Source organism: Prunus mume, linkage group LG2 (genome assembly GCF_029339155.1).
Source record: "Prunus mume cultivar Tortuosa linkage group LG2, ASM2933915v1, whole genome shotgun sequence".
NCBI classification, from domain to species: domain Eukaryota; kingdom Viridiplantae; phylum Streptophyta; class Magnoliopsida; order Rosales; family Rosaceae; genus Prunus; species Prunus mume.
The window spans coordinates 44,663,553-44,807,731 of record NC_142699.1 but is presented as its reverse complement, the minus strand read 5'-3'; the positions used below and the strand labels follow the sequence as shown (position 1 = coordinate 44,807,731).

The 144,179-nt window shown below is 36.9% G+C and overlaps 6 protein-coding genes, 1 long non-coding RNA gene, 1 other non-coding gene and 6 pseudogenes across 10 annotated transcripts; 11 read left to right on the top strand and 3 right to left on the bottom strand.

Moving 5' to 3' along the window:
• Nucleotides 1-15,098: 15,098 nt before the first annotated feature.
• On the top strand, nucleotides 15,099-17,021 carry LOC103322293 (protein SHORT-ROOT pseudogene; annotated as a pseudogene). The gene has a single exon (XR_016124660.1). The product of XR_016124660.1 is annotated as a protein SHORT-ROOT pseudogene (transcript).
• Nucleotides 17,022-28,666: 11,645 nt separating this feature from the next.
• Nucleotides 28,667-29,209, top strand: LOC148920503 (uncharacterized). The gene has a single exon (XM_089044647.1). The coding sequence runs from the start codon at nucleotides 28,667-28,669 to the stop codon at nucleotides 29,207-29,209; it is 543 nt and encodes a 180-aa protein (XP_088900773.1).
• A 3,840-nt stretch (nucleotides 29,210-33,049) lies between these two features.
• Nucleotides 33,050-36,341, bottom strand: LOC103322307 (uncharacterized). Its single transcript, XM_089044646.1, is given in 6 exon segments — nucleotides 33,050-33,484; nucleotides 33,486-33,643; nucleotides 33,646-34,151; nucleotides 34,741-35,359; nucleotides 35,446-35,910; nucleotides 36,215-36,341. Coding segments are annotated over 6 exon segments (2,310 nt in total).
• A 601-nt stretch (nucleotides 36,342-36,942) lies between these two features.
• On the top strand, nucleotides 36,943-37,049 carry LOC148920502 (small nucleolar RNA R71). The gene has a single exon (XR_016124815.1). It is a non-coding gene; the product is annotated as a small nucleolar RNA R71 (small nucleolar RNA).
• Nucleotides 37,050-58,187: 21,138 nt separating this feature from the next.
• On the top strand, nucleotides 58,188-65,706 carry LOC103322294 (putative BPI/LBP family protein At1g04970; annotated as a pseudogene). The gene is made up of 8 exons (XR_016124205.1): nucleotides 58,188-59,042; nucleotides 59,715-59,854; nucleotides 60,069-60,420; nucleotides 60,684-60,928; nucleotides 61,032-61,154; nucleotides 61,972-62,151; nucleotides 63,955-64,007; nucleotides 64,760-65,706. The product of XR_016124205.1 is annotated as a putative BPI/LBP family protein At1g04970 (transcript).
• Nucleotides 65,707-66,807: 1,101 nt separating this feature from the next.
• Nucleotides 66,808-68,852, top strand: LOC103322295 (large ribosomal subunit protein eL38z/eL38y). The gene is made up of 3 exons (XM_008224199.2): nucleotides 66,808-66,927; nucleotides 67,991-68,174; nucleotides 68,616-68,852. The coding sequence occupies exons 1-3, from the start codon at nucleotides 66,925-66,927 to the stop codon at nucleotides 68,636-68,638; spliced, it is 210 nt and encodes a 69-aa protein (XP_008222421.1). The 5' UTR covers nucleotides 66,808-66,924; the 3' UTR covers nucleotides 68,639-68,852.
• Nucleotides 68,853-72,832: 3,980 nt separating this feature from the next.
• On the top strand, nucleotides 72,833-73,872 carry LOC103322296 (metalloendoproteinase 2-MMP pseudogene; annotated as a pseudogene).
• A 938-nt stretch (nucleotides 73,873-74,810) lies between these two features.
• LOC103331011 (uncharacterized protein At2g29880 pseudogene) lies at nucleotides 74,811-75,586 on the top strand (annotated as a pseudogene).
• A 3,529-nt stretch (nucleotides 75,587-79,115) lies between these two features.
• LOC148920501 (uncharacterized) lies at nucleotides 79,116-85,455 on the bottom strand (annotated as a pseudogene).
• Nucleotides 85,456-107,036: 21,581 nt separating this feature from the next.
• ABCI15 (trigalactosyldiacylglycerol2) lies at nucleotides 107,037-111,333 on the top strand. Its single transcript, XM_008224201.3, has 6 exons — nucleotides 107,037-107,842; nucleotides 107,931-108,260; nucleotides 109,493-109,608; nucleotides 110,121-110,211; nucleotides 110,326-110,428; nucleotides 110,659-111,333. Exons 2-5 carry the CDS (start codon nucleotides 107,997-107,999, stop codon nucleotides 110,416-110,418), a joined length of 564 nt encoding a protein of 187 aa, XP_008222423.2. The 5' UTR covers nucleotides 107,037-107,842; nucleotides 107,931-107,996; the 3' UTR covers nucleotides 110,419-110,428; nucleotides 110,659-111,333.
• A 577-nt stretch (nucleotides 111,334-111,910) lies between these two features.
• Nucleotides 111,911-113,448, top strand: LOC148920500 (uncharacterized). Its single transcript, XR_016124439.1, has 2 exons — nucleotides 111,911-112,467; nucleotides 112,738-113,448. It is a non-coding gene; the product is annotated as an uncharacterized LOC148920500 (long non-coding RNA).
• A 201-nt stretch (nucleotides 113,449-113,649) lies between these two features.
• LOC148920499 (uncharacterized) lies at nucleotides 113,650-115,414 on the bottom strand (annotated as a pseudogene).
• Nucleotides 115,415-119,384: 3,970 nt separating this feature from the next.
• Nucleotides 119,385-126,162, top strand: LOC103322298 (GPI-anchored adhesin-like protein, putative (DUF936)). The gene is made up of 4 exons (XM_008224202.3): nucleotides 119,385-121,600; nucleotides 121,975-122,277; nucleotides 122,723-122,814; nucleotides 124,891-126,162. The coding sequence occupies exons 1-4, from the start codon at nucleotides 120,656-120,658 to the stop codon at nucleotides 125,759-125,761; spliced, it is 2,211 nt and encodes a 736-aa protein (XP_008222424.2). The 5' UTR covers nucleotides 119,385-120,655; the 3' UTR covers nucleotides 125,762-126,162.
• Nucleotides 126,163-127,019: 857 nt separating this feature from the next.
• Nucleotides 127,020-134,199, top strand: LOC103322299 (calreticulin-3). The gene is made up of 14 exons (XM_008224203.2): nucleotides 127,020-127,224; nucleotides 127,778-127,885; nucleotides 129,284-129,476; nucleotides 130,384-130,642; nucleotides 130,933-130,989; nucleotides 131,084-131,131; nucleotides 131,425-131,511; nucleotides 131,593-131,650; nucleotides 132,143-132,210; nucleotides 132,354-132,446; nucleotides 132,531-132,587; nucleotides 132,698-132,781; nucleotides 133,487-133,519; nucleotides 133,927-134,199. Exons 1-14 carry the CDS (start codon nucleotides 127,113-127,115, stop codon nucleotides 133,936-133,938), a joined length of 1,269 nt encoding a protein of 422 aa, XP_008222425.2. The 5' UTR covers nucleotides 127,020-127,112; the 3' UTR covers nucleotides 133,939-134,199.
• Nucleotides 134,200-144,179: the final 9,980 nt, after the last annotated feature.

The window sequence follows — 144,179 nt, the reverse complement described above, 5'->3', positions numbered from 1 at the left end:
TTAATGTAATAAGCGTCATGTTTAATGTGAAATTTTAACAACGGTTGTTTTTTCGGTCGATGTTTTAAAGAGTGCGCTTTCTAAAAATATTCGCGGGACCTAAAATTTTCACTTTTGGCTCTTAGTTTTATACTTCTAACCCTGAACCCTAAAATTTTCAGATTTCGCGCAACATAACATTTCGCTCTCTCACTTCATCTCTAATTCAAAGTTGGGCTCTCCAGGCTCTGTCGAATCCAAGTAGGCCATAATCTTTGAGCTCTGCCAACCTGTAAGTACAAACCCTCTCTTCCCCTTGTAAATTCATTGAATGATATTACGTTGTTTTGTTATAAGGTTTTAGATATATGTTTTGTGATATGTTAATAATGTTGTTGGAGGTATGGATTCATGGATTTTCTGTTTAATGTTTTCTTGATCACTCTCTGTTATGTTGAATAGGGAATGGATTTAATTTTGTCGGATCTTTTAATCACTCTCTGTTATGTTGAATTGGGAATGAATTTATTGTTTTCATGCTTAGTATATGTTGGTTTCATGCTTGGTTTCATGTATATGTTGTGTTCTTAATAGGGTTTTGGGATCTTGAAAATAAACTGGGATATTGACGTGTTTTTAGGCATACGACGACGGTTTTTCATAAACCGTCGTTTGTATTACTTATACACGACGGTGTTATTTAACTACCGTCGTGGTTATAATTAGACGACGTTTGTTGAAAATTCGTCGTCTATATATGTCAAATACGTCTGTTTTTGTTTAAAAACGCGTCTGTGTTGTATATTACTTGCTTTTAGAATTTTATATAATCTGCTATAGTGATGGTCAATGCTTGTCTTTTCACTTTATTATATATAATAGGGTATAGTGTCGGAGATGGATAAGTCATGGATGCACTCGGATAGAAGATCGAAGGCATATGAGTTAGGGGTGGAAGCATTTTTGAACTTTTCTGTAGAAAATCTTCTAACTGCAACACATATCCGTTGTCCATGTGTTAAATGTGTTAATTTGAAATTGTTTGGGGTTGGAATTATAAGGGATCACTTATACTTTAATGGAGTTGACCAAAGCTATAAGAATTGGACATTTCACGGAGAACCTTAGGAAGCAACTACTAATGCTAGTAGAAATGTTGAAGAAGATGATGACCATAGTGGGTATAGTTTTGTGTCCGAAGAAATAGAGATGGATGATAATGATTTTGGTGATTTTGGATCTGATCCTTATGAGTTTGTTAATGTGATTGGAGATGGAGATCAACCATTGTACCCTGGTTGTAGAAAGTACACGAAGTTATCGGCATTAGTGAAGTTGTATAATTTGAAGGCAAAACATGGGATGAGTGATGTCTGTTTTACAGAATTATTGATACTTCAAGGCAATTTGCTTCCAGAAGGAAATACAATACCGGCCTCTATGTATGAGGCAAAAAAGACTTTGTGTGCATTGGGGCTAAGTTATGAGAAAATGCACGCATGCCCCAATGATTGCATCTTGTATAGGAAGGAGTATGAGGATTCAACTAATTGTTCTACTTGTGGTATCTCAAGGTGGAAGGAAGGCAAAGATTCAATCTTGAAAAGGATGTGCCAGCGAAGGTGGTATGGTATTTTCCTCCAATTCCAAGGTTTAAAAGGATGTTTCGATCACATGAGACAGCTAAGAGTTTGACTTGTCATGCTGCTAGAAAATCAATTGACGGTCAGATATCTCATCCGGCGGATTCCCCTTCTTGGAAACTTCTTGATGATAAATGGCCCGAGTTTGGTAATGAGCCGAGAAACTTGAGATTGGCTCTTTCATCTGATGGATTCAATCCCCACAGTTCTCTAAGTAGCAGATATAGTTGCTGGCCAGTTATCTTAGTTACATATAATCTCCCTCCATGGCTGTGCATGAAACGAAAGTTCATGATGTTGACTTTATTGATTTCCAGTCCTAAACAGCCCGGAAATGATATAGATGTCTACTTGGAGCCTTGATTGATGATTTAAAATCTTTGTGGGATGGGATTGGAGGAGTGTATGATGCACATAATGGAGAATATTTTACACTCAGAGCTACATTAATGTGGACAATTAATGATTTCCCCGCCTATGTAAACTTATCTGGTTGTGTTGTTAAAGGATATAAAGCTTGTCCAATATGCGGCGATGATACACCTAGTCACAGGTTGAAAAATGGCCACAAAATTTGTTACATTGGGCATAGAAAATGGTTACCAATCAATCATTCAAATAGGAGGCAACGTGCAGCTTTTAATGGAAACCTGAATATGGCACGCCTCCCGTGCCATTAACCGGAGAAGAAGTGTTGCATATGGTTGAAGATGGTGACAGAGTTTGTTGGAAGAAGAAATTAATATTCTTTGATCTCGAGTATTGGAAATACCTTCCTGTGAGGGATGTCCTAGATGTTATGCACATTGAGAAGAATGTTTGCGATAGTATCATTGGTACATTGCTGGAGATCCCTGAAAAAAATAAAGATGGGATTGCTGCTCGATTAGATTTATTGAACATGGGGGTCAAAACTGATTTGCAACCCGAGTATGGAGAAAGACGTACTCGTTTGCCTCCCGGGCCTTGGAATTTGTCAAGAGCAGAGAAGAGAGAGGTTTGCAATTCTTTCTATGGTATGAAGGTCCCTGAAGGTTATTCTTCAAATATAAAAAATCTTGTATCTTTACAAGATTCAAGACTTCTTGGCCTTAAATCACATGATTGCCATACCTTAATGCAACAATTGCTCCCTGTGGCAATTCGTTCTGTTTTGGAGAAGCCTTCAAGGTATGAAATAACTCGTTTGTGCTTCTTCTTCAATGCTATATGTGCAAAGACTGTTGATGTTTCCAAGCTAGATAAGTTGGAAGAACATGTAGTAGTTACTTTGTGTTTGCTTGAGAAGTACTTTCCCCCTTCATTCTTTGATATCATGGTTCATCTAGTAGTACATCTTGTCAGAGAAGTTCGTCTATGTGGGCCAATATATTTTAGATGGATGTATCAGTTTGAAAGATATATGAAAGTGGTAAAGGGGTATGTTCAGAATCGTATCGTCCAAGGTTGCATTGCTGAGCGGTATATAGTGAAGAAGTGTAGAGTTTTGTACCGAGTATTTATCTGATGTTAGTATAGTTGGAGTGCCTTCGAGCCAAAAGATGGGAGTTTCAAAGCCATTATCAGGTTGCACAGTGAGCGTAGTTGATCGGGACCTGTTAAACCAAGCACATCTATATGTCTTGGAGAATATGGAGGAAGTCCTACCTTATATCGAGTACGTATGAGTTTTATTCTTTAAGTTTCCATTTTTAACTATTTCTTATGTTTATCTCATATGTTTGGGACCGTAATGCTTGAATTTTTTGTGTCATGTAGGCAACATATGATCTACATCAAGACCGCTTATCCAAAATTTAGAAAGAGAACAAAGTGGCTGCAGGATAAGCACAATTGCACTTTCATTCAATGGCTACGCTTCAAGGTATATGTTATTGAATAACATATTGGATTTTAATTTTCTTCTTTCTATGTTAGATTAAATTAAGTTATGATTAATTTGCAGGTTCAAAGTGAACTTAACGAGGAAGACAATCATGGCGTATCAGAAAATTTAAGGTGGTTAGCAATGGTCCAAACATGGCAAAGTGCCATTATATAGGAGCTATCTTATTAAAGGTATTAAATTCAACATCAAGGCACAAGATGATGTGCGGACAACTCAAAATAGTGGAGTTTATTTACTTGCACATACTATGCAAGTTGCTAGTGCCAAGGATAAAAACACCAATTCTCTCAAATATGGGTTTCTATGGTGTCATTCAAGAAATTTGGGACCTTGACTACCAAAAGTTTACAATCCCAGTCTTTAGGTGTGATTGGATAGATAGTACTTCTGGTCTTGTAGTGGACGAACTTAGATTTACCCTTGTAGATTTGAGTAAAATTAGACATAGGAATGACCAATTTGTTTTGGCTTCTCAAGTCAAACAAGTATTTTTTGTTGACGATCCGATGCATCGTAGTTGGTCGGTAGTGTTATCAATGCCTAATAGAGAATATAATGATGTTATTGGTGATGATGTCTTAGGTAATGTGAGAATTGAGTGTGAGCCATTTACTAGAGGGATGCCAAATGTTGACACATTTGATGAAATGGTGGTTGAGTTAGGGAGTCAAAATATTCGAGATGAGTGTGAAGATATATGGGTTGAATGATGCTTTATGTAATTGGCAGTGTATGACATTAATTTTGTAATATATTGTAATGTGATTTCTTCACTTTCATTATACAGGTTTTGGCCACAAAACAATCAGTACAAAAATTACTGGTTCCAGATTACAAACACGACGGTTTTGATAAAAATGTGAAAAACAAACGTCTGTTCTAATAAATAACGACGTTTTGGAGCATTCAACGACCGCAATATATTTACCGACGTCTTAAAGCAACGTAACAATGAAGAACCACGACGCTATTGTGAAACAGTTATCCAGGATAACACGTCGGACAAGCATAAAGAACCGCCATGTAATTCAAAATAACACGACTCCAATCCCATAATACCGACGTCTAAAAGACGAGATCTTTAACCTGAACGTTACAAAAGACGACGTCGTCATGAATTTACCACGTCGCATGTTCTTTCATAAACGAAGTGGAAAAGGATGAATTCACGACGGTATTTGAAGTCCATTAAATTTGTCGACGTTAAGATATATGAATTAGACGACGTTAATTTTTTTAATGAAGATGTATAAATTATGAAACACGGCGGTCTTTTTCATGGTAATGACGTTGTATATAGACGACAACGTCGTCTTTATAAATTAATGTGTCGTAATTAAACGTCGTTTATTTTCAGATCCTGTAGTTAAAATTATTTTACACGGCGGTGGAATTAGAAACGATGTCGTTTCAGAGTCATTACACAACGATTCTATTTCAAAATATGACGTATAAATTCTGTAATATGGCTCTCATTTATTTGGAACCGACGTTGTTTATTTATTTCAACGTCGTCTTTGTACATACATGCATCGTAAGTAATGACCCTGACATATATTTCCACGTCATAATTCATAGAAAAATCGAAGTGGAAAATTTATTTTACGACGGTTGTTGGAAATGTTGTGACATAGTAGGTGCCAATAACGTCGTCTATTATGTATGTAAAGACGTCATATTTCTATTTGTCGTTAAAGATTTATTTAACGGCGTTAGGTTTTAGTTCTCGTCGTTGTATGTTTATCTTACGGCCATGTTCTGTTAATATATGTCATATGTTTCCTTTTTAATGACATTTTTTTGTTAGAGTCGGTCGTCTATTCTCATCCTCGACTGTTTTTTTTATGTCTTTTTGCAGTACAAAGATGTCGGTTTTTATTTTTTGATGACGTTTTTTGTTTTAACAACGACGGTTATTTACCGTCGTGGTTTTGTTATGGAAAAGATATCAGTGGATTCCACGACCATTTGAAAACAGAATACACAACGGTGAATTCCCGTCATGTTTTTCCTTTTTTGTAGTAGCGCCTAAAGAAATTTCCAAAGAAAGATCTCCGTAGAAGGAATGTTCATCTGATGCCAAGCCCACGAACGTTCCCAAGTAAAGATCAAGGAGACCTTGGAGACCCCTCGAGGCTGGTCTCCTCCACCGTATCGGAAGCATCATCACCATAGAGTTTTCTTTTGCCCCCACCCAGATCCACAATCCCCATCACAGTCATAAAGATGGGTACATAGTTGGTACCTAATAGCCCTAGCCACCGAAAATCATAACAGATCACGCCACAAAACAAAAACCTACACGGCTAGGTTAAAGTAGAAACATTGATGCCCCCTTAGAGGAAGCCCCTACGAATGCGGACCTCATCCCCACCAAACATCAACTCCCCATGAGAACCAACAACCGAAACCACTTGGAGAGATCAAGAACCCTAGGCCCTAGGAGCAAAGGCCTTCAATCAGACGTTTAGCACACCGATGAGAAAAAAGCAGGCACAAGAAAAGGTGCACATGAGAGGTGGCGTGGATTGACGGTGCAGCCAGAGGAAGAAAAACCTAACCCTTAAATTTACTTTCCTCGCTCACTGTGAGAGGGCAACCCCAAGCAAAATCAACAAAATATATTTTATTCCAGTATTTTAAACATGCATGTTTGTTTGTTTCACTTGGAAAAAATAAGGCATATTGGGATACCGAGCCTCTACATTTAGCATTCACACATTTATATGCTTTTAATAGAATCTTAACTATTTTATTAATCTAATGGAAATTAAGCATTACACCTCAGCGTAGTTATATGTATTAAAAACTCACTCGTTACACCGAATCACTTACTCTTCTCTCCTACCATCTTTATTTCCCATTCACTACTCTTATAATTATATCATTTTTATTACTACCAAACTGTAAATTGATCCCTTCATCCATATATATTATGAACCACGTATTTTTTGGTCGAACCACAATTAGACTAATTGTATATCGACCAACAAACCATACAACCATGAAAATATTTTTCAGATTCTCAAGAAGGGGGAAAGAAACGTGCTTCTCTCCTGCGCATCATTCTCTCCTTGACTTGCAGGACCATGAAAAGAAATACAAGGAAAAGCTCAAAGCTTGCTATTAAAATATTGAAAATTATTGAACCGCAATAAATTTGTAGGCTTGCCTTTTTGGGATTCTGCTTTCTCTTAAAAAAAAAAAACCTTTTTCTAGCTCATGCATTATCAATATCATTATTACTATTTACCAAAACAAATATTGATTATTTATAGCCGTTTTAGTGCCACTTTGTTCTTTGATACAGTGCAAATTTTGAGTTTAAGTATAATACAACTATTCTAAGGTGGAATAATTAATATCCATTAGATTAATTGAGTGGTTAAGATTCTTTTAAATGTGTATAAATATGTGGATGCTAAATGTAGAGGCTCAAAATTCAGGTAGTTGAATCATGCGACATGTCCTTAGGATAATAAAATGGCTGCCCTCCTACTTATTATGCTTAAGAACATGTACTATTAGATTAAAAGCTAGTTATGAAAAAATTATTAATAATTATGTTTTTCAAAAAGTGCTAAACATACTTTTTTTTTTCCCTTTTTTTTTTTAATTATTTAAGACAAGGGATTCAACTTTACTACTTCCACTAGTAAAAAATAACCCTTGCGCGACCAAATTTTGCGCAACGAAAAACTATTTGTCACTTAAAGTCACTTTGCAACGAAACTCAAAACTTCGCTCAAAACCTTGCACCCAACTTTTGCGCGACGAAAAACAATTCGTTGCGCAAAGTGACTTTGCGCGACAAACTTTGCGCGACGACAATACATCGTTGCTCAAAGTCTTGCTTGAACAACTTTTGCGTGACGAAAAATAATTCGTCGCGCAAAGTCACTTTGCGCGACAAACTTTTGCACGACGACAATACATCGTCGCTCAAAGTGAATTTGCACGACAAAACAATAAACTTCGTCGCGCAAAGTCATTATAAAATTAAAAAAATTATTTTTTTAAAACTTTGCATGGTGTAATCGAAACATTTCGTCGACTAAACCAATTTATTTTTATTTTTTATTTTGTATGCATAACACTTAAGAAATTAAACGGTTTATATATTTTTATTAAGTAGCTTTAAATTTATTATTTTAGATCGGATTAGATTAATTGGGTGTTTGTTAGAAAATATTTTTTTTAAATTGACGATCGAATTAGTTCATTGTATTCATATAGGGTCAAGGAGTGTAGCTGTAAAAAATTATCAAAATCGGAGTTAAAATAACCATTAAATTATAATTTTTCATTTATAACCGTCGAAAAGTTTTGTCCCATTACTTGATCTTTGAATGTTTATTTTTTTCGATTTTTGGTGTATATGATCTTGAAGTATAAACAAAAAAGTTTGACGGTTGGATCGTTGAAACTAGTTTTGTTGAATGCGTATGCCATCATAACAATATATTCACTAACAATTAAGAGTTTATTTATACTTTCGTTAAATATAACATAAGATTTTGTGGTATCCGCTAGTGTAAATATTTTAAATTGAAGATCAAATTCGGTCATTGTATTCATATAGGGTCAAGGAGTGTAGCTATAAAAAATCATCAAAATCGGAGTTAAAATAACCATTAAATCATGATTTTTCGTTTATAACCGTCGAAAAGTTTTGTCTTGTCACTTGATCTTTGAATGTTTATTATTTTTTCAATTTTTGGCGTATACGATCTCGAAGGATAAACAAACAAGTTTGACGGTTGGATCGTTGAAACTAGTTTTCGTAGAATGCGTATGCCATCAAAACAATATATTCACTAACAATTAAGAGTTTATTTATACTTTCGTTAAATATAACATAAGATTTTGTGGTATCCACTGGTGTAAATATTTTAAATTGAAAATCAAATTCAGTCATTGTATTCATATAGGGTCAGGGAGTGTAGCGATAAAAAATCATCAAAATTGGAGTTAAAATAACCGTTAAATCATGATTTTTCATTTATAACCGTTGAATTTTTTTGTCCCGTTACTTGATCTCTGAATGTTTGTTTTTTTTGATTTTTGGCTTATATGATCTCGAAGTATAAACAAACAAGTTTGACGGTTGGATTGTTGAAACTAGTTTCGTAGAATGCATATGCCATCAAAAAAATATATTCACTAACAATTAAGAGTTTATTTATACTTTCGTTAAATATAACAGAAGATTTTGTGGTATCTATTAGTGTAAATATTTTAAATTGAAGATCAAATTCAGTCATTGTATTCTTATAGGGTCAAGGAGTGTAGCTGTAAAAAAATCATCAAAATCGGAGTTAAAATAACCGTTAAATTGTGATTTTTCATTTATAACCATCGAAAAATTTTGTCCCGTTACTAGATCTCTGAACGTTTGTTTTTTGCGATTTTTGGGGTATACGATCTTGAAGTATATACAAACAAGTCTGACGGTTGGATCGTTGAATGGTGTGTGTGTATATATATATATATATATATATATATATATATTTATTAAGTAGCTTTAAATTTATTTATTTTGTACGTATAACTCTTAAGAAATTGAATAGTATATACATTTATTAAGTAGCTTTAACCTTATTTATATTTTAAATCATAAAATAAAATAATTTTATTTTTTATTATTCATAACAATTATTTTTATAAATATTGTGTTACCAACCAATTTTTCGTCTCTCAAAAGTTTGTGCGACCAACAGTTTGTCACGCAAAACTCTAAAAATTTGGGCAGCAACAAAATGAGACGGGATTTTTTTTTTTAAAAAAAAATTTTGTAGACTTGCAAGACCAATATTTTGTGTCGTTCAAAACCTTGTGCGACCAATATATATTTTTCGTCGCAAAAACTTTGGGCGGTACCAAAAATGGGACGAGGAATTTTAGACTTTGCGCGACCAATATGTATTTTTCGCATAAAAATTTTAAAATTTGGGTGGGTACCAAAAATGGGACACGGATTTTTTTTTTTTTTTTTTTTTGACTTTGTGTGACCAATCTTCCAATATTCGTCGCACAAAACTTTGCTTGATCAGTATGTTTCGTCGCCCAAAACTTTGCGCGACCAATATTCCAATATTTTTCGTCGCGCAAAATTATACGGTTTTTAAAACCAAAATAACTCCTCCTCCATTTTCTCAGTGTCTTTCTCTACTCTTACCTCTCCTATCTTTTTCCCTCTCCCCAAATCCCCCCATTTATCTCACACTCACTCCTCTCACTTAATCTCTCATCACTATCTCTCACTCTCACTCACCCTCTCATCTCTCTATCACTATCTTCTCTAATTCTCTCACGCTCACTTCTCTCTCTCATTCTCACTCACTCTCAATCTTGCCAAAAGGTATATTCTCTCCAAATTTTAATTTTTTTTCATTAATATGTGTTTTTGGAGTTAGTTTTGAGTTTGTGTGGGGTTTGGGGTTGAGTAAAGGGGAGGGATTGGAGTTTGGGTTGGATTTGTGGTATAACAATTTTAGGGGAGATTATGCCTTATTTATATATATATTTTTGTTATTTGACTTTTTTTTTTGTTTTTTTTTTGTAGGGAATCATTGAGACTTTGACGGCTAAAGTTGTGGATTAGGAAGCTCTCAAAACATATCTTCCGCCACTACCACCACAATACGCTTGTATTAGGATTTTATTATTGTACTTTGTTAATTTATGTGTAAATTTTGTATATTTTATATATATATATTTATTGGATAATTTGATCACTATTTTGAATATGTAATTTTATTTTGAATATGTCAATTTAAATTAAAGTAATTAAAAAATCATACAATTAAATTAAATTTAAAAAGTAAAAATTTGAAAAAATTAATATAATTAAATTAATATTAAAGAAATAATAAAACAAAAAGTCAAAAACCTTGCGCGACAAAATATTTCGTTGCGCAAATATTTGTGCGACATTAGTATTGTCATGGAAAACTCTAAAAATTTGGGCGGGTACCAAAATGGGACGTGAGATTTTTTATTTTTTTATTTTTGTAAGACTTTGCGCGACCAATGTTTTTCGTCTTGCAAAACTTTGCGCTTTTTTTATTTTTGTAAGACTTTGCGCGACCAATGTTTTTCGCCTTGCAAAACTTTGCGCAACCAATTGTTTTCGCTGCAAAACTGTGTGCAACCAATATTTTCGCTATGCAAAGTGACTTTGTGCGACCAATGAAAAAACTTCGTCGCGCAAAGTTTTTCTTCACGATCTTTGCACGACGGATTCTGCGCGACGAAGTTTCTGTCGAGTTAAAATTTGTGCGACTATAATGTACTTTATGCGATGAAATTCTCTTCATCGCGCAAAGTGTAACATGTAATAGTGTTCCTTTGAAACAAAAATAAATAAATAAATAAAGAAAGAACTTTACTACTTAATAAAAATGAAAAATCAAGCAAAAGATTTGTTTCTTTGATTTTTTTAATTATCAAAAGCAAGGCAAATACTTATTTAAAAAACCTAACTAAGGTCTTGTATTGGACGTGGTATGTTCGATCCCCCTCCAAAATATTTTCAGTATGAATAAAAAAAATAGAATTAACTACATTTTATTCCATTCAGGTTAGCGTCATTATTAGAATGGGCCTTGAAGTTTCAATTTCATCAATATAAAATTCAACATTTTTAAATATTACCAAATTACGCACTCCATCAACTTCACCGTTTGATTTTCTGTTAAATTGTTGTCAAATTACATACGCCATTTTCATTTTCTTTATTGTTTTGTTTTACACATATATCAACATAAAAGCGACTATCCTACCAGCCAACGTCACCAATTTAACAGAAAATCAAACGGTGAAGTTGACGGATTATGTAAATTTAAAAACATTGGGTTTCATATTGATGAAATTGAAACCTCAAGACCCATTTCGATAATGACCCTAAACCTAAAGGGAGTAAAATGTAGTTAATCCAATGGAAAAAAAGAAAAAAAAGTGAAATTCAAACAATCTGCCTTAGATCAGTCTACATTTGTTTTTCACTTTCTCCTTGTAACATGCCATGTTGGGTTTTGTTGTTTTCTACTTCAGCATCCTTATTACTGAACTAATCATATATGCTTCCACATTCTTCACGGAATTATCATTCGGCTAAACATCTTTCCTACCGGAGAAGGAAATTGTTTTGCTTAATTTGCTTCGTATATTTCTGAAACTTAAACTTTTTAAGGACAAAAACAACAATCATTAATCCTTAGAGTTAATAGGGATGATTTTGTACCTAACTAAGATTCATGTTCTATCGGATCACTCCATAGACACCAAGACACACAGAAAATCTGCAGATGACTTGTGACATGCTGGATAAAGAGAGACACCAAACTTTTCTTCATCACTTTACAAAGCACTCTCTTTTTCAAATACCCAGCACTCATTATCTTATCATTTTCCTTATTCAATTATATATATATACACAATTATATATTCGCATCATTACCTTATCGTTTCCCCATATGAGAGATTTTTCTTTTTATTAATAGTTTCTTTATTATCTTGATAAAGATATAATTTAGATGTCATCTTTAAATGTCTCGATGTTACTCCTTTGTTTCTTCAATAAATTTCTCTTGTGCCGTTGAGATTTTTTTTTTATTACTTTTTTTTTTTAAAGCTAACTGATATTATTCTTTACATACTATTTATATTTTCATTGATATATAGTGACATTCTCAATTAATTTTCATTATTTGCAGGCCGGAAACAATCATATGATTTTAAAAAATTTGGACATCAAGGATCGTGGGCCGTACATGACAATGACTTTCATGGTTTCTCCATCTAATTAAACTCATTCGAAAATCAAACCATATATAAATATGATGCATGAAAGACACATGCAGACAAGGAAAGCTGCAAAACCAGGGGGCCCTTTGAAGGGAATCTCCCTTAGAATTAACACCATGCACCTTTATTTATTTATTTATTTATTTATTTGATTTTCTTAGTTAAGAGACCATACACACCTTTAGCCAAGAAAATTAAATACATAAATAATTAGGGATATATAAGGAGGCTGAGAGCTTCTGAGTGTCATCGTCTTCTAGTGCAATCATTGGAGGAGAATAAACTTGCATTAGATACCTCTTAATGCTGGTTTATGATCACCTTCCAAAACTTTCTCCCGTTATAATAGAATTTTACTTTCAGACTTGGGTTTAGCCAAGTTGGTTAGAGCAGATGTACTCATCACTGTGCACTAGTTCGAATCTTCTTCCCTGTAGTTTAGATGAATTAAAATATAATATCGTTTGTATATAAATAAATAAAAAAGAATTTTATTTAATGGAAATTGTAATAAAAAATGTTGGCTTATTTACGTAACCAAATTAGAAAAGAGACGATGGTTTATACTGTTTTGAAAGATATCGATCCATTTAGAAATTTAGATGGACACTTCTGTGGCATATTTACTTTATGTGTGTTTCAATCGTGTGACCGACGTCTGAAGGGCAAAATGGTCATTTAAGGTTGTATTTATCTGTAATCATACAGTCCACCCCGTAGAGCATCTCCTTCATCTTCATTATATTCATTATCATTTATAAAGTTGGGTCGGCGGAGTCGTTGTTGAGTAGGGGAGCAAATGCGACAAGTAAAGCCATTGTTGTCTCTCAAAGTTGGTCAAGTGCACAGAACCGGGGCCATTATGGCTGAGTTCTTTGCTTTCTGCAGATTTAGAAGCTAATGGCTGTTTTTTGTGTTCGATGGCAAGTGGAAGGCGCTCTTTTTCCTTTGGCAGTTTTTTTTTATGCTAAAAGTTTCTTTTTACATAGGCCCAAGCTTGTACATCTTTTTGTCTTCTTTACAATGCTATATTGTTTCGTTAATGAATGAAATCCCTTAATAAAAATGTTATACACATAAGAAAATTTCGTAATGGTTTAGGGTTTAGGGTACAAGATTGGATTAGGGACAATGCTAAGAATAAAGAAATTATTAGCTGAGAGAAGGATTGAATTAACATCAAAGTGCCATGAGCAAAGAACATTAGAATAAAGAAAGAAGTTGAGGGATAAAGAAATTCCTCTGATTAATAACATTGCAATTCAATTATTGAAATTGTTCGTCTTTTGAGTCATTTCTTAGGGGTGATCATCCTTGCCAAAAATCAAGCAAATTAACTATTTGATTATCTAACTGTGCTTAAGTAAACAACGAACACAATTTACTCAATAAATTTGAAATGAATAATGATGAGGATAATCAATTGACTAAACAGTTTCTAATTTGCTTGATTTTCAGTTTGCAGGGATGCCGGAAGGACGTGAGAAATGTGTTATTGGAAAATGGAAAGATTGTGAAAAATGTGGGCAGTTCAAAAAAAGAAGCAAGGAAATGTAAAAAGCTAGAAATCATGTAAGCGTGTGGGAGTTCAATCATGTTCAGCTGGAAGCCTGGAATGGTATGAAGATGTTTTAGTTTTCAATTTTGGACTCAACTTAAACTTTCGGTATGATCTTGAGTGTCGCAGGCACATGCCTGAGTTTTCTAACGAGTTCTTGTTGTGATCAATTTTAGACTTTCATTGCAATGCATCATAATGTGAATATGCATAGATTATAAAATTAATCGTCATAGAAGCTACACCAAACTAAAAAGGGATGGTACGTATATATTCTCAAAAAAAAAAAGAAAAAGAAAAAGAAAATCTGATATCAAAGTTTGGCAAAATCTGATAAAACTTAGCCGCATTTATAATACTGTTGATTTCATGTGACATAGCCTTTATCATCATCTCTTTGTTTGATAGAGTAGAAGAAAATGTGATGTTTGTTGTCTTTCCCTTAACTTGATCCAGTTGCTTCTGGGCAATATAAGGATTCTACACACATATTTAATTAGGGGAACAAGTGTGTTTTATTCCTGTCCAAAACTTCCATGTCAATGATTATTATTGTATATTTATGATGACATCTACCTTATCATATTTTAATTTCCATTTTTAACAAAGACACGGGTATGGACAGAGAAGTGTATGTCTAACCTGACTTAATTGAATAATAACCCTATCAAAATAGTTTTCGTATCGTTATCACTCAAGCTAATTAATAGACATTTGTCCAGATGTAAGTTAAGCCTATTGGCCAAAGTAACACAACCGCCCCTTTGCATCCTAATTCAATCCGTCCCTCCCCATACACGTACAGTAAAGTAATTAGAATATCGCTTTGTGAAAAAAAAAAAAAATCATTATGAGCTTTTAATTTCAAGTTTTATTGCTATGGTCATTTGCAGCCGCCATGCGTAGTCAAAAAAGAGTTGTGCCATTTGAACTAAGTCCCCATTTTGAACCTGATACTTGCCAGGTGTTTAACCTTTTTATACCAAGCATTATATATGGTTGTCTATTCTTCAGATGGGCATGTATAGTTTGTTCAAATTTCATATGTCATGTACTTGCCTATTGTTACTATTGCTGCTAAAAATATGGCCCAATAACTTAAAAATTATGTATACTCTCAGATTTTAAAATATACTTGTCGAAGACAAGCAACATATAATAATTAAATTAATTAAATAATTAATTAATTAGGATGAAAAAGACTTGTAATATAATAGTATTGCTTTCTATATCCTGGCCAATTCTGAGTTCAGATGAGATAGAGGTAGAGAGGTCTGCAAATTAGGTGGTTCAGAGTCTTAGCACCAAAGGGGCTTTGCTGCTTCGAAAGTAATTAAAGTAAGCCATGGACATCTCTCTTTTCTCTACCAATAAAGAAGCAAACTTTCTGCAGCAGTACTCCAACCAGATCAAGATCAATGGTCTGGCAGCCATAGACATGCAAAGCACCAACCAGCCCCAGAATAGTCACACATCAACAAGCCGTTCATCGGGGTCCAGCGAGCCTTGCCCAGCCGGCACGAAATGGGCATCTAGGCTTCTTATGGAGTGTGCAAGGGCAGTCTCAGAGAAAGACTCTTCTAAAATCAATCACCTTCTATGGATGTTGAATGAGCTGGCTTCTCCTTATGGGGATTGTGAGCAGAAGCTAGCCTCTTATTTTCTGCAAGCTCTCTTTTGCAAGGCCACAGACTCCGGTCTCCGATGCTACAAAACCCTAACCTCTGTAGCTGAAAAGAGCCACTCCTTTGATTCAGCCAGGAAGTTAATACTAAAGTTCCAAGAGGTAAGCCCATGGACGACTTTTGGCCATGTGGCTTCAAACGGTGCTATATTAGAAGCCTTGGATGGAGAGACCAAACTTCACATAATTGATATAAGCAATACCCTTTGCACCCAATGGCCTACTTTGCTAGAATCTTTGGCCACAAGAAACGATGAGACGCCGCATTTAAAGCTCACGGTCGTGGTAACAGCGAACATAGTCAAGTCGGTGATGAAGGAAATAGGCCAAAGAATGGAGAAGTTTGCTAGGTTAATGGGAGTTCCCTTTGAGATTAATGTGATCAGCGGGCTAAATAATTTGGGAGAGCTCACAAAAGAGGATCTAGGTGTTCAGGAGGATGAGGCTATTGCTGTAAACTGCATTGGGGCCTTAAGAAGAATTGAAGTTGAAGAAAGAGGGGCTGTGATCCGAATGTTCCAATCGCTAAGGCCTCGAGTTGTGACGGTTGTTGAAGAAGAAGCAGATCTTTTCAGCTCATCAGTAAACCATGACTTTGTCAAGTGCTTTGAAGAGTGCCTTAGGTTTTACACATTATACTTTGACATGCTAGAGGAAAGCTTTGTCCCAACCAGCAATGAAAGGTTGATGCTAGAAAGGGAGTGCTCAAGAAGCATAGTTAGGGTTTTGGGTTGCGATCACCATGATCATGATGACAAAAATGGTGGTGGGGAATGTGAGAGAAGGGAGAGAGGAAGCCAATGGTCTGAGAGGCTGAAGGAGGCATTTTCGCCATTTGGGTTTAGCGACGACGTTGTGGATGATGTCAAAGCATTGCTAAAGAGGTATCGAGCCGGCTGGGCGCTGGTACTACCACCACAAGGAGAAGATATTGATCAAACAGGAGTCTATTTAACATGGAAAGAGGAACCTGTAGTATGGGCTTCCATATGGAAACCTTCTAATTAGCCACCATTATTGCTAAGTCTACATTCAGAGTGAAGGGAATTTGAAGATCGCATAGTATATGGAGTCCCCCTTTTTCTTCAATATTTAATTTTCTTACTATATCATGCATATGCCTTTTCTTTTTCTTTTCCATCTTCATAATGTCTTACTTTTCTTATGCTTTGTGCTTGGGAGTTTGTGTTCGTTTCTTTGTTGGTTTTATTTTGTTGTTCTTGTCCTCTTTTTGAGTTCCATACTGGATGGTGTAAATTTCCTTTTGGATATTGCTTGCTTCCTTCTTCCATATCCCTGAGTGCTGAGTGTGAGTGGGATTCTCTCTCTGTTATGCATTTGCTGGATATTGAAGCATATAATTCGTTTCATTTCCATTGTATTTGTTGGTTCGTTTGTTCACAAAGAAGCAAACCCTTTTCGTATTTGAATAATTAGTAAACCGATGTTGACCAAAATAAATTTATGGTTTATCATATTGGTTTGTGATTGATCCTCTTTTGTTTATATCAAAATTATGTATCAGCCGACCGATTTGACATTTCTGATAAATTTACTTCAGAAATAATACATGTAATGATGATTAGGCTTGGATGTCACTTAATCGTCATGCTTATGAATTATAGTTCTAGTCCAAACCCTAAAGAATCTAAAATTAGGTACTTGTTAATTTATTATCATTTACCTAAAGAAAAACAACTTTTTAACTCTCTCTCTCTCTCTCTCTCTCTCTCTCTCATCAAGAGAATCTGCTTTTCTCCATAGAGAAAGCTAAGCTGAGAGAGAGAGAGAGAGAGCTACAGAAGTATAAATCAGAAAGTAAACATGTACATACATATTGGTAAAGTTGAAGAAGACTATATATATATATATATTTATTTGTGGAAGTATACATATAAATTGACATAAAGAGAGAAGGGTCCCAAGAGAGCTTGGTGGCAAGCAGAAATGTACCAACTAGATCCCATGTTTGCCTTTTGGTCCAGTGATTTGAATAGCATATTTCGCCTTTTAATTACTATATTCATGTACTGCCTTTAAGCCAACATTATATAGTGGAAGGCTACTTTTCTAGTTTGAGATAAGACGGTGTACTAGCATTGCAAGCTCATCTCCTTGCTTTGTATGTTACTTGTTTATCATATTCTATTGGTGGTATTTTAAACAAGAACCCTCTTGGTGGTTAATGAAACCCACCCCTCTAGCTTTACTTCTCTTTTCACACACAATCTCAGAACATGCACGTGCCTGCATGCTAACGGATATCGACTAGAGTTTTATTTTATTTAGTTACCTTTATCTTTACAAGTAATGCTGCAACTGATGGGGCACCAACACGGACGCAGTGGGGTCCTAGTCTAAATGTTCTCTCCTCTCTATTTATGCTTTTGAGTTCTTTCAATTTGTAAAAGGAAAATGCTAGGTTTGCCTTTTGTAAACCTAGCATTATCTTTAAAATTTCAAACCAAATTTTTGCCGACTAACCAAAACAAAGACCCATATAACCACCTAATCAGCAAATCAGTAAAAACTTCATCCAATAAATCAAACTAATACATGTATACCATAAATTTAATCCAACACGTAATTATAAATTTGATTTCATACATCATACAAGTAATTAAATTAAAAATATAACTACGACGGAAGCGGCAACATCTCGGCGGCACCACCTGCTAGAAATTGGGGGTTTTTTTTGGGGTGATTATCGAGTGGACTTTGAGAGGTTTGGGGGGAAAAGCTGAAGGAAAACCCTTTTTTTCTCTATAAATGACTTGGCTCAAAATGGTATCATTTTGGCCAGGTAATTTTAAAAAAATTTCCTAGGCTAAAACTATGTCGTTATCCAGGAGATTTAAAAAAAGACAGCTGCAGTAGCATCTGCTTCTGAAAACAAAGGAGTTCCCCATCGAACAGAGGTGTTCCGATAGCATGATTAGATGTGTAGGATGATTCATCTAATCATTGTCCACTAGTCCATTCATATATATATGGTACATGTTCTGATATAATGATACCATCTAATCATTAACGCACTACATAAGTGCAAGATATGGTACTTTAATATATAAATTGTTGTGAAGTTATACATTGATACATGATACATTAATACATGATATATTAATATGTGCAATATATGATATATTAATAAATGAATTTGTGTTAATTGTACTAATACATCATTCTGAATTAATACAGTAAGTCGTTCCAATACAATACATTGTTCTGAATTAATATAATACATAAATTGTGATCCGTAATATCGTACTGCCACTTCCAATTTTGTACCACAGAAATTACCGAACTCCAAATCCGTTCCCATTTGACGTTCCACCAGGTTAAATAATCCAAAGCACCACGATTTCCGTCATTAATCAAGCATTAATAATGTAGATGTGAAACTAATTATGAAACCATTTCAAAATCCATGCAAAAACAAAATGTTTATCATGGCAACATCAGAAACATCTCGAAGAAAGAAAGGGAAAAGGCTCTCCAATCAAAACCCAAAAGGTACAACTTTAAGCAAAATCATTCTACACTATGAGAACAGAGCTTAGCCTAAAGCTTATCAGGAGCAACATTTCGGTGAGCCACCAAAATGGTAGTTTTTGGTTTGGAATTCACTAAATGGGTCTGATTATGAAAGAATAAACCCTAAAAAAACTTTAGAATAGATAGAAGAAGATTTAATGTCTTATCAAATATCGAGTATGAGGACAAGCAAAAGAGTGGTGCAAACATACCCAGGTGACTCGAATCCTTCTTTTCGTTAATCTGGACTTCTTTTGTTCTTCACCTCTTCAAATGGCGGTATGCAGAAGTTAAATAACATAAAACCCTAAACCCTATTTCTTTTTCTTTTTTTGTCAGAACCCTATAAGTTTTGATTCAAAGTTAGCTTTCAAATATTACATTCCTGACTCCATTGGTAAACAAAATTATATAATGACCCCTCCTGGTATGAGTACGAGTATTAGCAGGGATGAATAATGCAGCTAATGGGCTGTATGGGCTACAGCCCATGCCAAAAAAAAAAAATTCCTTTTTAAATGTGAGGTAGTCTTGTGTGAGATGTTGATATTTTTTGAGGTGCTTAGAAAATAAGTTGTGCTATAAAAATAAAATAATTAGAATATGAAAAGTACAACTGAATATTGGGAGTAGAATTATATTTGTGTTTCCCTCTTTTCGGCCGGGTAGGCTGATTGAAGGAGTTTTTGGTCCTTCTTTAATTGAGTGCGGGGCATGCCACCACCAAGTCACGAATTAAGCTTGAATGGAATGTAAGTAGATGATGCGTCCGAAATCTAACTTTAATCAAACGATTGTTGTGCCGAGTAAGGAACCTTCTCACAGCCTAGGTTCTTTCACTACCTCAGAGTTAAGGCTTTATGTGAGCAGCCAAATGATGTGGAGTGGATGGAGATAAAGCTTAAAGGTGAAATGTAATGAAACGAAGAACACTATTTGGGCCAAAAGCAAATACACGCTGACCCACTTCTCAAAAACCCACGAAACAAAAGGAATAGAAAAATGGGCTTCAAATATCAAAACAGGAGCAAGCCCAACCCACGTCTTTTTCAGAAAATGGTAGAAAAGTAAAAAAATGCCAAGTCAAATGGCGATTATAAATCAGATTGGGCACAGTCTACAAAATCTACCATTTCTCTCAAAAGGCCCAGGGACAAATCGACAGCTCTTTTCTGCAGGGGCCCACGTGACTAATCTGAAATAAACTTTGAAAAGTCAACAATTTCAACTAAATTGATAAAGAGTTGATAAAAGCAGGCAACTAGGAAGAGACTTCTCTGAAACTCTGCCACAAGAAGATCAAAAATCCCTTTATATATATATATATTCAGAGATATTTTCTGCTCATAAGAAAGGCACTATTTTCAAGAGATAAGCAGACTGTATCCAAGAGATAAGCAGGAAAACAGGGAGTTGTTCAACTGGAAGATCAAACTAACCATCACAGCTTGAGCTCTCACAAGGGGCAGTTAAAATTGAAAAAAGGAATTAGGTTTTCTTTCAAGAAAAACAGGGAAGTGATAGCCATGAGAATTGACTACTGAGAGCTTATCTACTAGAATTGATAAAACCCCTCTTTTATTGGATTTAAAAAATGAAAGATCTTTTAAGAAATTTTGCCTCCCATTATTAAAAGAATTATCCTACTCCGAAAAGCACTTCTTATAAATATAGGAAAGGGTGAACATAGCAAAGAACACACTCAATTCATCAATCAAACAAACAACCAAAAAAATCAATCAAAAACTCACTTGAGCCACACGAGAAATCAGCTTTAGGTCAGAACTTCCAAGTTCAGACTTGAAAAATAAGTCATTCAAAACGAGATTCCTCTCGTTACAAATTTGGTTTAGCAAAAGCCAAAACAAGCAGAGTTTGAGTTTTCACAATTATGAAAACCTCAACAAATTTTACAGTGCAGCCAGCTCATTAAGTCCTCAAGACCACCATACGCCTCTTTCGACTTAAGAAGTCATAGCTCGCCCGCTCAAAAGCCTCCCAAAGCTTGAAGTAGATTAAAGCTCTGCCAAAATTGAACTTTGATATCGATTTACAGCTGAAGCTGAGCAAGTTGAAGTTGTTAATCCAAATCCAACATAGACATATTCAGTCCAGCCCAAATTAGAGATTTCTATCTAGGCAGAAATAGAGTTCCAACCTTCTTTTTGTCTTCCTAGAATTAATTTCTCCCTTCCAAGTCTTGTAGAAGGTAGTTCTATCTAAAAACAGTTCACTTTTATTACCATTTATTCTGGCCAAAACGACCAACTTTATACTAAGATAAATTGTGAAGTCCTCACCAGTCTGAGGCAGGAAAAGAACTTACTTGGGAGATATTCCTCACCCAAATTCACAATCGTTTGTTTAGAAATTAGTAATTTGGGGCGCAAGTAATCTATTTTCAAGAAATCTGCTAGAATTTTTATTGCTAGCAGTGACACGCTCGCACACCAAGGAAAGTTGACTTGTTGGTCACTCAATGGATTTCAAGGCAATGGGGAACTTTACCCTATCACAGGAACAAACACAAAACGGGTGAACAATTTGGCACGCCCAGTGGGACTTTTTAGTATACATACTCCTAAAGAAATTTTCTAAAGTATATGCATATTGGAAGTTCTAGCCAGAACCCACACTAGGCGATGGAAAGAGATCAAATAGCCCTCCGAGAAGGACTGGAGTCAGAAGAGAGTGATGCTAGGCATTCAGCCCATGGTAGTACCGGAAGTAGACGCTCCAAGGCTGACTCCAGGAGGTTAAATCAAATATAGGAAGCCATGCTCCGACAGGAGGCTACAACACAAAGGAGCCAGGACACTCTGAATAACATGACAGCCATGATGCAATGGCAAGTTAACAGGCAGTTCAAGAAGGACCGTGAAGCTGCTATGGCCAAAATTCCAAACCCAGATGTTGTGGTCCAGCAACTAGACCTCCCTTATGGCCCACCACCAGGGTTGGTGATAGGCTTTTAATACCTGCAAACAGGTTAAAACTCCTACAAAACTTGCAAGAATGACAAGGTTATTGTAGTATAAATGATTCTCGCAAGGTCGTTCTCCGCAGGATTATTAAATAACTCGTAGCAACCAAATTCTAATTAATTATTGCAAAAGAGAAAGTTGAGATGTTTGATTTGAAGACCTTAAATTAAAAGGAATTTAACTAATAAAAATAAGGCAATATGCAAAATTAAAGCTAAGAGCAAGAGAAACAGTTGTGTTTTTAGAAATCAAATTAAGAAAGCACTAGGGATCCGCCATCACCTTAACAATTCTATATAGTTCCCCCAATTACTTATGACCTATACATGCATATTTCGAAGGTTAGGTATTCCTAATATATGCCTACTTGGACCCCCAACATAGAGCGTATATCACACATGCAATCCGTCTGTGGTATTCATATCAAATCTAAACATACATGACTCATTAAGTTCTATGAAACCTTTTGAAAAACCATGCAACCCTTAAGACGTGGTATTCATCCTAAGTGAACTTGCACATATTAATCACAAGAAGCCTTCACAATTTCAGGACCGACTCACCAAAACTGCATCAAATTACTTTTCTAAACATCCTAATGGTGATCAAGCATCAAGACACTTAGATAGTTTAACCCAGTGATGAATAATTCGAAAACCTGCATGCATATAATCATAAGCAAATTGGACAGAAACTACATATTCTTGCTAAGGCTCGTGGCCTCACCCTAGCAAAAGAGAGTTAGTTACGCATGTTGACAATAAAAATAATCAAGTTCTTCATTAAAATAATAAAGATCGAAAACACCTTGAAGTATAAGTTCTTCCAAAATCCTAGCAAAAGTCGCATTCAAAAGCCAAAAGAGAAGTCAAAAAGGGCCCCTAAATTGCTGTGAAAAGGAGCTTAAATACCTCCTAAAACCTAGCTGCCCAATCCCCACAAGGAAACTAGGTTAAAATAAGATAATACTAGGATATAAAATCCAAATTGAATTAGGAGAATCTGCCCAAATCTGCCCAGCCACGTTTTTGGTCTCAAATCTCCTCCAAATCTGGCCCAAGATAGCTCGTTTTAAAGATAAAAACGTTCTGAACACTTCTCCAGAAGGCCACGAACCCATCTGAGGTCATCTTGGGCTCCAAAACACAATAAAAGCCCAAATCGTCATTATTCCAGCACCACGCACTGCTCCTTTATTTTATCGCCAGAAAATAACCGCTTGGTAGAAAAGTCTTAAATTTTGATACGATCAAGCCAAGTGACTCACGAACGTCCTCCAACTGGAATTACTCCAAAATTCGTCCATTTGATTATGTTTTGCTCCAGAGGGAGTCGAAAGTCCTGTAATGGAAATATAATTCAAAGTATCAAAATTCTTCCAAAATATTAACCAAACTATATTAAAAATGGGATTAAATATATAATATAAAATATGCGCATCAGTTGGCATGGCCATATCAGGAGAATCCTCTTATTGCATGATAGTGGGATACTGTGGCATGGAGAAATCTAAGCCGACAGAGGGGATGAGCCTTCCATTCAAGAACAGGAGGGGCCAATTCGCTAGCAGCGTGCCCCGCACCACCAGTTCCTCAAAATCAACTAGAACCTCCACTTATTCCACAACCCCTTGGCCCCACGTGATCAGCCTCCGCACCGCCGCCGACACACTAGCTGCTTGCCTTACAGACCCAGAAGGATGGATCCCAATCCATTCCCTCCACCAAAGAAGAGGCGAAGAGGCAGAGGGGGAATCAACCTTTTGCCAACAATGACAGGAATAGACTGGGGCAAACTGGAGGAATTATCCAGACTTTGAAGAAGAGGAAGAGCACAGGGAGAAAGCTCTACCCATGCCACACAGGATGGAGCACAGGATTGACCAGATCTAGCCAGAAAAGGGGCGAAATCTGCACCTTGTCAATGCTTTAAATGACATGGGGGCACTACAAAGAATGATCAGGGAGATGATGGAGCTTAAAGCCAGAAGAGGAGAAAGACCCACCTACAGAAAGCCATATTTGACTTACATTGATCAGATACCTCTATCACCAGGTTTCAAGGTCCCAAACTTCACCTTGTTCAATGGAGAGGACCCCCATGCTTCATCAGTTGAGCATATAAGCAGGTTTTTTGTCCAGTGTATAGCTATAGAAAATAATCTTCTACTAAAGCTAATGTCTTCCATGACTACTATTTTAGGATCCAGCCAGAAGTCACCATCAGTGATCTTGCTGCCCTCAAATAGAATGAGGATGAACCTACTCAGGACTTTATAACCAGATTCAGAAAGCTCAAAATGAAGTGTCGAATCCTTATGGAAGAAAGACACTTCATTCAGATGGCTCAAGCCCCCCCTCAAAATCTCTATGAGAAAAAGATTTGATAGGATGCTGTTTGGAGATCTAGCAGAACTAGCAGATAAAGCATCTAAATATGAGGAGCTGCTTAGGGAAGAACAACATAAGAGGAACTCTTCCAAAGGCACGTACTACAAGACTCCTTATTCTTCAGTCCATCTAGTTGAGGTACAATCAGAAGAAGACACAGAAGGTTTGGAGGAAAAAGAAATTGCAGTAGCAGAGATGGCAAAATTAAAACATCCCATCAGCTGCTAAACTCTTACAAAGCCACCAAAAGATTAGAAGCCGCCGCCATTCATAGGAGGGTTTGTTCCAAACATGCCAACGCAGAACGAGGTCTATTCCTTTGATCTGACCAAGGTGGACGCCTTGTTTGATGAGACGCTGTTGCATAAAGCAATAGAGACACCCACAAAGTTGCCCAAGCCGTAAGAACTCAAGGGCGTAGTATTGCGGTGGCATAACTCTTGGAACCATTCCACCAATAGTTGTGTTGTTTTCTGTGGATGTCATACAGAAGGAATAACAGCGGAAGGTTGAAAGAGAAACCTCCATCGCTACACAGATCCTTTTCCCTGACCACAAGTTAACATGGTCAACTTAAATTGGCCGTAATGTAAGAAAAGCAAACAAACGATGCTAGTTCCAACAGAGAAAGAAGAGTTATAAGGAGACTAGTCAAAGGCCAAAAGCACTATCTTGGTTGGGGTGGTGCTCTGCAGAAGTGCAAGTGCGAAACTAAGCTAGAAGTGGTTCTAGACAGGCAGAATCAGCCCATACCTAGTGTTTTTGACAGATTGGAACCCCATTTGAGACAAAGCTAGGCGAAGGACTATCTTAGGCCTGCTCAAGATAGCGTAAGAAAGATAGAGCAGCCCAAGAAGGAAATACCAATTAAGATGCCCGGAATGAAAAGCCCTTGGCAACTATCATAGAAGGCAGATGATATTCTACGGGGAAAAGTGGTAGACCAACTCTGGAATTAACCAGAACTCAAAAGAGGAGGGTTCAAAGGCAGACTCGCACATTTCTCAAAAACTGGGTGATACATAGGTACCTTCAGAGACCAGCTCTGCCAAAAAGGGAAGAATTGGAAGTACTTCCCATACGGAAAGAACACCACCCAACCACAAAAATGCTAAAAACAAAATCTCCAAGCAGATCTCCTATCCATCCTGCCTCATCCTCAGTCAATCAGCTTGAACCATCGGAACCTATTCCAATTGAAGGACAAGAAGACTGGACTAAAGAGTATGAAGAGGAGCAGCTAGACTATGAACCATCTGCAGATGACCAGAATGGACTCCTCGAAGCAGGAGAACAGGAAGACTGGACAGAAGAATATGGAGAGGAGCAAATGGAGTATGATGGAGAATTGGAAAGCATGATACAAGGTGATCTGGGCATCAACATGGTCTTCATCTTGCCAAAAGAATTTAGGGCAGCAGAAGGGCAAGAAAACACTCTGGAAGGAGATGTTTTCTCCTAGGAAAGCTTTGAGTGCAGATTGGCAGAAGTAGAAGAGGTACCAGAATAGCAAACACCTATTGCCAAGACAGGTGGAACAGCCATGAAACTGGCTGTGGAATAGCTTTGCTTCTCCAAGCCAACCAAAGAGATGGCCAATCACCTCACATCTCTGTTCATAACAGCAAATTTTAGGGGTATTCCTATTCCCAAGGTCATGGTAGATGGAAGTGCAGCCATTAATCTTCTACCCCACAGATTGCTAAGTAAGATGGGCAGAACATAGAAGGATTTTATTCCAAAACGCTTGACTGTTACCAATTTTGCTGGGGGCATCACTAAGACTTATGGAATCCTGGATCTGGATGTGGACGTCATAGTTGGAACCAAAGAATTGAAGATTGCATTCTTTGTGGTGGACACCACTTCTACCACTTACAATGCATTGCTTGGTAGGGACTGGATTCACCAAAGCTTATGTGTTCCCTTCACCCTGCATCAACAATTAGCCCTTTGGAATGAAGAAGGTTATATGGAGGTAGTAGAGGCCGACCCACGACCATTTCTGCCCTCTGCCATGTGTTTTGAAGTAAGGTATTACCATGATGACCTTGGGTCTTTCACCTTCCTTGGAGTCAACTAGAACGGCCGCCCCCATGGTGTCACAGCCCAGAGACTCATTGAAGATGGTTTAGCCAATTCTCTAGAGGACTGGAATAGACCTTTTGTTCTAAACCTCCAGAACTCTGATGTTTAGTCCCAATCAACAAGAGAAGGATAGAGCTGCAACAATTCGATCCATTACAAAAATATTGTTGGTATATTGGGAAGAAAGGAAGCTCTTTATGCAAGATCCAACCATCAATATGGCAGAATTCACCTGTGAGAGCACTGAAGAACAAGAAGAGAGTTTGCATGAGGAAGTACTAGATTTTGCACCAGAGCACTAGATAATTCTCTACCAGAAGTAGAAGATCCAGTGCAGGAAATAAACTTATGGATGGAAGAGGAACCAAGACCCACTTTCATTAGTGCATTATTGGGAGAACCACTCAAGAGTGAGATCATTGCACTTTTGCATGATTTTAGAGATTGTTTTGCTTGGCATTACCATGAAATGCTTGGATTAGACAGAAAGCTGGTGGAACACAAGCTCCCAATTAAAGAAGGTTACCTTCTAGTCAAACAGGCCAGAAGAAGGATGTTAATGGATACAGAACTGAAGGTCAAGGAAGAAATAGAAAGATTGCTTAAAGCAGGATTAATCAGACCACCCATTTATGCTGATTGGCAAGCCAATATTTTACCAGTTCTGAAAAGAAAAACAAGGGTAGTTAGAATCTGTGTGGACTACAGGAATCTAAATGAAGCATCTCCCAAGGATGAATATCATATGTCAATGGCAGATATGCTAGTAGATGGAGCTGCTCATAACTAGATTCTTTCATGGATGGCAACGGAGGGTACAACCAGATTATGGTGGCAGAATAAGATATCCACAAAACAGCTTTCATGTGCCCAGGACATATAGGTGCTTTTGAGTATACTGTAATGCCTTTTGGCTTAAGAAATGCAGGAGCTACTTACCAAAGAGCAATGAATTCTGTTTTCCATGATATGATAGGACATTCTCTGGAAGTATACATAGATGATGTGGTGTTAAATCCCCAGAGAAGGAAGATCATGTATCAAATCTAAGAAAGGCATTCCTAAGAATGAGACAACATAAGTTGAAGATGAATCCCAAAAAATGTGTTTTTAGAGTTCAAGCAGGGAATTTCTTAGGTTTCTTAGTCCACCAAAGGGGCATAGAAGTTGACAAAAATAAAGCAAAATCCATCATAAAGCTCTACCACCCCGAAACAAGAAAGAATTGCAGAGTCTCCTAGGAAAAATTAATTTTCTAAGGAGATTCATATCCAATTATGCAGGAAAAATCCAACCTTTCTCCTTGTTAAGGTTGAAGCAAGAACAGACATTTAAGTGGGAGGAGCAGCATCAACATGCTTTTGAGGAAATCAAGCATTACCTTTCAAATCCACCAGTTCTGTCCCCGCCAAAGAAAGGCATACCACTCAAACTCTATGTTTATGCATCAGAGGTGTCCATTGGGAGTCTGTTGGTTCAGAATAACAAGGAAGGAAAGGAGCAGACAGTCTACTATCTGAGTAGAACTCTGATAGAAGTAGAGAGGAAATATTCTGCAATTGAAAGGCTTTGTCTAGCCTTGTACATCACTACTGTGAAACTCAGACACTACATGTTACCATACACCATCTACATCATTGCTAAGACAAATTTAATCAAATACATGCTAATAAGGTCAATGTCGAGAGGCAGAATTGGAAAATGGACTCTGGCTTTAATAGAATTTTGTTTCAGATATGTTCCTCAGAAAGCTGTCAAATGACAAGCTATGGCAGATTTCCTAGCAGATCGTCCAAGAGAAGAGATTGAAAACATGGACTCTTTGGACATAGCAAACGTAGACCTGCTAACTAGAGCTCATACTTGTCTTAACAATCCTATCTATTCAGTTCATCTCACACCTTGGAAGCTGTATTTTGATGGATCAAAAACTGATATAGCTTCTGGGGCAGGGATTGTTTTGGAGGAACCATTGGGAATCAGACATTGCTATTCATTCTAGTTAGACTTCCAGTGCACCAACAACAGGGCTGAATATGAAGCTTTAATTATAGGACTTGAAATGTTGGTGGAATTAGGAATCTAATCTGTGGAGATCCTGGGAGATTCCATGCTTGTCTTAAAACAAATTGCTAGAGAATACAAGTGCTTGAGTGCTTCTTTAGCTGTCTATCTAGTGGCAGCCAGAAACCTTCTGACAAAATTCAGAGAAGCTACTTGGGAGCACATCCCAAGGGAAGAGAACTTTGCAGCAAATGAATTGGCTCAGGTGGCAACAGGTATACAAATGCCTGAAGACTGTGTGCAATGGATCATCAAGGTAGGGAAGAAGAGTCTACCATCTGTTCTGACCAAAGGGATGGGAATAGACGTCAATTCTGCCATAATCACTAAAGATGATTGGAGAAATCCTATCATAAATTACTTGCAATATCCAACCCTGCCCTTTGAAAAGAGAGTCAGAATCATGGCTTTAAACTACCTTATGTGGAATGGAGATTTGGTCCAAAAGAGCAAGGATGAGGTACTTCTAAGGTGCCTTAGAAAGAAAGAATACATGAAAGTCATGGGAGAAACTCATGAAAGAATCTATGGAGTTCACCAAGGTGGAAGAAAGATGTGCTGGTTAATCAGAAGATACGGGTACTTCTAGCCAACTATGATGAAAGATTGCATTGACTATTCCAAGGGATGTGAGGCTTGTCAAAGGCATGGCCCAATCTAGTAGGCTCCTTCAGTTTCCATGAACCCAGTAGTAAAACCATGGCCTTTCAGAGGATGGGCAATGGATCTCATTGGCAAAATCTATCTAGCGAGTAGCAAGCAGCATTGTTTTATCATTGTAGCTACAGACTATTTCACCAAGTGGGTGTGTTGTGTTCCTTCCGAGTGCCAATATATGATTAGTATAGCGGTACAAGTAAGGGTGTCGAACCACAGGGACCGATTGGACCTCTATAAATTACTAGTTTTGACAGAACCCTAACTAAAAATGAAAGTGACAAATTGAGAGTAGTTTGTGTTGTAAATGAAAAATAACTTAAAATGCAAGAAGAATGTAGCAATGAATGAGATGTTGATGTAGGAAGAATAGGGATGAGACCAGGGATTTCGAATTCACCAATGCAAAAACCAATTCCATGTTTACAAAGTTAAACCGTATTCAACTACCAACCTGTTTCCAGAGTTCGTTTTACATATATATGATCAGCCATATGATGTGTGGTTTTGATCAAATTCTCCTAATTTGAAACCTAATTGGGATGTTCAACTTTGGTTCCAAGTTAAGAGTCATTAGCATGCAAGAAAACGTTAAAGAACCAACAAAAACACACGGCAGGATGTTTGCATAGCATTCTCTTCATTCATTCACATGTCTACCAAGATTAAGCATGATGTTTACTATAACCTTGTCCAGATAATCTATAGGCAACCCTAATGGTGATCAAACATTACAATTGACAAACAAATGTAACAATAGCTTCAGTGAATGAAACAAGAAGCAGATTAATGAACTGAATACTTTAACTTAGAAACATGGATCAATGTTGCAAGGCTACATCAAAATCCCTAGGTATGAATTTAGTTACACATCATGTTCATAGAGAATAAAATAAAATAAACAACATGAGTGAAAATAAATTCATAAGAGGAAACCCTTGAACCAATTCTGATGTTGAACTTCTTCAAGAACAGCCTCCTACGATGAGTCTTGATGGTGGAAAGATATGGACGGCTAGGGTTTTAGTGTGTATGAAAGGAGAGAATAACCAAAAAGAGAGTAGTCCCCTAGGGTTGTGAAATTCGTTCAAAGTAAAACCAATTTTGATGTTGAACTTCTTCAAGAACAGCCTCCTACGATGAGTCCTGATGGTGGAAAGATATGGACGGCTAGGATTTTAGTGTGTATGAAAGGAGAGAATAACCAAAAAGAGAGTAGTCCCCTGGGGTTGTGAAATTCGTTCAAAATAAATAGGGTTTGTAAAAGTGGCTAAAAGGCAAGTTTTTATGGGGTAAAAGAGGCTGCAAGATATTCCAAAGAGATCCTAACAAATCAGCCTTTATTTTGCACATTTTTTCCTTATTTTGGCATCTCCAAATCAGGCTAGAAATCCCCATTACTTTCCCATTCTGCTCTTAGTCTTCAAACAAGCCAGGTTCGCCTTGGATTTTTTACTTGGACTTCAAAACAGGTAACGAAACTTGTTTCCACGTTTGAACAAGGGTCAACTCCAAAAATGGCATGTTTTCATTTCTTTTGCCTTCAACTTGATCCTAAAGTAGATGCAACTGCATACTAACTCAAAATAGGGTAAAACGCAATAAGTTTTACTCAAAAACATCACAAATAGACTAGAAATGGAGGGTATAAATGTATAAATATATGAGTTATCAAATACCCCCAAACCTGATTTTTGATAGTCCTCGAGCAAAACTGAAACTAAAAACACATAGGACAATAAAATCTAATTAGACCACTTTCGCTGGTTAAATGATTGCACTAAGCATGTGCAACAAGCCTTTAAACCCCTAGGTGTCCCTAGTAGGAGGAGTTGTGTCTCTTGAGGGTTTACAGTGATGACGCCCACAAACATCTGCATACATGCAAGCAAATTGGTTAAAGCAGACTTATAGCAAACTAATAAGAACCAATGGAGTCTTAGTCATACATTCAAACCACTAGTCTGCCACTTCAAAGATTCACATCATAAGTATAGTGTAAAAAGAAATAATTACTCCATGTCCCATGACTTCAAAGACACCATACTCAAATTCCAAAGATAGAAATTGCTTCAACTCTAGTCCTCACAGATATCACTCAAATTTTCACTCAGATCCTAAGGTGTGGTCTCTCCTCGACCATATGTGAGTGAAGTTATGTAAAAGGGAATCAAAATCCTCACATATGAAATATGAAATTAAAACACAATTTCTGGACAGATCTCATGAAAGGAATCAAACACTAAGAATATGGATAGCACACATACTTGGTAGCACCCATGAATACATCTTCAAAGATCAGCTAGGTCTTTAACAAGGTTTGTAATGTAAGGCTTAGGTTAGGGGCTATGAAAGAAAGGATAGGAAATACTAAAGCTTGGGACATACCAAAGTGTCTTCCATGTGAAAGCAGCAAGCTCTCCTCTTGAATTGATATTTGTTGTTCGTGGCATCCAGGACCTGTGTGATAATGGAAGGATTTAGAAATTACATCCTCTTTGATTCTTTTTCTAAAACTTTGTTTCTTTTTTCTTTCTTTTTTCTACAATTCCAGCACACATACCTCAGTACATGCCACTTTCTTGATGTAGAGCTCGAATTATCTTTGTCTTCATCACTTTGGTATTCCCCAAACTATAGGGTATAGCTGTAATGGGCTAAATATCTCATATTGAGATAAAAGGATATGGGGGAAAAAATGTGAGAAAAGAAAATGGCTAAAAATGATTGGCTTCAAAATGGGGTAACGGCACACACATAAAGGTAAGAAATTAGGCCTTTTGGTGGTTAAGACATGCATAGCCTAACATCGTCTCAATGAGTTCATTCACGAGTGTTACCAAAGACATGGTATCTGCGAAAGAAAACAATTCTTAGCGTTCAATCAAACAAAAATAATGAGATCATTTGAAATGAAATTGAAGTAAAAAGATAGGAGTACAAACACTTTAAACCCTCTCAAAGAAGTAAATAGGCTCAAAATCACTCACTAGGGTAGTCTCCACAATTCTTCTTCCAGAATTTGAGCATAATACTTTAACCACCATGATTCCAAGAGTAATAGCATTGAAAAAAAATAATGGTACGAACTTTTTCATGACAACACAGTAGTCCTCATTGTAAACCATAGCCCTCATATACATTCACATTAGTAAGCAAAAGCAAACTTTGACCAGAACTAAAAACAAACGAAAATCCCACACCCCCAAACCTAAACTAAGTATTGTCCTCGATGCTTTAAAAAAAATGAATGGAATGGATGCAATGCAGATTGGCACAGTGTGTATGGAATGAAATAAAATAAAAACTAAAAACTAACACAAATAAAAGGAAAGAACACAAACCCAGCTAGGTTGCCTCCTAGCAAGCGCTTTATTTAATGTCTAGGCAAGACATGGTAGTGTGTCTAAGTTGTCATAAACTCGAGAGAATCCATAACTACATAAACCTGCTCCTCTGAAACATTCTCCAAATAAGGCTTCAAACGCTGTCCATTGACCTTAAAACGGGTCCCATTCTTGAATGTTTTCTATCTCCATAGCTCCATGGGGAAATACTTGAAGCACTTTGAATGGTCCAACCCATCTAGACTTCAATTTACCTGGAAAAAGTCGCAAACGTGAGTTATACAAAAGTACTTTCATACCTGGTTGAAACTCCTTCCTAAGAATTGCTTTGTCATGGTAGAGCTTGGTTCGTTCTTTGTAGATCCTTGCATTCTCATATGATTCATGTCTGAGCTCTTCCAACTCATTGAGTTGGAGATTCCTCACTATACCATGAGATCAAAATTGAACTTCTTTATGGCCCAATATGCACGGTGCTCGAGCTCCATTGGCAAATGACATGCCTTTCCAAACACCAATCGATAAGGGCTTATTCCAATTGGGGTCTTGTACGCTATTCGATACGCCCAAAGTGCATCATTCAACCTTAGTGACCAATCCTTCCTTATAGGGTTGACGGTTTTCATCAAGATGTTCTTTATTTCTCTATTGCTGATTTCCACTTGTCCAGAGGTTTGAGGATGGTATGGAGTTGCCACTTTATGTGTGATGTTGTACCTCTTCATCAATGCCTCGAAAGGTTTGTTGCAGAAGTGACTGCCACCATCGCTAATGATAGCTCTTGGAGTTCCAAACCTAGTGAAAATCATATCTTTGAGAAAATTCAAAACAACTTTGTGATCATTAGTTCTTGTAGCTGTTGGCCTCAACCCATTTTGATACATAATCTACTGCCACTAGTATGTATATGTATCCAAAAGAAGATGGGAATGGTCCCATGAAGTCAATTCCCCACACATCAAACAGCTCTACCACTAAAATGTTGTTTAATGGCATTTCATTCCTGCAACTGATGCTCCCGTTTTCTGACACCTATCACACTTAGAGCAAAAATCAAAAGCATCTTTAAACAATGTAGGCCAAAAGAAACCAGATTGTAAAACCTTTAAAGCTGTCTTTTTGGCACTGAAATGACCTCCGCATGCCAATGCATGACTGAATGTTAGTATGCTTTGCTGCTCACTCTCCGGAACACATCTTCGAATAATTTGGTTAGGGCAATACTTGAACAAATAGGGCTCATCCCACATGTAGTGTTTCACAATTGAAAAGAACTTCTTTCTCTCCTGAAAAGTCAAATCATCTCTAATTACACTAGAAGCAAGATAATTGACAAAATTAGCATACCATGGCTCTTTATCTTGAATGACAAAGAGTTGTTCATCCGGAAATGATTTGTTGAGAGGCAAAATTTGTCCATCTCCATGGTCTTCATCAACAAGGCGCGACAAATGATCAGCAACAACATTTTCACTCCCTTTCTTGTCTCGAATTTCTAGGTCAAACTCTTGTAATAAGAGTATCCATCTGATCAAACGTGGTTTAGCATCTTTCTTGGTCAACAAAAACCTCAATAAATCTCTCAATCATATCTGAAAAGATTGCCAGCATACATCTTTGGAATGTTGCTGGGGCATTGCAAAGGCCAAACGGCATCCTCCTATATGCAAAAATGCCAAAAGGACATGTAAATGTAGTATTCTCTTGATCTTCCGGAGCAATCGCAATTTGATTATAACCTGAATATCCATCAAGAAAACAATAATATGCGTGACCAGCTAATCGCTCAAGCTTTTGATCAATAAAAGGCATAGGAAAAAAATCTTTTCTAGTGTCCGAATTCAACTTCCTATAATCGGTGCAAACACGCCAACTAGCTGCAGGTCTTGTTTGAACAAGCTCTTTATGTTCATTTTTTACCACTGTGATTCCAATCCTCTTAGGCACTATGTGAACAGCACTGACCCATTTGCTATCAGAAATCGGGTATATGATTCCCACATCTAGCAACTTTTACACTTCAGCTCTCACTACTTCCTTCATGTGTGGATTGAGCCTTCTTTGTGATTCACGAGTTGGTTTCACTCCCTCCTCCAATAAAATTCAATGCATGCACATGGTAGGGCTTATTCCCTTGATATCTGCAATAGACCAACCAATGGCTGATTTGAACTCTTTTAGCACCATAATTAGTTTATCTTCTTCCAAAAGGGTGAGGTCAAATACTATGATAGCTGGGAGAGTTTCAAACTCAACTAGGTAAGCATATTTTAGATGTGATGGAAGTGGTTTAAGCTCAAGTTTTGGAGGTTTAGCAACAGAAGGGATCAGATGTGTGGCAGATGGTCCTAATGGCTCTATAAGAGGTGAAAAAGTGGAGGGATATGGTTTTAATGCTACCAAGGCAGCCACCATCTCCATGAGCACTTCTTTATCAAAGTTATTTTGAGATTGACTCAAAACATATTGTAATGGATCATTGGATTGTGCTAGCAAAAACTTAGAGAAAACCAGTGAATCAAGCACATCAATCGAACAACAATCAAGTGAAGTAGAAGGGTGAGAAAGAGATTCAAACACTTTGAATTGTATAGTTTTTCCTAGCACAGTCATGGTGAGGAGACCATTTTGCACATCTATGATAGTCTTTGTCGTGGCCATAAAGGGTCTCCCAAGCAAAATAGGTAACTCATGATCATGTATAGGAGCCTCTTCCATGTCCAACACTACAAAATCTGCAGGCAAAATTAGTTTGTCAACTTGAACTAAGATATCTTCCACTATACCTCTTAAATAGTTGTTGCCTTCAAACCCCCCAAACCTAATTGAAGGTACACTGAATAGGGCATTAAGTTGATGCTAGCCCCCAAGTTAAGCATAGCCTTTTCAACTAGGTTGTCTCCAATGGTGATATTGATAGAAAAACTGCCCGAATCCTTGAGTTTTAGTGAGAGCTTTCTTTGAAGCACAGCACTCACATTTTCAGACACCATCACCTTCTCATTAGGTCTATACTTCATTTTATAAGTGTTCAGCCCCTTGAAAAATTTCCCATACACTGGCATATTCCTAATGACATCAAGCAAAGGTAAATTAACATTCACTTTACTTAAAATATCAAAAATTTCTTTAAATGACTTATCCTGCTTGCTTTTGGCAAGTCTTCCCGGAAATGACATTGGCGGAGTGTAAGGTTTTTCAGCCTTGTGAAAATTTGGAGCTTCATACGAAAAAGTGGCATTGCTTGGATCTTCATTCGGTTTCTCAATCTCTTCTTGAGTGGGGCCTGCATTCACATGATCAGATTCATTAGTAACTTCATTGCCAACTCCATCATTAATAAGAGAGTTTCACTAAAACACCCAAAATGGGGGCTTAAATTATAAAAAAACCCAAGCACTATTTAAACATATAAACACACGCAAAACCCATCATTACACACACTCAAAATCCATTTATAAACACACCCAAAAAGTTGACTTTAAGGTTGATTTTGGGTGTGTTTCTATGTTTAAATAGTGCTTGGGTTTTTCTATAAATACATGTCTAGGATTGGGTTTATTTATAAATTTGTATATTAATAACCTTACCACTTCTAAGTGTTATGACCGCTTTGGCCTGTTCTTGGTTCCTTTGAAGTATCACCGGTTGGCTTGGAAATTTCTCTGGTTCTCTTTGACTCAAAGCATCAACAATCTGACCTAATTGTGTCTCCATTTTGGTTAGAGCAACTGAATGTTGTTGGAGAGTACTATTGGTAGTTTGCTAGAATTGAACGGTGTTCTGAGCCAGCATTTTGACAGTATCTTCAAGCGTAGTGGCAGGCTTTGGTTGTAAATTTTGAAATTGATTGTTATTCTTCCATGAGAGATTGAGATGATCTCTCCAACCAGGGTTATATGTATTAGAGAACGGGTCATTCCTTGGCCTCTGATTGTAAGAATTCATGAGATTCACTTGCTCTTGAGCGAATTCGGGATAAGCCTTACTAGCTGAGCATTGATAAGTAGGATGACCTGGTATGTTGCAAATGGCACACACCTTAGCTATCTTAGGCGCCATATTGAGCATAGAATCGAGCTTCTTTTCCAAACTAGCCACCTGCAAGGCAAGATCATTATTAGAACTTATTTCATACATTCCAACTCATTTACCTCTTGTATCTTTGTGTTGAGCATTAGATCCCAACATCTCATAGATGTTATATGACTCTTGAGCATTCTTCTTCTTCAAAGCTCCACCTGCTGCATTATCCACAGTTGATTGACATGTTTGGGTTAGTCCATCATAAAAAATTTGCATTTGTAAGTAAAGAGGTAACCCATGATGTGGACATTGCAGCAACAGGCCTTTGAAACTCTCCCAACATTCATTGAAAGGTTCTCCATCATCTTGTTTAAAGTTGAAGTTTTGCCCTCTCAAAGTAGCTGTCTTTTGAGTAGAGAAAAATTGCTCCAAAAATTTCTTAGCTACGGCATCCCAAGTGGTGAGCGAACCAGATGCTAAAGTCATTAGCTAATTCTTTGCTCTATCTTCAATGTATAAGGAAAAACCCTCATCCTCAGATTTGCTTCACTTACTCCCTGCAAAGGTAAACCACTCACAACATTGTAGAATTCCTTAATATGGGATAATGGATCTTCATTAGGTTAAACATAAAAAGAAGGAAGCATGTGAAAATGAGAAGAATTGAGTTCATAATTTCTAGCTTCAGTAGGCAGCAAGATGCATGAAGGTGAATTTGGTATAACCAGTTGAGCATAATCTTCCAAAGCTCGGTTGTCATCGTTATTGCCAGCCATCTTTTCTTCTCCATCAGAGGTAGAGTTATTGAAAGAATCTACACTCGCTGGGCTAGAAGAACTATTGTCCTCTTCTACACGACTAGTCTGGGCACTAGTTGATACAGAATTCTCAAAAGTGTTGCTCTTTAACCGTTGAAGTCTTTGGCCTATTTCAGCAAGTGTACCGACATAAACTACCTGAGAAACAAAAATAAAACGAAATTAGGGTTTGAGAACTTAGAGGACTGAAATCAGTCCCCGGCAACGGTGCCAAAATTTTGTTATGTTCCTTCCGAGTGCCAATATATGGTTAGTATAAGGGTACAAGTAAGGGTGTCGAACCACAGGGACCGATTGGACCTCTATAAATTACTAGTTTTGACAAAACCCTAACTAAAAATGAGAGTGACAAATTGAGAGTAGTTTGTGTTGTAAATGAAAAATAACTTAAAATGCAAGAAGAATGTAGCAGTGAATAAGATGTTGATGTAGGAAGAATAGGGATGAGACCAGGGATTTCGAATTCACCAATGCAAAACCGATTCCATGTTTACAAAGTTAAACCGTATTCAACTACCAACCTGTTTCCAGAGTTCGTTTTACATATATTTGATCAGCCATATGATGTGTGGTTTTGATCAAATTCTCCTAATCTGCAACCTAATTGGGATGTTCAACTTTGGTTCCAAGTTAAGAGTCATTAGCATGCAAGAAAACACACGGCAGGATGTTTGCAAAGCATTCTCTTCATTCATTCACATGTCTATCAAGATTAAACATGATGTTTACTATAACCTTGTCCAGATAATCTGTAGGCAACCCTAATGGTGATCAAACATTACAATTGACAAACAAATGTAACAATAGCTTCAGTGAATGAAACAAGAAGTAGATTGATGAACTGAATACTTTAACTTAGAAACATGGATCAATGTTGCAAGGCTATATCGAAATCCTTAGGTATGAATTTAGTTACACATCATGTTCACAGAGAATAAAACGAAAATAAACAACATGAGTGAAAATAAATTCATGAGAGGAAACCCTTGAACCAATTATGATGTTGAACTTCTTCAAGAACAGCCTCCTGCGATAAGTCCTGATGGTGGAAAGATATAGACGGCTAGAGTTTTAGTGTGTATGAAAGGAGAGAATAACCAAAAAGAGAGTAGTCCCCTAGGGTTGTGAAATTCGTCCAAAATAAATAGGGTCTGTAAAAGTGTCTAAAAGGCAAGTTTTTATGGGGTAAAAGAGGCTGCAAGATATTCCAAAGATATCCTAACAAATCAGCCTTTATTTTGCACGTTTTTCCCTTATTTGGCATCTCCAAATCAGGCTAGAAATTCCCATTGCTTTCCCATTCTGCTCTTATCTTCAAACAAGCCAGGTTCGCCTTGGATTCTTTACTTGGACTTCAAAACAGGTAACGAAACTTGTTTCCACGTTTAAACAAGGGTCAGCTCAAAAATGGCATGTTTTCATTTATTTTGCCTTCAACTTGATCCTAAAGTAGATGCAACTGCATACTAACACAAAATAGGGTAAAACACACAAGTTTAACTCAAAAAAATCACAAATAGACTATAAATGGATGGTATAAATGTATAAATATATGAGTTATCGGGGTGGAAGCCAAGCCTGTTAAATCCACTACATCCCAAGAGATCATCACCTTCATAGAAGAGCAGATTATACAAAGGTTTGGCATTCCAGAATCAATCACAACTGACCGAGGATCTTCTTTCATATCCGAAGAAATGCTGGATATGGCAGAGGCATTCAAATTTAAGCTACTCCAATCCACCCCTTACTATGCTCATGCTAATGGACAGGCAGAATCCAGTAACAAGGTAATCATCAACATTATCAGGAAAATTCTTGAGAAAAATCCAAAGCAATGGCATGAGAAGTTGTTAGAAACTCTATGGGCATATTGATAAGTTCATAATTTCATACATTCGCATGCCATCTTTACTTAGTGATTTTGTTTAGCTTCTCTTTATTTTGTGTCTCACCTATGTTTATGTGTTTTGTAGGTTAAGACAGCAAGGGGATAACATTTGATATAATTCATGCATGTTAAGGGCTGAGTGACACAAGAGGAATATGAGCTTAAAGACGAAACCAATTTGAGCCACACTCCTTGTCAGTCCAGTTTCGTAGGTCATCTTGCAGGCCTCATTTCAGCAACTTTCACAGGTCGGATGAGGGGACATCCTTGATAGAAGTTGTTCCAATGGGTGTCTATTATAATATATCCCAATTTCAGACCAATTGGATAAAGCTGGAGCCCTCAGCACATCAAAGACTGAACTAAGTTCACAGAAATGTCATGTTGGCTGCCATCACATTTAATGTGTCTACATCCCTAGAGCCATGTGCTAAGTATAGGCAGCCACACATGGGAGTCAAATCAGCTCAGGAACTCAGATGGATGAACAAAAGTCAAGTTTTCCATAAAGAAATCGTACCAAAGCATGTACTTGTCAGCTGGAGCAGTTGGGAGCAGCTAAGAGAGGTGTGCTTCACCAGCCAAAGGGGAGGACGAAATTGCACTCTATATATAGAGAGGTGCACACTCATTCAAGAGGGATATAGAGAGAGTCAGATACACATTTTCACTTCATCCATTACTCTCATACACACATTCAGATTCACCACAAAGAGAGAAGAGAGCTTGGAGCTATCCTGGGAACTACATTGCTGCCAGCTACTTCTTCTCTTCTCTTTATTCTATCTATGTATTTCTTATTTTCTTTATTCATAGTTACATCTAACTAATCCATTTAGTTAGGGCTTAGGATGAAGCCCTAGTCATGAATATTCAATGTTATGGATGATTTTATAGTTAATTGATTTCCTTGCTTTCATTATCAAGTTGTTAATCTCCAGTTTATTACGTGCTTGATGTATGTTTTCTTGGAGTAGCTAACTAGGATTTTATGCATCTAGCACAGGTTGGGAAGGGGTTTAGATTCACCAATTCTACTCTCCTTTCACAAGCAACACATGAATGGCCTAAGAATCATTCAAGGGGTTAATAACCATAGGTTGACTAGGATAGATACCATGTTCTAGGACTTGTGTGATTATTATATTCTCATAGAGCTTAATGACTCTTGTATGCTTTATTCTAAGTAGATACCATGCTTAGGTTGCATATTAGAGATCACGTATTGTGTAGATACCATGCGCAATTATATGCCTTAGGAGAATCATGCATCCTGCACCTAGATACCATAGGCTTGTATGCGATAATCTATTGTTGATGAAGCTTGAATCAATTTCTATGCATTCATAACTTGGATAGGAGAACTAGTGGTGAATTCCAAGGCTCTAACACCTCTCAATTATTGTTTCACAATCTGTCCAGTGTTTACTTTTAAGCACTTTCATTTCACTTTCTTCTTTCATTTCAACAACAAAACCCTCCATTTCGAGTGTGTGTGTGGTGCTAGGATTCTGTCCTAGACCTTGAGTAATTAGCAAGAGGCATTGTTGAATTCGACTTTGCCTTTAGCTAGTTAGTCAGTTTCTTTGTTCTATGTTTTTCTAGCATTCTAAGTAATTTAACTTAGAACCAAGTTACCATTATCCGTGGGATCGACCTCCTATTTACATAAGTTATACTATAAACAGTGCACTTTAGTTGTTAAGAATTGGCTCAACAAGTTTTTTAGAACATCAAAAAGAGAGGCAACTGGCATGACCCCTTATGCTCTCACATATGGCCATGACGCAATTCTGCCTATGGAAATAGTAGTCTAGTCTCTCAGAATAGCTCATCAACACAATCTGGTTGGGGAATACTCTTCCCAAGCCATGCTGCTAGAACTGGAAGGATTGGATGCAAGTAGGATTGATACCCTCAACAAACTCTTAGCAGGAAAGCATGCTGTATCAAGAGCCTACAACAAAAGAGTTAAAAACAAGAGTTTTGAAGAGGGAGAAATAGTCTGGAAAGCAGTTCTGCCCCTTGGAACACATATAACTGGTTATGGAAAGTGGTCACCTAGATGGGAAGGTCCTTTCATAATTAATCAGATCCTTGGAATTGGGCCATACAGATTACAGGATCAAGATGGAGAAGTTCATGCTACACCAATTAATGGCAAGTGGTTGAAGAAATTTTATCCAACTATGTGGGATTCACAGGCTGTGCAAACAGATCCTGGAATAGAGAGGCAACAAATTGAAAGTGTTACCTAAATTTCTGCTCAAAGTCTGTTTTTATTTTGTAAATTATTAATCTTTACTATTTCTGCTTTCTTTTATGTTGACAAAGGAAATTGCAAAAACAAAAGTTCCACAAAAATAAATTTTTATTAAATATAGTCATTTCCCATGACTAAAGTTTTATTACATTTTAATCTAAAATATTAAAGTCCTAATTTTCCAAGAGTCTTTTGCAATCCGGCCGTCTTGGTAGAAATTTCTTGCTGAAGAAGCATCCCTTGATGAAGAGAGGCCTCTGCAATCTCCAAAGCCGCTTGGAAGCTGCAACCATGTTCTGCACAAGAAAAGTAGCCTTGGTCTTGGTGCCTGCACCAGCTCCCAACTTGTTCTCGCTTATCCCTCAAGCTAGCTAGCTGCTCGAAGTTCCTCAATGTGTTTCTCCAATTTATCAGCAACGGTCTTTGATTCTTTATAATCAGCAACCATCATGTCCAATTTTGCCTTCGGCTTCGATAGTCAGCCAGGTTAGCTTCATGGGTAGCTTTGCAGAATTCAGAAGCACTGAATGAGGGTTTGAGATCTTCATAGCGATTGTGGAGATTGAGCACGTCTCTTGCCAAGCCAAGGGGTAAGGAACCTCAATTAGAAAGATAAAGGAAGATAGAACTGCAGAACCAGACAAAACAAAAAGGAAACTACCTCAGTGCTGGAATAGCAGCAGAGTGTTCTGCCTCCACATCATCGAAAAGAGCCAATTCTGAATTGGTAGGTTATACTCTTTGGGCCTCTTGTTGTTTCTTTGCCAACTCAATGCTCTCTACTATTATTTCAGCAGGAATCTCTTCCTACAGAAAGACAGAATGAACTCAAATAAAAAGGAATGCAAAACAAAAGTCAGGATGGTGTCAAAAAAAAGGATCTCTTGCTACAGTCTCACCTCTTCTTCTCTATCTTTTGTCTTTTCTTTCTCTCCTTTTGAAACCTCCTTCTCTTGTTCCACGGCCTTAAAAGCCTCTCGCAGCTCTTCATCGGTTCCTATGGTCTCGGTAGGAACTGCAGCTCTTCTTTCTCTTGGCTCACTAATGACCTTCTTTCTCACCTTCTTCACCTTGGAAGGGGAGGAGCTTCGGTGCACAAAGGAAATAAGTCAGAATTAAGTGCAAAACTAATCAAAAATCGTGAAATTGATAAGTCACAAATTTTACCTAGGAGATCGATCGACAAAGACTGCCTTGAGCCCGAGTGACTTCTTTTCTTTATTTTTCTGGCGCGTAAGGAGCGCCTCGGCACTAGTTTCTCCCAGTCTCATAATCATCTTGTTCATTACCAAAAGGAAGCTCGGATCCCGAGCATGATAATAGATGTAACTGCACAAAAGAAGAAAGGGTTAGCAGACAGCCCAGTAAAACAGGCTTAATAGTATAATTCGAAGGCTCACCAACTACTTCCCCAGTCTGGACGCTTTGTCTCCCAAGATTGCTTGTCATGGAGGGGTCTGAGATAAACAAGTAGAATAGAATCAAGACACATTTCAGAGTGTAGAAATCCAAAAAATAAGGAGCAGAATTGACAATTTTATCTTCAATCACTTGAGCATTGATGCTTTTGACCAGATTGCACTATGAATTTCCTGGCTTCTACTTCGCCAGGGATAGTCCCAACATCCCGTTTTCAAACAAAGTCTTCACAGTAATCGGCATCCGCACACCAAGAAATGAGCTTCCCACTGTGCATCAAACTCGCCAGAATCTGCAAGAATTAGGCTCAGAAGATGGATAGAGGTGTTCACACTGTTGTTGATCTTGTTTATGAACACTGCAGTCCTTGTGCACATCCAGTCATCCAATCCTCCACAGTAGCACAGTTGCAGCTTCGTAAGACTTGAGAGGATAAATGGGACAGCCAAGTTGCACGGCATGGTTGGGGTGATAGACCTCTGCTCCCAAATGGTAATTAGGAGGCTTGCCCTCACCGAAAGGCATATCCCGGGTAGCCACACTCGTAAACTTTTTCTGAAATCAGTTCTTGCTTCTTCTTCTTCTAGCTCTGCTCAAAGAGTCTGTGGTCCAGTTGGAACCAAGGGTATGTTCTTCTAAGCACCACTTGCCACTGAACAGAGACCTCTTGGTGCAAGGCCTAAAGAACATGACATACTCTTCAATTGAGCACTTAAGCACTTCGCGACATCAAAAAGCCGCCATAACCGGTCTTCAAGCATAATGATGTCTAAAAATCTCGCCTGGAAAATAGACTGCAGCCATCTGGATCATCCGTAGTCGCTAGGTGCGTAGATATTCATGGACTCTCCAAAGTGGCGCTGTGAAGGTTCTTGTACAGGTTAGCGAATTGTGGGGCCAAGTCCCACGTCAGCATGATTATGCAAGGCCTCTGCCAGTGCAGTATTCCAGTAGAATCTGCCAAGAGCGGTTAGGAAAGACAAACCTATTTAACCAATACAGCAGGAATAACATGTGTTGCTTGATCCTTATCCTTCTCGTCTGAACTTCTTCAAGAAATTAGAGAAGGAACAATTCTGTTAATCATGGCAGTAGAGATGGTGGAGGAGTTGGCCAACCTCTCTCGATTTTCCCTCGATTTTTCCCTCCCATGGGGCCTGAACCCAAATATTTGAGCCAGATCCAGCAGAGTTGGAGTCATGGGGCCGAGATGGAAGTCGAATGTGTTGCTTTGGCGAAATTCCAAAAATAGCAGATTCTCGTCTCTGCATCAATTCTTAGGCGAAGGATGGCGTCATAAACCCCAGCCTTTTTCTAATAAGCTCCATGCCTCAGGAGAAGTCTATGAATCCAATTAGACCAGCTCACTGCACTGTTCCTCACTTCACTTGAAGGATAGGAACGACTCAGTTTCTTACTCACCCAGGTATGAGAAGATAGAGCCATGGAACTTTGAAAGCACAGAGGAGCCTCAGCATCATCCTTGGGCAAGGGCGCTATTTCTCCCAGCACGGAGCCAAACCAGTGAGGACCCAAGACAAGGGTGTTCTTGAACAGATGAAGAACGTTTTCATCCAGATTCTTCCGCACATATGAGTGAAGTCTGCTACAAACCTCAATCGCATGTTGATCAACCCAATCTCTGGTGAGATAGGCAGGAGTTTTTGGAGAAGACATCTTTCTTTCCCTCCTTCGAAATCAAAAGAACAAAGGGGGAATTAAAAGGAACGAAGTCAAAAGAACAGAGGGTTTCAAAAGGAATAGAAGCTAAGACAGAGTTAGGGTTCGATGAAACAGTAAGGAGGATTCGACAAAGCTTTATAAACTGGGTAGAAAGAACGTGGGAAAGGAAGAACGAAGGAGTTTTGATTCAAATTTAATTAGCCATTAGAACTCATTTCCCCACGAAGCCTAAATTGAAAAGACGGACGTGCGCTCGTGCAACGGTAGGAAATGGCCCGCATCATTGATTGGCCAATCATTAAGTTTGAAACCGTTTTAAAACGGTTCAGACTTAAGGGGGCATTGTTTGGGCCAAAAGCAAATACACGCCGACCCACTTCTCAAAAGCCCACAAAACAAAAGGAATAGAAAAATGGGCTTCAAATATCAGAACATGAGTAATCCCAACCCACATCTTTTTCAGAAAATGGCAGAAAAGTAAAAAAATGCCAAGTCAAATGGCGATTATAAATCAGATTGGGCCTAGTCTATAAAATCTACCATTTCTCTCAAAAGGCCCAGGGACAAATCGACAGCTCTTTTCTGAAATAAACTTTGAAAAGTCAACAATTTCAACTAAATTGATAAAAAGTTGACAAAAGCAGGCAACTAGGAAGAGACTTCTCTAAAACTCTGCCACCAAAAGATCAAAAATCCCTGTATATATATATTCATAGATATTTTCTGCTCCTAAGAAAGGCAATATTTTCAAGAGACACTGTCTATTCCTCACCCAAATTCACAATCGTTTGTTTAGAAATTAGTAACTTGGGGCGCAAGTCGTCTATTTTCAAGAAATCTGCTAGAATTGTTATTGCTAGCAGTGGCACTCTTGCACACCAAAGAAAGTTGACTTGTTGGTCAGTCAATGGTTTTCAAGGTCATGGGGAACTTTACCCTTCTATCACAAGAACAAACACAAAACGGGTGAACAAACACGTGCGTAAAGTAAAGGTGCTTGAATTTAAATATAATTGAAAGACAAGTGCGGAAAGTAAAGTGCGTAAAATAAATATTTAAAGACGAGTACGTAAAATAAAGAATGTAAAGACAAGTGCATAATTTAAAGTGCGTGAAATAAAGAATTTAAAGACGAGTGCGTATTGTAAATTGCGTAAATTAAATAATTGAAATGCGAGTGCGTAAAGTCAAGGGCTTAAAGTCAACTAGATTACGAAGAACAATAAATAAACATGAATTGAAGTTATTGTAATTAAAATAGAATTGAAAAACAAGAACAAGAATGTAAAGGCATAATTGAAATCTACAGAAACTAGAACGGGAAAAATAAGAACTAGGCTATGGCTACATTATGCTACTCCTATGATAGAAATTGAAGAAAATGTAAAATGACAAGTTGTGTGTTGTGTCGGGCCTTTCTCTCTGTAGGGGCTTTTTTCTTCCGACAGCTGTAAATGGGCTGGGCTGCCATAAAGGGCAGATTGATGAAATTGTCCCCTTTGTCTGAGTTTGAAAATCAAGACCCAAAATGCTTCGAAAGGGCAGTAGAGCCTTAGGAAGCATCTTGGTTATCTTCACCAACCAAAACAACAGCAACTTACAGATAAATTCTTGGCTTGGCATGAGAAGCTTGTGGCATGTGAGCAAAATTGTCATGAGTTTAGCACTGAAGAGAAAACTAAGTGTTCTTAGGGGAAAGATGGGGTATTAAGGTTGGAGAGAAAGGATTTTACAGAGAGGTTTGGTTGAGCATGAGGAAAAATAGAGAAAAAGGTGGCTTGAGTGTTTTTCCAGGCTTGACAGAGACTCATCAAGTGTCAGAACAGTTTCCCAAGAAGGAAAACTAAGGGAAAAGGATGAGCTAAGCACGAAATTGCTGGGTTTTAGGAGTAAGAGAGGGAGCTTGCTCTCTGATGTGATTGATGCTTGTTGGGTAGAAGAGGCCCCCTTTTATAGCCGTTAGAAGCTAACATTTTCCAAGAAACCCTAATGGTTTCTATCCAATTTGGCTAAGTCTTTCCCTTCATTTCTCCCCTCATCTCTTTAATCATCCTTTTTTGGTGAAATCCACTCTACCCATTTGCACAAAATCAGGGATTTTTGGGAGCTCAAGGCCCCCTTTCCCGCGGCTGTTTCAGACTCCTATTTTCAGCCATCTTTCTTCCTTCTTTCTCCCCTCTTCCAAGGCTAGGTCTGATGAGGGAAATAAATAGGTATCCATGCTGGTTCAAAGGGTGATCTGGGCTCTAATATCCCTTGGTCATTTGGAAGTTTTTGCATGAAACTTGCTCCTCCCATGTGCTGGAGCTTCTCAGTAGCTTTTCAGACTTTCCTTCGTGGCTTTATTCTCTAGCCAAGTGCTGGAGCTTTGCAACTCTTCTATTGTAATTGTATGGGCCAAGTTGATTTATTGAGTAAGTGGGCTTTCTTTATCAAATGTTCGGGCTTTTTGGTTGAGTCAATAGGCTATTTTGGTTGGGCTATTTTTCTTTGGAGTGATGGGCTATTCTTTTCTCTCTTGTGCTTACCCACATGTTTGGGCCTATGAAATGGGCTTGAGTCCCGAGGCTCCCAAGCAACCCGGGACTTCCATTTCTCAGCCCATCAATGGGCCTCATGAAAACTTATTACCATCCATACCACAACCCACTCAAGCAAGCCCTAGGCATCTTGCGTGGCTTGGGCCCACTTAAGCTTGTAGCATGGCATGATGCTTATTTGCTTGGCGTGGCATGTGTGCAAAGCGTATATAACAAACTTTCGCGTGCCCAAATCGGTTCTTGATAAGGTATCGCATTGGGCCTAGAATTTATTTGGGCCGAACTGTGGATTTTTTGGGCCTCAACACTCTCTTCCATAAGCTTGGTATTTATAGGGGCTTTGGTGCGTCTCAATTTGGTCGGTCGTCAATTGGCTTTCAAGTCAATCATAATTGCTCCAGATTATCTTCAATCCCTTGTCTCATGCGTGTGATTTAATGTGAATAATAATGTTTGATTTGATTTTCCTTCCATCTTGAGCTCTCCCAACAATAACTTTAGTTGACCATCAAGCTGACATAATTCCTTCTATATTTGAACTGTAACCTATGATAAAATCCTCCTACGAATTATCTCTCTCCTTATTTAAGCATTGGTTAATTTTATGTATTTGGCCGATTTTAGTCTTTCGACCGTATCTACATTTTGGCCGCTTTCAGTCTTTCGATCGTATCTACACTTTCGGCCACATATAGGCTTTCAACCACTTTTATGCTCCCGGCCATATTGATATGTTCGGCCAGATTGGGGTATTCCACCACATTTAGATATTCTGCTACATTTATGATTTTGGGCTTCTATCCGGCTTTATTGATTAGGCCCACCGAAATACAACTTGGACTCACTATTAGTTTAATTATCAGATCTCAGGCCTGACCCGGTCACATTTCAACCATGCCCAAACAATTTGCTTTTTTGGTGTTTACACTGACATAATTTTCTCTCAAATAGAACTCACTAACACTCAGATTTCACACTCTCTCTTCTTTCCTCTTACTCTTCCTTTCTTTCCACTCTTCTCCATTGGTGTGTTTTGCTAAGCAATGGGAAGCCTATTTATGGGCAAATTGGATGGCTTCCAACATCATCATTAAGCTTTTTAATATTATTTCCTTTTTTTTATGTGGGCTCCACCACTTTCTTTACAACACTCTCCCTTGGAGACCATAATGTATGTAATATGCCTCGTTAAAAACCTTACTAAAACCCAGTGGGACAAAAACTAGTCGAAGGGAAATAGAATACGTAACCATGTGTAACATAAAATTCTGTGTATATTGACATGCATGCGACATTGTCTTGTTAAAACCTTGCTAGGAAAAACCCAGTGGGATAAAACTTGAATGAAGGAAAAAGAATACAGTGTGTGAAGATCTTTATTGACAGCATACTCCCCCTGATGCTTGGCAAAATATCTTTTAAGTCATATTGTTGATCATCTTTCTGAATGTCATTGTTGACACTGCTTCTGTGAGTCAACCTTGTAATATTGTTGGATGCTCCCCTTGAAGAATATCTGCTCCTGATATCTTCATGACTATCTTTCTAGAGGGAAGATCTTTCGAATTAAGTGAATCACATAGCCATCAACAATTCATGTAGTTGAGTAAGCAAATATATTCCCAGTGAGCTATTTCTATGTAAATCATAGAAATTTCCAAAGTCCGCGAATCAAACAAAACCTAGGCTATTTGTAAGTTTACTTGAAAAGAATATGCCCGTATTTTGGGGTGATGGAGCTGAACACTATCTGAAAAATATAATGTCCGGTCCAGTATACTTCTAGAAAATCATTTAAGTGCCTAACGAATAATTCACATAAAAATGCGTCAATACTTTCTTAGTATAAGCAAGAATCTTGGTGGCATAATGCTCAATCTTCAGGCCGAGAAAAATATTTCTTGAACTCTTCAGGAGTTTTGACCAAGTATTAATTCTTCAGGAGTTTTGATCAATTATCAACAATTCAGGAGTTGTAATGTGTTGTAACCATATGATAATTAGTGTACTCATTGAGGCAATTTATACATATTAGTATTGAGTACAAAATTTGTGCTTCAGGCACATGTCCTTTACAGACTTGCTTGTTGCAATTTCAATCGTTCATGGATTCAAGGGATCACACTTTATGACACATTATATAGCTCTAACCCAGTTATTTATACATCTTTAGAAAATCGCTTTTGGCGATGTGCTCCTAGCATTTAATAACCCTTAAAGATAACATGTTGGTCTCTGTAAATATGCAATAAGAAGGCACGATGGCATATGTAAACCAACATTTCTTGTTTCTACCAGAAACATTGTGTCATACAAAGTGAGTATATTCCTCTTCATTCTAACACTCATGCGTAACCTTCAGGGTTAACATCTCTTTAGGGTTCGTACTATGGGTTTGTTCCTTTACATTCATTCTAATCTGTAATGGAATTGCCTCTTTCCATTTTTGGCCAATGATATTGTCAACATTTAATAATAGAACGGGTTGCAATCAACACAGCCCACTAATGATTTGAGTAGCTACTCCAAAACAAAAAATTATCATTCATCAATTCGTGATCCCACCATTCTCATATGCATGCGCATGCATCAATTATAAACATTTCTTTGTTTTCGGGTACCCAGGCCACTTCAGGGGCTTTTATCGTCTCTTTCTAGATAGACATCTCTTGTAGGATAAATTATGTGAGAATGTGGATCTTAACCTCCAATGGAGCGTTATTTTATAGTAAGGCGTGGATAATCTCCATTCAGGAAGTTGGAACATTTAGAACCCATATATCTGTCATGCTGTAGGCATGCCATAGATTAATACATACATGTCAATTAATACTCCTTTTGGGACTTTAAACCATATAATTTGCTGCGCATTAGGCATGCACCGTATTAATATTGATATCTTAATGGATTGTCCTTCCGGAACTTCAATCCATATCATTTGCTATGCAACAGGCGTGCATCATATTGATCACTGCTATACCCATGTTCTGTTCTTATGGGACTTTAATCTATACAGTGTATTATCAATGTATTCAACTTGCAAGTCAATGTATTATCAATGTATCAATGTATTATCAATGTATTATCAACGTATTAATATTAATAATTTATGAATACATTCCAGAATGATACAAGTCGTTCTTCCGGAATGGTCATAATACAAGTCGTTCTTCTGGAATGATCTATAATGCAAGTCATTCTTCTAGAATGGTCCTTTGCATGGCATCCTTATTGAACGGCCTTATCTCCCCATTTGGTTACCTTTAAGGATGTCGTAAAAAATATCAAAATATGAGTACAAGCATGAAATAACCCAAGTATTGCTTACATCCTTAGGTGAGAGAAACTTTGCTTAAATATCATTCAAGCTCGTATCGGCTCAGCAAATACAATGTAATGCTTGATGATCTAGTTATATCTTATAAGAGCAAAAATCATAATTCTTCTATCTTTGTAAAAAAATAATAAAAAAACCCTCATTGTTAGGTTCACTACATGGATTTGTTCTTCATATGTTCGTTTGAAGAAACAAAATCCTTTATGAGCAGAGAGTTGTAAAAAGAAAGAAAAGATACAAAGAATTGTGATATTGATTGCAAGGTAGGTAAGAAATCAGGGAAGGAAACTAGTGAGGTAACAAACAACAAACTCTCACTTCTCCTAGCTTAGAAAAACTTCGGGAGATTAGAGCTTGTGGTTGTCCTTACAGTTCCCTAATCTAGCTGAAACGTGATCAGGATAGTCTCGCTTCCTGAATGGATGATCAAAGATAGTCTTGCTTCTCAAGCACATCGAGTGCTCATTGATAGGAAAAATAAGTGGATATTGCATCACTAGATATGAAGAAAGCTGGAGAAAATTGGATGTATTCTGCAAAGAAAATTTCGTTAGTAACATATTTATATACAAATTAGAGGAACAGTTTGATCCAGTGAATCTCAAATTAACTATGGAAATTTGTGTGGTTCTCAAGATGCTTCTTAAAAAGTAACTTCATGAAATCCGCAAAGAAAGATTGGCTTTGACGAAAATAGTCCTTAAGAACCCTTAAAGTGTTGACAGACATTAATAGAGGCCGTGTGAAGTTTTAGAATCTGGAAAAGGAAAAGGGAATATGGGGATCCGAAAAAATATTGAGATCCTGGAAACAAGGCCTGATTTGAGTAACTGCGTTTCAACTCTACTTCATTCCATTTTCTAAAAATTCATATTTTCTAAGACTTTCCTCGAAACCCTTTTAAAATGGCTTCCTCTTCTTCTCCTCCCAAACATCTCGATTTAAATGTTTCTCCCAAAACTACTCATGATGCCAAAATTTGGCGTCCATCCTTTGTATCTCAAAATCGTCATCTAACGATTAATGATTCTGTGATGATAAATGATACGACTGTTGTCATAGTAGCTACGAATTTCCTTACTCCTATGGATGAAATACTGTTAATAGGAAGGTTTGAAGAAGAGGCTATTGATGACCCAATGGCTTTTAGCATTCAGAGTGTTGCTTCTGTTTCTAACATGGCTGATCGTTTGTATGCCAGAGCAAATGAGATTCAGGAGTTGAACACTGAAAATTTGTCTCTTCAGAGAATGCTTCATGAGTCTCAACAAGAGGTTGAGAAACTTAAAGAGGAAAATAAGGCCTTGTTCAAACTGGTGAGTTCATACTCCATTGATACTCGGACAAGGCTTGACATGCTGTAGATTTCCAATGAAAAGATTATGGGAGACCACGAGAGGCTCATGGCTAAGCTTAAGAGGTGTCATCCTCTTCCTTCAGAGGCTTCCATAACATAATGGAATTTTATAGATTTTACTGAGCCTGCTCTTTCCTTGCAGGTGAAAATAATCTATATGTTATATGCTCCTTTCATGTTATAATAATTGGGTAAATTCTTAAACTTGCACCTGTGGTTTTTACGTCTTTTCAAAACAACAATTTGGAACCTTGTGCCTTATAGGTTCACATAACCACGTCAAATTTCTCAAATTACATATTTCAATGCATGTGAGTCCGGAACTTCTGGCTCGGGTTAAACACGACTTCAGAATTTATTTGCCTTTTTCAAATGGGCATGAAATATAAATTGAGTAAAAGCCATGATAATATTGCAATATAGTAGTGAAGAGCATACTACTATATACCCAATACTTCAGGTTTGGGATCTCTCATACACTTCAGGTTCTAAATATTGTCAGATTTTAAACTTCAGGCCAAAATCTCATATTTTCATGGTATTGTCCATGTTTGGAGGAGATTCTGGCTTCTCATTTAATTGCTCATTCATAAGTTTAAGAAACTGCAGGTTCCCTTTTATATATAGTGACGGTTTACCCAAAATGGTTAATATTTAGGGAAATAAGGCTTCATGCCACCAGTTTTTTAATTTTAACTGGAAATACCACTTTTTCCCACATAATTGTCCATGTTTTGAGGAGATTTTGGCTTCTCATTTAATTGCTCATCTATGAGTTTAAGGAACTGTAGGTACCCTTTTGTATATAGTGACGGTTTACCCAAAATGGCTAATATTTAGGGAAATAGCGCTTCATGACACCAGTTTTTTAATTTTCAATGGAAATACCACTTTTCCCACAAATTTTGCAAATATCACCTATAAATATATATTTATTGTCCGCTTATTGCACATATAACACTTTTTCTGAAATTTAATTTTCTCTCTCAGCTCTCTCTTGGCTTTGTCTCTCTCTGTCGCTCAGCTCTCACTCTTTCTTCGCTCTGTTGCTTAGCTCTCACTCTCGCTTCACTCTTTCTCTGTCACTATGCTCTCGTTCTCTCTTACGTAGCTCTCTCTCTCTCTCTCTCTCTCTCTCTCTCGTGCTCTCTATCTCTCTGATGCAGTGCTCTTCCTCGCCCAGTGGTGTTTGTTCTTCGAAGCTCAACTCCATTGTTCACCTCCAAAAGGTATTGTTCATCGTCATTTTCTTAGGGTTTAGGGGTTTCTCTGAAGTTGGTTTAGGATTTATGGGTTTCTATGAAATTGGTTTAGGGGTTTCTTCAAAATTGGTTTAGGGTTTAGGGGTTTTTCTGAAATTGTCTGATTCTGATGATTCCGTGTTTGAAATAGTGAATGGGTTTGTTCTTTGTGGATAGATTCTTGCATTTGATTTGGGATTCGCTTTACTGCTGTTGTTTTGTTGTTGTTATTAATGTTGTATTGCTGTTTTTTTGTTGTTGTATTGTGATTTTAGTGGTGTTGTATTGGCATTGTAGTGCAGTTGTATTGCTAGTTTATTGTGGTTTTATTTCCATTCCATTATGGTTTTAATGGTTTTGGCGATTTATTGCTAGTTTCTGTGTTTCTTTGTTGTTTTGTTTCATCTAAAGAAAGAAAATTGTAGGTGTTCATTTATAGTCTCTACATTAGCCACCTAAATCTTTATAGTTTGTTTTGCAATTGCAGTAGCTTTTTGATGTCTGTAGTTTGTACATAAATATCCATTTATTCTGCTATGCAGACAGAGTCCATAAATTTTCTTTCGATGTTCCATCTATACTGTATTTCATTTGTTCTCTTTTTATGACATACATGTATATCGGTATGGTGATGAGTACATTGTAGGAAGCATTGATGTTGTTGGGCTAGTTCTTCTAGCCTTTGCTCTTAAACCGTGTATGAAGTTGATCCTTGGGGCATGAAATCACTTTGACAGTTGGGTGGTGTTTGGTTTATGGATGGAATGTAATCCTTATTTAGTAAAATGGAATGTAGATAAGAGTGGAGTGTGGAGAGAGTTTGAGAGTAGATAAGAAATTAAAATTAGGTTAAAAATGAAATTGGTATTATTTCACATTTCAAGGGATTGACAGTTGATGGGAATGGTCATTTCATTCCACAGTTTAATCCAATAAAGCAGACATTGTCTTATACATGGCATTATAAATGAAAGTGGTGTATCAAATGGGATTTGTGGCATTTTCTAGGAAGCCTTGTGGAGAGAAAATATAAGAGAAGGAAGCCTTGTGGAGAGAAAATATAAGAGAAGGAAATGGGAAAATATAAAAGCAACACTTGTGGAGAGAAAATATAAGAGAAGGAAGCCTTGTGGAGAGAAAATATAAGAGAAGGAAATGGGAAAATATAAAAGCAACACTTGTGGAGAGAAAATATAAGCCTTGAAGGTCCAATGAATTCATTTTTTTTGTCATGGGACAGGTTGGTGAACATACATGCATTGCATAACAGGTTCTATTGCTCCTCTATTGTACTTTTATCATTGATATATCTCGTTCCTATTGCCTCTATCTACCTCTGTATCGTGTTTTTATTGCTTTGTTATTGTGTATATTTCAACGGCCTAAAATTATTTGTATAATGTTGGTGTGCAGGAAAATATGGTTTCTAAAGTAAAGTTGATGATTGATGAGGATGCAAAGTTCAAGGGAAAGGCATTGTCCCTTTCCCATACAAAGACCGCCATCGGTACAATTAAGGAGAAATTGAGTCTGCAACAGTTACAAAGGTTCCAAGACAGTTGTTTTGGTCATCTATTACTGATTGAAGACCTTAAGTGGACTGCACAAATTGTCCATGGGTTGTTGTTGAGGAAGGCTAAATTCGAAGACAGTTTCCTAGGTGGACGAGATAAAATTCATTGTTGGCAATAAGGTGATACAATTCACAGCGCAATTTGCGTCATCAAGGGGCTAAGCTTCGGAAACCTTCCTTTCATTCCGATTGCAACTAACGAAAACTTCTCGTTGCAAAAGAAAAACTTCTGCAACAATAAAATTGTCACCCTTTCCAAACTAGAAAAAGCCTTCATCGGCTGCACTGATGAGGAGGATGTCTTAAAGCATGGATTTCTATATTTTGTTGTTTTTGTGCTGTTGGGTAGTGAAAAACATGTCAACATTGACATGCATTATTTGAAATTGTTGGAAGACCTTGAAGAGTTTCAAAAGTATCCATGGGGGGATGTTTCATACGCGAAGACAAATGCCTCACTTGTGAGGGCACTTTGTGCAGATTACCATCGAGTAAAAGTGTCCTAAAAAACTACAAAAACCAAAAAATCTAAAAAGAAATCAAAGACAATGGCAAGTGGTAGACCAATAGAGTACCACATAAAAGGTTTGGGCTTTTGAGGTGTTTCCAGCGTTGGCTACACTGCATTTTTTTTTTTTTTTTTTTGCATGAAGAGAATGGCCACATCCCTGGTAGACTATAATGGATGAGCAATACTTTGGCTCGTTTTCACGAGCTAATGAGCCAAGTATTCGAAAACTATGGGGTTAGTTATGTTCATAATGATTATGTTACGCATGTGAAAAAATAATAAGTTTACTGATATGTATTTTGTATGTATAAATTGTAGGTTGATGTGCAATAGCCCTATTGGACTTGGGGTGACAATGATGAAAACATTGAAGAAATTGTTGAATTGTTTGCCGATGAGGCCAAAGAAAATACTAGCACTTCTGTTGAAGAAAAAGATGACGAAGTTGACGAAACATCTACCCTTCCCTCGTCTTCTAAGGTAAGCATGACCTTTTCGCAATGTATAGGTCATAATAAAATTAATGACACTACTGTATAATCAGTATATAGGCAATACGATAGCAAAACAATAGCAATATTTGGGTTATATTTTGTAAGTATTGTAACAGTTACATTATAACTGTATGCAAGATAAACTCTCGTCAATTGAGTTACGCACTTTGAAGCGTGAGTTTCAAACCACAAAGGATGAGTTGGCAAAAGTAGCCAGTTCAAATCGAGCGCTTAGAAAAAGAGTGCGTGACTTGGAAGAGATGGTACAGAAGGAATCTTTGAAACATGAGAAAGAGTGTCAACAAAATAAAAAGTGTGAAGAGGATTTCAACAAGACCCTCGCTTCAATGGAACACTATTTTAAGCTGGAGATAAAGGAGTTGAAAAAACGAAATGGTGGGTTGAATGAACGTGATGAAGGACATGACGAAGTCGATAGTCCTCATATCAATGAAGGAGGCAACAATGACATGTCGCCCTTACATGAATATATTACTCCAACTACAGAATCGGTAGAAATGGAAGCACCAGTCCCCCGTGATGGAGCCCAAACCTTCACAGCCATGGATGTCCAAAAGGTAGAAATGGGCACTTCAGTTCTTGACAAACAAGTGCAGCAAGAAGCTGAGTAGCCAAAAGCTGAGAAGATTCCTACTCCGAATGATGTGGACGGGTGCAGAGTAATCTGCTAAAAACTGTTACCTTTGTTAGAGGATTGGAAAAAGAACGACATTAAGGCATTGGGAGGTCAGATGAATCCTCCCATCATAACCAATGTTAAGGTGGCTTGTGATGAAGTGATTAAGGAAGGTAGTGACACTATTGAAAAACAAGAACCAAAAGGTAAAGGGTTCGAAAAAAAGAAGACGATTACTGTTTCGAATGAGGAGGCAACCCCGCCATATTTTTATCCAACAAAGTGTCCATTGACGATGTCAAGGCAATAATGTAGTTTTGCACTACTTAGAAAACTGATTTAAGGTTAGGATTTTTAACCTTGGAAATCCAATATTCATATTGTTATAGTATGCAGTGGTCTACTAATACGGAAAAGACAACTCTCTCATCCTTTGGTGTTTGGAACCGACTGGACAACTGCAAATTATTGTTTGCAGGTAAAAATGGGAACATCTTAAATTCACTTCTTCGGTTGTATTGGTTTCGTCATTACGTAATGTGCCTTAAATTCAATGTTTGCAGCAATTTTTAGAGCCGGTAAAACCGCCTACAAAGAAATGAGTATCGAAGAAAGCAGCTACTCCAAATACCGTTGACCTTCCACCTTGTGCACGGTACATGGCAACATTGGTATGCGCAAACATGGATCAAAGTCCAGAAGGTGTATTTCTTGTATAATCTTCAAATGTGCCATTGGGTTGCAATAGAAATCAACTTCATGAGACATATTGTGATTGTGTATGACTCCTATATTGCTTTTACCTCAATTTCCAAGCTGGGCAAATATCTTGAGCCTATTAGCAATACTCTGGCACAGGTGTTGTACGATATGCGGTTTTATGACACTTCTAAGGTTGAAGAGGTGAAGCAAAAGGGGATGAAGATGTCTAAGTTTACGCCATTCACAATTTGCAACATTGGAGATGTGCCGCAACAATGTGATGGGTAAGCTATGTTAATTTAGTTGAGTTTATCGATATTGTAAATAAGTGCAATTCTAATTTCTGAACTTATTAGCCCCACAGTTCCTCTGGCAGAATCATGACGTCGGCATTTGTTTGGATCACCTATTACCAACTTAAGCTTGCAATAGAGGCTTTTAGGGGGGAGGCGTATATATGAGGTAAGGGTGATAATGTTTCTCAAATGATTTTAGTCTTCACTTATCACTTGGGAATTCAGTCTGAATATCAAGGGCATTTTCTGGTATTTTGAATGTTTCACCATTCTCTATCTTTTGCTTTATATATATAGATAAATAAATAAATAAAAATTTGGATACCTCTTTATGATGTGGAGCATCGTTTTCCTTGAAGGCATTTCAATAGAACAGTTGATAATTTTCACTAACCTTCAACTTGTCAACCTTGTATCTATTATCTGCAAGTAGTCCACGCTTCTCCAACTCATGCTTATCTCTAATTTCTATAATCACTTGACTCTTTGGACCTAACTAGGACTCATATGTTGAAAATCACTCTAACCCACCATGCCATGCATTTTATTCCAATTTTTTGTGATAAAATAATAGACAATTAACTAAATAAACATCCTCTAAAGTTTCAATAAAAATTTCCAAGTTTTTCTTACAATTTCCTTGATTTTTATTCCATTTTTATCGATATCGATATTTTCTAGATATTTCCTAGATATTTCCATCGATATATCCGTGTTTTTGGACCACCGATATTTACGAAACTCTTGATATTTTAGACCTCGATCACGATCATGTTTTCCAACTGGAGATGGAGCATATTCTTGCGTTTGCTATTCTGGTTGGCACAGTATCTTAAACTTCGTAAGCCCGGCCAAGTGCCAACTACCTCTCAAATAATGCAGAAAACTTCAAAACCTCAACCAACTAACTTTTTCCACGAACTCTTACAATTCCCACCCGTTGCTCTCACAGTCTCACTGCTTCATCACGACACCAGATACGGAAGAAGGATTAATTTTCTCAAAAAACCCCAAGATAAGGATTTCTCATATCCACTCATCTTGTTTTTTTGAGTTTCCCATGGCCTGTGTTGAAATTTGACTTGTTTTTTCATTTGGTTATCCGTTTTTTGTTTAAAATTCTTGCTTATCACTCCAAAGTTTCAAAAGGACCTTGCTCTTTGCAATTCTCTAGTTCCATGGTGCATGCTGTAGTAGCTTAATCCAACTGTTTTCTGAGATGGGTTCCTTCACAAAGTTCATGGCATCTGCTATTTTCTTCATAATTTTATCATTTTTTCTTGTTCCTACAAGAACCCAAGAAGAAGGATTCATATCTGTTGTCATATCCAGCAAGGGTCTTGAGTTTTCCAAGGACTTGCTAATAGAGCAGGCTGTTTCCTCTATAATCCCCCTTCAACTACCTCAGATTGAAAAGTCTGTGAAAATCCCACTTGTTGGCCAAGTTCATGTTGTTCTATCCAATATCACAATCTATAATGTTGATATTGCTTCTTCATATGTGGAGACTGGTGACTCAGGTATTGCTTTAATTGCTTCAGGAGCCACGGCAAATTTGAGTATGGATTGGTGGTATTCTTATAGCAGTTGGTTATTTGATATTTCAGATAATGTGGACGCCTCCGTTCAGGTATATAGAGCAACTTAGAAAGGCTATTCTTTCTTCTTTATAAACTTTTTTGTTCCCTTTTATTTTGCTTTGATCTTGCTTTAATGGCATTCGAATTATGAACCAACACATAGGATTATGGTAGATGAAGCTGTTTTTATCCTTTTTTTTCTGGAAATTTGTAGTTCACTTCTAATTAGCCTTGACATAGATTTTATGCAACCAATAGGCCTCTGATAAGTTGATAACCCTTTGGCTAGCCATTTTCTGTATTTTCTTTACCTCTTGAGGACAGTGAGAAGTGACCAACGTGGAGTGGCATGAGCTGCCTTGTTTCCTTAGGAAGCCTCATGTTGGTTTCTTTTGTGGAGTTCTAATCAATACGTCCCATAATTTCATATCATAAGTCAATGTAACAGATTTGTAAGTAGAAAATGAAATTATGATACAGTTAAACAAAGTGCAGTTATAGTGAACTTTCTGTGGTCAAACTCTGTAATGTGCTACAGTATGTTATGTGCGTTCCAAGATCATCGAGTCATGAGAAATTTCCATTGAGCTTGAATTGTTGAAAGGAAAGAGGTAGAGGATTGGAATGAATTAAACTAAGATACAATGTTCTTAGCAAACTTAATCTTCTTTCTCCCCAATTTTTTTTTTTTACCTTGTTAAAAAGTGGTGCTTCTGAAAAAGGTTGAATGTATGGAAGTGGGTGTTACCTTAGTTTTGAATGGCCAAGAAGGAACGCTTAAGCTGTCTGTTTTGGAATGCGGATGCTATGTGAAAGATATCTCCATTAAGTTAGATGGTGGAGCATCTTGGCTTTACGAAGGGTATGCAATCCTCTTAATCAACTTTGCTATGGGAAAAACTTATGTGCCTCTTTGTTTCTGTCAAAGGTCGTTCCATACCCCCTCCCCTGTTCCCAATTTTTGTAGTTGGATCTGCATCTTTATCAACCAAAGCCACTTAAGGTCCACCCATATGGTTTAAAATCCTTTTTCTGACCCCAAATATTGCAGTTGATCCTCTGACATTCTCTTTCAGGTTAGTGGATGCTTTTGATGGTCAAATAGTTTCTGCAGTTGAAGACAATATTTCCAAGAAAATCAGAGAAGGAATAATGAAGCTTGACTCCTTACTGCAATGACTTCCGAAACAAATTGCACTGGATGACATTGCTGCTTTGAATGTTACATTTGTGGGCAATCCTGTATTGAGTAATTCTTCCATTGAATTTCAAATCAATGGTCTATTCATGGCTCCCAATGAAGATTTTGCTTCCAACCTATACAATTAAGGTGCACTAGATCCTGTTCCCTTCAATGCTCCAGCTAAGATGGTTGAGATACCACTACATGAAAATGTCTTTAGTTCAGTGTCCTTAGTTTTCTTCAATGTAAGTTTATTCTTTCACCTCTGTTTTTTTTCAGATAATACTAAACAATAATCATTCATTTATTCCTTTTTTGAAATTCGCTTCATTCTTCTTCCAATAAGGTTATCTATAGTTATCAAACTTCTGTGAACCGAAACCTTACTTCACCATTTCACAACGAACTGACCTGTGCCTGGCTGGATTTGTACCCTTGTAGCTCTATATTTTAGAGTTCAAGTACATAGTGAAACTAAGATATTATTTTTCCCCTTGTATTCGTTTAGGAAAATTATATGCAATGGGTGATCAATAAAACACCAGACCTGTCCCTTTTGAACACTGCTGGATGGAAATACATTGTTCCTCAACTGTACAAGCAGTATCCCAATGAAGATATGGAGCTTAATATATATGTATCTTCTCCACTAATAATGACAGTTGCAATGGCATTAATATCACTGTTTACTCTGATGTGACAATTAGTGTCATGGATGCTGATGAAGTAATACCAGTTGCGTGCATATCATTGGTAATATGCTTCCTTGGAGTGTTTGTATGTCCTCCCATTAGTTTCATGCACATTTATATCACCTTGTTCATTATGATTTTCCATGTGCTTTTTGTTGGTGCAGGAGAATCATGCTTCATGTTCTCCAGATATCATGATAAATAAACTAGCTGGTACTATTAAATTGAATCATGTTACTGCATATTTGAAGAGCAAAATTGGTAACCTTCACATGCATCTTGTTAAGGTACATTCCTTTGTTTCATGAAATGATTGAAATGATTGTTTTAAGCTTCGAATGCACTTTACAGTGTCCGGTTTGGTTCGGTGCAGTTTTAATAAAAAAATTTCAAAAACTGTTCGGTTTGGTTTGAACCGGTTCCGGTCCAGTTCGGTTTTGAACCGGATTATAAAAATTATTTTTTTAAAATTATTTTTTAATACAATTCTCAACTGAAATATTATTATTATTACTTGAAAATTAACAAATTATTCAATCTCATATAAAAATAAATATTAAAGTTAGAAAAGTGTTCACCCCTACTTCACAGAGCTTTTTTCTTCTTTTTTTTTTTTTTCCTTTTCTTTTTCTGTGTGACTTCACATAGCATTGTTAATATAGTTTTGTTAACAGAGCCAGCCTGTCGATCATAGTTGAATATAAGCATTTCCTGTTATATCAAGTAGTGTAGAGACATAGTACAAGCTGCAGGTAAATTTTTGGACCTTTTGGTCTTAATTACTTGTTAATGAGCCCCAACTGTGAGTGCTTATGAACCCATATCAACTTGTGGGGCAAATGAGATTTGATATGTTATGCAGAATGTTTATAATTTTTTTTTTCAGTGACAAATTTATAAGTTGAATTCTAGTACATAGTCTACAGACTAGAGCCAAGACAATGTTACTTTAAAATGCATTTTTAATGTCAAATTTGTCCCGTGTATTTTTTATGACAACGTATCTGGGGGAAAATTTAATTTATCTTCTCCTGTACATTCTCCTCTTAATATAGAGCCATTGCTCCATTTGATATCAATACCATCAAGATTTTTAAACTGCAGGCCGTATTGTCAACAATTCTCAAAACTGTTGTGGTGCCATATGTGAATTTACATCTCTGGAAAGGACTACCTTGACCACGTCCTCATGGGTTTACACTACAAAATTCTGAAATCGTCTTCATCAATTCAAGGCTTATGATATTCAGCGATGTTGCGATTGCAGAACAATCTCCAACATCAGTAAGCAGAGTGCTAGACAAAATTACCATTGCGGTTGTGAGTTTTCTGGTTTGTGTGATTTGTGCACATTAATACGATTAACTTCTCTATCAAAATAGGGTTTCTGCGTTTGGATGAACTGGGTATTTTGGTGTCTGGTGCATGCACGTCCTCGGTCTTTGACAGAAGTATGAGATATTGAAGAAACAACTTGTTTTTTGGGAATCTGATGTTTTTATTCGAAACCATAAAGTGGGCCAAATGTGGTTACAAATTTTCTTAGATTTTCTTAGGTACTTAATAAGCTTGAAATTAATAGTTATGTTTGTCCACTTTGTTTAGCAGTTGGCATGATTTTAAGCATCCTACGTACCGATTGCCTAGCACAAATCATTTTTATGTTGTGTTCGAGTCAAACCTTATCAGGTTGGGTTGGTAACAAGTTGACATGATAATAACACATTTAACGAGTTTGACCAGTGTTCATTCTTTAAACATGATAATGGCACGTTATCTTTGTGAAATATGTTTTTATCTTTTTTGAAAAACCATTTTTTTTTTTTTTTTGGGTAAAGTCTTTTTTTAACCATTGGACTTATAACTTATTGTCTCTGTATGTTTTTTTGGTGAAATATGACTGGGCGTATGTTATGTAATGTGTTTAGCTTAAGTTTTTAAGGTAATATTTGTGTATTTAATATTATTTCACATTTTGGTGTTTGATTGACAAAAAATAAAGAGAAACACATAAATGGGTGAAACATGACACGACATGCAAAATTTGCGAAGGAGTTTGAGTTCATATATTTGGGCACGATAAGTCAACGAGTTGAGTTTGAGTTGAGCATAATCTTACACGACACGAGAAAATGATACGACTTGAATATGTTAAAAAAACAACACTTGCTGCATTATGTGTTCTTCTTCTCTACAGATGTGTTGAATCTTACAGTCAAACTTAATTACTTCTCAAAATCCTCTTCACTGGTCGATCTTCCAAAAAGAAGTTTGGGTATTGCTTTGCTTTGCATTTTCTGTTTCTTTCATTTGTTCTCTGCGTTGGTTTTGTTTTTGTTCTTAAATCTTGTAGGTTGTTTTTGGTTCTCGTTGGCATTGTATGAAACACATTTGTGCATGCATGTAGACACTAGACGCTTTGTAGCTGGGAGAATGTTAAAATGAAAATTTTATTGAAATTAGGAGCATGGTGGGTGTTTTAAAGTTTAAGTGAACGAGTGCTAACAAAGGTGGTGTTGAAATATTGAATTTGAAGCCAGTTGCTGAAGCACCTGTTGAGAGTGGTCTTGATTTCTTTGAAGTTGTTCAAGGATAGGAAAATGTTCAAGCAAATGTTCATGTATGTGTAAAATTTAAGAAGGAATGCATTTTAGTCAACCCCAAATAAATCATTCAAATTTTTTGAGTCTTTAATTGTTAGAATTTCCTATTTGGAGTTAAAAGGAAACAAATTTAATGATTAGGTCTTTGGTAATACGTAAGTACTGGGAAAGGAACTTTATACACTGTCACTAGTTTTGCAGCAAGCCACTTAATTTTCATCTCTTCTAGGCTAGAATGACCTTATTTGTGACTCTGTGCTCCATATTATTTGCCAAATAAATCATTAGTGAACAAGATTATCTGTACTTTAAATGTGACTGGTATCTGAGACATGTTCTTACCTTTCTCCTTTTCATGGTTAGGCTCGATTTCCATTTGGTACAACTGTTCTTTGCTTGCATGCCTTCCTTGGGTGTGTATCATGTTTCATATTTGATTCTCATGGTTTCACACTACTAACTAAGAACTTATTTTGTGTAACAGCTGTGTATCTAGTGGCTCAATATGCTCGCTATGAAATCAGAAGAATGGAAGCGGTAACTGAACCAATATGCTTTTGTGCTGATATCTTTAGTGCATATATATTAGTTGCTCTTTTTTGGATTGTATGCCATTGTGTGTTTCTTCCATCATACCATCATCTATCTTTTTCCTTTTTTCTCCATCTCTGCTCTAAATCTATGATACTTCTTTCATTGTTTGAATTCACCATTTACAATCCAAGGATACTCCTTAAGAATCTGTCTAGTTTTCTAAACAACCTTTTCAGAAACATGCTGCAATGATTTTTTTTTTTTTTTTACTGATTCACTCATCATTTGTTGATGGCATGCCTCAAAGTTACCTGAGTTAGAGATTTGGCAACGACAGTGTTGTGAAACCAAAAGTTTCACATATACTAGGTTAATGATTTGCATATTACCAACTTTATGCTAAGACACAAACACACACACACATGTATAACCGTATATATATGCTATCTAAATATTGGATATTTAGAAGATCATGGGTGCATAGTTTTTCCTTAAATTATTGAAAAAGTTAGGTTGTAAACTTTCTAAGTTCTAACTAACCATGTACAACTTCAACTTTTCTAATCATATGCTATCTAAATATATGGTCTCAAATTTGATAAGGGCATATTTGTAAATTGGCCAAGATATGTGCATCGCTAATGTTTATTTCTTTGTTAATCTTGAATCCGATGCTTGCTTTTTGGTTGCCTGCGGTTAAAAACTTTACTGGATTTCTTTTTATTTATTTTCCTCTCCTCAAATCATCATCTCAGGAACTGGAGGAGAAAAAGAAGAAAGAAGAAAGAAGAAGCGAAAGCAAAAGAAAAAGAAATAGAACTAAATGCTGCTGAAGAAAAAGAAGTAGAATCTAATCCGGAACTTTTGGAGGTGAGAGTGAGACTACATAAACTTAAAGAAACTCTGAAGGAAATTGTGGTTGAATCAAAGAAGCAAATGAATAGTGGCCAAACAAAAGCGCATGAAGGAGGAAATGAGAAGAAAGTAACAGAAGCAAGTAGCCATAGTAGTTTAGAATCTAGCAAGCCCGTTGAGAAATATCCCCTCAGTAAACAGGATTCTGTAGAACCAAGACCAGCCCTCAGCAAAGAGAGGGCAGTAGGTCAGCAGCCGGTTCCTAATGCTAACTCGCAGGATCAGGAGGGCAAGACCCCAGCTTCTGAAGATGCTGAAAGATGAAGAGAAGTTCTTTCAGTTATTGTCTATAATTTTTAGTGTAGCATAGGAAAGAGGAAACACGTGGATAGAAAAAATTGATTTTTAGTTTTGGAGTTTAATACGAACTCAATTGTCTTTTCTTCTTCACCCTTTTCTGCTTGCAACATCCAAGGAAATACTTGTAGAGCTTTTTTCCCAGTATTGATCACTGTGAACATCTTGAGAGCAGACTTTTGTTGCAAGATATTGCGTGACTGTTGGTTCTTCAGTGGTATCTGGAGCAGGAAATGCAACTTGCATTGGTCATTTTTGAAACAACTTGGCCTTCCGAAATGCAAGGGTGCATCGACTTCAAATTGCCAGTTCTACGTGAACTGGTTGATTTTTTTAACCATCTCCTAACTTAAACAGCCTCATTGTTGTTGAATTATATAGATTGGAATCATGTTGAAAGTTTGGTACTAGAGTTGTAACTTCAGCAACAAGACTCAACCTGAGTTTTGAAGCTATGAGCATTTATCACGGTTATAACTTGCTTTGAAAATTTTCGTTTGATTTTGTGACTTGCAGGCCTTCCCAAAAGGTTCACCTCTCACTCACACTTGATGTTTCAAGGGTTTCAAGGTTCATCTCAGTTTTAAGAAGCCAAAGCCTTTTCCGTTCTCGCACTTGATATTTTCGTTATGTTACTTATCATGCATTTTGTGTTGTCCATCTGCAGCACAAAGACAGCAGGAGCCAACAATTCACAAGTCTTGAGAAGTAGAAGTGAAAACATTGACACTAGGTAATCTCAATGGACAGAAACACCAAGTTCAACTGGCCATCAGAGAGAAGTATACATAATTAATTTCAAATGATGGGTATTAATTTCAATGCCTATTAAATGTTATTTATATTTGACATCCATTTACCTCTGAATATATTCATCCAATAAATGGAATACTCATTTCTGACCAAAATATGAATCGTTAATGGGACAGATTCAAATGAATGGCAGAGATTAGAACTCCCTTGATTATGTACAAATTTTGAAGTAAGCAAATCTTATTCTTCAAATTGCCATATAAATTAATTAATCATAGTACAATTTGAAAGAGAGAAATGTGATTATCTCCTAGAATATTTTCATGAAAAATGCTAGGATTACCACATTTTTGTACCACATTATGTACCACCTCTTTAATGGAGGTAGGTCCCATTGTATTGGGGCTACTCTATTGTAGAGATGATATACAGATGTAGTATAAAATGTAGTAGCTAACATTACCTTATTTTCATTGAAAGGGCCTATCGCTTAATGACCCAAAAATAAAAGGAAAAAGAGTAAGAAAGAACAGAGTTTCCAAATTAGAAAGAATTTTCTTTGTTAAATCTGAGGGTACAAAGAGGCGCACGGAGGGAGTGAGGGAGAATGGAAGCAAAGGGATCATAGGGTTTGGATTTGATTTTGATGTGTGTTTCTGAGTTCGGATTTATTTGTGGGTTTTATCGCTGGGAGAGAACGCGGCAGTGAGAAATTGAAAGTCCACCATCAACCGTCCGATTAAAACTAAAACAAACACACAATATTGAAAGTTCACCGTCCGATTTTATTGGACGGCTCTCTTTAAAAGCCATTTTTCAAGGGTTTTAAGCTGTTGAAAAACCTCTTGCACCTTTAGCTTGAGGTATAAATACAGGTCAGAACACTGAACCGCGGCTCGGTGCCTGTCGATCTGCCTTTACCAAGAGAAGAAAGAGAAGCCTCTCCGCCATCAAAATGGTATCTTCAATTTCTCTTTCTCCCTCTGTTGCGTTGGTTAAAATGGTTATAAACATGTAGATGTATGCCTAGACGTACACACATTGATATATACACATAATTATGCACATACTGAAATTTAAGTGCTTGTTCTGGTAGTTTATGCGTGAATCGATCCATGTAGTGAAATGGGTTTTCTTCAATTTTTCTTGTTTGGGTTTTGTTGGACGGTGGCAAAGTTATTTTTGTTGAGATACGTTGGCACCTGGAATGAAGATTTAAGTGCTATTTGAGCATTCCCGTCTTGATCTATTTCTGTATGTTCATAGTTGACTGTGTTTTTGGAAAAAAAAAATGAAGATACATAGGTTTCTGAAAGGGCTTAGATGAGGTGCATTTTGGGTATGGGTTGATTGAAGCATAATCCAATAGTAATTATAAAAGGGAGTCTTTAGTGTCTTTTTTGACTGCAAGTGTGAATGAAAATTCAGAGTTTAGGTAGAGAGAATGAAGGCAATGTTCAGAGGATGGTGGATGAGGTTAAGTGGAATATCTTTGAATAATTTAAAAATCTATATTTAGATAAATGAATTTTTTTTGACAATTCCTGTTTTCACTTAAAATGATAATTCATAGTATTGTAATTTGGTTTAGTGGTTCTGTTCTTAGATTCCAGTCCTTGTTTTCATGTCACTACTGCTTCTAACTTATCGCATTTTTTATATGGCTGGTTCGAACAGTTTTTTAAACTCTGGATTTAATTCTAGTAAGATTTTTTGAAGCCTCAACAGAAATGTTATATAGAATTTCATTTTGTTGCCCATCATATCCTGATTACAGTACATCAATCTTAGTGCATTCATATCATGACTAAAGTCCTGTATTATGTTTTCTGGGGCCTTGTTACTTTTAATTTGATGCCTTTTAGATCCTTTTGAAATATTCAGTTTTTATTCTGTTACATTTTGTTAAGGTTGGCTTCTATGGTTATGATTTTCCATCTTGTTTGCTGAGATTGGATCCTTTATTGTTTTATGTTTTCTTTTTTGGTGCTAAGATTTCCTGTTTGTTCTTTTCTCCACAGCCTAAGCAAATCCATGAGATTAAAGATTTCCTTCTCACTGCAAGAAGGAAAGACGCACGCTCAGTGAAAATTAAGAGGAGCAAGGATGCGGTGAAGTTCAAGGTCCGTTGCTCCAAGTACCTCTACACGCTTTGTGTTTTTGACACAGAGAAGGCTGACAAGTTGAAGCAGTCTCTTCCTCCAGGTAAATTGTTATGGAAACACTATTATCTGTATAGAAGAAAGCAATGATGCTATTGCATGTCCTTAAAGTTATTAGGTTTTCTGTGTTAGTTTAAAGTAATTAAGGCCTCTAGATATCAACTGGGTTCTTCACAAACCTGTATGATATTTCCACAAAATTAATTGTGCAAATGCAGTTGCATGGGCTGTGAAAGTGCGTTTGTGCAAGCATATAGTTCTCTAGATATGTTTTCAAGTCGCCCATTCTTTCTTTTCACTTGTCAGGATGCAAGTAATGTCATTTATTGTTGGGAGTGTTTTTTTTTATAACCTAGTTTGTTGTTAAATGACTTAGGCAACTTTGAATGTTTATGTTTACTTTATTTGATGTAATGTACTTGGTTTTTTGTTCAATTTGTTGTGGCTGATTAAAGGAATGAAAATTTTATTTTCATGTTTGCAGGTTTAAGTGTGCAAGACCTGTGAACTGGAATACCCTGATCTTGTCAGATGGTTTATGGGAGTTGAGATTTGGAAAACTTATCTTTTATCGTAGAAATGAAAATACTGTTGTAATGAATTGTAATTGCATGCTGCAATTGTTTGGTGGATAGTCTTTTTCAATTATGGCTATTTAGACATGTTTCATTGTTTAGTTTGATACGTTTATGCTGAAATTGATTTCATTGCCAAGCCTTAATTCATTGCCGTGCCAAATCACTTGAATATTGTATTTAAATGTAGTTTCATCTTAACCAATATTAAAACGTGTTGCAAATGTTAATCAGTTGTTATGCGTATTGTGTTGTCTATTAGTTTTGTACTTGCAGTGGCAGCGCTTGAGATTTGTTTAGATGTTTGGGTATGGAGAAAAACTTGTACATTACCGTCTTAACAACATGATTGGTTGGGAATAGCAAAATAGTGCTATTCCCATGCCATACAAGGTTTTTTTCTTTCCCAAATATGCTATTAGAAGTAAAAATTAGTAAGGGTTTTCGACCGAAATGGCCCCCCAACTATTGCTCCATTTTGGCCCACCAACTAAAATTTTCTTTTCAGTAGTCCAACTCTCCATTTAGTATAAAATTGGTCTTACCATCAATGTCTTATCAATTTTGCCGCTAAATTGAGGGGTAAAACTGTCCATATGAACTAAAATATTAAGAAACTACTGCCACCACTCACCAGCCACCACCACCACTCCAATCCCAATCGCACCTAATTCATACAGCCACACTCTCTCTCTTTCTCACTGCGACCACCACCTCCTCTTCCACCAAAAGCTTCTCAAGATACCCCACCTCTCTCTCTTACCCCACCCCTAGGCTTAGCCCCGACACTCACAAAAGCTCAGCTTACCAAGTAGGGGAGGTACATGGGGACCAGTGCAGTCATTGGCCCCCACTGAAGTTTAATTATAAAAAAATAAAGTACCAGTAATCAACCCAATTTCCTCTAAGCTAAAAGTCATTTACTATATGGGCCATATCCAGTAGCCAAAAGTAGTATTCAACCAAAACTATATTACCACGTGGGCCATACTAACCAGCCAAATTTCCTACAATCATACACTATCCATTTCCAAAAGGATTAGAATAGAATTATTATTATTATAATTATATATTATTTTCTTGTATAAATCAATAAACTTAAGCCTTTTTCTCTTTTCTTGAATCAGAAACACGACCAGATCAATTGCTTGTGAATTTTTTTCTTCTCAAATTTTAATTATATTATCAAGTTTTTTTTTTATTTCTATTGATTGATGGGTCTTTCAATTGCTTGAATCCAAGTAATTCATTCTTTTTTTATAAAGCAAAGTTGATGCGACTTGCCCAATTTTATCCCAGTGGTTTTTGTGAACATGACCTCAAATTACTTGAAGAACAACATGAGAATTACATTTGGGACGTGAGCTCTAATAATGACTTTACAGAATTGAAAGGGATTACTAATCTTGCGCAAAAGATGGTTGAGACAAAAAAAGATCAAATCTACCCTTTAGTGTACTTGCTTCTGACACTAGCACTAATCCTACCTGTTGCGACCACAAGTGTAGAGCGAGTATTTTCAGCTATGAATATTGTGAAGAATCAATTACGCAATCGAATAGGGGATTTATGGATGAATGATTACTTGGTTTCATATATTGAGAAAGACATTTTTAATAGTATAGATGACGAGGTTGTTATGCAATGATTTCACAATACGAAAACTCATCGAAGGCAATTATGATTGTGATGAATAGACAATACATACAATATGATTTTTTATGTTTTGATGTCTTGTGAGTTCGAAGTTTTTATTATTTATATTTTGTGAGAGGCCCCTAGACATATGAAATCCTAGCTTTGCCACAAGGATGAAGGCTCTGCAACAATTAAGACAAGCACCACACATGTTAAATTCACGGATCCGAATCCTAAACTATAACCCGATTTGTATTTTCATCATTGAATTCTAATACTAAATCTAGTGGTTCTTAAATTTGAATTATGTCGTTGAGATTGGAAATGAAATGTCAAAGTGACAATGGCACATGTAACGACCATCCTGAGATTTCAATTGATTTATTTAAATTTAAATATACTTCGACCATTATGTCTTTAGTATATTTATATTTAAAATTAGTGGACATTTTTCGACACTAGTGGCGAGATTTTTCTTAGCATAATGATGTAGAGAGCATGTAGGCTCAAACAATTCCCAAATCGAAGTTGTAACAAATAAATGGAGCCATATGGGCATATTTTGTAATAATATGTTATATATTATATATTATATATTCTGCCATTTTAAATAGAAGAACTACAATTATATATACAAAGATAGCTTCAGTTGAAAGATTTCTCAAATAAGCCTATTTGAGGGACACTCTTGTAGGGCTAACTTGCATTGTGTTTCAATTATATGAATTGTCTATCGTTTAGATATTCTTCAGGGATCCCTTAATAGAAAGGGACTAATTATATACATATATGTATGCATATTTAGGGAGCTTCATTTGAGGGGCACCCTTAGAGGACTTACTCTAAATTGTATTTCAATGATCCAACCACCTAATTTTCATGTCTTGATTCATATAACATTTCCTCCAAAAAAAATCACCAAAATTGGAAAATTTATGACCATTTGATTAGAAGGTAGTCATTTTAATGTTTGTTGAAAAAACCGTGTTCATCTATCGGTTTGATCACAACTACATGCGTTATTGTTTTGTGATTTGTATAAATTTTTTAAAGGATGACTTATGAATGAAGACTTGAAAAATTGACAGTTTGGATTATTGAAATATAATAAGAAGTAGCCCCCACAAAGTGTTCCTCAAATAAGTTATTTTACGAAATAAGCTTCTTTGATGGATACATTATGGGACACACTCCATATTATGTTTCAGTGATCTAAGTTAATATTTTTGAAGTCTACATTCAAATATCAACCTATAGAGAGGAAAAAAAAAACACAAAGACAAAAAAAAAAAAAGACAAACCATTAACTATTAAGACATTTTGTGATGAAATAAATATATGAGCACGGTGTTTCAAAAAATTGATATAATGACTACAATTTAATCATATGGTTAAACATTTTCCTATTTGGATTCTTTTTTATTTTTATTTTTATTTTTTTGTGTAGAAATGATATTTCAAGAAATACCTTAAAAATTGTCAATTTAAATTATTGAAATACAATGCAAATTGAATCCTACAAATGTATCCCTCAAATAATTGATTTTAAGCATCTTCAATTGGAACTCCCTCCAAGAGACGAAAAATGACGTAAATCCTTGGTAAGTAGGTATATGCTTGTTTACTTACAAGGAATAGGGAAAGTCATGAATCGGGGAACTTAAAAATTTGGGAATAAGGAATTGGAATCAGATCAACTACTCTACCTAGTTGATTCGATTTCTAGTTTTAAGGGTATTTGATTACAGATTTTACCTCATATTTTTTTATTTCACAAATAAACGCATGGGAAGTAAGGAATTGAAACCATTCCGATACCCATTACCGATAAGTAAACATACCATTAAGTTCATAACAATGTTAGTGATATATCTACACACGTGCTTCACATATTAGTGTTTAAATACACATATAAACATTCTGATTCACTAAAGACATACACAAAAGAACAAATATGTAATCAGGCGACAAAAACAAAAGTCATTTTTAAATACAAAAAAACACATTCGGGAATATTATCCAGCACATGGGATTGCATTTGCATATATGTGTTAAAATACAGATATAAAAACATTCTGCCAGAGTAAACTAACACATTTAAACACGAGTTGGCGATCATGAGACAAACAATGTGTGCAAGGGACAATTAAAAAAGAATTTGATTACATATAAACACAAAGAAGCTTGGAGAATAATACTATTATCCAGCACATGCATGTGATCTTTGACTGAGTTGCTGATGGGTGTTCGATCTGATATGACCATTATTTGCCCAACTTGGTCTGTTCGCCTTTATTTTTTTGTTCCATTTGATGTCCATTTTTGCACCATTCATTAACTTCGATGAAGTTGATCTGGTTTAATACTTTATGGAATTGATATATATATATATATATATGAAAATATTCATCGGTAATTATTATTTTTATATGATTAGGGTGTATAAATAGTCCTCCAAATATGTGGCTTTTGCAGCATATCCAAAACCGTAGTTTAGCATAGTGTTTTTTTATACGTAGGTGATAATGGCATTGAAAACTCTATGCTCTCTCTTCACGTTCACTTTCCTTCTGAGCCTCCTTTCTCTCCTCTCTTATGCAGCTTCATCATTAGAACCTCACAACAAAAACTCATCCGCATTTGAATTCCTAGACCATCTTAAGGGGGTTCACAAGGGTGACCACATCCCAGGCATCCATGACCTTAAACTATACCTTGAAAAATTTGGATACTTAAGCTATGCCCACGCAAAGCACAACCCTCATGCCGATGATGACGATTTCGACGACTTCTTAGAGTTGGCCGTCAAGACGTATCAACTCAATTACCACCTCAAGACCACCGGAATATTGGATACCAAAACGGTGTCAAAGATGATGATGCCTCGCTGTGGCGTGGCGGATATCATCAATGGTGCCACCTCAATGCAATCGGGAAAGAAAAAGCACCGCGGTCACAACCACGATCATGATTCCAATGTTTATGGAGTATCTCACTATTCTTTCTTCAAGGGAAAGCTAAAATGGCCTCGTTCTAAGCACCATCTAACATATGCATTTCTTCCTACCACCCCAACGGAAGCCATGGGGCCCATTTCACGGGCTTTTCGAACATGGGCCACCAATACACACTTCAGGTTTAGCCGGTCGCAAAATTATAAGCGAGCTGACATAAAGATTAGCTTCGAATACGGTGATCATGGAGATAGGAGCTCATTTGATGGACCCGGTGGGGTTTTGGCCCATGCTTATGCTCCAACATATGGGAAATTCCATTATGATGCTGAGGAACCTTGGTCTGTGGGTGCTTTGGAAGGTTATTATGACTTGGAGACTGTGGCTTTGCATGAAATTGGTCACCTTCTGGGACTTGGGCATAGCTCAGTTGAGGGAGCTGTGATGTACCCCTACATAGCTTCTGGAGCCACCAACCTGTATTTGCATGACGACGATATTCAAGGAATTAAAGTTTTATACAAGTCTTGACGAAGAGTGTGTGCGAAACAACATGACACTGGGGGTGTATTGAATTAGGATTTTAATATATTTTTTTTAAGCTTAAAAGTCTAGTGGTATTCAATTATGATTTTTAAGTGATCAATAAAAATCTGATGGTATTCAATTAGGATTTTAAAATCATCAATGCAAGTCTGATGGTATTCAATTAGGACTTTTAAAATATTAGAAAAAGTACGGTGGTATTCAAAAACTTACCGATTTTGAAGTATTTCATTAAATGATATAATCTGTGAGACTTTTCAGTGGGTGATATAAATACCAAACCCATAAAAATATCACACCATTTTACATCTGATTCTCACGTTGGACAAAAGATGAACAAACTTGAGAAGTAACAACAGCAACGGAGAAAAGGTTCTCATCTTTTCTCTTCACATGCTTGCTATTATTTTTTTTGTCTCTATTTGCATTATTCGTGTTGCTGATGTGGTACATCCGTGTATATCTGTGTTGCTTTTTGTTTCTGTAAAGATTGATAGGAATGATTTGATAGGAATGATACCAAACCCCATTAATATATGCGTTGCTGTTGTTGTGTTGCTTTGCTTTGGTTTGTTGTGTTACTTTGTTTTTGGTTTGTTGTGAACAGACTTGATAGGAATGGTTTTACTTATTTATATTTATTATTTCATAAAATAATATTTTATTACTTTTGTACAAACTGGAGAAATAACTATTCAAATAACAATAGAGCTTTGTTTTGATACTAGTTTTTTTTATCTTTTCTCACTTGGGAGAAAAGGACCACTGTGCTACAATTTTTTTTTAATTTTTTTATTTATGATAAAGATGAACTTTCTTTTTTGCAAGTATGAATTTATACTAATTGTATTTTTTCATGTGCTTATTTGGCTCTATCATTGTTGTTTGATATAAAGTTGTGAAAATTATGTGTGATATATGATATAGTAGTAAAAGAGGTTTCTCTTACATGTATGATGTAGTAAAATGAAGGATTCACAACAAGGAAAGGACAAAGGAAAAGGAAAAAGTTCCGATAATTATGAACTTTGGACCAAGGAAGAAAGCGATTTCTTGTTAGAGCTATTGGTTGATGGTATCAGTCGAGGATGGCGTGATACTAATGAGTCAATAAGTAAGCAAACAATAGAAAAAAGAGTACTTCCTCGCCTAAATGAGAAAACCGTGTCTCCTAAAACATATAACAATTACGTGAGCCGAATGAGATGGTATAAGAAGCAGTTTGACAAAATGACTACTCTTATGCGTAACAACTCTGGATTTGGGTGGGACCCAATTACAAAGAAGTTCACAGCTAGTGATGAAGTATGGGAAAATTACTTGAAGGTGAGCTTCATATTATAAGCTATGTCACTTACTAGCTTGCTCTAATATTTTATTTATAATATATTAACACTCATCAATTATTTTTTTCTTTGCTAGTCCCACCCAAGTCACAAGAACCTTCAGACAAAAAGTGTTGCTAATTATGATGATTTAAAAATTGTGGTTGGGGGTGCAACTGCTACTGAAATGGCTCACTTGCATTAGGTGTCGATGATACCGATGCAACAACTTTTAGGGACGAGGAAAACCTAAATTTTGGGAGGGAAGACTTTACATATGATGCTGCCAATGAGACATTTGTAGCACCAAGTCACTATCAACCATCCTTCCAACCTTCATCACCCAACCAATCTACACCACCCTTTGAGTCCCCTTTAGGTGTTGAGGTTCCTCAAGGAAAAACAAGTCAAAAGTAGCGAAGTAGATCCGAGTATGAAGGGAGTTCTAACTCAATTGGTTTCACCAACCAAGCCAAAGTTCTTGAAACCATATCCACCAATTTTGAGAAAATCTATGCTCTAATGGAGAAAAGAGAAAGAGATGGAGAGAATAGTATTTGGGATGCTATGAAGGATGTACCAAACTTGGATGACAATGCTCGATTCTTGGCGATTGAATTGCTTAATACTAAAGTCAAACAAGACATGTTCTTGAAGATGTCACCCGAAGAGCGCTCATCTTGGATATCCTTCAAATTGGGATGAATTGTTATTTGGATCACCTTGGTTTTTGGTTGAAAATTGTTTACTTTGAATTGTTGAACTATGAATTTGATTTTTAGTATTTTTGTTGAACTATGTATTTTGGTTTTGTCATTTTGGTTGAACTATGCATTTTGAACTATGCATTTGGTTTAATTTGTTATATTTTGATTGAACTTTTTCCTATTTTTGTTGAACTATGTATTTTGGTTGGACTATGTATTTGGTTTTCATTGTTGTATTTTAATTTCCATGAATATGCTATTTTTTTTTTCACACCATGAACAAAAAGTGGTGACCGACTAAAATAATATGTATGAAAATCACTAGAAACGATAAAGTAATATGACCAACTAAAACTATCATCTATACAAATTAATATGAGGTCCTCATGCAAACAGTACGTCTCCATTAATCACTAGAAACAATAGCTCTTATTTCATTCAAATTGATTGTTCTAATTAATATGTATGAATTCTTTTTTATTTTTTATTTATCAACATGTGAATTACATGATAAAGAATTAATTTTAAATCTTTTATTTTCTTTGTAGTCTCATGTATTTGAATCTACAAACAATGTCACTGTCTACAATTCCTAATTTGTTGGTTAATTTTGATTTTTTTTTTTCACAAAGAGGAAGAAGAATGGAGAATGAAGAAATTGGTGAACAAGAAATAGATGAAGATTTGGATGAAGAATTTGATGAAGGCATTAAGATTTTACTTATGGAAACTCAAACATTAATACAAGTGCTACATCAGTCAGAGAGGGATGAAGGACATATTAAGCGTCCGCTAACTCGACGACGAATTACTACCATTGGATATGATTATGTACATCAGGCATTGAACGAGGATCCCGCAATTTTCCGATAGGTATATAGGATGTATCCTGATGTGTTCCAAAAATTATGCACTATCCTTCAAGAAAAAACACTCTTAAAGGACACAAGATATATTTGTGTTGAAGAAATGCTAGCAGCATTTTTACAAATTGTCGGTCAAAATTCTAGATATTGTGTCATTCGTAAAACATTTGGACGATCACAATTCGCCACAAGTGAAAATTTTCACAGAGTTTTGAGGGCTTTGAATACAATAGCATCTGAGTTGATGGCTAAACCAGGATCATGAGTGTCATCTAAAATAAGAGAAAGTACAAGGTTTTATCCTTATTTCAAGGTAAGTGACAACCATTCCATAATAATAATAATTATTATTATCCTTATTATTACTATTACTATTACTATTACTATTACTATTATTATTATTATTATATTATTATTATTATTATTATTATTATTATTATTATTATACCATTACATTTTTGAATTATTACAGGATTGCATTGGAGCTATTGATGGGACACATATTCCAGCAATAGTGAGGGGATGCGATGTCAGCAACTATCGTAATCGACATGGAAATATATCCCAAAATGTATTAGCGGCTTGCAATTTTGATTTGGAATTCATGTATGTCCTTAGCGGATGGGAGGGTTCGGCTCATGATTCAAAAGTGTTAAGTGATGCTCTATCAAGGAGGAATGGTCTTAAAGTTCCTCAAGGTAAATGCTTATCTTTTTGGTTAGAAATGAGTTTTATTTCTATGTTGCATACTAATATATATATGTGTACTATATAATTAGATAAACATTTCTTAGTGGATTGTGGATTTGCCAACCGACACCAATTTTTAGCTCCATTTCGAGGTGTGCGATATCATCTCTAAGATTTTGCAGGTCATGGTCGTGATCCTGAAAATGAAAATGAGTTGTTCAACCTTCGTCATGCGTCCTTAAGGAATGTAATCTAGAGGATATTTGGTATTTTTAAATCGCGCTTCACAATTTTTAAGTCAGCTCCTCCATTTCTATTTAACACACAAGCAGAGCTAGTGTTGGCATGTGCAGCATTACACAACTTTCTTCGTAAGGAGTGTCATTCCGATGAATTTTCTATTGAGCCAACTGATGAATCTTCATCATCTTCATCCTCATCAATACCAGTTGATGAAGAGGACAATTTTGAGCAGATTTATCAAACCCAAGACCAACAAAGAGAGGATGCTAATACATGGAGAGCTAGCATAGCTTCAGCTATGTGGAGAGATGCTATCTAGGTCATATGAGGAGATGAAGCTCCAACAAATGTTTATTACGTCTTGAATAACTTTTGTTTTCCTTAAGCCATGTCTAGTTTCTACATGACGTTATTGTTATTACTTTTATCATTTGGTTATTTATTCATGTAGCATAATTAATCCATGTTATTATATAATTTTTATTTTATATGAAATCCTAGAGCAAATATGTTGATTCTTTGGAGAATACAAAAATATCCCAAGTGAATCATAAGAGAATCATGTAATTACAATCTATTAAAATCATAAGTAAAATCTTGTAATTACAAATCATGTTGAAATCCATTACATTAAAATCATGTGATTACAATCTATTAAAATCCTAATTGAAACACGCAAGAAGTAAAAGCCCTCGTTCTAAATAGTGTGCCTCAATCACAGCGTGCATGAACGTCGTAATAAAAATTTAAGACGACGGTCCTTGTGAGCCGTAATTCAGTTAAAGAAATTACGACACGCTTTACACACGGTAAAATAGTAACTAATTCTCATTTAAGACGTTCAGTGCACATCGTGTTTAACTTTAAATTTTTTTAAAAAAAATATTAATTCCCTGCCTGCTCATGTTTCATATTTACAATATACTTATATCATATATTACTTGCGTGGATACAAAAATTCACAAAACGAAAAGTAGTATTACAACCAAACTTGAAAGAAAGAACCATTTCATTGAAAACTATACTAATCATAATCAATTCCAATTACAAACTCTATAAAGTATTAAAAAAAATACATAATAGTGCTGCCAAATTTACAATTAACTTGTACACAGCCTCCAACTCATTCACTCATAATAGTGTTGCCAAACCTACAACGTAACCTATGCAAAAACCTCATGATAGCATTGGCAGTAAACATCATCTAACAACAATCAAACTCACACTTGATCTGCCACCTACATTTTGTTTGAAAACTCATTTTAGAAACTTAACCATTGTAATTTGCCAAAGGAAAAACCTCATTACAAATTAATATAATGGTTACCTCAATCAAGAGCTAGTCAAAGGAGATGAACTTGATTGGCCATGTGGTTGTACTGAGAACTACATCTTCAATAAGAAAAAATTCATGTGTTGGCCGAAATAAGGGTTGGCCTCCTACAAGTACCTCAAGGACCCAAACTTTCCAACAATCCGGTCCAAGTGGCACAAAGTGCACATTATCTTAAAGGTTTGTGGATGAAATTTCAGCAAGTGCAACAACTTCTCCACTTCCTGTCCAATGTAGTAGTTTGCACTTTTTCCCTTAAATATTGGCAGAATTACCACGATGGTGAGTAGAAAAGGCCTCAAGGTTAACCGATTTGGATAGAAGGTTGGCAGATTTAGCTTTATGGTTGGCTGAAGAGGCTTCAAGAGCATCATTCTTAATAGGTTTATGGTTGGCAGATTTAGATTTGGATTGAAGGTTGACAAATTAGCTTTACAATTTGCAGAATTCGCTTGAATGTTGGGAGAACTAGCTTGGTTGGCAGAATTGGCTACCAGGCTTCCAAAACCTTGAGCATTTGCACTAACACAAGGGAGCTGCCATGAAAATATACAATAAACTATAAACTCGATAAATAAATAAAAATAATTTAAAGTCTAATAAAATGTACCTACCGAATTAGCATGCTTCCTCTTAGATCCAGCTAGTAAGGAATTGACAATATTTTTCAACTCTTCGACCTCTTTTTCCAATTTAATAACTCTATCACGAGTATATGTCTGAGTACCCACATGTGAAGGTTTTGCTCCAGACCTAAGTCCTCTTACTCTGCCTCGACGCTCAGGGCCAAGTGCTTTGACAAGAGCATCATAGTTAATAGAGTATTTCTCAGCATGTGTTGCATTCTTGTTTTCTTCTTCTATTTTTTTTATTTTTTATTTAAATGAAATAGCCAAATATTGATGGAGCAATTTGAATGCCAAATTCAATCAAGTGATTAGTGGAATGAACCACAAAGGAATGGATTTGTCTATTATCACTACATTTGCAACTTCTTCATTTAAAAATCCACCAGATTTCCTTGTATGCCTACGAATCCATACATTTCCTCTTGTCATGCTATCAACCGATGTACTTGCCTTTCTCTACAAAGAAACCATTTACCAAGCAATAAGATATTGCAATTAGGTGATGTTCTTGTTAAGAAAAAAATAATTTTACCATCTCATCTTCAAGGCGAGCATAGCCTGTACGACTCATTGTGTGTAGCATTGTTTGCATTGCCCTCATCTTCTTAAATCTCTCATTTATCTCCTATAAATATAAGTTATAAACTGTTCGATGTTATTGTAATAGAATAGAAATATTGAAAATTAAATTGCTCTATGTGAAATAATGAAATAGTTTTACCTTGTATTTTGGACCCCAAAGGTTTCTTGATGAAACTTTGCCATTCTTCCATACTCTTTATATTATCAAGCTTCAGTTGCCTTGTAGCACGTTTAATACCAACAAGCTCTCATCGTTTCCACACTTCTTTTAGTAATTTACATCTATGATCTTGCCAAAGCTTTGCCATCTTTTGTAATGCATACTTCTTATGACACTCATCAACAATAAATTTATTGTAAAACATAAAAATTAAAATTATTAGAAATAGAAACATAGCTAATTTAACAACAAAAACAGAAAGAAAACATAGCTAATTGAAATTACCTGAGCGTGCTCCCACAACTAATGCTTGAAGTCTTCATAAATATCTTTCCAATTCCCTAATGTTATAGGCACCAACTCTCTTGCTATGGCACCAAGGAGAGAAGCAATAATTAGCTGTATTTTCCCCATGTGTCTGGCCTCGAGGATTGAATTCAACTAGGAGCTTATTTCCTTTGCTAAGATATTGCAATCGTGCTCGACCCCTAGGTTTCCTATTTTCTTCGCCAACCTTGCCTTTCCCTTTGGATGACACATTAATTCCTTCTGTAGTAGGATTAGCTGCAGCAACTCCATCGGATATTCTTATAGCCCTCCTTTTCCTTGCTCGTAGAATAGCTGCAGCAAGAATAGTTGCGTGTTGTTTTTTTTCTCGCTTGGCACTTTAAAATGATTATATGAGACATGATCATCAATGAACATTTAAAAATAAAATAAAATAAACCTTAAAATTATTAGCTTACTTCAGCAGTCATGTTGTGTTTTTTCCATTCATAGTGCGTCCTGTCTTAGCCTTGAGAAAAGAAAACCACCAAGTACAGTAACTAAGAATAATGATCCAAATGAATTGACAAAGAGTAAAGAAAGTAGTATAAAATATCTAAAGTACAGTTACTAAGAATAATGATCCAAATAAATTGACAAAGTAGAGGTTTTAAGGACTCATAGTCTTACCTTTTCTTTTGGATACTAAGTTGTACCCTCAAAATGGCCAAAAGGATAACTCTCATCATCAAAATTCAGGCCAAGTTTTGTTACATCTAACGGCATGGACAACGTATAAGCATTCTCATTATGAAAGCCCCTTGTTGGTGCTTTTAGTACCACATACCAATTTGAATTGTTATCAGTTCTAGAGTAAAACACTTGCTTAGCTGGAGATGCTAAAATAAACGGACTTTTCTAAATTGATGTAGGCCTTGATGGAGATTAACTAGAGTAAATCCATCTCCAACTTTGACACCATTCGTTATGTTTGTCCAATCGCAGTCAAATATAGGTACTTTGAACATGCGATAATCTAGCAAAACAATGTCTCTTATAACCCCATAATAAGTAATTTTCCCAATGGCCTGAGATGTGTCTTCTGCACTAGATTGACAAATAGTGTTTGCCTCCATAGATACACCACTATCTTGTGTGCTTCTGTTAACATCTCTTGTGTGAAAGCGATGTTCATTGATACCATAACCAAAACAAGACATTACATCTCTCATAGGCCTACATGCAAGCCACTTTACTGTTGTTGACATACCACTAGTGTTGCCAAACTTGACTTTATTTTTTAACCATTCACTAAAAGTCAATATATGACATTTTTCTAGCAGGCCTTCATTATTCAAAAGACGTCTATCTAAAAGCTTAAGCTCCTCTCGATGCATTCTAGTACAGAAAAGAAGAGCATGAAGTTAGAATAAAATAGCAAGCAGTCATATGGCCAATTGTAATAGATATATATGTATATATTAGTTTTAAGCTAAGTTCTTATGCTAGATACGGTTCAACTTCTGCAGTATTTAACAGAACATAACGATGAGCAATATCCAACATTTCAGAAGTCATGATCTTTAGCTTGCTTGCTAAAATAGGTCGTCCTTCAGTTGCTATTCCAAATTCAAAATCCTCATTTCGGGTGTGTCGAACACCCATTTCAGCAGCGTCTTTCATGTACCCACTACAATGACGTGAGCACTCTTCAGCTGCATAACGCACTGTCATACATCCTTCGAGTCTAGCACAATTTTTCACATATCCTTTCAATATCTTCATATATCTAGTTCACGACATAGAACTAATGAGCATTAGTTGAAATGTATTTGTGAGGTTTTAATGAAGCTTAAATCAAATTGCATATGTAAATGAACATACTGAAACTTAATTAAATAGTACCTTTCGAATGGGTACATCCAACGGAATTGGACTGGACCACCTCTTAGGGCTTCTTGACTAAGGTGAATTGTCAAGTGAACCACAACATCAAAGAAACATGGAGGAAAATACCTTTCAAACATACACAAGGTCTCTGCAACATTGGCATCTAGAGATTCCAATTTGTTTTTGTCAATCAATTTTTGACACAATTCATTGAAAAATGAACATAGCCGAAATATGGCAATCCTTGGTTCATTTGACAAAAGGCCCATTAATGCTACTGGTAGTAATTGTTGTAATAAAACGTGACAATCATGCGACTTAAGGCCTAAAATCTTACGATCTTCCAAAAAAGCATGACTTGAAATGTTAGAGCTGTAACCATCAGGTAATTTTAATTGTAGCAGCCTCTCACAAAACACTTTCTTCTCTTCTTGTGTTAACATGTGTGGTCCTGAAGGAAAATTGATATTTTCCCCACCCTTTGTTTTTCTCTTCGTATTCAAAAGTGTCCCAACTATAGAATAATGAAGCGAAGGACATCTAGTGCTGAATGAAAACTCAGTATCAAGCATGGAGGTTAGGGATTTAGAAAACAGAACCTTAGGAACTGTCACTGAGAATTTAGCTTTGCTCGAGCAATTGTCTTCTAGCAAAAGGGGAACTGGAGCTCTTGATTAACTGTGAGACAGAATCTATAAATTGTGATAGAGGGAGATGGAGAGAGAAGTGGAGTAATAGTCTTTCAGCTTTGCCTTAACGTTCGTCTGAATGAAAAATAAAACGAGGGAAATTTTTAAAAAATTCTTATATTACAAATATATTAATTCATTTTGGCAAAAAAAAAAATTTTGAATTACAAATTACGGCATACTCATCGCACGCCGTAATATATATAGCATTCACAGCATATTCTCAATCACGCCGTTAAAAGACAAAAAAACCTTTTTAAGTCATGTTTTCATATGCCGTAAATGTAAGTTATTAATGGCACGCTTTACTATCTTTTTAAGGCATGTTATCATATGCCATAAATATATGTTATTAACAGCACGCTTTACTATATTTTTAAGGCATTTTTTTTCATATGCAGTAAATATCAGTTATTAACAACACGCACAAAAAAACATGTTGTAAATATCAAGTCGTAAATGATCCAATTTGGTGTAGTGCTTAATAGTCCTTTCAAAGCATTTTTCTTTTCAATGAAACGATATTTCAATTAAAGTGGATTCCAATTTCCAAATAAAATATCCTTCATGAATAATACGAGCAGCTAGCAAGATACAAAAGTGAATGGGGCTACTTGCTTAATTAAATGTCTGATTGCAAGAGACGGTTGTAGATTTTGAAAAGAACAAAAAAAAACTAGGAAAAGTTAAATTTTATGTAGTTGTTGTGACACATGGTATTAGAGCCAACTCGGTGGACTTTATCATGTGTGATTGGGGACATGGGTGTGGATCTTGACAAAGATTGTTAATGATCAAATTATAGGCCCTAACGAGGACGTCATTCATTTAAGTAGTGGAAAATTTAACACCCTAGATTGGTATATTGAGTCTCGCATTGGTAAACTACTAGGTCGATATGGGCTTCATAACGCTAAGGTGGCATATGGTAGAAAATTGAACTTTTCCCTTTCAAACTCATTTTTTCTTGCCTACAACCCAGTTTAGTATTTGTTTTCCTCTTTTTGGCTGAGGTGGCTGATGGAAGGAATTTTTGGTCCTTCTTCTTCAAGATACGTAGGTGTGCCACCACCAAGCCACCAAATGGCTTGGATGGAAAAGGTTGGATGGATATGTTGCGCTTCTGATTTTTGATCAAGTGACTAATCAGCCAAGCAAGTAACCTCCTCTTGGCCTAGGTTCTTTCACTTCCTTGGGCTCGAGGATGGGTAAGCTTGGTGTGGATGTTTTTGTGATTTTTAGGATTTTTAAGTGAAAATGATGCAATTAAATTAAAGATATGATTAAACTTAAAGACAAGAATTAAAGTGCAATAAAATAGATCAAAGAGATGAACGAACGTAAATTAAACAAAGAAGAAAATGAAAAATAACAAGAATGATAAAGCTCTGAAATTAAACTTAATAAAAATGCTTAAACGAAATTCGATAACAAAACAATTTAAATAATTATGAATTTAAAAGCAAGATAATGTAAATAGCAAGAAAGTAAACTTACACTAAGAAAATGAAAAACTTGCTATACTAAGTGCTTCAAAAGTAAAATCCTAGGTCTAGAAAAAGAAAAGTGCTAGATGAAAAATAGGTTTGTGTGTCTGATGATGTGTCTTCTGCCTTCGTCTGACGAAGTTTATATAAGGGCATCCGCCAACCCATGGGTTGGCCATTAAATGGCACGAGGTCCACTCTTTTGAAACTCCTTTCTTTTGAGGCATCCTAAATTCGTGGGATCACATTGATGGAGATATTTTGATTACTTGATTCTCTCTTTCTTTTGGAAAATTATGGATTGTCATCAGTCTCCTTAATTTCTTTCCTTATGAAGCCTCCGTCACATGCATGCAATCCTCCAAAAATCTTGGGTTCGAATTCATGGCTTGGGCTTAGACCTCCGAGACTTCATCTTGACATCTGGCATAACCTTGTGACCTCCGAATTTCTGGAATTCTAGAGCTCTGGAGTTCTAGACTTGGCCGATGAAGGCCTCATCCTTGGTCAACAGATCCCTATAGCCGATGGAGGCAACATTCTTGGACCAACTCTCCAGAGGATTTGGAGATTCCTGCTGGGCAAATCTCACCTTTAGCAAACATCAACTTGACAAATCTCACCTTGACGGAACTCACCTCCACGGATCTCACCTCGACGGAACTCACCTCCGCGGATCTCACCTTGGCAGAACTCACCTCAGTGAATTTCACCTTCGCGAATCTCACCTTGGTAGATCTCATTTCGGCATAACTCACCTTCACGGATCTCAGCTAGACGAAACTAACTTCACGAAACTCACCTTGGTGGATCTCACCTTGGCAGATCTCACGTCGGAGGTCTCCGAGTTGGTAGATATGAGGAAATTTGACCACCCCCAAACCGTATATTTTTTTCTTAGCTAAAGACTAGTTACTAGGATCCAACTAAGGCAATTACCAATGTGCCAAATTCTATATTTTCTAAATTCCTAAAGAGTTTTTCTATTTAAACCCTGCACTTCTCTTTGTTTACCCCATATTCTAAGTTCTCCCCAACTTATAATTCAAATTATTATAATTTCTAAGAAAACCCCATTATCTTCTCAAACTACCCCTAAATACACACCCAGCATTAAAAAAAAATTAAAATTAAAAAAATTAAAAAACTCATCAACCTCCCACCTCTCTATCTTGCCCCTTACCACTCTACTTCGAAGCTTAGTGATTAACAGCTAATTTCAGCTATCATTACTTATTGTAAAACAGAGAGACTCACAGTCTTTACCTTCCTTGAGGAGCCTTGATCAAATTCTTGTACAAAATTCAGAAGTTGCTTGGGGAAATCAACAGGTGGTCTTCCTGATGGAAACTTCTCACATTACATACCTCAATTGAAGACCCACAAGCCATTATTTTCATACCGTATTTAGGGTTTATGAAGAGAAGATGAGTGTGTAGTAGGTTTCTTGAAATTTGAGAGTTGAGTAGATGAGTTTGTGTTTTTCTAAAACTTAATATGAAGAGTGGTGGGGTGTGTGTATAGATGTACTAGGGTTAAAGGTTAAGTTGGATGACCTTTTTGTCTTTTTACACAATAATAAAACTTAAAAGATTAATGATTTAAGTATTGGGGTGAACAACCTTCATTTACATGTGTTATGCAATTTTAAACACGCTTGGACTTGTTGGCAAGCCCACATGACCCCCAACCCAAGTCTACTCATTGGAAGTTTCTATCACAATCCAACACACTTGCAACGTATGATGGGACTTTGATGTCCATGACATGCCTTTGTTATCTATGTCCCAATTCCGCTACATATACCACTCCCTTGCCTTTGCTACCTATACTCAGCCCAAGGATGCTTTGCGCACACATGCCTTGCCACGATCTATTTCACTTTGCCTCTATCTTGGCATGGACCAAGACACCAAAACAATGCCATGGTCTTGCCTCAAATTTCAAGGTTGTTGCAAACCACCACCGCCAAAAGAATATAACACCCTCTTCAACTTAACTCCTTGGTGACCCTCATCCATCAACCCATCACTTGGTTCCACCTCAACCATTGTTTCTAACACCCTCTTCAACTCAACTCCTTGGTGACCCTCATCCATCTACTCATCACTTGGTTCCACCTTTACCATTGTTTCCTCTTTGATTTCTTCCTCGGACTCTTCCGTATAATCCTTCTTGGTGTCATCGGCCATTTTTTCCAAATTCAACATCTCTGACGATGTTATTAGTCACCATGCTTTACACAACTCATCCTCTTATTCACTTTTTGAAGGGTGTGAAATTCATGGAACACATCTATTTGCCTAACTCATCAAGTCATCAACTTGCTCATCAACATCTTTATGCCTATAGGCCAATTCAAAATCAAACTCCCCAAGCACATCTATATAGATGTCAAAGTCTAATTGGATGAACCTCATATTATACAAGTTGTTGAAGCAAAGAAAATTAAAAGAACAATATTACCCGGAAAATTTGTTGTGAAGCTGTGAACGATTCTTGGGATGAGTTGCGTACAAAGTCGCTCTTTTTAAGACGTTTCGCGGCTCTGCTCAATTTGTGCAAGCAGTTCAGGAAATGCCACTACGTCCTCAGGATAAAACAGCCCCAGAATCTCCTCTATCTAGGTTCTTCCTTGCATTGAGGAAGGACCCGAATACAAACACCTTTCTATGTTGCTCAGAAACTTTAGTTCAGAAAATAAGAAAAAGATATGAAGAGGAGGAAGGCAGCAGCTATGGTCTGTGTCTTTTCTCTCCTAGCCATATAAGATATATATATATATATATATATCACAAAGAGAAGTTATGGGCTTTAAGGACATCAATGCATCAGTTGAAAAAAGATTCACCCCATATTAATAGAAAATAACTCCTATTAATAAAGACAATTTAAGGCAATTATTGAATTATTGAATATATATATTTTTAAAAATGAAAAATAAACATACCAAATTCAACAATCCCCCACTTGTTTATTTTATAAATAAATTCATTAAGCAACATATCATAAGACTATGCATAAGTAGAGGTGTTTTTCAACTTGAACCTTTACATAGTGACGGAGCTTCAGAATATACAAGAGTAACATATAGTTTTGAACTCTATCTCTGACAACACCACACACATAGCCTTACTAAGGTGAAGTTCAAAAGCCAGCACTTTACGGCCATGTGCTTGTATCCCAGTATAATGAATGCTCTAGAAAATTTCCCCCAAAATTTTCATAGAAAACGGCCTCACTTTCACATTCACATAGGTGAGACTATCAGAGATATTCATGTAGCTAAATATCCCACTCAATATAGAGTATATATCTCATTAAGAGATATAAACAACTCAACCTTAAATTGCTTCAGGATTTCATGCTTCTAAGGATGGATTATGGAACACTAGCATAACTCCACTCATATCACTAAATGACTTCTTATTACCCATTAAACCTATTTCTTGGGATTTCCAATTTATAGGTTGGGTTACCATCACAAGTGACTTAACCTTCTAGGGGTTTTAGTCTCATTCCTTTTGAGGTTTTCCAAACCTTTTCTCGTGCTAGTCCTTTCATCAAAGGATCAGCCAAATTCTCATTAGACCGTACATAATCCACTCTTACAGCCCCATTAGAAAGAAACTCTCTAATAGTACTGTGCTTGCGACGTATTTGTCGCCTCTTGCCGTTATAATAACGGTTCTGAACTTTTGCAATAGCTGCAGTACTATCACAGTGGATAAGAACAGCTAGTATCGGTCAATGAGTTATTAAAAACAACAACTTTAATTCTCGTAAGTGCATGAACCGTTAATAGTATAGCTTATGTAAATACGAGGTCGATCCCACGGAGAATGGTAACTTGGTTCCAAGTTAAATTACTTAGAATGCTAGAAAAACATAGAACAAAGAAACTGACTGAGTAGCTAAAGGCAAGGTCGAATTCAACAATGCCTCTTGCTAATTACTCAAGGTCTAGAACAGAATCCTAGCACCACACACGCACTCAAAATGGGGGGTTTTGTTGTTGAAATGAAAAGAAGAAAGTGAAATGAAAGTGCTCAAAAGTAAACACTGGCAGCAATCAACAAGTTGTGAAACAATGAGAAATACATAGATAGGATAGAAGAGAAGAGAAGAACTAGCTGGCATCAATGTAGTTCCCATGACAGCTCCAAGCTCTCTTCTCTCTTTGTGGTGAATCTGAATGTGTGTATGAGAGTAATGGATGAAGTGAAAATGTGTATCTTTCTCCTTTGAATGAGTGTGCAGCTATCTATTTATAGAGTGCAATTTTGTCCTTCCCTTTAGCTGGTGAAGCACACCTCTCTTAGCTGCTCCCAACTGCTCCAGCTGACAAATACATGCATTGGTATAGTTTCTTTATGGAAAGCTTGACTTTTGTTCATCCTTCTGAGTTCCTGAGCTGATTTGACGCCCACGTGTGGCTGCCCATACTTAGCACATGGCTCTAGGGATGTAGCCACATTAAATGTTATGGCAGTCAACATGACATTTCTGTGAACTTAATTCAGTCTTTGATGTGATGAGGGCTCCATATTTATCCAATTGGGCTGAAATTGGGATATGATATAATAGACACCCATTGGAACAACTTCTATCAAGGATGTCTCCTCATCCAACCTATGTAAGTTGCTGAAATGAGGCCTGCAAAATGACCTACGAAACTAAACTGACAAGGAGTATGGCCCAAATTGGGTTTGTCTTTAAGCTCATATTCCTCTTGTGCCACTCAGCCCTTAACATGCATGAATTGTATCAAATGTCATCCCCTTGCTATCTTAACCTACAAAACACACAAACATAGGTAAGAGACTCAAAATAAAGAGAAGCTAAACAAAATTACTAAGCAAAGAAGGCATGCAAATGTGTGAAATTATGACCTTATCAGGGGTATCTGAGAGTAGGTTTCTCAACCAACCTGCTTCCTCACTAGCCATTGCTAGGGCTATCATCTCTGACTCCATTGTGGACTGAGCCAGAATAGTTTGTTTCTTAGACTTCCATGAAACTGCACCACCAGCAATATTAAATATATATCCACTAGTAGTCTTTGAATCATCTGACAAGGTATTCTAATTAGCAACGCCATATCCTTCTAGGACAGCGGAAAACTTCTCATAGTGCAATCCAAGGTTCATCGTCCTTTTAAGGTACCGCATGACCCTCTCAATAGCATACCAATGCTCCAAACTAGGTCTACTTGTAAACCTGTATATCTATCAGGAATATTTGCTAGAACATTGCACACAAATGATTAATAGATTTCATCTTAATATCATTAGAGATCACATGTGCATTACTATACATTAAAGTGTAACATAAATTCACTATATATAAATTCATATAATCAAAAATACCTCTCAAATGTTGGTACTCATTATAATATATCAAACACAAATTAATCTCAAAATAATGTTGCATGATATAAGAAAATTTCACATAGATATATTGGCATGTTTACCAAAATAAAGTACTTACTTATTAATTAGATAGGTCATTAAATGAATATAAAGAATCCCCACATTTTCAAATGGAAAATGTTAGGCTTACTAGAATTCTCAACCCCCACTAGTTGTGGAAATTCTCAACCTTTACAAAATAAGAAAACTCCCGAAGTAATCAGAAGTCATTGATAACCATAACAAATATAATAATGAAATCATCGAATGCTTCACAAAAAGGAGAAGTAGCGTGATTCACACACCTGATAGGCCAATTATGCTTCAAAGGATGTAAGGGTTGAAACCCTTACACCAAAACTCAAAGTTAAATACCCCTTACACTGATATAATTTATCATTTTATTTGAGTAATCTCCATATACCCTCCACGGCAACTAACTCAAGTGCCCTGCTCTCAAAGTCCTTTTTTATCAAAGCAAGTCTACTGCCTAACGTTAGTATTTAATGAGTCTGAACTAAATGATATGAAGAATTGAAGAGCTCTCAACATCATACTGTATATGACATAAATTGACTTTTAATAGTCTACAATACAAATATAAATATAACTCTTCAGCCAACATAAAAAGAAAATTCCCATTTTGTAATCATCATAAAATTCAATTCCAAAAGCTCAAAGGAAAAGCCAACAGCTTGAAGTAGTAAATCAAATATAACAAACCAATAAGCTTATTAGGAGTTACCGAGGTAGAAATCACTTATCTCACGTTCATACCAACCATGGGTATAGTCAAAGCCAAAATTGCCAAAATCGAACCATTAGCCAACGAGATTAGATAAATATTTAGTCCTGCTACCACGGTGTCCTTCAATATGCAGGAATTAGTTACCCACCAGAAAATACATGAATGATTATAGAAATAATTTGAGTAGCATCCAAAATCTACTTTTAAAATTGGTTCCCAACATCTATGGCAAATAGAATGTCTTAAAATTGTTGAAGCAGAGAAAATTAAAAGAACAATATTACCCGAAAAATTCGTTGTGAAGCTGTGAACGATTCTTGGGATGAGTCGCATACAAAGTCGCTCTCTTTAAGACGTTTCGCTGCTTTGCCCAATTTGTGCAAGTAGTTCAGAAATGCCACTACGTCCCTAGGATAAAACAGCCCCAGAATCTCCTCTATCTAGGTTCTTCCTTGCACTGAGGAAGGACCCGAATACAAACACCTTTCTATGTTGCTCAGAAACTTTAGTTTAGAAAATAAGAAATAAGATATGAAGAGGAGGAAGGCATCAGCTATGGTTTGTGTCTTTTCTCTCCTAGCCATATAAGATATATATATATATATATATATATATATATATATACAAGATTTATCACAAAGAGAAGTTGTGGGCTTTAAGGACATCAATGCATTAGTTGAAAAAAGATTCACCCATATTAATATAAAATAACTCATATTAATAAAGACAATTTAAGGCAATTATTGAATTATTGAATATATATATATATATATATATTTAAAAATGAAAAATAAACATACCAAATTCAACACAAGTCGTTGCACAACACGCATGTCTTAGCAACAAACCTTCTATCTAACAAGTAAATCCTTTGTAAGTCTAGCCAGTGTACTAAAACATCAAACGACATATCTTCCAGCCTACTTAAATCCTAATTCGGAATCATATTCTCAATTTCCTCGATTAGTATTCCTCCACGCACAAAGGATGCGTCAATGCTCGCGTTTGAAAGGTCCGAGGAAAACATATCAACAAAGACTTCAATTATCTCAAGGTTTGGCTGCCCAATGGCCTCCTCTTAGAATGTATCGTCTAGCTCTACGCACAGTGCATTCAACAACACCATGGAACTCACTTGGATATTACTTTCCTCATGAGAAACTCCATGTTGTTCTATCTCTATGGCATTCAAACTATGTTTCTTTGGTTAGTCTCACATTTGATGGGATCCTTGTCATATGAGACAGTCAGGGAACATTTTCTTTTCCGCTGCACATCACCTTTAGAGCTAGTACTAGCAGTAGTAGGCTATTTTCCCTTGCTAGCACCTATGTTGTCCAAGTTGAACACATGTCTTCCTCCAACATGTTGGACACATCAAACATCAAAAGAACAAAATGCCTTGACATAATTGCTCATCGAGGTCACTTTCTTCAAGTTTTTAAGGATTCCCTTGCAACCCAAGAAACATTGCAAGGCAAGAATCTTTAGTACCTTCTTAAGGGATCCCCACTCAACAATTGCAAGTCTGCCTAGTTAAATACATGAATCGTCCACCAAAGCTTGGCATCCCTAGTTAAATACATGCTCGTGATAGACACCCTATAGGCATCTGGAATCTTAGCATTTGAAATACTGCTTCAAATCTCACAAGAAGTTTTCCAACTCTTATGCACTCAAATCACAATTATATGTCTTCTATTCAGGCACTTTGATCTGTCTCTAATGAACCATCATGACCCGCTTCCTTACTTCTCACAACAAGCTTCACAATGCTCATCTCACAATCGACATCTTTGATCTTTCCTCCAATGGCGTCTATTAATGCATCCATGTCACGCAACCCATCGGTGACTTTCTTATTCATCATGGTCTCTCACTTGCTGAAGATCCTCTAAATCTCTGCCAAAGAAGCATTCTCCATATGCACAGCCACACTCACAACATCATCACTCACCAATGCACCAAGGTATTTCTCGATCCTTATCACCCTTTCCTTCAATGAATCATAGCCTCCAGCCACTCGTTCCAGACAAACTTAGTTTCAAGCTTTATCTTTGTTATAAAAAATTAAAAATTAAAATTTTAAAAAAAAAATTAAATGAAAAATTAAAATAAAATAAAAGCCACAACCACTAGCCAACTCAAGGCTTTCCATGCATCCTAAGGGACAATCCATTCCTCACACTTCAAATGCAGATCCCAAAGGATAATTTGCAGTCTCTGCTTTCATGCCTTTCCATTTCATATCCTTTGATTTCTCAACGGAATCGTTGACATATATGGCTTCACAATGAATATCCAATTTCTTCAAAGGCCCACCTCTACAGTTTTCATTGAAACATGATTGCAAACATATATTGGAGTTGAAACCAATTCATTAACTCTCAGAATTCAGACTATTTCTCATAACATTATGGATCTAAAAATTGTGCTCCAAACTTATTCATAATAGAGAAGAATCCCAACTCACCCAAATTACTCAAGACACCCAGTAGAGAATAAGAACTCAAGGCACTCAAGGCAGTCAAGCATTATCCAGCAATACGAACACTCAAGTTGCAAAGGACAAACCATTGCATAAAGGATATGGATGGAGTTGAGAATATCCTATTATTTTATTCTTTGATACTATTCTAGAATTGTCTATAACCAATATATACACGCTCTTGTATTTTAAAATGATGTAGAGAGAAAGGTCATTGAAAAGCCTTAACAATTGTTTATACAAAATAGAAAAGATACAAGTTTTCTTTGTCTGTGCAAAAACATATCTTACTTCCTTTTGGTTAAAACTTCAACATGGTATCAGCGCCATTGATACCCAATGGTTTCTCCTATGATCCTTCTCTATTATTGGCTTTCTTTCACCACTTCTTGCTTTTGTGCCCTTCTCTACTTTTTCCATATTAAGTTATGACTTCCTCCAATAACATGACCAATCCTTTCTCAAACCTCCATGGGTCCTCTTCTGCTGATTCCTTACTTCAACCCTATCTCCCTCCCCTTGTAGCACACCAAGTAGCCTCCCTTTGTAATATTGTATGTATAAAATATCCATGGATGGTGTTGGCTTCTAAAAACTTCGTATCAAAATGTGACCCCATCAAACCTCATCACAAAAAGAAAAATAAGGTCAATATGAGGGTTGGGACTGCACTTTTCCTTTTTCTACATGTATCAGTGCATACATTATCTACTAAGTTTTAAAAGCATCTCTTAGTTTCTTCTTTTGGTTAACTTTAATGTCGTTTGACTGCTTAATAAGCAGTGCTCTGTTAATTTATATTTGCTAGTTTATAAACACACCTACACAGTACACCCCCCATTATTGGTATCCATTAAAATTTGGGTAGCTCAAATACCCAAACTAGTTGTGTAAGAGATCAATTGTAAGATCTCAAACCATATTTCACACTGAAAACTATCCTACCACATCACTTTAAAGGTAGACAAGCGGTACAAAGGTTATTGGCAATTCCTTTGCACTGTTTTAACTTTTGGCCATTGCAAACCCAACAATAAGGCATAGTTGAGCTTTTTGGTATTCTTGTACACCAAATCCTCACGGCTTTGCTCTCCAGCTTTAAAATATACTCCCTTAAGTTAGCCTAGGTGTATGGACACCCACAAAAACTAGTTTGCAACCATGGGAGCATTGGATCAAAATATGGACATTGAAACCTCATTTTCTCTTGTAAAAACCAGATTTTGAGTTAAGAATGTACCTTTCTCCCCTCCCTTCAGTCTCAACCTTTGTGATCCCTCTAAACATCATTGAAATAGCATACTAAACTTATTGGAAGAGGGTGAGAGAGGCCTTAAATACGTTTTTATCCTTGAAACCTTGAAAATATCTATACCTATAGGATGTTCATACTAGAACTTCAAATTTCTGCCTTCCCTTGCTTTGTGGTCCAAATGAGGTTTGCCAACACAGTGAAAAAGGCTTCATAAACATGTTGGGAAGTCATGTTATGTTCCTACACACAAAAATAACCAAATCACTAATGAAACACAAAAAATTCAATTGAACAAGAAGCAAAAACTGGAAATTAACAAGGAAAAATAAGAAACCTAGGGTTGCCTTCCGAGAAGCGCTTGTTTTAAGTCATTAGGTTGACTTAAAAATGGTTCTTACGGAGATTGTAATTGGATGGTTTCAAAGTGAGCTTCTAGATAATGCTTAAGGTGATGGCCATCAACTTTGAATTGGTTCACATTTGACATGTTTTGAATTTCCACAACACCATTAGGGAAAACTTGAGTGACAAGGAAAGGTCATTTCCATCTTGAAGCCAGTTGTTCACAAGCTTCTCGACATCCTCTGCGTGCATGGCTTGTGGGTCACGTGGGTGAGCTTCACGATTTGGGCGACGCTGATTGACTTCCTCGTTGGCTGGCAAGGGTCCACCTTCTCGATTAAGCCACCTAGGCGGGGTGTTAGGTGGATTGTGCGTGTGAGGGATTCCCTGTAGCTTGTCGACGGGAATTGGTTCTTCGGGAGTGGGTAGTAGAGCGCTTTTCTTCATGATCCTCATTGTGAGAGTCGTCAAGTTAACTTCCTTGAGGGCCTAGCCTTTCGTGAACATTTTCCTACGGGCCCAGATGTCAAGTCGTTGTTACGCGCGTTGGTCCTTGAACTCCATCTAGATAAGAGACTTCGTCTACTCTGAGTATGGCTTGTAGATGCTTATGACATACCACGTTGTTGTCCTTCTCCTAGTATGCTTACTCCTGCACTAACTGCTTGGGACTTATCGAACTGCCCACTGGCTCGTTTGTCCATCTTCTCTCTTCGCCCTGTTGTCCAAGGCCAAGGTTTTGAGCCAAGTTTATTTGGTTGAGGAGCTGCCTCACCAAGTCGTTTTGGTCGTCCATTCTTTAAGTTAGTTGGTCAACTCCCAGATTTAGGTCTACTTGACTTCATATACCTGGAGGAGAGAATTGTGTGGAGCCCAATTGCACATGGACTAAGGTTTCATTGGAGGTGTATGTGTGAGCGTACGTCAAGCGTGGAGGCAATGAGGGGAATGATTAAAGTTGCTCCAAGATTGGGCCAATGTTGGTGATGGTAGTAAGTCCATCCGTGATGGGTGGTTCCAACATGTTCTGCAGAGGCGCCGTGATAGTGGGCTTCGGATCCAATCACGAGGCCGCAAGGGGGATTGCTAGATCTCATGGCAAGGCGGTGTGGCGGCAAGGGCATGGCGTCAAATTCGTGAGGGTGCACGGTTGTTCCAACCGTGGGGCCTTGCAAGGTAGATCCGGATGTGGGGTCGTGACGCGGTATGACGGTGGCAGGGACCGATGCGGTGGTCCTCGCTGCTGGTCCGACAGGTGAAATTGTGGTTCCAGCCACACGGGGTGGCAGCTATGGTGCGGCAACAAGGTTTTGCTGCAGGTTCATGGCTGCGTGAGACGGTGAAGCCATCATGTCAATCGTGGGAGAGTGGCTTTGGGCCATCACAGATTGAGCCATCGCGACGGTCTTGCTCCTCGTCTGTTTGTCTCCAGCCATGGTTGCTTGGAAGGTGTTGATTGAATGAGAAGATGAAGGAAATAAATTCCTTTCATTTAAGAGCACGCGTTGAGTATAACTCGTGCTCTCAATGAAAGCACCAAATATTTGTGCAAATAATCTCGAGGGTGAATATTCGCTTTGTGATTCTTCAACCTTCAATCTTCCTTCTCTCTCTTCCTAGATTCCTGTGAAAAAAAATCCAGGGTAAATAGACCACACCCGGGAGGTGTTGGCCAAAGTTCTTCCAATGCCTAAGTTAGTTGATTGAATCTAGATGAAACAATTGGTGAAAAAGGGTACGGAGATTTCTTTAGGGTGAGAACCGAGTGGCCGGAGCCTTATATGTAATATATGGAGAGAGGAGAGATGAGTGGCCGGCGGAAGTGGTGGCATCGCCGGTGGCTAGGGAGAGAGTTATGGAGAGTTTTCTCGGGTTTTTCGAAGTAGGTTTGGATGTACCTTGAATGATGAATGAAACCATCTATTTATAAGGAGCCTCGGAGGCTAGGGTTTTGTAAAGAGTAAAACTCTTATTGGAAAATAGTTTATTCTTCCCCCAAATTGTAGAGATTGAGTCCATTAGGGGTTTGATTGGGATCCAAATCTCCTAATTTGATGATGATTATATCTCCTTATTAGGATAATATCTAAATTAATGGCATTATCTTATTAAATAAAGATAATATCCTATAATTGAAATATTATCCCTATTAATTAATTGGCCAAATAAATTGGTTCAATTAATTAATTTGAGGGATATTTCTCTTCTCCCAACGGCGGGCTATAATTGGAGACTAAAATATTTGCTCCCACAATGGCCACAAACAAATTTTAACCACATCCATTCGGTAAAACTGGAATATTAAACAAGCATTTAATCTCTCCTAAGTTTCAATCGGGCTCCAGGCCCACCTACATATTCAAAACCAAACTCAACAAAAACAATAATTTAATTCGCGGCTGCACCTAGGTGAAACCCCAAGCTACCTTCATACTCTTTTGTGAGGGATCAAGCCACACGCATTTCTTATGACAAAAAGGATCACAATTCAGAAACATACAGATATTGCCCAAGTAAAACCAACAATTAAATTTAGATTCATTCTCGAAACCATTTCCCTGTAAAAACTCACATGTACTATACATAACTCTTTTAAAACTAACCGTTTACTCTAAAACTCAAATTACTTTTCCAAAATAATTTCTTTCCGCAACCATACCCTATCTAATGTGTATTTTGCAAAACAACGTTGTCCAAACATTATAACAATGATCACACATGTGCAAAGCACTCATCATGCACCTCTCAAGAAACCCCAACCCGAAAATAGATCCACATATATAAATAAATATATATATACACACACTCACACTATCATCATGTACCAGGGGAAAACAATCAAACAGGGAATTGTTTGACTAAACCACATGGAAGAATCCTCAATTGACCATGTGGCTAGGGAATGAACCGTCTAACAAGAGGACTAGGCTCACTAGCCCACACAGCAGAATCCTCAATACTCATGTGTCAGTGAAAAGTCCTATGATCGCAGACTGCCCGGCCAAGGGTCTACGAAACACTCCACCAAGGGTGCTCGGGTTCTAACATATCCAAGTATTCCATATCCACTGTTCCCAAGTATTAGTATCCAAGGGGGGGTACATATGATAGTGTGCATCATGTATCGGGGGAAAGCAATTCAACACGGGGATTGTTTGACTAGACCACATGAAAGAATCCTCAATTGAACATGTGACTAGGGAACGAGCCGGCCAACCTAGGGACTAGGCTCACTAGCCCACATAGCAGAATCATCAATACTCATGCGTCTGTGAAAAGTCCTACGTGCGAAGACTGCCCAACCAAGGGCCTTCGGTAACTCCCCACCAAGGGTGCCTAGGACAAAACCATGAACCAATCAATTCCATCATTTCCGATGTGCGTAACCAAGTAACCAAGTGCACGGGGAGATACATATAGCATAAAATAATATACCCTCCCTTAATTCAATTTCCCAAATTCTCAATATTCCAAAGTACCTAATCCCACATACATAGACATCCAGACATAAATAGCGTCCATAACTTAATATCCAAAATTTATACGTAATATAGATATCAAACTCTCAAAAGCATAAATTCCATGACCCAAAATATTCATAAACTCCAAATATCAAAATAACCTCCAATAAATCCATAACATACCATAAACCACAAAATAAACCATATTATAATTCATAGTCTCAATAATCAAAATAATCCAAATTATATAAATATGCAAGGCAATCCATTAAATACTTTCATAATCAAACCCCATATCACCTAATTCATATATTTTAATAATAACCATAATAACAATAATAATCCCTGGAAAACCCAAATTACATTCCGATAAAATCATAGTCAAACATATATCAAATCTCTATATAACATTTGATAACCCCACAATTAAAACAACAATATAATCTCATAATCCCAACATAATCAAAATAACTCAAATAACAATCAAAACTCCTTGATAAGACCATTTTAGTACTTTTCGAGGGGTCAAATTTCCCATATTAGTCAACAAAGCCTATCAACAAGTCCTATAAGTTTGGTCTTGATCGAGCTGTTGGATCTAAGCCAATCACACGATCAGACGGCAATGGCTTCGCCTAACCCTGGAATCATTGATTTGGACTATTTAGGACTTCGATTCTTGATCTGCGAGTTCCTACAAGATCATAGAGGTACAGAGAACTACATATTTGAAATTGGGATAGATAGAACGGTCTGAACCTATCGAACCTAGATATCACATATTAGGTGCAATATCCGTTCGACTGTCAAATGGTAACCAATTCCAAATCCGAGAATACCGTCATGCTTAGAATGATAAGGGGAATATTTTAGAACGTAATGGACTGCCACATAGTAGCCCACGTGCTGCCACCATGCCGACAATGCGCGGGTGTCTTGAGAAATTTCTAGCAATGGAAAATTCTCGAAACACCCTACAATACCTATACCAAAACGTCAAGGGCAACTAGGGGATTATCTTTTGGTCTTAGACGGCCAAAAAATGACCGGAACTAGCTCAAAACACGGCCAAAACCTTCATAAATTCTAGGTTTAAAAATCAAAGTTCCAAATCTCCAAATTGACCCAACCCAACTACCAAAACACCTAGAACGTACTGAGAGGATGAAGATCCATAACTTGGTTGATGAAAATGTCACGAATTGCCGAAAAAGACGACGAAAAAATTGTGATATTTCTCCTCGTTCCAGTCGCTAAACCATGCAAAATCGATCGAAGAAATCTAGTGGGCTAGGTAGAGGAGGAGGAAATGAAGATTTTGGAGGTAATTTCATCGAAAACAGTGGCGGGACGACAAACTCGTCATGTGAAAATCCGGCGTTGAATGGAGGAGAGAGAGAATGTCGAGGAGAGAGAGAGAGAGAGAGAGAGAGAGAGAGACTGGTCTATTTTAAAAAGAAATCCAACTTTGAAAAATTTACAATTGTGCCACTGCATTTCCGTTGACCACAACTTCTTCGTTAAAACTCTAATTTGAGCCCACTACGCGTCTACGAACTCGTGAGAGCGAACTCTACACAATGGTACCATTCATTTCCCCAAAATCCTTATGGATCAAAAGTGACCAAAGTGACCCTACCCTAAGGGAAAATTGTAATTTCCAAATTAAATAAATTGATTACAATGATTAAATTGGGTCGGGATGTTACATTGCCATAGCAACCCAATAACAATTAATATTCACATGGGATTAATTTTATTTTTGTCTATGATATTAATAAATAAAAATTTCCTAGGTATGTATTTAAAAAAAAAGGGAAATAGCGCTTAATGCCACTGCTTTCCAAATTTTATCAGAAATACCACCTTTTCCCACAATTTTGCAAATATAACCTATAAATACATTTTTATTGTCCACTTATTGCACACATAACACTTTTCTGAAATTTAGTTTTCTCTCTCAACTATCTCTTGGCTCTGTCTCTCTCTCGATCGCGCAACTTTCATTCTCTCTTCGCTGTGTCTCTCTGTCACTCAGCTCTCACTCTCTCTTCTCTCTTACTCTGTCTCGCGCAGCTCTCAGTCTCTCTTGCGTAGCTCTCTCTCTCTCTCTCTCTCTCTCTCTCTCTCTGATGCAGTGCTCTTCCTCTCCCTGCGGTGTCTATTCATCGAAGCTCAACTCCATCGTTGACCTCCTAAAGGTATTGTTCATCGTCATTTTCTTAGGGTTTAGGGGTTTCTCTAAAATTGGTGTAGGGGTTTCTTTGAAGTTGGTTTAGAGTTTATGGGTTTTTATGAAATTGGTTTAGGGGTTTCTCTGAAGTTTGTTTAGGGTTATGGGTTTCCATGAAATTGGTTTAGGGGTTCCTCTGAAATTAGTTTAGGGGTTTCTCTGAAATTGTTTTAGGGGTTTCTCTGAAATCAGTTTAAACTTTAAGGGTTTCTCTGAAATTGGTTCAGGGTTTAGGAGTTTGTCTGATGTTGTCTAATTCTAATGATTCCTTGTTTGAAACAGTGAATGGGTTTGTTCTTTATGGATTGATTCTTGCATTTGATTTGGGATTTGCTTGATTACTGTTGTTATTGATGTTGTATTGCTCTTTTTTTGATGTTGTATTGTCATTGTAATGCTGTTGTATTGCCCTTGTAGTGTAGTTGTATTGCCATTGTAGAGCTGTTGTATTGCTAGTTTATTATGATTTTATTCTCGTTCCATTGTGGTTTGAGTTTTGGCAATTTATGCAATTGGATTTTGTGTTTCTTTGTTGCTTCATTTCATCCAAAGAAGGGAAATTATAGGTGTTCATTTATAGTCTCTACATTAGCCACATGAATCTTTATAGTTTGTTTTGTAGTTGTAGTAGCTTTTTGATGTCTGTAGTTTGTACATAAATGGGCATTTATTCTGCTATACAGGCAGAGTCCATAATTTTTCTTTTGATGTTCCATCTGTATTGTATTTCATTTGTTCTCTTTTTATGACATACATGTATATCAGTATGGTGATGAGTAGATTTGAGGAAGCATTAATGCAGTTGGGCTAGTTTTTTTAGCCTTTTCTCTTAAACCGTGTACGAAGTTTATCCTTGGGGCATGAAATCACTTTGACAGTTGGGTGGTGTTTGGTTTGTGGATGGAATGTAATCTAGATTTGGTAAAATGGAATATAGATAAGAGTGGAGTGTGGAGAGAGTTTGAGAGTAGATAAGAAACTGAAATTGGGTAAAGAATGCAATTGGTATTATTTCACATTTCGGGGGATTGACAGTTGATGGGAATGATCATTTCTTTCCACAATTTTATCCAATAAATCAAACACTATCTTCTACATAGCATTATAAATGAAAGTAATGTATTAAATGGGATCTATGGCATTTTTGAGCAAGCCTTGTGGAGAGAAAATATAAGCCTTGAAGGTACAAGGAATTTGTATTTTTTCTGTCATGGGACACATTGGTGAACAAACATGCATTGCATATCAGGTTCTATTGTCCATCTATTGTACTTTTATCACTAATATATCTCATGCTTATTGCCTTGATCTACCTCTGTATTGTGTGTTTATTGCTTTGTTATTGTGTATATTTCAACGGCTTGAAATTATTTGTATAATGTTGGTATGCAGGGAAATATGGTTTCTAAAGTAAAGCTGATGATTGTTGAGGATCAAAAGTTCCAAGGAAAGGCGTCGTAACCCTTTCCCATACAAAGACCGCCATAAGTATAATTAAGGAGAAATTGAGTCCACAACAATTACAAAGGTTCCAGGATAGTTGTTTTGATCATCTATTACTGATTGAGGACCTTAAGTAGACTGCACAAATTGTCCACAGGTTGTTGTTGGGGAAGGCTGATCCGAAGACAGTTTCCCAAGTGAACGTGATAAAATTCATTGTTGGTAATAAGGTGATACAATTCACAAGGCAGCAGTTTTGCGTCATCACAGGGCTAAGGTTTGAAAATCTACCTTTCATTCCGATTGCGACTAACGAAAACTGCTCATTAAAAAAGAAATAATTCTATAATAATAAAACTATGACCCTTTTTGAACTAGAAAAAACCTTAATCAACTACGCTGATAAGGACAATGCTTTGAAGCTTGGATTTCTATATTTTGTTGTTTTTGTGCTGTTGGGTAGTGAAAAACATGTCAACATTGACATCCGGTATTTGAAATTGTCGGAAGACCTTGAAGAGTTTTAGAAGTATCCATGGGATGCTATTTCATATGCGAAGACAAATGCCTTACTTTTGAGGGCACTTTGTGCAGATTACCATCGAGTAAAAGTGCCCCAAAAAACTAAGGTGGTAGACCAAGAGAGTACCATATAAAAGGTTTTGGCTTTGCACTTCATGAGCAAATATCCATAAATTTATAAGTTCAATTTAATTTCTTTACTGTGATTGATGTTTTATTGTTCAAAATAGATTTGGGCTTTTAAGGTGTTTCCAAAGTTGGCTGCATTGCATTTTGTTGTGCATGGCCACATTGTATTTACTACAATGGATACTTTAATGAGCTAATGTATTCGATGTAGGCTATATGTTCATAATGATTATGTTATGCATGATAATAAGTCTACTGATATGCAATAACTCTAATTAACAAGTAGCAACTTGGGGTGACGATTGAAAACACTGGGTTGAATTGTTTGCCGATGAGACCCAAGAAAATATCATGTACGAAGTTGAGGAAACATCTGTCTTCTAAGGTGAGCATGACATTTTTGCAATATATAGGTCATATTAAACTTAATATTGCTGCTATATAATCAGTATATGTATATAGACAATGATAGCAATATAGTAGCAATATTTGGGTTATATTTTGTAAGTATTGTAACAGTTTCATTATAACTGTATGCATGGTAAACTCTCAACGACTAAGTTACGCACTTTGAAGCATGAGTTTCAAACCATAAAAGATGAATTGGCAAAGGTAGCCAGTTCAAATCGAGCGCTTAGAAAGAGAGTGCGTGACTTTGAAGAGTCTTTGAAACATGAGAAAGAGTGTCAAAAAAATACAAAGTGTGTGGAGGATTTCAGCAAGACCCTCGCTTCAATGGAACACTATTTTAAGCTGGAGATATAAGAGTTCAAAAAACGAAATGGTGGGTTGAATGAACATGATGAAAGACATGAAGAAGTGGATAATCCTCATATCAATGAAGGAGACGACGATGACATGCCGCCTGTGCATGAATATATTACTTCGACTACAGAACTAGTAGAAATGGAAGCACAAGTCCCTGGTGATGGAGCCGAAGCCTTCGTAGCCATGCAAGTCCGAGAGCACTTTCTTGTATTGGTGCCCTCTCCTTGCGATGGAATCCTTAGCTTCTTCTATCTGCCTTGCATGACTTTTGCCATGGAAGGTAGCACAACTCGACTTCGGACATATTCAGGAATAACTCATATTCCTTGAGGCTATACTGGGTAGATGGTATCTGTTTAAGCATCCAACCAGGTTTTTCAAATATAATACCTAGAAGTCTTAGAGTATACATTTAGTTTCAAGAAGCGGCAAACTACAACTATATGCTTGCAAGGTAGCTACTCAAGCTAAAACTTCCTATAAGTACAATTGTTGTTCGTCAAATGTATAAGGCCGTCCATATCACCGTCTACAACATTATACTGTACATTATTTAGTTTAACGACATTCATCTTTACAGCATCATCCTACCTATTCCTCAATCTCTTCTCGTCAAAATTGGGGCACAATATTTTTGTGCATTTCAAAGCCAACTCACAACGTTTGGTGAACCATTTGACAAGGAGATTAATAATTTCCCCTATCAAATGAACCACTAGCAGCATCCTTGCAAACCTAAGGACTAAGTTTATTGACTCCGCAATATTTGTTGTCATTACATTGTAGCGGCGTCCATCCATGTGAGCTCTAGACCACTTGTGTAACCCTACATGTTCAAGATATTTAGCAACCTGTTTCTTTCCCTTGATCTTGCGAAAATAACGATCAAATTCAACCATTGAATAAGATTTCGCAGTCTGCTCAAAATGCATCAGCATTTTGTCACGCTTTTTCAACTTGCAAGTGTGTTTCATGTTCCCTTTCATATGATAAAAGCATATGCCATGTTGCGTTGTTGGAAAAACTTTGTTCCACACATTCTCTATGCTAACATTGTGATAAAAAATGATAACAAGATTAGGACACTCACCAATGGCTTCATGAAGTTTAGTGAAAAATCAATGTCATGATGCATCCGTCTCCAAATTCCCAATCCCAAAAGCAAGAGGATATATATTTCGATTACCATTGAATGCATTCGCTACAAACATAACACCCTTGTACTTAGATTTTAAATGAGTGGCATCCAAGACAATCATTGGGCGTATGGAAGAACGAAACCCCTAATACATGCGCCAACTGCCATAAAAAAAATACACAAAGTGATTGTTCTCACCAATATGGATGTGTCTCTTTGTGCCGGGATTCATACGCTCCAATTCATAGCAATAGGCTGATATGCCTCTTCATCTAATCCTCTAATTGACATTAGAGCTAACTCCTTTGCTTTCCAAGCTTTCAAATAATGAATGGTCAAACCAAAGTTGTGTTTCACATATCTCACTATGTCACTCAGTGTGTATATTATCCGAGAATCCTTCAACTTCCTTTTCAATGAAGTAGCTACAAGTGATGTGGTTGCTTGATGATGGTTGTCATTACCAATCTCAAATCACATTTATGGCCAGCTGTACACTTCACAATCATGAAGTCGTATTCTCCAATTCTCGATGCTCGGACCCGTCATGGGCATGGACGTTGACAACAAACCACAAGTAACATCTTAGTGTAAGAGAATTGCATCTTAAATTCAAAGTGGCCTCTCAATGCCACCAACCGTAACTTGGTCAATAAGGCTCCCTTACTAGAGAAAATTTGCCCAACTTCAATTTTCGGATTCCAATCACTTCGCGAATACCCTGTGTCCAAATATGCTTCTCCATCACTTACACAGGCCACATTGTATTGGTTGTGTTCACCCATTTCACTCAAATAATGTTCATGAGTGGTTTCAGATTCTCCTCCTAAACGCATTATTGGCAATTGGGTTAATGTATCCAAGCGGCCCAAAATAGGAAGGGCAAAGTACATTGACACTTCATTTGTTTCGATACCATTATCACCACCATGCATCTCCTCTACCTCGCTAAAATCAATCATGTTCATAAAATATGTCCCCACATCACCTCTACATCAGCGACATTTGTATTAATCTGAGTTACTTCATTACTTTCAACAATGGAAACTAAAGAACGACCCATCCGACTACTATATATCGTCATATGCATACTATCAACTACATCATTTGTCAGTCCTCTATCTTCTATACTCACGAGTAAGGGAGCTAGTTTTGAAGGTGTTACCTCACAATTGTACTTTATAAAAAATTTGACATCATCATCGTCCTCAATCTTTATGTGCTTCCACTCATTCGAGACCATCAAAACTGAGAAATTTAAGCAAACCTTGTCTTCCTTGATATTTGTATTACCAATCTTATGCGTTTAGGAGGACCATTTTTCATTGTATGCACAACCCAGAATAACAATTGTCCCCATGTTTTACCATGACAAAACAACATTTCATTAACACATGTGAAGCCACAAGCAAATCACTGCAATACAACCACAATAAACAGGCAATACAATGGCAATACAACAGGAATATAATGGCAATACAATAGCAACACAACAGCAATACAGCAACAATAACACAGCAGTGAATAAGGATTCATCACAATCAGACTATACAAATCTACTACATCAAATGAAAAATCCCAAGTTTCAAGATTCACATAGCCAGAGCAATTTAAATCCATTTGGTAAAAACCGAGATGGATGAGCATGAAGATTCAAAAAACATAACCCAAAGCAATCAAAATAAAACCAATTTCACATAAACCTAAGTAATAAAAAAAAACTAATTTCACAGAAACCCACAGAGATTAAGAAAATGACCATCAAGACTACCTATTGGAGGTTGGCGATGGAGTTGAGCTTCAAGGTTGCAAGCAGCTGCGACCTTACGCTATTTAGAAGACATACCTAGAAGATGGGGTCGAGGGGGGGTTTCACGATTCAAAACAGAGAGATGAGAACAATTCAGAATAGAGAGCGTTAGGAGAGGACCGGCTGCGGGAGCACGAGAGAGCTATGGGAGAGGGATAGAACTGCACCCCGAGAGAGAGAGAGAGAGAGAGAGAGAGAGACATAGAGAGAGCTGAGAGAGAAAACAAAACTGACCAAAAGTGTTATCTAGCCAATAAGTGAGTAATAAGTATGTAAATATAAGTTATATTTGCAAAACATGTGGGGAAAAGGTGGTATGTCGAGATAAATTTTGGAAATGAGTGGCATTAAGAACTATTTCCCTTAAAAAAAAAATCTGAATTTTTTGGTAATTTTTTAGATTTTTTTTATAAAAATTTCACTGACGTCAGCACCCTCAAACAAGCTGTTCGGGCTATCTTGCCTTGGGCTTACTCTGGACTTGGTGGCTGTTGCCCGGGCTGGATGTCACCACTGGAGCTGATTTTGGAAGACCAGGAGACTTTTTGCCTGGGCTGGGCTGTGCTCTTGGAATCCATTCGTCCAAAAAGTACCTCTCCGAACCCAATATCTTCCTTCCCCTTATGCCAAGAGACCAAGTATCAAACGCGGGCTCCTCATCAGCTATAGCGTTCCCTCATGCGCCCTCGATTGCTCGTCTGCTGTCGTCGGTCAGGTACTGTTCTGTAGCAGCGCCGTCGTCTATCAGGTACTGTTCTCTCCTCTGGAACTGAGTCGTTAAATCTTTCGTTCCAGATCCAGATCGATACCGTACCGCGATTGGGTACGCTCGATCCAGATCGAAATTTGTAGGGGGTGAGCGAATTAGGCAACTATGGTCTCAACGTGCCCCACGATGTTATCTTTGTCGCGCATTTCTTCAAATAGCTTGCCTTATCTTCCTTCAAATAGCTTGCCTTATCTTCCTTCAAGATCCGGCAAAAGTAACCCGGATAAGAGCTACATCTGCGGATACAGGACACAGTCAACCACCCTCCTCTTCTTCGGAAAAAAAGAATCCACTTGCAGTTGTTTTGGATGCTCCTCGAACTATTTGGAAGGCAACATTACGACCATTGAGTGATTTTGGGTTTGGTCGTAGAAGCATATGGGAAGGTGGGGTGGGGTTGTTTCTAGTTTCTGGTGCAGTTCTCCTTGCACTCAGTTTGGCCTGGTTGAGGGGGTATCAATTGCGGTCTAGATTCAGGAAGTACTTTGCTGTGTTTGAGTTTACTCAAGCTTGTGGAATATCCACTGGAACACCAGTGAGGATTAGAGGGGTCAATGTCGGCAGTGTTGTCCGTGTTAACTCTTCCTTGGAAAGTATTGAAGCAGTTGTTGAGGTGTGTTTCAGTATCATAAAACTGTGATAATGGAAATACAATATGTTTTTACTTTTTCATCTTGACAATGACATTACTGCTTTTGTAGGTTGAAGATGATAAAACTGTGATACCTCGAAACTCGCTGATTGAGGTAAACCAGTCAGGTCTTCTCATGGAAACTAGAATCGACGTTACACCTAGATATCCAATTCCCAATATTTCAGTTGGGCCTCTTCATCCTGAATGTGACAAAGAAGGTCTTATTGTATGCGATAGGCAAAAGATGAAAGGATATCAGGGGGTAAGCTTAGATGCATTGGTTGGTATATTCACTCGTCTTGGACGTGAAGTGGAGGAAATCGGCATTGCGAATACGTATTCACTTGTTGAACGAGTTGCTTCTGTTATAGAAGAGGCAAAGCCACTGCTTATAAAGGTGTGATGTGCCCTCTTATGTTTTCTTTAGCGATAATTGTCAGTGTTGATCTGGATAACAGCTCCCCACCCCCTTTTCATTTGCTTGCCGGGATCCATAAGCTTGTTGGTTCTGAAGAAAAAGATGATTAGAGCTATTCTTACCAGTTCTGTTCATTAGGATATCGTGGATGAGAACCTATTTGTTCTAGAATTTATTAGGGCCACATCTATTTGCTTCATAAAGGCAAAAAGTGTAGGGACTTCATCAGCCATTTGGCATCAGGCAAAGGAATCACACTTTCCTATGGCACACCTGTGCATTTGTGGAAGGTCCTGGAAGATAACATGTACATATCACAATTGGAAAACTGCAATAGGGATTTACATATCTTTCAATATCCTAAGACTTAATAACTATTAAGTAACCTTTTTTCGTCTGATTTGTTAAATTAAAGTTGAAGTAGCCTAAACCCATCTATTTAACAATTTATTTATACTAATTTTGAAAGATTGCCCATTCAGGATGCAAGTCATCTGAGAAATTACAAAGCTTTTTGAAAGAATTGATGTCAGTTACAGATTCTAATTGTTTGACTGCATTTAAGTTGTCAGGGCATGAATTTATTTTTACATAGATAAGGTGGCTGACTCTCTGATAGATGAATTTTGCCATTAAGAGTACACAAATTTATCCCCTTTTAGCAGACTAGGCGAACCCATATACTCTGATCCCGTAGGAGTGTTAAGAAGAAAAGCATCAGTATGTAGCTTATAATTTTTAGATTTTAGGACTGCGACGTGTTTTAAGTTCCTTCGTGTTCAAGAAATTTGGTCCTCCCAAGTTGAACTTCTAATATGTTGACTGGCTGCCAGTGCCTATTTTTTGTAGCCACAATGGAAACATCATGGCATAAAAGGGCTCTGTATTTCAGCAAAAAGCCCAAAACTGTGAAATATATAGTTCTTTCTCCTTTCAGTGATATTACTGCTGTATTTTCTTCTTGTGATGTGCTGCTGGAATTGGTGTCAGTTTCACAATCACAACAATGGCTAGAAAATCCACTTTGCAGAGCAAATCACCTATATTAGCATGTGTATGTGTTGCAGTGTGTGTCTTTCTGTGTGCCCACATGCATAGGCATACATGGGGTTTGCACTTGTTTCACTTTTTAAATTTAATTCATCATCTGTACCATGATTTTAATATGTTCTCATGCACAATTATTTGGCTTTGATGTAGTGATTTCTCAGATACAAGCCATGGCTGAAGATGTTCAACCTTTGCTGGCTGAGTTTCGTGATAGTGGTCTGCTAAAGGAAGTTGACAGTTTGACCAGAAGCCTTACACAAGTTTCAGAGGATGTGAGGTGAATAGTCTCAATTTATCTATATTTAGTTTTTTTTTTTTTTTGTAGTAGTTAGCTTATTAATATATTTAGTGATTCCTTGTCTTTATCTTTATTGCGATGTTTGTTTAAAGTGTTCTAAGTCAATGTTCTGAATAACGTTATGTAGCTGTAGAAGTCTCTGACTTTTAACACTCACATTATGTTTACTGATACTGGAATTATGAGCAACACTCATTTATCCATGTCATAGTACAGAGTAAGGAGTTATGATTATTATGTTGGGGTGTTTAAGGTTTGATTTATGATGTCTTTTTCATATATCCCAAATAGACCTTCAACAGAACTCTATCGAAGGTTTAAAGAAATATCGGAAAGTTTTATATGGAAATCTCCCTCTGTCTCTCTCTCTCTCTCTCTCTCTCTCTCCTCTCTCCTCTCTCCCTCGCCCCTTTTTCTCCTTTCTCTTTCTATCCCTCTCTCTGTTTTGATTAGAGGCTAATAGTAATGATATAGAGTATGATTTTCTGCAGAAAGGTGCATTCATCTATTATGACCCCTGAGAATACAGAACTGATTCAGAAGTCCGTGTACACTTTGATTTTCACCTTGAAGAATATTGAGGTGATCCTAGCTGCCGAGTGATTACATTATCCTGTGGAATTTTTTTCCTTTAATCTCTTTTATATCCATCTGTTTTCTTGTTTAATTGGCTTTATCATTCTTTCATCATTGCAGAATTTAAGCTCTGATATTCTTGGATTTACGGGTGATGAGGCTACAAGAAAAAATTTGAAGTTGCTGATCAAGTCTCTCAGCAGGCTATTGTGAAGACTGAAAGGTGGACATAGGATAGTTACTTACCTTAGTTGAGTAGATGTCTAGAAATGATTTCTTGCATCCATTATAGTGGGGATGGGTGAAAATGAAGTGTGGCTTTTTTACTTTTTAATGCACAAAAAGGTTTCAATTTGAGAGCTACATTTGCATTCTCTAATCTGGTCAATTCAAGTTTTGTTGATGTTTCCTTATAACCTAAGTAGATATAAAGTCGCTTATTCTTTTGTGCAGATGCCTGTTGCTATCAGAAACCATCATTCCAAGTTGAAAATGTTCATTCCAAATATTTATCTTGGAGCCTCTATGTGTTTGGCATGGGGCCCCCTTTCCCAATTGAAGTATGTTTCTGATCTGAAGTATTTTATGACAAGGAATTTTTCAGTTTGACATGGACGTACATTTTACAACTCAATAGTGCTTAAGTTGGCCTTATGCAAAGTATAACTAGTGGAGATGTGTTTATGTGGGCTGTCCCCAAATTTTCAAAAAGTATAGTTACCAAGAGTCATGTCTACGTGTGTGGCTGTCAGTCGTTAATGCAAGCTGGTTCTACAACGCAATGCAAAAGAGCATTGGGAGCCTTTTGCATAGCAACCCCCGATCCAACCCTCCGTCCACGATGCTTTTAATATCTCCACAATCAATAGTATGAATTTGAAGTCTTTATTTACATTTGTACTTATTAAGTTTGGAAGCTATGAAAACGAAGGGGGAACCGTCTCATTAGGTTAGCGATGCCCCATCTTTAATGAGGTGAGATCCCACGTATCTTTACCAGCTGATCTTTTGTACTGGGTTTGTCTGAAAAACAAAAGATGTACTTGAATATTTTGCATCACATGTTCACATATTGAGTGGCAGGATCTGAAGAAATGAAAGATTATGAGGTTATAGACTTTCAATCAATTAATGTGGATGCCGAATTTCGTTTTGTCCTCCACTTTAACTTGTGTGACTTGAAACCAAGAAGGTGAATACCATCATTTATTGCAACGTCGGTTTTCCCCGGATCAACTTCCATATTTTTGTTTTTTACCAAACGGATCAACTTCCATTTGATATAGAGTAATATTAGAGATATCACGTGGCACTTATGGTGGTTCGCCATATTATCCAAGGTCACGTGACTTGGACAATGGTGTTTGTTCTAGGATCATAGCCCCCACTCTACTGCTCGAGTCAATGGGATGTTAGTTGAATTGGCTCAGGTCTTTAGAGCAACTCCAGCGATTAGTGAGCCCAAGGCTAGGCGGAGAAAAATAAAACCTAGTTTCAGCAAGGAGCCCAAGCCCGAGTTAGGAGTGGGACCCACAAAGAAGGGCTAGCTGAAGGCGGTTTGGCGAGCTCAAGCCCGAGAGCTCATGATGTCATGCGTGGCGTCAGCGCGACGTCAATTTTTACCATTGGCGCGTGCGATGTATGCGCTAACGGTAAAAAAATTAAACTCACGTGTGGCGTCGCCTTGCGCAAACTCCAACAAGTAGAAGACAGATGTCAAGCCTTGGGCACTCCTATTTGCTTCTCCTCCTCCAATCCAATGGCTGACATTTTTTTGGCAATAAAATTATGAAAAAAAATCGAATTTTTTTAAAAAAATACCAAAAAGTTCTAAATTTTTTTTTTATAAATACCTATCAATACCCTTCACTTTCAACACCAATCCTCATACATTTTCTTGTACTTCTACTATTATTCACTCTTTACTCAACATTTTCCTCTCTTTCAAATTGTATTTTTATTTCTTATATTTATAGCTTCTTCTATCGAAACTGGAGAGGCGTGGAGCACCATGGAAGATGTTTCTTTGTGTGAGGCTTGGCTCCAAATTTGTCATTGTCCCGTGTCAGGCAATGAGATGAAATTTTTTCATATGTGGAAAAAAATTCATGCCGAATTTTGTGAAAAAAATTCGGGGTCGACTCGTACTGAAATGGCATTGTCTAGTATGTGGAAAATTCTCAATAAAGAGTTGGGAAAATGGAGGGATGCCTTGGCAAAAGCGATGGACAACCATAGAAGCGGGAAAATCTTAGTAACGAGGTAAGTATTTTGTAATTTTCGTTTTATTAAGTTTAATGTCCTAATATATATATATATATATTTAATAATGTTTATTGCATTTTCAATATTTTGTTAATATTTTTGCATTTTCAATATTTTATTAATATTTCTTGCATTTTCAATATTTTCTTAATATTTCTTGCACTTCCAATATATTTGTAAGGTTAATTGCATTTCCATTATTTATTTTTTGTTACTTGCATATCTAATATATTTTAAATATTTCTTGCATTTCAATTTTTTTAATAGATGATTCAAGCACAAATGTGGTTTGGTGCAATTGGGCAAGGCAAAAAAAGTTTCAACCATCATGACTGTTGGGAGGTGGTGAAAAATTGCAAACGCTTCAAAATTATTCCCACGGGTCTCGCTGTTACGTTAAACGAGAGCCAATCCGTGAATCAATGATATCGGATTCACCTCTTGATTTCCCTATGAGTCAAGACTCACCCATTGAAAAGGAGCCGAGGCTCATTGGCGAAAGGCTGCGAAGGCAAAGAAAGAGGGTAATTCGAGCAGTAATACATCAAAAAATTTGGAGAAATTGCAAGGTAGAGCACCATAAGAGTTGAAATGGAGCAGAAACGCCAAGAGAACGAGATAGCAATGCGAGCAGAATATGCACAAGAAATGGAGTATTTGCACAAAAAATAGATGGACAAGACGGATCAGGAAACCATGGCGATGGATACAAGCCATATGTCCCTTAAAACAAAATAATTTTGGAAGCTAGAACAAAGGGATGTTATGAGAAGAAGACTTTTCCAGGATGATGGGTCTAGCAACACGGATTGGTTAAATGATCAAAACCATTAAATTAGTTGGCATACCTTTTATGTATTTGTATTTTGCATGTTTTCTATTAAAGTTGTTGTAATTTATGTATTTTATTTTAGTAGTAGTAATTCTTAACGACTTGTATTAGCTTTCTTTATTTAATAAACAAAGCATTCAATAAAATACCTTTTTATTCAACATATTCTATACATCAAACAAAACATAATTAAAAGGAAAAACCACAACCAAAGCATAATAAAAAATAAAAAAAACTATAAACAAGGTAAAATAATAATAACAAACCACAACCAAACCATAATAAATAAATAAACAACACAACCAAACCATAACTAAATAAAACCTAACCAAAGCATCTATGCTCCATCATTCATCTTCATTGCCTTTCACCACCCATAGATGCTCCATCAAGTCAAGTTGACGCCTTTCATGAATATACGAAGATTGCATCTCTGTATATCGATCTATCATACGGGTCATGAAACGACCATCCCTCACCAACGGATCCGACTCAAACAGTTCTCCACTTGGCCCCATAGGCCTCTTCATAAATTCGTGTCAAGGCCGTGTTCATGGGATCCAGTTCGTAGACCTCTGCAGCATCATAATCATACTCATCCTCCACAATCATATTATGGAGGATGATGCAAGTCATCATAATACTTCTGAGGACCTCCTAATCAAAAATATGGGCCGCACCTCGAATAATCAACCACCGAGCTTGAAGGATGCCAAAACACCTTTCGACATCTTTCCTATATCCTTCTTGATAGGTAGCAAAAAAATTTTGCTTCTGGGATCGGGGATTCGGAATGGATTTAACAAATGTAGTCCACCTCGAGTAGATGTCGTCAGCTAGATAATACCCCTTCTGGTATACTGTATTGTTGACTTGATAGGTGATATTGGGGCCTTGGCCTCTCAAAACATCGTTGAAGACCGGGGATTGACCCAGCACATTGAGGTCATTTTGGGATTCGGCAACTCCGAAGAAGGCATGCCAAACCCATGTGTCGAAGCCAGCAACGGCTTCAAGGATGATACTTTTTTGGCATTTTCTATTTCCGTAATCACCTTGCAAGGCAGTTGGGCAATTCTTTCATTGCCAGTGCATGCAGTTGATGCTACCAATCATTCCTGAAATCCTCGAGCTTGGCTTTTGTAGAAGCCGTTGGAAGCCCCTAGGAGTAGGTCTGCGTAGGTAGTCCTTAGTGTACAGAGTTTCAGCTGCATCACAAAATCTTACTAAGGCCTCCAACGTAGTGGACTTCCTCATCCGGGCAATCTCATCCACTTGATCAGCAGATGCTCCATACACCAACATTTGTATAACAGCTGTAAGCTTTTGCTCTGGAAGAAGTCCCAAAACCCCAGCAGCATCACATTTTTGAACAAAGTATGCATCATAATTGCAAATATCATGCATGACTTTATTGAACAAATAGGGTTGCATTCTAAATCGCCTTCGAAAATCAACATCATAGTACAAAGAAGTTGGGATAAAATAATCTTCCAAAATATTCTTACCCCGAGACTGCTTATGTCTATCCACATTTTGGCGACGGCCGACTTGTGAACCACGGTGGCGAAACTTTGGTTCTCTTCATCAAGAAAAGCCACTGCTATGACAACTTGTTCATCTTCTTCTCTCTGCAACATATTTCTTTCATCTGCTCTACGACTTCTCTCATTTGTTTCTCTCTCTTGTGTGAAAGCCCATATTTTTAAATATGTATATTGATATTTCATAAAATTAATTATTTATAATTATTAGTTTTCAAAACTATATATATTTTAGTTAGTTGTATGGTAAGCTATGTGAATCTAGCTATAGCCTATCAAATCTCATTGTATGACTTTAACTATAGCAATTCATTTAATATTTATTCTATACACACAAAAGCTTTTAGAAAGGTATTGGTGCTTACTAAGCTTCCTCTTAAGTGACGTGTTGCATTAGGGAGTCTTCAAAAACCAATTGAAGCATGAGGTGGTATGTTTTGGTATGAGGTGTAAGAACAATAGATATTCTTATATATATAAATGTAATTAGCAAGTGCTCACTAAGCACTCTCCGGAAGCCAACACCTAAGACTAAATGGGGTGGCAGTTTTACCTTCAAGCCACCCATATAGTCTATAAATCCTAGGATGTAGTCTAGAGATCCCTAGGTTCGTTAGGTGGCATAATGTTAAGCTTCATCTATATTTCCTTTATCGACTCTAACCTACTATATATAGTTCTAACTAATAGTTATTGAATCATAGGTTCTTCAAAGTTGTGTTAGTTTCTTAAAAATTCGAGAGTGAAAACTAAGTGTGTTAAGATTTTGGAAAAGCTCAACTGGGAGATAGCTTTGGATTTGAGGTAGGGGTTTTTCTTGGGGAAGTTTTGCATACATTGATTTAGTTAAATATTGTAAATACTATATTATGCTTGGTAATATTATTTTAATTATTATTGTAAATCCTATATTATGCTTGGTTATATTGTTTGATTGTTATCCTTGATATTGGATATATATGTGTTGTCAATTATCATTATAATTTGATTAATTTTGACATATTCATATGTTGTTGGTGGTGGTTGGAATTTTTGGGTTGATAAAGAAATTATGGAAAAGAGGATAATGGGAAGAATCTTTTGTGTAGTTGAGTCTAACCATTGTAGGGACCAAGTTCAAGCGAGCCCGTGTGCACAGTAGATTAGGAAATCGGCGGTATAATTGTCGATTGGGTGATTTGGGCTTGGAGATCAATGGTGTAGACAAGATGACTAGCAAAATGGGAATTATGGGATGATTGAAATGGGTGTTAGTTTATATAATGGGGCATTCGGAATCACAGTGGTAAAATGCATGGTATGGGACATGCTGGTTTGCTTGCCCTATTATATAGATTAACGGGTTGGGTAGAAATGAAGTTCATTCATGTATTGCATAAATTGTACATTATAAATCTCACTAATCACATAAGACATAGGACCCCTACTGAGCATGTAATGCTCACCCCTTATTGAATCTATTGCAGGCTTTGAATCTGAAGTTTAGTTTTTGCTGAGGAAACAAGAAGAACGAGTTGTGGATAGTTTTGAGTGTTATGTTGAAAGTTTGTTACTTTCTTGTTATTTTACTTGTAATAGTACAATGTAAATTACTTTGACTTAAATAAAAGTTTATGTTCAATTTTCATGTTTCTTGATATTTAAATTTTTAGTTTTAATTTTTCTTTTACCTCACATTCCCAAAAAAAAAAAAAAAAAATTTGGGGTGTGACATCTTGCCTCTCCAAACATCTCCTAAAATCTTCCATTTGAGAATGAAGTATGAATTTTAAACTCTGAGAAATGAAAATATAGAAAGATGTGGTGTGAGAAGTATGAGCTGAGCCTCTGGTTTTATAGAAAATTTTAGATAGAGATGCCACGTGGCTTGATTTGATTGGATGAAAATCTTATCTGAAATTTGAAATTCATCCGAATTTTGAAATTTGAAATTTATCTTAATTTTGAATTTTGAAATTCATCCGAAATTTGAACCTAAAAATCTTATCCGATTATGAATAGTTTGACACGTAGGAACCCAAAAATCTTATCCTAAAATATTATCCAAATTAATGATTAAGGTAAAAAAATTTGTAAAAAACAAAAAAAAAATAGTAATTGCCTTTTGTCATGTCAACGGGTGGAAACACACAATCTTTGGACAACCACTATTCACGTGAATCTGGCTGCCTAGGTCCCCTGCCATGGCAAAGGGCAAATGGGTGGAGTTGCCTTCTTTCTATATGTCTCCCCTTCTCTTTCTTTCTAACTTCGGTAAACAAAAGAAAAAATGGTGAAACCACCTTTGCTTCACCTCAGTAATTCCTTATACAAAGTTAGTGAATCACGTGCACATAATAGACCCAAAAAAATGTTCAAACTCACTCTTGTGAAAATTCTTTAAGCATGATGAAATTTCTTTGTGGCGTTGGTGATAGAAGTTGTGGTGACAATAGTTGTCGTTATAATGGTTGCGGGGTTGATGGGTGATAATGGCGGTGAGGTTGGAGAGAGGAAATTTGTTCAAGATAATATTAAGAAAAAGGTAATGATGGAACAAAATTCTCTCTGGTTTTAGTTTTTTGTTAATTGTGTGGTGAAGAAGCTTAAGCTTAAACATTGAGATTCCATGAGTGTGATCAAGAAGCTTAAGCTTCTTGCTTTATCTTTCCTAGCTTTATAAACACACATTATTACACACACTTTGGATGTCATCAACATCTTTATTGTAAGTGGAGCAATTTGGAGACAAGCAAATCATTAGATAATCGACTACTAACTAACGTGTCCGTAAGGTTAGGGCTTTGAAATCTATTGGGCAAACTATCAACTCACCTTGCAATCGAATTATCTAATTAATATGATTATAAATAGTACATCCTTTATGTTGGGCTAAAAGCCTCTCCCATGCTAATTTATTACATAAAGAAAAGAGATGATGTTGGTGATACAGAAAATCTTGGAGCTTAAGATAGCTCCTAAAATCAGGTTTTGGCTAATTCATTTCATAGTTGTTTTGGTCAGTTTCGACCTCGTACTTATAATCATGCGGCTCATAGCCTTGCACGTTTCGCACTTTCTATTTTGGACCTTATAGTTTGGATGGAAAGATGAACCTGAATGGTTGTCTCCCATTCTTGCTAATGATGTTATTCTTGCTTCTTAATACAATGTTATGATCTTGATTCTAAAAAAAAAAAAAAAAAAGGATAGCTCCTAAAATCAAGAATTTGGCTTGGTTGTTTTTGCAAAAAGTTCAATATTATCACGCTATATTCAAATAGATATTATGTGTCCTATGTATCAACAAGGCATGCAGCACCTAATCATTTTAGTGGATAAGTTCGGCGTTACATTGGTAATTAATATTGTGGATTGGTTTGTCTCTAAACTTTCTAGAGAACAGATAATTACAATTGCCCTTACAATTTATTGGCAAGTACAGTTCAATTTGAGTTTTGAGATATTCAGGCGGTTCATCGTAGTAAAGAAAAAACAGAGGCAACTCAACATTGGAAAAATTAAATAGGATCCTTTTGAAAAATATTTGTTGATTTGGGGACGGGGGAGAAAAACTTGTTTGGCACGAGGATGCCAAGGTAAGCTTTCCACGTCAGTATCCTCCTCCAATTGCATCTTGACAGTTGGTCACCACTTTCAGCCTTCATCTCACTGGCTCTCTTTCTCTCTCTTCGTGTTGGTAATATTGGAGACTGGTCTCCGGATCTAAGGCCACCTCAAATTTGGAGGTCCGCAAAGTCGCCACCTCCACTATTGTTGACGTGAGGAGAGTGAGAGAGCCGGTGAGAAGAAGGAGAGAGATGATGCCGACGTCGATGTAGGAGGGGAAGCGAGGTTGACACTGAGGCTGACTATTGTGAAGGGGAAGCAGCGGTTGGAAAGAGAAATTGGTCTGAATGTTGATCAGAGGAGGAAGGGGGGGCGGGGGGCAACCTCCTCCTTGGCATCTTTTGTCATTAACATCAAGGGATTAATGCAAGCTTACAAATTCTTCAAGTAGAACATGTCTATTGAGTGGTGGCCATTAATCATGATAAATATAATACTTGTATTTAATTTTCAAATTTCATTATTTATTTCCTTAAATCTAATGTATGATATCAGAAATATAAATACTCTTCAAGGATTTCGTTATTATATTATTTCTTTGATTTAAAAAAAAATAAAAATTAGTGGGATAAGGTAGGCTCCAATTTATGTTTTCCAGACTGCGCCAGCAATCAGAAATAAGCTTATGGTGTTTATTTATTTATTTTTATAATTAAAAAAAAAAAACAAGAATTAAAGAAAACTTCATAAAATAATAATAAAACATTGGAAAATAAAATAAAAGGTTGTAAACTTGTAGCTGCTATCTTGGGGATGTGACACCTTTTCAGGTAGCCGACACACCATTACCTTGTTTCTAACACTCCATCACCTTCCACATGCACCCATTTGCATACTCTCAATACAAAAGTCAAAAAATTATATAAACAAATTCGAAATAATAAATAAATCATTTAAAAATTCATAAGCTACCAATAAAAAAATGAAATAAAATAAAATAAAATTTGGTTTTCTGCCAAGATTCCCACCCAGCCAGTTGCTCTGCAACAATTCCTGAGAGACCCTTTGGCTTTCCTTGGCTCAACAAACAATCACTCCTTCACTTCATTTCTGAAAACCCAAATAAATCAATCAAAGGCTCCAAAAGCAACCCAAGTGGGGCAGCTTCAGATTTTCTATCGTTTTATGATGTGCATGTGTGTTTTGTGTGTGGTGAGTTTGTGTCAGGCCCTGACAGCTCCTTCTAATTCAATCATACAATAAGCCTGGCATCAATTATTCCCAATCTCTCTCCCTCTTTCTGTTTTGCTGCAAAGAAAAGAAATTTCCAACACCAACCCATTCCCATTCCCATACTCCCATTCCCATTCTCATGTTCACTGCACAAGGCACTTCTCATCTGTACTTCTTCATTATCACCCGGTCTTCTTAAAGAAAGGTTGCTTTTTTAAGTGTCTTTTTATTTGTGATCTGGAATTTTCTCCATCAACTCGGCTAATCATTTTGTTTTTATCCTCCTTACCCAAAAAGCAAAAATTATAAAAGCCAAACAATGTTTCCAAAACTTGCTTCTTTTCCCCATTTTTGGTTTTATTGAAAGTTGAAGAAATTGCAAATGTCACCATTTCGGTTACAGTAATTTACTCAATTTTTTTTCTCTGTTGGGTTGGTGATTGTTCTCTGTCTTGCACAATCATTAATGCCATTTGTTGAAACCCTTTATTCATTTCTTTGTTGATGATTTGATTTGATCTGATTGATATTTTAGTTATATATTTGATGTCTCTGGGTTTGGCCTCTAATTTCTTGATTTTCTTTTCCTGAAAAAGATGTTTACCATTATTACTGCCAAAAGCTCACACCTACCAAACCTGAATCTTGTGCATTGCATGTTTCTCTACTTGTGTTTTGTGGGATTAAGCCCTTCTTTGGTAACAAATTTCATTCACTTGTAAAGCTTACTAGCATTTTCCTATCTCTGTAACCCGTCAAAGTCCACAGATTGCTTCAATCTTGGCACCAAGAAAAAAAGCCTTTATTTTCCATCTGGGTATTGAGAAAAATCCTCCCTTTTGAATGCCCCTGTCGTAACTTTGTCTTCGCATATATAAAATCTTTGAGTTTCCAATCTGGGTTTTGAGAAAAAAACGCTTTCTTAATAGCCCCTTGTGCAGGATTCTTGTGTTTATGCGTGAAAGCTTGAAGCTTTTCATCTGGGTTTGGAACTTTTTTTGTCTGATGCCTATTGGGGTGTCCAAAAATGGCAAATCTCGTCCCTGGAGTGCTTCTCAAACTTCTACAGCATATGAACACAGATGTGAAAGTTGCTGGTGAGCACAGGTCCTCTCTATTGCAAGTTGTGAGCATTGTTCCAGCGCTTGCAGGCGGTGAGCTTTTCCCAAACCAAGGTTTCTACCTTAAGGTATCAGATTCCTCTCATGCCACCTATGTATCTCTGCCTGATGAACATGATGATTTAATTCTCAGTGATAAGATCCAACTGGGTCAGTTTATTCATGTGGACCGGCTCCAAGCCGCTACCCCTGTCCCCATTCTCCATGGGGTTAGGCCAGTACCAGGGAGACACCCTTGTGTGGGGAGCCCTGAAGACATTGTTGCAACTGATTCTCTTGGATTTCTTAACAATAATTCGCGTTCAGGTTTGAAAACTGTAGAGAAAGTGAAACCTGAGTCTAAAGTATTAGGAAATGGTGATGCTGGAGAAAGGGACAAACATGGAATAGTGAGATCAAATGGTAGTGCTAAGGAGGAGCAATTGGATAAGAAAATAGGGTCTTTTAGTAGATCAAAGTCTCAGCCATCAAAACCAGCATTAAATGTTGATGTGAAGAAGGAATTGCCGAGAATAAAGTCGTTGAATTCACGGTCTATCCCATCATCTCCCACAAGTTGTTATTCGTTGCCAACTTCTTTTGAGAAATTTGCAAATGGGGTCAAGCATCATGCAAAAGTCAAGGGAACACCTAAGGTGGTGGGAGTTTTGGAAAAGGCAAGTTCTGCTCGTGGGGCTAGTCCTGGAAAGAGATCAGTGGTGGGAAACCCGATGAAGAATTTTGTTCAGGGGTTTGAACTGGGAGCCAAGGCCCTGAGGAAGAGCTGGGAAGGAAATATGGAGGTGAAGAATAGAGAGAGTTCAAAATTGAGGGCTACCACACATGATCCGAAGCAAGAAGTTCGGATGTCTGTAAGTTTTACAATTCTTCCATATTAATTTTGAAATTGATGTTATTTAGTTTTTACTTGTTATTAGTTTGCTTAAGTGTACTTTGGGTTGATTTAAATTGATTCTGTTCCTTTTATTTGAGATTAGATTGATTTCTCATTTGGTGGATCTTCTGAGAGAAAATTTTGATTTTGGAGATAAACAACTCAAATTAAATGTGCCAGCAATTATGAATTTTAGGGTTTGAAAAATTTTCTTCTTCTCTCTCTGGTTTTGATTCGATTTTGCAGTAAATTCCAAAAGATGTAGAAAGTAATTCAATGTTTGGTGTTTTTTTTTCTCTTGTACAAATCAAAAAACTATATTTATTATTTGAAAAAACTTGCATTTGCCAGGCTCCTAGAAAAAGTACATCAAGTGAGAGGTTGCCATCTAAAGAGGAGAATAAGATCCAGATGTCTGCAAAGTCATTGAAAGAAGAGAGTAAGGTTCAAATGTCTACAAAGAAAGTTACTGCAAATGGAACTTTGGGTGATCAAGATAGGTCAAATAAACAAAGAGTTGTTGGAAAGAAATCAACAGATGCTAATAATGGATTGCCTGCAAACTTGGTCAAGGTTTCTTTAAATAATAGAAAATTGACAGATGGAAGTTTTCCATGGGCTTCACTCCCATCATCAGTTGCAAAGCTTGGAAAGGTATATTTTCTGTAACATCTTAGATCTTGGTAGATGTCTTAGCATAAATGTTCTTGTCTGCCTATTAAATGTACTACAGTGTTTTACTTCTGCAATTTTTGTTGGTAGATGCTGCAGAAGTCAATTAGAGAATCTTATAAAATAACGAAGTCAGATATCTGAGGTCCCCAATTGTTCTTGCATATATAGGGTTACGGGCTTGTGTTAATTTCTTAGCTTTTGATCTGCTGTGTGCCAATGAGTTGTTTTGATGGTTCAATTTTCTTAATTAGCAGACAAGTTTGTAGTTTCATTTTAAATATGAGGAAGAGTTAACTTTTCTTTTCACTGAAATTTCAGTGACATTCATTTTAATTGGTGTTATGATCTTTCTGAGAATATATATTATGCTGTACAGCTCAGCTCTTCTTTTTCTTAAAATATGCTTTTACATCTACTATGACAGGAAGTTTTGAGACACAGGGATGCAGCACAAATAGCAGCAATAGAGGCGATGCAGGAGGCCTCCGCTGCAGAGAGCTTGCTACGATGTTTGAGGTATAACTACATCTTTTTGACAGTGACATGGAATATATTATTTTATTGTTTGTGAGTTAGACTTTTGTGGATTTGCTTGAAGTTTCCTTCTAATGGTGCTCAATATAATCAGTGGCCAAAAGTTTCAATGTCATAAAAAATTGAGCACTTGTCAATTTGATTGATTTTTCTTTAAGCCTGTTTGTCAAATTTTCAAAGCACCGAGCACAAAATTTCATTTGTCATGTAGGTTTAAAATTCGTTCACTTATTTCATTAAAAAAAAAGAAAGAATAATAATTTCACTTAAAAGTCATGAAAGCATAAGCAAGCATCGTGTTGGCGGTTGTGCAACGTGCATTTAGTTATTCTGCAGGCACCACGTCATGGTAGAAGTGTCGGGATATGAATGGTAATGGTGGGTTGTTGGACTATGAGAGATATATTAACTCTCATTTGGCTTGTTAACAAGAAGATCTTTTTCACTTATACCTAACTCACATAATATACACAATATTTTTGGTCTTGGGGTTCTTAATGCATTTAGTTATCATGAAGGCAAAGACCATGGTCAGAATGATAAATATGCATGGTAGTCACATGTAGGGTTGATGGAGCCAGACATACTGATCTAACCACGAGATAGTGGCAGGTGAATACAATTCAGTTAGAATTTATTTTCTGTCACTATCGCCAATGGAAACTCAATTGAGTTGCAATAAGGAAGGCCATCTTCCAATCCAAGTTGTATATGATATTGTGGTTGGATAGTAAAAATGGTTGGACATTCAGACCCAGAAGATATGGAACAGTCATTAGAACTTCATGCGTAGTTTTTTCGTGGTTATTGACAATATAATGCAAAAGTGTGATCCTTAGGATATCCAAGCTGCAGCTAGATGGTCATTGTGATCCCTGCAATCCATATATTTCCGACTCCTTTTCTGTTGATTCACTGTTAAATAGCCCTGGTTATTAGAGTTATACAGTTATCAACATATATGGCATGGAGGCTGTTTTCTTTTCGTAGTGTACTCTCATGAGATACTTGCACGATAGAAGCCTCCACCGAGATATGTTTAATTGTGATAGGACCCTTGTACTTTAGTATTCTGCATTTTCTGTTCTTAAATTTGTAGAGCAACTCTTACGGTGCAATTCATTTACCACCTATGTATGGAGTATCAGTAACTTTTACGCTATTGTGGTTAGAGATACCTCAAATGTCTCGTTTGTTTGATAAACTCAGACAAAATACACGAATTGTAATATCAGTAGTAAACTCAAACTAGGTGTGGAAATGATGGATTTGTATTCCCTGGCTACAAGATACCCAAAAGCGACTATTTCCTTATCTTGGCATGATCAACTATAATTAGGGATATAATATAGAAGGCTTTGGTCATGGATTACATATAACGTAGCTTTACCAAAAGCGCTTTAGTGAAAGTAGGTGGTGTCTGCATAACAGCGAAGTAAGCTATTTACCAAATGCAATAAGTTTCTATAAATTGGTCATGGGTTGTGCAATCAAGAATAGCATGTGCTTCAAATAGGGCACAAAAAATGTAGGTGAAGGTTTGAATTGTAATTAGGAATACCACTGATGCTTAGGAATCCAAAGCATAAAACATAATTTTGAACAGGAGAATCACTTGTATGAAGTCACCTTGTTTGACCAGGGAATTTTGGGAGAATGGATTTGCTTAAAGGGTCTACGAACATCAACTTGATTCACAACATTGTCAGGGATTTTAGAAATAATTAGATAGTAGATTCAGTTCCCTTATTGTTGTCATTTCTCACTTAAGTACTTGTGGGGGTGGTTAAGAGGTTCGATTGTATATTAGTACGAGTAAGTTAAGGGAAAGTGCACATCCACATTAATTTGTATAAATTTGTTGTACTCTATGATGTGACTATTTCCATGGCTTTTCCAGTCTTTCATAAATACTTCTAATTGTGGCCAAGATTGATTTGCTGCCTCTGGGCTTTTTATTTTGGGGGGTCCATAAATTTATCTGTTGAATTTTTAGCCTAGGTTCTCTACTTTGTTGTCTGACATTCTTTTTTGTATCCTTTTACCTCGGTCCTGCAGCATATATTCTGAGCTAACTACCTCTGCCAAGGAAGATAACCCACAGCCTGCGGTGGAGCAGTTTTTAGCCCTCCATGCTAGCTTGAATAATGCTCGTGTAGTTGCTGATTCTCTATCCAAAATTATACCAGCTGGTTCATCCCCAGACCGTGAAGAAAGCCTATCAGAAGATGCACTAAAGATAACATCAGAGAGACGGAAACAGGCAGCATCTTGGGTGCAAGCTGCATTAGCCACCAATCTGTCATCTTTTGCTGTATTTAGTAAAGAGTCCAGTTCAACCTCTGTTCCAGCTTCAGCTTCCTCTCAAAATCGAAAGATTGTCTCTGCAAATCAACCCATGTTAGTTCTAGAAAATTCTATGAAGAATACTTCAACAAAATCCCAAGTCAAAGTTCGCCAGACAGTTGGTTCCAAGCTTCCAACACCAGGAACTCCTCGCCGACTAGGAGATGGATCAGCAATCAGCCAAAAGCCACAGGCACAACCTCTACCCGAATGGAATAGAGGAAACGGCCTTGATGAGGCTGTTGACTTGGCTGAAATGTTGCGACTGCAATCACAAGATTGGTTTTTGGGGTTTGTGGAGAGGTTCCTGGATGCTGATGTGGACACTTCAGCTCTGTCAGATAATGATCAAATAGCAGGAATGCTAACACAGCTCAAGAGTGTGAATGATTGGTTGGATGATATTGGTTCTAGTAAAGATGAAGCAGAAACAAATGCTGTTTCAGCTGAAACCATCGAGAGGCTAAGGAAGAAGATCTACGAGTATCTTCTTACACATGTTGAATCTGCTGCGGCTGCACTTGGTGGTGGATCACAGTCATCACCACGAATTCGAACAACAGATACAAAAGTAAGAAAGTGAATCAATTAAACCATAGTTTGGTCGTGTGCGTTTTGGTGTCTGCGGTTGCCTAAATGCAGCAGCAAGTCCTGGATGCTGTGCCCTCAACCACCAAGTGGTCCTAGGAGCTCAGGCTGTTAATCTATGTACATAACTTCACATGGGTTTGAGGAGGTATAGATGGAAGGGTTGTTACTTACAAGAGAGAATTTGATTTGAAGTGCAAGGTGTCATTGCTTTTTACCATCGTTTAATTCAATTGTTACCTGAAATTATACAAGATTGAAAAAAATTGGGGAGCGGGGAATTTTTTGGTTCTTATAGTATCCTTATGAGCATTAGAGCTTCTTTTTCAATCTACACAATTAATCAGTTAGCTTTGCCATTTTTTCTCTTTTGAGAAAATTACTTTTTTAACTTAACCTTTTGTTTTCCATGTAAATTTTCTTCAAATTTTAAAAAATGTAATGGCAATCAACCATGGAAATGGCCATTTATCATGACAGAGAAATACCAAGAGCTAGTTATTTTGTTTCCTGAGTACTCCCAAAGCCTAACATAATACAAAAACTCTGCATGCAATTGCACCATCTTCTCAAAAGCAACCTTGCTCGTTTTGGTACCATGAATTATTTTACAAAAATCTTTCTTGCATTCCACAAACTCCACATAGCATAGCAAACAACTCCCAATCCTAAAGAAAGAGATCGACAAAGAGAGAGGAGGAAGAAGAAGCACATTTGCTTCTCTTCTCCTCTTCTATTTTTTCCCTTTTTTCTTTGAGGTTAGTGTATAACAAGTCCCTTATAGTGACTTGAATAGCAAGACTCTTGCAGTGACTTCAATAATAAGCCTCTCGTGGTGATTTAGTCTAAACCATGCTTAGATATGAGCTCTCAATCACCTTTTTTGTTGTTGCTGTTAATTTCTCAATCCAATCTTTTTCCCGAAACCCTCCTTAATTTTTTCATTTTCTCTAAATCTATTTCTACCCCGCATTTGAAGATGTTTGTTGTTTTTGCCCAATGTTGTTCCATTAAAGATTGTTCGCTATTATGCACAATTTTAAAAATGCATTTTTTTAATTTTAAATTTTGAAAACCTATATTGATCGACCATCTACTTTAAATTAGGGCTATAAGAAAAGAAGAAGAAAAAAATGCATTGGGCTTTTATTATGCTTAGGTCTTATGACTTGGGCTTATGTTTAAATGGCCCTGAATAAAATAAGGCCTTCTAGAAGCATCCAAATTACTTTTGGGACTACTGAGAATGAAAATGGGTGTGGTGAATTTATCTGATGCTCTCCTTCAATAAATAGCAAGTTGACCAGCGTAGCTGCAAGTCTTCTGCATTGATTTCTAGCAGGAAAATGAGAGAGCCAAAAATGAAGCTTCTCAGAGCTCTCAAGCTTCTGCTTCCATTTCTAGTTCTTCACTTGCACTTCGCCTTCTCTGAAGTCTTCTTCGAAGAGCGATTCGAAGGTAAAAGAATCAGAACTATAATCAATAAACGCTTTTTTTATTTTCACTTGGCATTTCCGCAGATTCCGAACAGTGTCTAGAAACTTCTTGCATTTCAGATCAGTCTTTAGAGCTTGATTTCTTAGATTTGCTTGCTCTCTCTCCTAATTAGTAGTGAAAGGGATGATTTTGGAGCTTGTATGTGGTTGTCTTGTAAAAGTTTAAATGTATTGCTTAGTTTGAATGCTGTGCTCGGATTGACCAAGCTCTGTGTTACACCTTATTTGGTTTGTGAGAAAATGGAAGGACAGTAAGGATCATGAATCAAATGGATGCATGTCTGATTGTATATATTTTTATTAAAGCTTGTATAGTGACAAACTGTCAACTTTGTGAAGTTCACTCAGTTGATTATGAAACTGGGTGTCTGTTTGTGGGACAATTACTTGGTTGGTTGAGTACAAAGTTTTTTCATTTATTCTTTTGTTTTTGAAGTTTCTGATGTATTCTCATAAATAATAATAATAAATAAAAAAAGGTTTCTGATGTATTATAATGATTGTTGTGGAAAAAGATGGGTGGAAGAGCCGGTGGGTCTTATCAGACTGGAAAAGGGCAGAAGGAAAAGCAGGAACGTTCAAGTACACTGCAGGGAAGTGGTCTGGAGATCCGGATGATAAAGGTATCCTAACAACCCTTTGCTTATTAGTTCTGTTTTAGAACATATATCATTGATTTGTTGTTGAACTTACATTTAGGAAATAAAATGCTGTTTTACTGTTCATCTTTTGTAGTTATGTAGAATTTATTGAGCAGTTTATATTATTTAATTCAGAAATAAACTGAGATAATATACTTTGCACCTGAAAAATTATGTATATGTGGAATGTTTTCATTCCAAATCAGATGTGATACTTTAAAATTTTCAATCATGGGTTCAAAAGCAAATGTGAACTAGTACTGTATTTGGTACCCTATAATTTACTGGTTTGAATGTTTTAGTAAGTTTTGGAGAATCTGAAGCCATAAATGAACTCAATGCTTAATTGTTAATTCATGTGTTTATTTAGTTTGATATTGAGTGCATGCATTTGACATGAGAACAGTTGTGTGATATGAGAAAAGTGTCCACTGAGAGCTGACATCTAATAATGTGACTCTCTGCCTCTTTGGTGCTCACAGTTGTACTTAAGGCTTAGGTCAAATCCATGGTCGTGCCTTGAGTTGGCCCTTGGACTAGTCTCTACAGTATTTTTAAAATGCGTTGTTAAATGTGTTTTTAAAATATGCCTTCTCCTATCTCATAATACAGGAAAAGGAATATAAGAACAGTGGAAGGAGGACTTCTTAGAAAGAAGGGTAATATGTAGTTGCATTAAGAAGAGAAAAGACAAGATGTGGGTTGCAATAAAGAAACGATGACCTGTATCTAGATGGTTACTAATATGTTTTCTTCATTTTCTTATGATTTTTTCAGGTCAAACTATATAACACTGCTCATATTATGTTTCCTGGTGGACAACTCTGTAAAATTAAACTAAAATTTGGCATAAATTATATCAGCTTTATTGTCCTAGAATTTGTGTACTGAGATTAGTATGAACTTTCACTTTGGTTTGACAAACCAGTTTATGCTAAACAAAGAGTAATAAGATCACAAATAGTGAAAAACTTAACATGATAGAGGTAATAGTCATTACCATATAGGTTTGTGGGAATGGGAGAGAAATGCCTTTCTTTCATAATCAACATTTCGTGGTTTTCAATTTTTAATTAGAAGCCACATTGGAGTCTCAATTTGTTAAGATTTCGGAGGGACGGACCCTTAGCCCACCACTGGCAACATCGATATTGTCTCCAACTTAACCACCTGTTTAGCAAGAGTGAGGTTTTATACAAAAGGCCTCGATGTTATTAGGAGTGGAACCATTTATTATATGGGACTTTCTATTTTGTTAAGTTTCCGATGTGAGACTCGTGTATTGTTCAACACAATTAATTAATGCCTTATATAACTGGAATTTGTGTGCTGAGTTACCAGTGTCTGCATTTGATAGCTTACTTTCTGAAATTTATGCAGGGATTCAGACATATAATGATGCCAAGCATTTTGCCATATCTGCAAAAGTACCTGAGTTCAGCAACAAAAATAGAACTCTAGTTATCCAGTATTCAATTAAATTTGAACAAGAGATCGAATGTGGTGGTGGTTACATCAAACTTATGTCTGGCTATGTCAATCAGAAGAAATTTGGTGGTGATACTCCATACAGGTCTGTGAACATATTACCTTGTATATACATATTATTTATATCTGTATATGTGTTAAGTGTGTTTGAGGGTTTAAACATGTCAGGAGTTGCAAGGATTTCTTCTGCATATACAAGGAATCCAGCCAAATCTTGTTGGATTTGGATTTATACATTTCTATTATGCTCTAATAAATTATGCACACAGAGAAAGGAAAAGGTGTTGGCAGCACTAAACATTAAAACATTACGGAAGACTGCCTCTTCTACATATTTTCTAGGAAAGGAGTAATTAGACTGCAGGCCAAAGCCCTCCCAATAATGGGAGTCTTTTTCCAGGGGTCGGGGTCCATGTGGGTTATTGTGCATGGTTGTATTTAAGCTGACAATAGATATGCTAGAGCTGACTTTGTTTTTTTTTTTTTTTTTGGTGTGATATACTGTGCTTAAATGATCCATAACCAGATCCCATTGGTCAATGAGGATGCTTATAACAAACTTAGAAACAATAACGTTAGAATCCATATACTTCTCAAACATAACAAGCGGCACTTGTAGATAGGATATTCAGAAATATTTTTTGGATGTAGAATAATAGATAAGCAATAACTGGTCCTATAAGCAGTTTGTCTAAGTGAAGGCTTTACAAGATCATGAGGAAGATAAAAAGTGTTGCAGATTGACTTGGTTAGGAAGAACCTAAAAACTGATCATGAAAGCATAGGCATGTATGTGCGCAATTATATTACTCTCTGGTATTTGGTGGTGTTGAATTCATCTTGGAGTCTTCTTGCCTTTGCCTATATCAAGCTCACATACTGAATACTACTTGAGTTGGTTGCATACTATGTAATTTTATTAATTGTTATTAATACTTAACTGTACGCAAAGAGAAAATGGCTTCTGACTCTTCACATTATGTTTTCTGCAGTTTCATGTTTGGACCTGATTTATGTGGCACACAGACAAAAAAGCTCCATGTTATTCTTTCTTACCAGGGCCAGAATTATCCCTTAAAAAAGGATCTGCAATGTGAAACAGACAAATTAACTCATTTCTATACATTTATTCTTAGGCCTGATGCAACTTACAGCGTCCTTGTTGATAATAGAGAAAGAGATTCTGGAAGCATGTATACAGATTGGGATATACTTCCTCCACGGAAAATCAAGGATGTCAATGCCAAAAAGGTATGGTGTTATGATTTAAGTTGTGGACAAAAATTGATGTTGCGCGCAAGCAATCAATTTAGTGTTTAAAATTTGACAGCCGCTTTTGACTGAAAGTAATATTTCTAAATCAGTACACAGTACTTTGTATCTTGTAGAATTCTTTGGTTAAATATGTGCCTATCCCACATCGTGTGGGGCTATTGCATGCATCATTGTTTTCTTTGTGCGCCAATCTCTCTATCATACCCCAACCAAAGAAAAATATTACCTTACCACAAATTATATATTGACTTGTGTCCTCCTTACAGCCAGCAGACTGGGACGACAGAGAGTATATTATTGACCCTAATGATGTGAAACCGGAGGTATCACACTCTACCTGTATTCATGATTGAATAGGTTACAATCATTTTGCATGATTTATACTCAAAAAATGTTTTTTTTTTTTTAATGTTGTAGGGATATGATTCAATTCCATCACAAATTCCTGATCCAAAGGCCAAAGAGGTTTGTCAGTGTTATATGTTATCAATATTAACACAGACATGATGTCCTGGAAAGGAAGATTCTCCTTTTGTTATATTTATGTATAGTGTGGAACTGTTTGATATTCTTAATTGATATGATTTGAGAAAGAAATCTTCCTGAACCCCATCTATATTTTTTGGCAGCTGACCAACAATTATTAATTCACTTGCTTATATCTTCATTGAATAAATTTGTTAGTTTATCAGGAATTTTTAATAAAGTCTGAACTTATTGGATTCTAAATTTTCCGAAAAATGCTGATGGTTTCTTAGCCTGAAGATTGGGATGATGAAGAAAATGGAATTTGGAGGCGACCAAAGATCCCAAATCCAGCATACAAAGGACCATGGAAGCCCAAGGTGCTTTTAAGCTAGATGTATAACATCGAAACTCATTTGTTGGTGAAGTTTCTAACTTTTGGTACCTATGCCATCCTACAGAAAATCAAGAACCCCAACTATAAGGGAAAGTGGAAGACTCCTTGGATTGATAACCCAGGTATGTTAACGTGCCTCAGAATATTTCCATGGCAGATATGGTTTATATTTTAGACTAAACTATCGAAGGAATTTGAACCTTCATCTGGTTGGAATCTTAGGAAGAAGTGAGAATGAAAAAATATATATACTGGAGATCTTGTGCTGAATACTTTCATTATCTCATACCAGGACTTGATTTATCTATATTATCAACCTATTTGATCATTCAACTTATAGTGACCCCTGACTTGAAATTCCTGGCTACAATAGAATGCTAGGCCAATAACATATATTAGATTCAATCCTGGTTTAAGGCCTATTTATTTATTCAAGGGATTCTAAAGTTCTGTTCACGTAGTTTGCATTTTTTTTTACACACATAGTTGAGTTTATCTACGTGTGTGTGATGGTGCAGATTTATTTATTGTATAAATGATCAATGTGTCTGGATAGGTTAGCCGCTTTCCACTTTCGTTTAAAGAGCACTTACCTTTTTCCTCTGTTCCTGCAGAGTTTGAGGACGATCCTGACCTTTATGTGCTGAAGCCAATAAAATATGTGGGCATTGAAGTTTGGCAGGTATGTGTTAACTGTGTCATGAGTCGTGCTTTTTCTACCAGGATTTAACAAATTAGATTGAACTCTCCTCTCTCTCTCTCTCTCTCTCTCTCTCTCTCTCTCTCTCTCTCTGTGTAATGTGGAGCCTCATCAAAATCTTGCAGGTAAAGGCTGGTTCAGTTTTCGACAACATTTTGATTTGTGATGACCCACAGTATGCAAAAGAAGTTGTAGAAGAGATTTTTTCAAATAGAGAAGTGAGTTGCTACTCTTAAATGTTTATATTTGTCATTTATCTCAGTTAAAGTGTCTAAGTTTCATAACAATGAGCATAATTTTAGGCTGAAAAAGAAGCTTTTGAGGAAGCAGAAAAGCAGAGAAGAGCTCGAGAAGAAGAGGTGATTACAAGAAGCCAAGTTGCTTCTCTGGTTTTTCTGAAGTCCTACTGTAGTGGTCAAACAATAACCCTTCTGAACAACATTTTCATCCCATTTGATTGCTTGTGTAGGATGCTAAAAGAGCGAGTGAAGAAGGTGAAAGAAGAAAGAGGGAGAGAGATCGTCAGTATGGAGATAGGAGGCGTCGTAAAAGGGTATTGTATTTCCTGATTCAGTCTCATTAATGATATTTTGAAATTTTTTGTTTTGTCTAAGTATCAACATATTTCTAATGGACTCAATGCTGAAAATCTATTTTAGGGTATTGAAGACAAGTTTGATAGATAAAATAGATCTTTTCATAAGTACATCTAATCAAAATGATCATACTGGTAGGTTTTGAACTTAAACTGTGAATCTCTAAGAACATTAAGTTTTTGTGGGGAGAGAAAATGAAGGTAATACAGCATATTTGAAAAGGAAGTATGGCTTATATGCCTCCACACAGTAAAGGGGTCAGAAGGAAGATCCAAAAATAGTCTGGGGGAATAAGGTCTTGTGGATGCATTCTTTTTCCATTTTTGGGTGGATTACTGTAAAAACTCATAAAATGGATAAAACACAGGCAACCTAGTTAGATGGGGAATGCCTTCATAAAAAAAATTCAACTTATAGAGTACTTAGCCTTGTATATTTTAACCACAAAGAAGAAAGGAAAGAAAGAAAAATTAAAGCTACAATATTTGTATTTAAGTTTGGCTAAGCAGTTGATGACCTGATTATGACCACAATATCATTAAGATAGTAGGCACCTGTCAGGACTGATATTACCTATAAGCTATCCCTAGTAAAAACTTTGTGTCCCATGTGTTAGATTATTGTGACTGAGTCTAATTTGAGAATCTTGTCTTGTTGTGCAGCATGATCCCCGTGATTATCTGGATGATTACCATGTAAGGATTAACCTTTTCTCTATTGTTTCTCTTCTTTTTTCACTTCCTCATATCTTCCCTTATTTGTTCCTGTCACATTAATTCCTTTTCTCCCATTAAGTTGTAATCAGTTTAGCAAAATTATTTACCCCAAATTGTATGTAGAAGTTAAAAGTTTCTTAGCATGGGCCTTGCTTAAGTTGCTTGTTTGCATGACTTGGAGTAGGAGCTTTACTGCTGCGCCTTTTATGGTGCCATTAAATCAGTGGGCAACTTACCAAGATTTTTTTTAATTTTTTATGTTGGTGCTGGTCTTGAGATCCTGAAAGTGTATCATTACCTATGACCTAAAAATTAAATTTTAATAGAAGTTTTAAACTTTAAACTTTTTTTTTCTTTTCGATTTCTGTTTTTTGTTGATCTTGCAGGATGAACTATGAGGCAGCAGCGGATGTTTGTTGTTTGTACCATAGCTTTGGGAAAAGGAAAGGCATTCCCAACAATTAGAGAAGCATGTTCTAAGGACAAGCATTGTGTGTTGTACAATTGTTTAAACATCAAACGCAGACTCTTATTAATTGCCAATGTTGGGTTTACTGAACCATGAGTTGTGGATTGTATGCTATTCTGTAAACATAATTTTGGCAGAATTACGGGTGACAGTTTCTTTTTTTAATCATTGAAAGTGGAGGATTTGAACTTGTGAGCTCTTCCAATATTGGGAAAGTGAAAAAGTACCACTAGACTAGACTAATTGCTAGTTGGTTAGTATTAACAACCTGAGAATATAAATAATTGAGGGAAGGGGACTTGAAACCAGGATGTCTTCTAAAATTGGTACTACTACACAGGGCAGCCCTGGCATGGTGCAAGTGACGCCAAGGCACAAGGCTCCCAATTTTATTTTACTATATATTTGTGGGAGCAAATTTCGTCATACTAGAATATTTGTCAAAGATTCCTTCGTCTTCTCCACTTCTCTCTCCCTGCAAAACAGATCGGAGTAAAGGACCACACCCGGGGTGTTGGCCAAAAGTTCTCCGATACCTAAGTTAGGTAAAGTGTTTCAAGGAAAATCGGATGGTCGGAGCCGTGTGTGGTGGTCGGAGCCTTGTGTAAGAGAGAGAAAGAAAGTGGTGGCTAGGGTTTGTGAGAAATAATTTATGCAGAGTTTCAGTAGGAATTTAGATGTACCTTTACCTTTGTGTGTGGTCATCCTTTTATAGTGGTCTAGGAGGCTAGGGTTTCCGAGGAATAATTCCGTAGATGGAAAGGAATTATTCTTCCCGATTTGGAATTGATTTGCTTAATCAGGGATTTGATTTATTAGGGTAAATCAAATCCCTAATTAGGGTAGGTATCAAATCAAATCCTAATTTAATTAGGTAACTCCTCATTTAATTAGGAATTGGGGTAGGAATCAAAATCAATTCTCAATTTAATTAGGTAATTCTCAATTAAATTGAGTAACTCCCAATTAGGTTGAGTAATTCCCAATTAGGTCAAATATTCCCCAAATGGAAGGAATTATTTGACCTAGGGTATGATTTAATTCGGTTCCCACAAATGCCCCCAACTTCTGCATGGCGCGTGGTGGCATGTAGGAGATGTGAATTATCTGTTGGGCTGTCCAGCTGTAATTGGGCTTTCTTCTTAGATTTGGGCTCCTAAGTGGAGGAGGTCTTTGACTTGCCACTTTGGTCTTTTGACTTGGGTTGTCCAGCTGTAACTAGGTTGGAGGTGAGTCGACTCACATTCGGAGTAGGTGGCGCTTTGGGTCGGCTTATTTGTGGTTGATCCAAACTGCTTCAATTCCTTCTTCTTTTTGTGTCACGAACTAGGAACAGTATGAGTCAAGGAGATCATGTGTGGAGCACGGACATGTTGAAAGTTAGCGGCAGATGGGTAGGGGAGGTTGGCGACGGTCCGCTCGTTCTTCTCACCTACTGTGATGGTAAGTTGCATCCCTTTGATCTGCTATTGCCATGGAATTCTTTGCTATGTGTCCGACTTGTCTCCTACTTGTAGAAAATGACATCCACAATAAGCTTGATCTCGGCCCGGACACGACCAATGTTCATCAAGCTTTGAACATCCTTGCCAGGTTCTCGTGGATTGCGTTGGTTGCTTGAGTGAACATCGAAGGAGGTGGTGGTTTGCCCCACCAAGATGTTAAAAGATGGGAGCTGCATGGCTCGGACCTAGATGATCTGCCAGTTGGGCGAGAGAAGTCCTCGACCAAGCTTTCTCATTCTTCCACAAGCAAGTCTTTCGTAAGGGGGTCACGTCGCTAAGAATGTCCCTATGGAAGTTGCTTCTTCATCTGCTAGGATCAAGCGCCTCGTCGGTCGAAGAAGATCAATGGCATGCGGGAGGTCCGGGATATTCGCTCGGTATCCGCCGAATCGCCTAAAACCCATGATCTACCGTGAGGAGGCTATTGAGAAGCGAGTTTGAGTTGCTTGTGCCGATCATGGGATCAAACCGAGAGGATGTACATCTGTCTAGCAATCACGACTCGCCGCAAAGCCACGAGCAGTCAAGCACGGAGTTGACTCAATATTGCAAGTTATGGCCAAGAGAGCTAAAGAGTCATCTGCTCGAGCAAAGAGTCCTTAAGTTGCGCGAACTGCAGATCCGAAGTTGGTGATAGCTCCACTGGTCAAGTTCGACACTCATGTTGAAGCTACGAGGCATCCAAGCATGAGATTGTTGCTAATGAGTACAAGCTGGGATACTTGGATTGCAGGAATAGTGCTTCTCCTTGTTGCCATCTCGAACATGAAGACGAAGCGCTTTATCTTGACTGCCCCTACTCAAAGTGAGCAGAGCAATGTTGTGGATGCTTGAAGGCAATGGAGGAAGACAACTCCCAAGTAGAGGTGTCAATATGGGCCGATCCCGCCCGCCCAAAGCCCATGTCCATATTGAACGAGAACCCAAGAACCAATCCATTTAATTTGAATTTTTTTCACTTTATTTTTTTTTTCACTAGATAATTCAAATTATAAACATTAAAAATATAATTAGAGGCAAGAAATGATGAACTATTTGTAAACATTAATCAATCAAACATCCAAACAATATGGTGGCTTACTTTGATTATAAGATAAGCATATATGTCATATGATGATTAGATATCAAGGCTAAGTACTAGATGCATTAGATGTCAAATTATTGGAGCAAAGCCTCAGGTGGTGGCATAGTTGATAAGGCTAAACTAGATTGAGTCGTTGAGTAGATGGTGCTAGTTGGCCGCTTTGTTATAGAAGTTTCAGTTGTCTTTCAAACTTCAATTCTTGTTATTTCTCATAAGTGTATGTTCGGAGACATAGCACTTGAAAGAGATTCCATTGAGCTTGTACTCGTGAAGTAGCTTGCCTTAAGTGGAGGTGAGGCTTGTAGCTTGCGAGCGTATGTCGGGGACATAATGCTCGAAAAAGACTTCATCGAGTTTGTGCTCGAGAAGTAGCTTGCCTTCAGTGGAGGTGAGGCTTGTCGCCTGCGAGTATATATCGGGGACATAATGCTCAAAAAAGACTCCATTGAGTTTGTGCTTCGAGGAGCAGCTTGTCTGCAATGGAGATAAAGCTCGTCGCCTATGTGCGTATGTCGGGGACATAACGCTTGAAAAAGACTTCATTGAGTTTGTGCTTCAAGGAGCATCTTGTCTACAATGGAGGTGAGGCTTGTCGCCTGCGAGTGTATGTCGGGGACATAATGCTCGAAAAAGACTCCATCGAGTTTGTGCTTTGAGGAGCAGCTTGTCTGCAATGGAGGTGAGGCTTGTCGCCTGCGAGTGTATGTCAAAGACATAATGCTCGAAAAGACTTCATCGAGTTTGTACTTCGAGAAGCAACTTGTCTGCAATTGAGGTGAGGCTTGTCGCCTGCGAGCATATGTCAGGGACATAATCTTGAAAAAGACTCCATTTAGTTTGTACTTCGAGGAGTAGCTTGTCTGCAATGGAGATAAGGCTCGTCGCCTGTGTGCTTATGTCGGGGACATAACGCTTGAAAAAGACTCCATTGAGTTTGTGCTTCAAGGAGCAGCTTGTCTACAATGGAGATAAAACTTGTTGCCAGCATGTGTATGTTCGTGAGACATAATGTTCGAAAAAGTACTTCATTGAAAATCTTGCTCTTGTATTGATGTTGGTGTGAATACATCGCTTTATTGAATAAAGGAAATTAACAACACAGGTAACATCGACAATATTTTGTCTTCAATGAAGTACGGGAGGCTCGTAGCTGCTAGAGCTGGTAAGCGATTTTATGGATAGTATCCTCGAAGGTGGTTGGCATTCCATTGTCTCGAAAGAGTGTCGAGGGTGTAACTTCCTCTGCCCTCGGATCGGCTGATCATGTAGGGTCCTTCCCAGTTTGGCTTCATCTTCTTTGTCGAGGTGCTTTGTGATGAAAATTTTTCGAGCACGAGGTCTTCAGGCTGAAACTATTTGATCTTGGCCTTCTTATTGTAGTAGGATGTCAACTCTGTTGGTACGTAGCAACTCGAACAATGGCCTTTTCTCGTTCTTCTTCGAGCGATTAAGGTTGACTTTCATCCGCTTGCGATTCGGTCAAGACCGCCCACCTCAATGCTCATGGAAGGGACTATGGCGCCCTCCAGGTCTTTTCTTGAGCGATCCAAAGACGATCTTATTGGATGCCTCGCTGGCCATTGCCTTGCGGGTATCCGGGAGTTGACACGCGCTTGCTTGATGTCATACCGCAAGGAATGCGGTGATCTACCCGCCACGAATCGTACCGTCGTCGGTGACTATCGATTGCGGGCAACCGAACTGCAAATAATGTTCTTCCAGGTAAACCGTTCAACATCGGCTTCCTTGGTAGAAGATAAAGTCTCGGCCTCGATCCATTTGGTGTAGTAATTAGTGGTAACGATCATCATTTCTTTATTGGCAGGTGCCGTCGGCATAGGTCCCACCAAGTCAATGGCCCATGCATAAATGGCCCCGGGCTCTGCGGATGGTATTCCTTAGCGGGCAGGCCGGTACCGGCTTATAGCGTTGGCATCGATCACATGTTCGAGCATACTCCGTAGAGTCTTGGCGCATGGTAGGCCAAAAATAGCTAATGCGAGAGCCTTCGAGCAAGCGATCGCCCACAGCGTGATTTCCACATTCATCGTCATGTATTTTGCAAAGAACCTCGAGCGTTTGCGGGTACTTGATGCAAGTGTGGTAAGGCCCAGAGTATGATCTGCGGATAAGCGTGCACCTTTCATGTAGTATCTTGCAGCCTTCTGCTTGATTTTTCTGGCCTCAAACTTGTCCTCGGGCAGGTTTTCATTCACTAAGTCGTCAATGATGGGGTCCTGCCACTAGGATCCTCGTCGATCTGCATCAGGTTCGGCTGCTCTGCCTCTTTTATGCTAGGCTGGTCAAGGTGCTCGATGGAGATGAAGCCTCTGAATTGGGTATCCAGCACTAATCCTAAGCTTGCCGGTGAATCTGTGTGCGTGTTTTCGCTTGGGGCACCTGCTGGATGGTGAAGGTAGGAAATGCCTTCAACAGCTCTTGGACTTTGTTAAGGTATAAGATCATCCTCGGGTGCTTCGCCATGTATTCTCCTGAGACTTGACTTGTGATCAGTTGAGAATCTAAGTAGATGACCAGTTTTTTGATTGATAGCTCATTCGCCAAGTGCAAGCTAGGCAGAAATGGAAGCTCAACTTTCTTTTTGTCTTTCTAGAGTTGGTTTTTCCTTTTTGAGGTTTTTAAAAGGCAGTTCTACCTAAAAACAGTTCACTTTCTTATCATTTATTATGTCCGGAACTACCAGTTTTGTACTGTGAAAAATTGTGAAGTCCTCACTAGTTTGAGGCAAGAAAAGAATTTATTTGGGAGATATTCCTCATACAAATTCACAATCGCTTGTTCAGAAATCAGTAACTTGGGGCACAAGTTATCTATTTTAAAGAAGTCTGCTAGGATTTTCATTGCTAGCAGTGGCATGCTTGCACACAAAAGAAAGTTGACTTATTGACCAGTCAAATGATTTTCGAGCCAATGGGGAACTTTACCTTACCATCACAGGAGCAAACATAAAACGGGTGAACAATGGTCATTCCAATTTGAATAGGTTCTTTTGTAACGTCTCAATGGGCGACAACCTTGATTTGTGGATGTCCTAAAAGGTTTCAATTAACCTTTATTAATATAAAGAATTAAATCGTGGAATTTAATTCGTATATCATCTTTAAGGAGTTAAGTCAACCCACTACCTTGCTAAAAGGAACTTACGGATTTGCACACCCAAAGAATGTGATTAGATGTATAAATAAGGAGAAATGACAAGTCAATGGTTGATAATCAAATGTCAAAGTCAACGGTCAAAAGTCAACATATTGACCGGAGCAATTGACCAAAGTCAAATAGTTTGATCAGGTCAATTAAGTAAGACTGTAATTATAATTTAATAGTTAAATTATAATTAAAAGATTAATTATAGAATTAATATTGACATATAGAAATATTGGATTGGGTTTTTAAATATGATTTAAAAGGAAATGGACAAAATAACCCAAAAGGCTATTAGGCCCAAGGGATACGTGGCATAAGATGACATGACTTATGGACCAAATGGAGCCCCAAATAGCCACCCAATTGCCTTTTGCGTTGTCCTATATAAGTTAAGTGTTGGAGAAAACCTAACTAGGGTTTTTGATTTCCTACTTTGGTTGATGAGTGATCATCTTTGTATCTCATCTTCTATAAACCAAAAATTGGTCCAATCAAGAAGTAGACTAGCATTTGGTGTGGTAAGGTAGAGGACTCCAATCTTGAAACCTTAAGGTGAAGGAGTCAAAATCAAGAGAAACAAAAGGTCTTTCCAACAAAGGTATTCTTTCTTGAGAAATCAAGAAAATGTCATCAAGGGTAAATGATCTATTCCCTTTTTTCTTTTTCTATTTTTGTTCAAAGAGACTAGGCTAAGATACTTGGTTTAAAATGAAAAAGGTTTAACTCAACTAGTATAAACAAAATGAATCCGCTATTTAGATGTTGTATAGATTGTGGCTAAAATTCATTTCCTATGCATTAGATGCATGTTTCCTTCATCAACAGTGTGGTGAATGGGGCAGCCGAATTATTATTGTGAATTGTAACAATTGATTGCACCATATCAAGATTTTTGCTGGTTTTTGAAGCACTGGATTTTGTGACTGCGGTGGGGGTGTCTGGGGTATATTCGAAAGTCATGGAGGAGAGAGATCAAGTTTGGATAGGTTGGTGTTGTAGGACTTTTTGCCGCACTAGGTTTTGGAGGACAATGGCTTTGCCGCTGTTTTGCGGCAGATAGTTTTTTTTTTCTCTGTCTTTAGCACTAGAGGATGTCGATGGGTAGGGTTTGTATTTTTGTTTGAGAGACCGAGGTTAATTTGGCTCTAATACCAACTCAAACTAAACACAAGATTGAATAATTGTGATTGATATTATATTTCTCCAAGTGGAGGATATATATATATATATATATATATATATATATATATACACAAGTTGACTTTCCCTACAAGGAAAAGTAATTAGCTAATTACAAGGAATCCTAACTAAGTAATGTGAATTACATCAGGAAATCAAGGTTCACGGGATCCGTGAATTATGGCTCATGCCAACAGTGACCACTATAGTTCTTAGTTTAATAAACCCTAAACATAAGTTGTCCTTTGTTTTTATTTTGAAAGAAATAGAAAATAAGAAACTTGTTTGATGAATGTTTTTTTTTTTTCAGCCAAAGATAAATATTTTATTTTAAAATGAAATAATTTTTTTAGCAATTTGGACATTGTTTGGTTAGGACTCATTTGGAAGTGGTCCTTTGTGAAGCTCTTAGGTCAGTAGCATTTATGCCAGTAGTGCTTCAATAAAGAAGCAATTTGTCGGTTGAATGTCACATATACAAGTGCTTTTACACTACATAAAAGTGCTTTTGATATTTTGTTGCGTGTTTGACTACCATAGTATCTCAAAAAAATTCTAAGAATCCCAAAATATTATAAGAAACTTAGGATATAAAAATTGATAATTTTTTGAAGAAATAAAAACACTACTTAACAAAATTATAAGAAGTGCAAAATGAAAAAGATGAACTTCACCAAGTATAATTTATAATCATTTTTAAAAAATAAAAAAGAAATTAACTAGACATAAGAAGATTTGCAATTCTCTCGTGTTCGCCATCCATCTCTCGTCTATGGGTTAAATTTTGTTCTTCAACCATCTCTTCCCCTCTATTAACTCCTGCCTCGCTAGAGGGAAGTAGCTTATCATTGTCATCATAAGGTTGATGAATGGAATATTGTGGGAATGGTGTTGTGTAGAGATTTCTAAAAACTCTACAACCAAACTTTGAGAGTATAAATCAACTAGTAAGTTATATCTAATATGAAATCAAAGTAAGAGAGGAAACATTAAATAAACTAGGGATTCATGCAAGTCTCATTTGGTCCCAATCTTGATAAGTCTATGAAAGTGTGCACCAAAGACTCTAAATCCTATTTGAGAGAAAGATAAGATGTTCATACTCTTGGAGCGAATCTTAAAACCAAGAATGGTGTTCAAGTAGAGTGAGTGGTCCCTTTGTTGTTAACTCTCCCTTTGATGTCACAAGAGTGACAAAAATACCCCCAAGCCTTAGTGTAGCCACACCCCCTTTGTGTGTCATCTTTTTGCTATCTTGGTCCAATACATTAATCCTATAATGTGTCACATATGTGCCTAAGTCTATATGGTCAAATCCTTTTTGAATTTCCAAGTCATATGGGATCTTTAATTAAAGTTTCATAACTTTAATTGAATAATCAAATTAATCTAATCAATTTAATTACTCTAGTGACTTAACTAATTTAATCACTCACTTGTCTAACGAGTGTTGGTCCCGGTCATCCTTAGTTGACCGTGTCAAGTGTCGGGTCAATTGTTTGACCTTTGACTTTCACATTGACTTTGACCAAGTCACAAAATCATTCATTCTCTTCTTAATTTCCCAATCGATTCATTTTCGGTGTGCGATCTTATAGTTTTTAATTAGCGAGGCAGTGAGTATGAATGATTCACTCTGAATCAAGTGTGAATTGTCTCCCTTCATACAATTCTCCCTATTCGCGAAGACTAATTATAATTAGTCTTATAGGGCTTCCACAAGCCATGAGTGACACCTAGCAGTATGTCATGGCTACCTAAGCTAAAAAGAATTCATTTAGAGAACCTAGTTAGTTTGTAATTACAATGCAATTCGATCCTTCTCTAATTCAATACTCTATGCCATATTCTCGGGATATGGTAAACTCGTGTCAAAATCCCTAATATGACATCTCTAGATTATATTGTTCAATTTGATGAAATTTCAAATGTACTTGTTTCAATTTCCATCCAGTACTTTGCCCAGAGATTCATGAATCACATCTTTAGAGTATTCTCTCTTCTTACTAAGAGCAGAGATTTCTAGTTGTACATTCACCTGTCTCTGCATACATTCTAAGAATCCTGAGGAACACTTTTAAGTCACATCATTTTGATTCGACCGTATAATTCTCTCAAAGAGAAACAACATATACACAAGACAATTGTGATGTCTCAGGTCTAAGAATTAATTTGCATTATCACAACTTAGAATTCTTTGTTTGACACTTGTGAGTAAGACTTCCATACAAGAATGATCGCGTTCAGTTGACTCCATTTTTTATAGAGCACTTACACATCTGTCTCAATATCTCTACACGAATGACTTGAGACTAGTCATCCTCCCAATTAAGTAGACATAATGTGTACCAGTCTTTGCAGGTCACTATTGTCCAATTAATGATCCTATGACCAAAAACATTTTAGGATACGATATTTATATGTATGGAAAGGTCTCGTGCATCTAACTTCTTTACACCACTTTCCATTTATATCCTAATCCATGAACTTTTTACTTTGTATATGTTATGTATCTAAAGCAACGTTCTTGCCCCTTTGATTATTATATATTATTTTCTTAGAGTTTCTAGAGCATATATCTAATAGTTGAAACTCTTGATCTGTCATTAAATGACATCTTATAAAGTTGTGAATAGCCATTGAACAACAATTATTGGAAAGTTATGCATATGTTGTATCATTATCCAACTATTTTTCCAAACACCAAAAGTTCTTTCTATTCTGCATCTTAAGGATGAACGCCTATGGTTAAATATTTCTTTCTTCCCTCTTGGTTAACTTCCACATCAAAAATCAAGAAGATGATATTGCTCAACCTTATATGGCCCTACATATCCTTTCATTTGTGGATAGCCTGAATCCACTAAATAATATTTACTTATAATAACAAAGAACAACATAAGCATCATTTACTATATCATAAAATAAAACATATTTGATTTGGAGGAAGAACTTTGGGTAGTGATACCTTTTCTTCCAATATAGAGTACTTGTCTTGCTCTAGGCACGACCATTGGTATATGTGTCCCATCAATTTCCCCTATGCAATCTTTGAAGTATGGCCAATATTGATCATCAACTTTTATTTTACCCAAAATTCTCCTAAAATGTGGGTCTTGTGGACTTATGATATAACTAGCCATGAGACAAACAACATCTAAAATTATCCCAAATCACTTTGACACTGTCTCACTAGAATGTTGGAACCTTTCTTGGACCATACTATAAGTGAACCCA

Coding starts and splice junctions, on each gene's coding strand:
- LOC148920503 (XM_089044647.1), top strand. CDS start 28,667: ATGCTTGTCTTAAAACAAATTGCTAGAGAATACAAGTGCTTGAGTGCT.
- LOC103322295 (XM_008224199.2), top strand. Junction 68,175..68,615: donor GAAGCAGTCTCTTCCTCCAG/GTAAATTGTTAT, acceptor TCATGTTTGCAG/GTTTAAGTGTGCAAGACCTG.
- ABCI15 (XM_008224201.3), top strand. CDS start 107,997: ATGGAAACTAGAATCGACGTTACACCTAGATATCCAATTCCCAATATT. Junction 109,609..110,120: donor CAAGTTTCAGAGGATGTGAG/GTGAATAGTCTC, acceptor GATTTTCTGCAG/AAAGGTGCATTCATCTATTA. Junction 110,212..110,325: donor TCACCTTGAAGAATATTGAG/GTGATCCTAGCT, acceptor TCATCATTGCAG/AATTTAAGCTCTGATATTCT.
- LOC103322298 (XM_008224202.3), top strand. CDS start 120,656: ATGGCAAATCTCGTCCCTGGAGTGCTTCTCAAACTTCTACAGCATATG. Junction 122,278..122,722: donor CAGTTGCAAAGCTTGGAAAG/GTATATTTTCTG, acceptor CTACTATGACAG/GAAGTTTTGAGACACAGGGA. Junction 122,815..124,890: donor AGCTTGCTACGATGTTTGAG/GTATAACTACAT, acceptor TCGGTCCTGCAG/CATATATTCTGAGCTAACTA.
- LOC103322299 (XM_008224203.2), top strand. CDS start 127,113: ATGAGAGAGCCAAAAATGAAGCTTCTCAGAGCTCTCAAGCTTCTGCTT. Junction 129,477..130,383: donor GGTGGTGATACTCCATACAG/GTCTGTGAACAT, acceptor TGTTTTCTGCAG/TTTCATGTTTGGACCTGATT. Junction 131,512..131,592: donor AAGGACCATGGAAGCCCAAG/GTGCTTTTAAGC, acceptor GCCATCCTACAG/AAAATCAAGAACCCCAACTA.